Source organism: Martes martes, assembly GCF_963455335.1.
Source record: "Martes martes genome assembly, chromosome: 13".
NCBI lineage: Eukaryota > Metazoa > Chordata > Mammalia > Carnivora > Mustelidae > Martes > Martes martes.
Window position 1 is genome coordinate 88,291,543 of NC_137901.1, and position 139,755 is coordinate 88,431,297.

Here is a 139,755-nt window from a genome sequence, read left to right on the forward strand (position 1 = left end):
TTAGTGGCCAGGCCAGTCAGTCATTTTGGAATATTAAACATGTACCTCTGCTGTTTTATTTACATGTTTGCGTTAATGGGCTTTATGCATTTATACTATAGTATCAGAACATATTGATTTAGGACAAACCCGGGAAGGAGGAGAGGCCATCAAGCCCTACAGGCAGGGCAGACAGTTGGGTGCGCCCACCCAGGCCAGTTTCCCAACCAGCCTGTCGGGGGGCGGGGGGTGGGACAGTGTCCCGCAGACACGTGCACTCAGACACCCACTAGATTCGCACACAGGTGTTCTGACACTGACATTTATTAACAGTGACGCATGGCAAGGGGGCACTACCCCCGCTGGGGAGGGGACGCAGCGGAAGGGCCCGTGGGCACCCTCCTGCCTGCCGCCGCTACCCCCTCCAGCCCTGCCACTCCGCAAGGGACTAATGTAGTCTCCAGAGTGGCATGGGAAGTAAAACGATTCTCCGCCACATAATAAGTAGTTTTTAAAAGGACCCCTGGGGTCCGACTGCCCAGGGCAGCAGCAAGCTGTGTCCAGACGTCTTGTATCCCAGATGAGCGAGGGTTTCCAGGGGCCTGACCCGCCTCCTGGGAGCAGTCCACCGGCCAGGGTGACCGGGCTGGAAACCAGCCACAGCCAGCTCTCTGGGTTCCCCAGACCAGTCCCCGGTCTTACAGCCAAGGCCTCGGGTCAGGGGTCAGAAGTGGGGGGCCAGGCTTTCTCAACGTCGGCGTGCATGGCCTGTGGGAGCCACTCGCAGTACTCGGCCAGCAGGTCTGCAGAGGGCAGGAGAGAGGACAGTCAGAGTGGCTCTGGATCCGGCTGCCCGCAGCAGAGCAGAGCCTCCCACCAACCCTCGGTTGCCTCGGTGGGTCCCATCCTGTCCATTTGCGAGTCCTTGACCACGGGGCACCGGTGACACTCACATTTGGGGCTTTTCCTCCAAGCAGCCAGCAAGGTCTCCCGGCAGCTGGCCTGCTCGGCAACAAGGGCTCTCAGCAGACTCTCCGTCCTGGGCTGTAGCCTGCAGGTGGGGGCATGGGCTGTAGGGCATCACTGTGCCCAGAAGCTGTGGGAAGGGGCGGGTCCCACTGCCTGGCCAGCCTCACCTAGGATGGTAAATGGTCTGCCTCTGTCATGCCGGGGGTGCTGGCCAGAGAGGATCTAGACTCGATCACCCCTCCAACCTCATCTCTCACACTTGACTCTTTCCTGTCTCTGACCCCCCCACCCTGGCTTTCGTCAGGGTCCCCCAGCGCTACCACCCAGGCTGCTACCATACACGCTGCTCATCCCACCTAGAACCTTCCTCCAAACTTTTGCTCAATGCCCTACCCTGTCCCCATCTGCATGGTCAGACTCCGCTGGACCAACCCTACCCCACTACACGTCCTGCCCTGTCCCTTTGTAGCCCAGTCCCCACATGCCATCTGTCCTAGTTATGTTCTCTCTGGTGACAGCCTCCACAGCTAGCACGAGGACATGCCTGGCACAGAGCAGGTGCTCCAAACTGCCGGGGGAACGACTTGACCGGCAGGGGCCGCTGGCGCCATGCAACCACCCTGAGTCCCAGGAGACCCTGGTGGACACACGCGCCTGCCTGCTTCCTGCGGGTCAGGCTCCCCTGCACCAACTAGGAGGCCGCCTTAGGAAGGGGCACGTGTCTGCTTGGAGCTGGGTGGGCAGAAAGAAAGCAAAAGGGAGGGGCAGGGATAAGCAGAACTTGTTGGGAAAGGGGGGTCCTGTGCTCAGCAGGAAGGCAGGCCCCAGGGCTCGCGTGCAGGATGTCTCCTGGACACCTGGACCTCAAGATGGGCTGACCAGAGTCTCCCCAAAACCTCGGAACATGACCTTATTTCCTTGTTTGGAAGGAGGGTCTTTGCAGATGGAATCATTTAAGAGGAGCTTATACTGGATTGGGGTGGGCCCCACATCCAGTGACTGGCGTCCTTACGAGAAGAGAAAACCCAGAGACGAGGAGGCACAGCCATGTGAACACAGAGGCAGACCTTGGAGGGATGTGGTCCCAAGCCAAGGAATGCCCACATGCACGGGGAGCTGGAAGAGGTCGGAAGGATCCCCCCCACCCCCCGCCCACCCAGAGCCTGCCGAGGGAACACAGCCCTGCTGATCCTTCACTTCCAACTTCTGGGCTGTAAGGCTGGGAGAAATCTATTTCTGCTGTTCTAAAGCGCTTGGCTGATGGTCACTTGTTACGGCCGGCCCTGGGGCGCTAACACGGGCTCCCTTCCCCACCGCGTGCCACCCTGAAGCTCCCGGCTTCAGCCGCTACCTGGCCCAAGTCTTCAGCATCGTGCTGGGGCTGGACAGCAAGCAGCCCCGGTAGGAAGCCAGCTTGGGGAAGACCTGAGGAGAGACCACAGGATGGGATGAGGGATCCCGGCTCACCTTCTGCCCGTGTCCCCAGGCAAGGGGGCGGGGGAGCTGCTGGGCTGCCTACCTGCCCTTCCAGCAGAACACGGGCGAAGTGCTTGTAACAGTCAATGCCCTCCGGGAAATCCACCTGCACCGCAGGGAGCGGCCACCCGACACGATCTGGAAGGCAAGAGCCTGTGAGCAGGGGTCTGGGATGGGTCCCCACAGGCCCCCAGTCCCGTCCCTGAGCCCCGGGTCCCACCCTGCGAAGACACCGAAGGCCTGAGGTGACACAGCCCGTGACCTCCATTTCCAGGGCGCGCGGTGTGGGACCATGTGTCTGCCGGCACCCGAGGCTGGCAGGAAGTCACCCTGACTCACAGAACACGCTGGCCCGGTGACACAGTACCCGCCCCTTCTCCGGGCAGTAGGTGGGGGGCGGCTCCTCCAGGGGCTTGTCGAACTGGCAGTAGGAAGGCAGCAGGACCGGGATCCACTGGACCTCCACGGCCGAAACACCTGGGAGCCAGGAAGAGAAGGGCCGGGGGGTCGCTGCGGCACTGCTGTGGAGGGGTGCCAGGGTCCCACCCCCACAAACAGGGTCCCGGTGACGCAGCTCACCAGAGCCGCGGAGGGTCAGGCGAGGAGCTGGCCACCAGCTTGGCTACCTTTCATGTACATCTTGGTGGTCTCCACGATTTCCTGGTAGACCACGAACTCGGGCAGCTCTCGGAAAAGGACGGAGCTGGGGTGGATGAAGACGGGGTCATCGAGGAGAGGCGTCTGCAGAGAGACGGAGAGCGAGTACGAGTCGAGGCGAGGCGCAAACACCAGGGAGATGAGCCCCCGTGAATTCGATTACATGCCCCGCCCGAAGGGCAGGAGCGTGTGCGGTCAGCCCACGGCGAGGCCCCACGTGAGTCTATACGCGGCCACGCGTGGGGCAGGTCTGTACGCCGAGCAGCACTGAGCCCCGCGGCTGCACCCGGACGATGGGCGCCACGTGAGACAAGCCACACACAGACCACTACTGTGAAACATCCAGAACAGACACATCCAGAGACACGGAAAGCAGATTCATGGGGCAGGGAGATGAGCAGAAAACGGGGAGCCACTGCTAACGGGCACAGGCGTCTTTGGGGGAGGCTGACGATGCCGTGACGCTGACTGCACCTGTGGCCATGCAGCTCCGTGGAGACAGAAAGCCACGGAACTGAACGCCTTAAAGCGGGGAATGGTAGGGTATGTGATTTCTCTCTGAATTAAGCGGTTACAAAAATAGAGTTGGGGGCAAAGCGAAGGCCCAAAGGAAGATGTGACCCCGCCGTACACCCTTCCCTGATCCTTGGCGGGGACTTTCCCAGAGGCTGCAGGCACTCCTGTGTGAGGAGGAGGGGCCCCCAGCAGCCCCCAGCACTCAGGCTGGCAGGACTCCAGAAAGATGGGGAGGGCAGGGTGGCCGGGAGCCTGGCGAGGAGATCAGCCTGCGCACCACACCGCACTCCCCGCACCCGGCAACCTTGTAGGCATTCTTCCACTTGTCGTCCAGTAGGTCCTCACTCTGTACCCTGCGGGCCAGGTGGTCGCCCAGGCCGGCCACCACGATCTGCCGCAGGTAGGTCACCTGGCTCTCAGACGGCGGCTGCATCTTGGGGTCCACGAAGAGCCCGGCCTCGGGGCACACGGTATTGACTGTGTGGAAAGCCAGGTATGAGGACAGTGGGGCCGGCAGTTTCCTCCGCCCTGACCTTCTGGAAGGCCTCACACCACTCCACGTTGTGGAGTTCCAGACGCGCCTGCCTATTTGCTTTGGCTCCTCTCCACCGAGGCTGCTGGGGGAGACAAAGCCCTCGGCTGCCTGCCCCCAAACCATGTCCTTCTCCTCCTTAGGACAAAACCCCAAGTCCTCAGCGGGCAGCAGAGGGAGGTGCTAAGGGAGAACACGCTGGGCGTGCACGGACCATCCCCTTGGCCTGAGTGCAAGAGCACGTGTGCCTGGAAGGGACCCAATGAGCGGGGATGCAAATAAATCTCGGCGAGTAGGTGAATTTGTCATCCCTGGGTGCACACAGCAGGGTGAAGACTGTCTCCCCTCGAGCTTCTGCAGGGAGCCGAGGCAGGCACGAGATCAGGGGAGGCCTCACCCTTCCGCAGGGGCGAGGGGAGGAGGAGGAGGAGGGTCTGAAGCTGTCGGGGCGGGGGGGTATAAAGGAGATGGGGGCTTTGGGCCCTGCAGCTCGGGAGGGGACAGAGCAGGAGAATGGGAGGCTCAGACTTGGAAGGAAAACTGTGTCTGTTCGAGACTGACCATCTAAACCTCCTCTTGTCTTTTCTACAAAACCTTTGGCAGAACACATGTTGCTTAACATAAGGAAAGAGAAAAAAGGGAAGAAAGAGAAAAGACGCAGGCCCAAGAACAGAACGCAGACGACCTCCACCAGCTCAGCCCGGGGCAGGAAGAGGGGGACCGCACTGTCAGCTGCCCCCTGACTCCCCAAAGGGGGCTCCGCCTGATGCAAGGGAGGGAACCCAGGATGGGACTATGGGGGCCTCAGGGGCTGCTGGGAAGATGTAGCGAGCAGCAGCTCCAGGCCCGTCCTAGGCATGTTACTAAGGAAAAGAGGAGCCCTAGGAAAGGCCTCGTGGTAGAGACTGCACATTACCCCTCCCTCAGCCCGCACGGCCCAGAAGTGGCCAGGACTGATTCAGGGGTTACGAATAAATCTCAGCGAGCAGGTGAATTTGCAAATGTGAACTCCGTGGAAAACGGGATTAATGGTACGGAGTTAACGCTGCTCAAAACAACTTTCATTGCTACAACAGTCAAGTTCTCTGCCGGTGTCACCAGAGATGGGGGGATCTGGGGAGCCGCCAGAGGCTGGCCTGGGGGACACTACCTGCAGTGGTCAGCTGTCCCCGCAGGCGCCGGATCTCCACCATGGCCTTGTACCGAAGCCCGTTGGCCTCGCAGAACTGGGGGGAGCAGCCGGAGTACTCACAGGCTCCCACGGCACCTGCGGATGAGGGGGCACTCGCTTGCTGCCCCACCCCAGGCCTGCCGGACCTCCGCCACCCCTCCAGGCCACAGGGGGCACGCACCCAGCAGCACCATGATGTCTCCGAGCTTGAGAGAGGCGCCCTGCCCCGCCCAGATCCTCTTCATCTGGGCCACCCGGGCCCGCTTGGCCTTCAGCCCGGCGAGCTCGTTGTCGCTGGCCGCAGGTCTGCAAACACACACACACCCCCACCCGGGCTACTGCTACTGGCCTGGCCGCCCTCGGGGCAGCAGGGGCAGAGAAAAGTCCTGGGGGAGCCACCGACTAACACGGTTAAGGTCTTGGACTCAAAATTCACCACCTGTAGCCCGGGAGATGAAAAATGAGCGTTCTCCTAAGCCAACCGTTGCATGTCTAGAGACCTGATCACGAAGAAAGATCCAACAACCGAGTTGTCATCAGAGTGGCTGCACTGCTTACAAGTGACAACAAAAAGCCCTGAACACTGCCGTCCCAGCCACTGAGGGTGGCCTGGGTCAGTGATCACTGTCGCAGCTCCCCGGCCCATAGAGAGGAGCCGACGCCTGGGTTAGGGCATGCGGCAGACACAGTTTGGAGCCCTTAACTCATGTTAACTATTTTAACTCTGACAACAAGTCCATTACTATTTTTGTCTCACTCCCATTTTCCAGATGGGAAAGGGGAAGCCCAGAGAGGTGAATCGCCCCCCGAAGCCACACAGCCCGGAGTAGCAGAGGGAGATCGGAACCCAGGGGGTCTGGGCCAGAGCCTGGGCTCCTGGTCATTACATGCTCAACGGGGTCCCCAAGAGAAAGGGTTCTGCAGGGTTCTGAACGCGGGTGGGCTCAGGGAGGACAAGCACTAGCATGAGGCCACCCAACGCGCCAGTTACTCCCCCCGGAGGCCGGGCTCCCAGTCGCCGCTCAGCACAGGGCAACCCCCACTGGCCTGAGCAGCGCCCCCAACCCCATGCCCACCTGTCCAGCTCCTCGAACAGCTCGCGGACAGTCATGGCGGCCACAATGGTGATGGCGTAGGGGAGACAGCCGTGTTGCCTGCTCAGTGCCAGCATCTTGGCGTAGCGGGGCGCCACGGGGAACGTGGCCATGGTCCTGCCCAGCGCAGTGATGGGGCAGCTCAGCCGGGACCTCTGCAGCTGCTTCATGCTGGAGGAGAGGGATATGTGGTGAAGGGGTGGGGTGGGGGGTGTCACGACTCAGCGGCCCTGGTGCTCGGTGCAACTCAGGAGGCAGAGGGCTGAAACGGGGCTGGGAACTGGCTCTCTGCTCCCCCCACCTTGACCCTACCTACCTCTCTGTTTTCTGGGGTGCCTGCAGGGCACCCAGTGCGATCAACAGCTCCTCGGCGGCCACGAGGGCCTCCACGGAGGGAGGCGTTGGAAAGGGGAAGTTGATGACCTGGGCAGGGGGAGAAGAGGCGGGGGCAGCTTGAATGCAGAGAAGCAAGCACAGTGAGCGCAGGGGGCAGCATGGCAGGCCTGGCAGGAGGACGGCGCTCCTGCACCTGTCCCGAGACCACTCGCAGCCCCAGACACTCAGAAAGGACCCCCAGGGACTCTCCTCGTCCGTGAGCCAGGGGAACCCCGAGTGTCCCCCTCCTTCATTTATTCACATGATCCATGCACTCGATCGCATGTACTGAGCACCTCATGTGTGCCACGGCCGTTCTTGGCCACAGAGACCGAGAAAGCAGACGACAAGGGCTCTGCCTCAGCCGGAAGGGCCGGAGACTACCCGGGAGTGAGCACGGAGACCGGCACAAACGTACCCGCACGACAACAAGGTGAGGGGGTGGAGGGACCGGGCTCAAGGACGGTGGCACCTGAGAAAGGGTGACCGACTCCAAACAAGTGTTCTAGCAAATCCGCACACACCCGCGTCCACAGCTGCTCTGGCCCTCACGGCCGCAGGTGGCGACAACACAGGCTCCCACTGACAGGTGAACGGCTAGACAGCACGTGGCCGGGCCCCAGAATGGAGTGGGTCTCAGCCGGAAAGGACTGAAGTGCGGACACATACCACCACGGGGGTGACTGCTGAAGACATTTATAGGAATGATTCCATTTACATGAAACGTCCAAAGCAGACAAAGCCATGGAGACTTGGGGTTGGGGAGGAAGGATCGGGAATGACTAGTAACGGGCCCAGGGTCTCTATCTGCCTGCACCACACTCCCTGGAGCAGCAGAAAGGTGGGGGACCCCTGGACAGGGGCATCGTGCGGATGCGGCTGTCGCCAGAGGATTGCGTCAACAGAACATTCTGGAAGCCCCAGGACAGCAACAGCCCTCTGTGCCGTGGGCAGGCGCTCTGGGTATTGGGAAGGGTGTAGTCCTGGGGAAGCAGGGGGTCTCGGGAGCTGGCCGTGCCGGGGGGAGCTGTGTAGACACAGCGTGCAGGAAGCTCCGTGGGGTATGGGCAGGGCTGGGGCCGCCGCTGACCTTTTCGATGTTGAGTGCTTTCATCTGAAGGATCAAGTCTTCAACGGGCCTCCGGGTGATTTCAGGAGGAGGAAACTGCTCAAAGTCACCAAAAACTGCAGACGAATAGAGCCTGGGCCAGGAGAGGCGCCAACATAATGGAATCGTTGTATCAATAGACCAAAGGGGAACTCAGCCAAGCCACCTGGCACTGGATCTCCACTGGGCCCCGGACAAGGACAGGCACGTACCCCCACCTCCCACCCACTGCCTCGTGTTCCTCCCCCGCGGTGCGGACTCAGACGGGTCGGCCGCCACGTGAGGGATGGAGAGCGGTGCCTGGAGCCCAGTCCCCAGCAAACAGCACCCGCTGTCACTTCTCCCTAGGTTTTTGTGCACCACTTCTCGATTTCTTCTTTTCATAATTTGAAATATCAACAAAACCAGCAATAAAGCTATCAAAAATTAGTAACAGGACACAGTCTGTGAAAGACCACTTGCCAACAGCATCTCTAATGAGGCTTTACTGTCCAGATTAGGAACTCTTTCCCCTCGACAATAAAGGACAAGTAATCCCACTAAAAAATAAGCAAGAGATCTGAAAAAGCGTTTCTCCAAAGAACACAGGTAAGTGGCCAAAATGCACGGGAAAAGACATGCAGGGTCACCAGCCATCAGGGACTCGCAAACCAGGACCGACAATGTGCCACCGCAGCGCGCTTCCAGTCTTTAAAAAATGGAAAACTAGCAGGTGTTGGTGAGAACCTGGGGCAACCAGGGAAAACTTCCATGCACGGCTGGTGGGAGCGCCACATGGTGCAGCGGCTGGGGGACACAGCGCGGCGGGTCCCAGCAGAGCAGCGGAGCGGCCACGGGACCCAGCAACCCCTCCCCTGGGACAGACCCAGGGAGATGGAGGCACACGTCCAAGAGTGGGGACAGGAAGGGGGCGGTGATGAGAACACTGGGAATGGGCTGTGGAGACGCCACACACTGCCGACAACACCACAGCCCCCAGAATGGCAGGCTTCAAAATGGAGACATTTCTGGTAGGTTAATTTCACCGCCACGAAGTGGTCGCAAAATAACACGAAAACACAGTCACTAAAAGTAAGTCATCTACTTCGGCGTCAGTAGCCAACTGAGCACCACCGAGGCCCCACAGAACCCCCCAAGGACCGTCTCCAGTGGGACAGTACTCGCTGCGGCCTAGGGAGGGGACCCCTGTTCCTTGCTCCCTGCTGGTGGCTGCTGCAGTGCCCCCCTGCATCACTGGAGAAGCCCAGGGAAGCCCACCTGTAGCAGTGGCCCGGCTCTGTCCGGCCCGCTCGGCCCGCCCGCTGATCGGCTGAGGCCTGGGACACCCAGGTGACTCGGAAGGAGGACACGCCGGTGACACGGTCGTAGTGCCGCTTCTTGACCTTCCCACAGTCCACCACGTACTTGATGCCCGGGATGGTGAGGGACGTCTCAGCCACGTTGGTGGCCACAACACACAGCCGTGTCCCCTCTGGGGGAGGCTGGAAGACCTGGGATTATGGGGGTGGGGAAGCAGCAAAAAACCACCAGAATCAGGATAGAATTCGTGTGACAGATGGGCGGTGGGGGGTGGGGGTGGGGCCGATAAGCCGGGAAATTTCTCTTGATCACAGAGAATCAGCCAGGTTGGTGGGACCCCAGAGGTGGCGAGGGTGACAAGCCCTCTTTTTGCCTCAGGTCACAGCGTTCCTCAGCAGAGACGCAGGGAGGCATTCCTGTTCTCCAAAGAGATCCCAACGTCCTTCTAAAACTGGGGGTGTTGATCAAACCACTGATGACAAGGACAACCGAGGGCCCGACCTGCCCTTCTCCCAGTGCCCTCCGGAGGAGCCCCAGCCAAGCACCCACCCAGCATCCACCCCAGGCCCCAGGCTGTTGTTACCTGCGCCTGCTTCTCCGGGGCCAGCAAAGAGTAGAGCGGGAGCACGTGGAGAGGGAGCGAGGCGTCCGGCTGCTCACCTGCCAGAAAGCAGACGCCCGCTGGCTCTCCCAGACGCCCACGGCAGGCGCCCACCTCAGACCGCCCGGCGGCCCCCGACCTGTTCTCCACGCTCTGGACAGCACAGTGGGTGAGCACAGTCTGGCTCAGAGTCTGAGAGGCTCCACGATCCCTACCCCGGTGGGGAATGCCGCCTCGCTGTACGATCTCCGTCTCGGACATCTGGCCACCAGACGCCCTCAGACAACCCCATGCGGCCCCACACCCATCTGCCAACGGGGGGCCCTAGAACTGGGCAGCCCTCCCAGCCAGGCCTGAGGCCTGCATTTACGCAGCAAAGCCGAGCACCCCCGTTACAATCAACACTACAAATATTTGAGGTTCTGCTTTGTCAGGCAGTTGAAGGAGCTCCGCAAACAGCAGGCACAAAGCGGCAGAAAGCCCAGCTCTCCTGAGGCTCGAGACGAAGATGTCTGGGCCTGACAACGGGGCCTGGTACGCAGCAAGCGCTCAACAGACACCTGCTAAATGAACAACTGAAGGAGCGTGAGTAGGGGCCCTGCCCCAGGGCACACCTCCACCTTCTCCGTCGTCCCCCAAGTCCAGGTCAAGGTCAGAGCCCAGGGCCTCCTCCTCCTCCTCGTCCATCTCCGCCTCCCTGTCCTCGTCGCCTTCGCCTGCTGGCAACACCGAGTAGTTGTCCAAACTGATCTGGGGCAATGCCTACGGCAAACAAGACGTCAGAACCACAGACGGCAGGAGACGAAGGTCACGGGCAGGAGAGACAAGCGCGTTGAAGTGCCAGGCCCCATCCCCCGACCCAGGAGCCACGAGGCCTCAGGCAGCTCCGGCAGCCTTCCTCGCTGTATCGCTGGGGATAACCACAGGACTCATCTCACACGGCTACAGGCCTGCTGTGAAGACGGACTCAGCATTCAGGAGGCATTTAGAGCGCCACCTGGCGGGTCCCAAACACAGCAGGGGGGTTAGTGACCTCCGAACAAGGATGCTGTTACTCACGGATCCATGACGACAACGTGGGGATGCCTGGGGAGAGCACCCCCCTCCCCAGTTCTGCAGGCAACACCAGGGACCCCGTGCCCTCCCAGAGCATCTCACAGGCCCTGCTCAGGTGCTTAGGGCTGGCCTTCCAGAAGCTTCCTCCTGGCCCACAGCACAGGGAACCTTAATCATTTCAAATCACAGCCCACCCTGCAGCCTCTGAGCAGCACCGCCCTGTAGAACCTCCTTCCACTGTAGGAATGTACTAGACCCGCGCTGCCCAGTACTGTCGCCAGCAGCCCCAGGTGGCTACTGAGCCCCTAAAATGGACTGAAGTGACTGAGGAACTGAATTTTAATTTTACTTCATTTTAATTAAATTCGCCTCTACACAGCTACATGGGGCTAGTGGCCACCAGAGAAACAAGGCAGCTTCAGAGCCCGGAGCTACCCTCTACTGCACGAGCCTCTACATACCGCCGCCAGGGCCCTCTTTGCCCTTGCCCTTGACTTCTTAAACTTCCGCATCTCCTCCACTGAATCTTCTCCATCTTCTTTCTCTACAACAGGAGCAGATTGAAGAGAAAGACATCTTAAGGCCAGATGCAGGCTACGAGGACTCTGTTCGTCCGTCCGGAGTCAGGCCACTGCGCCGCTAGCCACGCCCTGGCGAACAGGAGGGCGGGCAAAGGCGCCGGCTCCCCTGACAGGGAGGCCGTGAGGCCGAGGCTGACCCCCCCGCCGGCTCCCAGGGCCCAGAGCTGCCGCGTTACCTGGGGGCCTGCGTCGGGTGTGTGGGAAAGCTCTCCTCAGCCTGCGGCACAGCGCGTGCACCTCCGCCTGCCCCGTCAGGAACACCAGGATGCCGCCTGCGCCAAGAACGAGACCCCCCGCTATCCGTGCGCTCACGCAGCAAGCATCGTCTTCCCCATCCGCCGAGAGCTGGGCGCGAGGAAGAGCCGGTCACAGCAGCTGAGACCCAGGCCAGGACATGGGACGGGGAGCTGGAAAGAGCTGCACAACCCGCTGTTCGACCCCCGGGCATGGGCACAGAAGACCAGGGAAGAGGGACGCCACCCAAAGCCCGCACAAGGATGCTCACGGCAGCTCTACTCACAAGAGCCGGGAGCCCCAAATCTGCACCCTGGGGGTTCGGAGCGCAGGTCTGGCCTGTCTGGTCCCCAAGGCCTCACCTGGCGGCAGCATGCGGTGGATCTTGCAGACCTTCCGGAAGCACTCGCCGCTGTAGTCTTCTAGCGGGGTCCGCTTGTTGAAGTGCACAGTCACCGGGAACTGCCGCGACTCCACCTGGGACGCACCCCAGGGGCGCACCGGGGCCGTGCACTGAGCCTCTGCCACAGCCTGGCGCCTCCCGCCTTCCCCGGCCTACCCGCCCTCGGAGCTCCCGAACGCCTGCCCGCACTCGCTGCCCGGAGTCGGGCCTCCACCAGCAGAGATGCCCCCCCAAGCCCCCGCCCATGCTCGGCCTCCGCCGACCAGGCGTCCCACCGTCCCCGCCGCCAGGCCGTGCTTGCCCCTGCCCGCCCGAGGCTCTGGCCCTGGCACTACCTTGATGACGGGCGGTGGCTGGGGGAAGAGCCGCGGGTTCCGTGTGAAGTCCTCCACCCGCAGCGTGGCCGACATGACGAGCAGCTTCAGCGGCACATGCCTCTGGGGGACGACAAACCCGGTGACGACGGTCACAGCCCTGGCGCGGGGACCCTCGGGAGACCCGTTCACCACAGCAGGCGGGCGTGGGCCCAGGGGGTTCTACCTTGGCCCGGAGGGCCACGATGCGGGACAGGAGGCCAATGAGGATGTCCGTGTACACGCTCCTCTCGTGGGCTTCGTCGATGAGCACCACCTTGTATCTCGGCAGCAGGAAGTCCTGGGGAGGGGGAGGGGCGGGGTGTGGTGAGGCGGCCAGCCCAGGCCCGAGCCACTCCAAGGTCACGCACACCCCAAAACTCCCCCACCCCGGGAGCTCTTGTCACTGCGGGCACGGATCCCGGAGCACCTGGCCTGTGACCTCAGGCAAGTTACTCTGCCTCCCTGTGCCGGGTTCTCTATTCGTAAGCTGGGGCGACAGGACCCACCTCACGGGGTCACGGGGAGGTTTCCATGACAATCGCTATCTGTAAAGCGCACAGCCTGGGGCGCGGGGCCCGGCAGAGAAACTGCTGGAGGAAGGGCAGCTACCACGCATTACAGCCTCACTTCCCGAACCAGGCACTGGCAGGGGAGGGAGGGCAAGCAGGGAACAGGAATGAGGAGGTGGTGGCAGGGGGACCGAGGGTGCTGGGACAGCAGACGCCACACAGAAAGGAGCCGTACTCAACCACATCACAGCCACATGCACAACCACTTTCCCAGTGACCGCAGCTGGCATCCCGGTGGAGACAGGCGTCACCTCTGCCCTGCCCAGAAGTCCCTGCCCAGGTGGACGTCGCGCAGCCAGCACGGAGGAGTACCCACGTGGCTGAGGCACAACGTCTGTGAACCAAATCACAGTAAGGCCAGTCCACACGTAAGGAGCACCTGCCAGCTGTTACGCTGAGGGGCTTTCGTGCGTCTTATCATTTCTGCTTCAAAACGATTATATGAGAAAAATCCACGCTTTCAGATCAAGAAACTGAGGCCCAGAGATGGTTAAGTAACCTGCCCAAGGTCACACAGAGGTGCTGTGCCGCACAGTGCTTTGCGGGTGGTCAGCATGCCAGCGGCTCACTTCTGGGGGGGGGCATGCAAACTCCCCAGCCCAGGCTCACTGGCCTTGCTTTGTGAGACAAGAGGAGAGACCAACCTTCTGGATTTCCTTGAGCAACACGCCATCCGTCATGAACTTGATTCTGGTCTCCTCGGTGACGTTCCCTTCGTATCGGATCTGGTAGGAGACGACCCTGTAGAGACAGGCAGGCAAGGCTCCGACCAGCTGCAGCCGCGTGGCCGCACCACACCGGACAGCAGAGGCCTGGCCCCGCAGCTCTCCCTGCAAGGCCCAGACACCGCCCGGCCCGCGCTCTGTCACCAACGTGCTGCGGAGGGAAGGGGGACCGCCACGGCCCTCTGTAGGATACACCGAGCAGACCCGGACCTCGGCTGGAGTGTGAGTCGGACCACCAACTCTGGAACCCTTTCAGAAGAGGACGGGAAGATGCTCCAGAGTTCTTCCGGACTTAGTCACGGTCAGGGTATTATGTTTAAAATGTCCGTGATAAAAAGTGAAAAAGGATGAGAAAAAAGGGCAGCTCTGTATGCACGGTCATTTTCAATGTATACCGTTTGATGCGACAGGAAGGACAGAAGGGCGTGGGGAGTAGGAACCATTTTTGTCAATGTCAGATGGGAAGAAATACAGACCGATGCACACAGCTGCTTGTCCGTGCCTACAACTGTCTGGAAGGATCCACAGAAAACACGCTGGGGCACCTCCGCCCACCCCCGACCGGGCAAACAGAACAACCGCCCCCACCCCCACATGCCGGTCCCGGGGTGCAGGTGCTGCTCCGTCCACGTTCACCAACAAGCCAGACGAGGGCAACTCTACATTCTCTGGGGCTTTCTCAGCTTTCGACCACACTGGACATGCCACCCCTTCGAACCCGAAGACCGCCGTCTAGGCTGGGGCCAGGCAGGCGCATTCTAGGCGCGGCCCCGAGCCGGCCTCAAGCAAGCGCTGTGCTGGCTTCTTTCTGTTGTCCAAAGCACATCCCACAGCCTCACCAGCAGCAGACGATCCACACTCAGGAGCTTCGCCTAAAATAACTCGCCTGCATGAGCGCTCATCACTGCCTGCCTGCATCCGGCCCCCTGCTGCTCTGCTCTGCCCCTGAACCCCCAGAAGGGTCCTCAGCGTCCTGTGCATGAAGGGAGCACAGGGGCCTGGATGCCCTGACCATGTTCTGCGGCCCCTGCCCCAGGACGTCCTGCTGTCCAGGGCGTGGGAAGCCTTCTTGCACGAGAAGACCTCTGTGATCAGATGCGGAAGCAACACTCCCACCCAGCGCCCTCGGGACGGACAGGGCCCACGAGCAAGGCCAGGGACCCACCCTCACCCCTCCCCCAGGAGGCAGAGCCCTCACCTCTGTGACAGATTCATCTCCTTGGCCACTCGCTGGGACATGGCCACTGCAGCCACTCGGCGGGGCTCCGTGATGCCGATGATGCTGTTGTCACTGGGGGAGAGCACGACGCATCAGCGGCGCTCGGGCCCACTTGTCCGTCCCCAAGTCACCCATGGTTCCATGTCAGAATTCAGGGTGTGGAGCGGCCCTCCGGCGGGGGGACGGGACGGGCACCAGCCAAGGCAGCTCCAAACAGCACAAGGGAGTGGCCCGCCAGTCAGCACACAGACGCTTCGGCGGTCACAGCCTGGTGGAAACCAGGCAGCTGCTGCCAAAATGCGGCCCGGGGGGAGCTGGCCCTCAGCTAGCGGAGAATGTGCTCCTCTCGACACAGAGCCTGCCAAGGGCACAGGGGCCGGATTCTGGGCTGTGCAGAAAACAATTAATGCAGGAGGCCCGCAGCTGCTCTCCTTAGAAGGGTTGGCGTACTGGGTTGGCGGTGGTTGGCATCCAGGATCGGAATTTCGGGAGGGCTCCTGGTCATGTGCCTGGGCTGTCTGCACAAGGTGGCTGATGCCGGACCACCTGCTTATCTTCTGGGCACCTGGGACTCAGGGGCGTACCGGGCAGAGGGTGCCGAGGAGACCACAACAAACACCCCGCTCCGTCTACTGGGAGGGGGCTCTGGAAGCCTGTGGCCTGGATCCGCCAGACTTCACCCCATGTGCCTCTCCCCTCTGCTGGCTGCGTTCTGTGCTCTTTTGCTCTAATAAAACACTCACGTGTGCAGCTACAGGCTGGGTCCCATGAGCCTTCCCAGCAAATCTGGGAAGCTGGGGCGCTCTTGGGGACCTATGATGCACACACGGGTCAAAAGTGCCAACAGGAGGCAACATCAGCAAACAGACTGCCCCACGTGCCGGGGACCGATCTAAGCATTTTATGCAAATTCCCTCAGTTCCTCTACATAACCTGTGAAGTAGGTGCCATGGCTGTCCTTATCTCGGAGCTGAGGACGCAGAGGCCCAGAGAGGTTAAGGAGCTTGCCCAACGCCACACAGCACATAAATGGCAGAGCTAGGACTAGATCCGTGGGAGCTCGTGTTCGGAGTAACTTTTGGGGATCACACCTCCACCGTCACCTGAAGAACCTGCGGAGGACCGTGCGGCCAGCCCCACCTGCTGTAGCCCGCTTCGTAGAGAAACTGCGGCACCTGTGTGGTCTTCCCGCTGCCGGTCTCCCCGCACACGATGACGATGGGGTGCTCCGCCACCGCCTCCATGATCGCTTGTTCTTCGGCGAGAATGGGGAGCTTCAGCCGTTCTTCCTGGCAGAAGAGAGGAATCCTGTCAGTGCTCAGGGAACAGGGGGTCGGCAGGACTATCAAGGTTGACACGGCTTCTGGAAAGGTGTCCGTGGGCATGTGGATGCCGCAAGCTTCCTAGCAAGTCGATGACACCCGACGCCCTGCCACAGGGCGAACGGGTGAACCCTGACCGCCGAGGAGCAGGACAGAGAGCCACAGCCCCCAGGAGACAGAGACGTGGGCGGGTTCCTTCCGGGTCAGAGCGGATGTTCTTGGGGAAGGCTTGGCTGGTACAGAGGAGCCCCCCTGAGACACAGCAGTCTCGGCTGTTGCCGGAAGTGGGGTGGGTGTGTTTACATTTCCATCTGATCACTCCAGTAAACAACCCAGTGCTAATCTTATCCAAGTCAAGGACCAGTAACCCGGCGATTCCTCCCTAGACACGTCCTCCAGAGCAGTGACTTTACGATTTTACTCATTGGAGAGAGTGTGCATGCATGAGCGCCCGCGTTAGGGAGGGGGCACAGAGGGAAAGGGACAAGCAGACTCCCTGCCGAGTGCGGGGCTTGATCCCAGATCCATAACCCTGAGATCACCACCTGAGTCGCAATCAAGAGTTGGACGCCTAACCGACTGAGCCGCCTAGACGCCCCCAGAGCAGTCACTTTCAAACCCTCCTTCCTACAACCCACACACAGAACAGGTTTATGTGGTAACTCATTACTCACACACGCACATACACATACACGCACGTACAGTTGACCCCTGAACGACACAAGCTGCATTTGAACGGAACGAGTCCGCTTCCTTATGCACAGATGTTTTCCCTATAAATGAAGGACAGGACTAGGAGCACCTGGCTGGCTCTGTCAGTAGAGCATCTGACGCTCGATCTCAGGGTCATAGGTTCAAGCCCACATTGGACACAGGGATTACTAAAAAAAAAAAAAAAAAGTACAGGACTAGAGATGTGTTTTCTCTTCCTTATGACTTCTTCACATCTTTTCTCTGGCTTGCTTTATTGTAAAACTACATTACGTAATACATACCACACAAAACACGTATCAGTTGGCTCTCTCGTGTTATTGATAAGGCTTCTGGTCAATGGCAGGCTTTTTGTGGTTAAGTTTTTGGGGAAGTCAAAGTTGCGTGTGGGTTTCTGACTGCGCAGGGAGTCAGTGCCCCAACTGCCGTGTTGTTCAAGCGTCAACGTTTCCCATACTGGAAAAGTTTTATGAACCACTGCTCACGTTCACTATCTGAAGCACGCTCACGTTAAAAAGCATTCCATCCTATTTCTATTCTATTTGCTTCAAAAACAGAAAGTGCTGGTCATCTCATGACCCGTGATGGCTGTGACCTTCAATGTGCAAAGAGAAAATGCTGCACGTGTAAGGAATACTTGAACTGGGCTCTATTCACACGGTGGGACACGATACAGCAGGGGGGAAAATGCCCCCCCAGGCAGATGAACTTCGGCTCGTGCATCAAGGTGCATAAATAAAGATCAGAAACATAAAACTAACAAAAAAGCAAAAGGCAAGGGGAAAAAAAATGACATGATGTTGTTTATAAAACCAGGTGAACTTAAGTAATAAATGGCTTGGGAACATATATGTGGATAAAGACTAAGAGGGGACGAAACCGGAACGGGGCAGTCGGGACACTTGATGGTGGAGCCAGGGTCCCTGAATGAGGGTGAAGCAGGATTCCACACGACCACCAGCCATCAGATGGCACTGGGCTCTGACTTCACCTGAAGGAAATCTAGGGGCGCCTGGGTGGCTAAGTCAGTTAGGTATCTGACTCTTGGTTTCAGCTCAGGTCATGATCTCAGGGTCCTGGGATCGAGCCCCGCACGTGGGGCTCTGCACTTGGTGGACAGTCTGCTTGGATTTTTCCCTCTGCTCCTCCCCTGCCTGCCTCCCCCACCCGCCGTGAGTTCTTGCTCTCTCTCTAAATAAATAAAATCTTTTAAAAAAAAATTCTCCCTCCCCTCTCCCTCTGCCCCACCTCCACTTACACATTCTCTCTCTCAAAGAGAAAAGTCAGCCAGCTTGCCCTAACTGTATGTAAGGACATAAATGCACCTGTAACTGAAATCAGTTTCAATAAATACTACTTATTCTTATGTAGAACACAGCACTGGTATTTTCTTTCTTTCTTTCCCATTAAAAAAAAAAAAAAGGAGCTGGTCACATCTCCCGGCTTCCACAATACAATGTGTGGTCTGAAATAGCCCCTCTCGGGCCCAGGAGGCCTCCTGCCTCAGGGACTCAGCTCGTTGGTTCTAAGTGTGGGACAGCCCCTTTCCTCGGCTACCGTGGGTTCTTAGCACTTGCCCTAGATGGCTTCCCGGGCCCTCCTGTTCTCCCCATTCATGGCCCCTGATCCTTTCCGACATGGCTCCTGTCCCCATTCACAACAGTGCGGGGTCCCCGCCCACGTCCTCTGCTGCGCTGACAGCTGGAGGCTACAGAGCATCGCACTTCCTGGCCTCCGGCACAGGCTCGGGCACGGAGGCGCCTGCCCCCGCCCCGTTCTGCAGATGAAGAAAGGGAGGCCCGGGAATGGGCGAGAAAGTGGTGGAACCAGAAGTCCACTTCAAGTCAATGGACTCCACAGCCCATGCTTGTGTCCTGGTGAGTGGCCACCTGGGCCAGGACCCATGGTCAGAGGCCAAGGGTGACGGTGAGCTGGCGATGACAGAAGCAGGTGACACCCGCCTCCACAGCCCTGTCCCTGTGCCGGGCCTGCTGTAGGGGCACACACACACGCTCTCGCTCGTCACTCTCTACGACAACCCCCCCAGGTAGGCAGTTGTTCCTGTTCCAGGAGAGGCCGCTGGGGCACAGGAGGTGACGCGACCTGCTCAAGCCCCAGGGATGTCCCCCCACATCCTTGACCTCCCACTGTGCTAGCCTGAGCGCTCATCACCAATACCAGAGCAGCAAACCTGCATTTCGGGGGTGCGGTTCACAGGGATGAAGACGGCGGGCTTCGCCGGGGGCCTGGCCAGGGTGGAGGCTGCTGCTGGAGGTGCCGAGGTAGTTCCGGCCAGACAGGCTTGGCTACTGGGCCCTGGGCTTCCAGTGCCAACCCCTGGTGCAGCTGGCAGTGCCCCGGCTCCAGCCTCCACCAGCTCAGCGGCAGGGGCCTCATCTGGTTCAGACTCTGCTGAGGACTCATATTCCTCCTCCTCCTCCTCCTCCTCCGACTCTTGGCGATAGCGCTTCCGGTTAGCCCCGCTGAGGCTGCTGATTTTCTCCTGCCCCTGGGCTTCAATCTTGTCAGACTTCCTGCTGGGACAGCCAAAAGTCAGGCACAAAAGTCCTACAATGGGCCAGTCAACCAGACAGAGCTCTGTGTCGCTATATACCCCATCGAAGCCAGGGTTCAAAGGCCACACCCTTTCTGACCCCAGGGCCTTTGTACTTGCCGTCCCTGCTCCCTGCATTTACATTCTCCCTCACTTGACCAAATGTCACCCAATGGGGAGACCGTCCCATCTCCTTTCACCCTCTTTCCCTGCTTTATTTTCTGCCTAGTGCCTTCCAGCACTAGACATAGATGGAGTCAGTTGGTTCTTGCCCATCTCCCCACCATCAGACTGTAAGCTTACTTATTCTACTCTTGTGCACCCCTCTACTCCCAGGGCCTAGAGGAGAGCCTGGGACATAGTTTGCACTCACAGCAGCCATAAATACGCACAATGCTTAAGACCAGGACTCTGCCCTGCAGGAAACCCCATAGTGGCTGGGTGGAGAAACCCTGTAGCCGGGGTCCTGGGAGCTCAGGGCCCCTGCCCACATCTGTCCTCTGTCCTTCCACCACTCAAGCCCTCCCCCAGGGCACTGGCAGGGGGCCCGGCGCACTCACTCTCTGCTGTGGTACATGCGGTCCCCCGTGCCCAGCTTGGACGTGGTGTAAAACAGTCGCAGCTCAGCTTCCGAAACCTGGACTTGGCTCAATTTCTGCAGCATCTCCACTCGCTGGGGAAGGAAACAAGCGCATTAGACATCAGGCAGGATGACCCTCTCATTGGAAAGGAAGCGAGACCACATCAGATTTTGGCCTCGTGAACAACTGGTCTTTTTAACTCAAAGGTCACATTATAAGTGTTGCGCGGCGGTCCTGACTCCCGGTGAACCGGGGTGGCTTTCTTTTTTTTTTTTAATAGATTTTATTTATTTTATTCTAAACAACTTTATTTATTTATTTATTTATTTAACCAGAGAGCGAGCGAGTGAGCACAAGCAGGGAGAGTGGCAGGTAGAGGGAGAAGCAGGCTCCCCCTGGAGCAAGAAGCCTGATGTGGGACTTGATCCCAGGACCCTGGGATCATGACCCAAGCTGAAGGCAGATGTTCAACCGACTGAGCCACGTAGGCGTCCCCTGGGGTGGCTTTCTATACCCTGGGACGGAGTCTGGCGCCAGATGGACCAGGCTGTCCCTGCAGTACCGTGTCCGGAGAGATCATCCACCATCCGGATGCCCATCCGAGGGAGAATGAATAAAGGTGGGCCTGTGTGTGCAACGGGGCGCTCCCCAGCTGTCTCCCAGGGAGGGGAGGCTCTGCTGTGCCTGCAAGTGGTCCCCACGCTGCCTTCAAGACAGCAGCATGTGGGGACAGGGACAGCTGGCCTCCTTCCCCCGGTGAGTGACTGAGTTTTGTTCCTCTTGAAATCATGTAGATGCACGTTTATACGTGCTTCCATCTGTGTACTTTGCAATCAAGAAAAGGAAAAACCAGGTACAGAACAGTAGGAGAAAACATAGTACAGGATTTTAAAAAAGGACACCCTTGAGGGAAAGTGAGCCTCCCTGTGCTAACGGCTCCAGGGACTGAGTGTCAGGGCTGTGAACAGGGTACCCCGGGTGGTGACCTCGAGCAAATGGGAATCGCATAAGGTCTCCAGACTGGGGTTCCTTGGCCTCTGCGCGGCATACACTGTGGGCCAGAGAATGTTCTGCTGTTCTGCGCGCTGGAGGCCGTGTGGCAGCGTCTCATGCCTCCACCGGGTGTCTCCAGACACAGCCAGAGGGCCTCTGGGGCAAAACTGTCCCAGCTGCACACGGTTGCCCCAGATCCAAAGACCATTTCCAGGAAATTCAGAAGGGCAAAGGGATGTGCTTAACTTTACCATAGAGATGAAGTTTTCAAAATGCAGACACTGGGAAACTCTACACACAGCCGACCTGATTTCCTTCAACAAATAAATGACAAGGGAGAAAACAAGAGGTGGGGTAGGGGAGCATTTATGAAACAATTGGAAATTCGACGATTTACTGGATAATTGAATTTTTTTTTGATATTGGATATTTTTTTTTTAATTTAAGATTTTTTATTTATTTATTTGACAGAGATCACAGATAGGCAGAGAGAGAGGAAGGGAAGTAGGCTCGCTGCTGAGCAGAGAGCCCGATGTGGGGCTCGATCCTAGGACTCTTGGGACCGTGACCTGAGCAGAAGGCAGAGGCTTTAACCCACTGAGCCACCCAGGCACCCCGATATTTGATATTTTAAAGAAGTTTAGGTGTACTAATAGTCTTTTGGTTATCTTAAATGGTCCTTATTTTAGAGATACAATTGGAAATACATATGGAAAAAATGTTATGCATGGGGGTTTGAATGCCCCCCCCCAAATATGCCCATGTCCCAGAATGTGATCTTATTTGGAAAAAGGTTTTCTTCAGATCTAATTACGTTAAAGATCTCAAAGTGAGTTCCTGCATTATTCAGGTGGGTCCCAAATTCCAAGACAAGTGTCCTTACAAAATACACAGAGAGGAGACCGCCATGTGAAGACAGGGGCCAAGACTGGAGGGACGTGACCACAGGCCAAGAATGCCTGGGGCCACCCCAAGCTAAATAGAAGGAAGGCTGCCCCCTGACAGCCTTCATAGGGACCTTGATTTCAGCCTCCTGGCCTCGACAGCTAAACAGAATACATCTCTGTTGCTATAAGCCACCCAGTTTGTTTCGGCAACCCTGGGACCTAGATACAGATTTCTGCTACCCGGGCTTTGACCCGGGAGGTGGGAAAGTGGCCGGCTGTGGAGATGACTGGGGGACCGTGGGTTGACAGTTGCTGTGTTGGCGACAGGTACATACTGAGTTCAGTGCACAAGGTTCTCCATTTCTGTAGGTGTTTGAATCTCCCCATTACAAAATGTGTTCCTTAAAAAAGTATGAAGGGAGGGGCGCCTGGATGGCTCAGTGGGTTAAGCCTCCGCCTTCGGCTCAGGTCATGATCTCAGGGTCCTGGGATCGAGCCCCACATCGGGCTCTCTGCTCGGCAGGGAGCCTGCTTCTCCCTCTCCCTCTGCCTGTCTCTCTGCCTACTTGTAACCTCTCTCTATGTCGAATAAATAAATAAAATCTTAAAAAAAAAAAAAAGGTATGAAGGGAGAAAGGTTGATTCTCCAGAATAAAGTTTAAAAATAAGTGACACAAGGGCGCCTGGGTGGCTCAGTGGGTTAAGCCTCTGCTTTCGGCTCAGGTCATGATCCCAGAGTCCTGGGATTGAGCCCTGCATCGGGCTCTCTGCTTGGCAGGGAGCCTGCTTCCCCCCCTCTCTCTGCCTGCCTCTCTGCTACTTATGACCTCTCTCTCTGTCAAATAAATAAATAAAATCTTTAAAAAAAAAATAAGTGACACAAAATGATTAGGACAAAAAAAAAAAAAGAGATGACCATGCTAATGGGCTGACTGCCCAGTTAACAAACATCGGCCTCAAGAAAGCTGGGTGCATCCATACTGACGGGAGACTTGTCAGCAGGCTCCTGGAGGGTCTGTAGGCTCCCGAGGTGTGTCAGATATGGGGGCTGCTGGCCACAGAGGCCATTTGAATTTAAATTAAAATTAAGTCACATAAAAAATTCCATTCTCCAACCATACTAGCCACACATACCCAGCGACGACTATATGGAATGGCGCAGACACAAAGCATGCCCCCCGTTCTGGAAAGTTTGACTGGACATTCATGTGGCAGAGATCAAGTCGGGGGACACAGACCCCGTCTCTCCCCAGTGTGGGGAGCCGTATGCTGACCCTGATGGAACAGGCGTACCTGGCTCTTTTTCTCCTTCTGTTCTAAGATTTTCTGCAGCATTTTCCGCTCTTTCTTGGTCAGAGGCTTCTTCTCCTTCTTTGACGGCGGAGGGGCTTTGGGCTTCTTTTTCTTCTTTCCCGGCAAAACAAGTGCGTTGCTTGCATCGACTCCTTTCAAGGTGTCTTTATCTGGAAAGACAAACGTGCCTGAACCCCCAGCCCAGGGACCAGAGACCACAGAGGCCTGCGGTCCTCCAGGGTCAACGTTAATGCCATGTTCTTGGCGGGGGGGCTCTGTGTCTCCTCTCAGGGGCACCCCCTGTCCCATGCGTGAGCCCCCCAATGCCCACACAGGAATGGGGGTGCAGGCCCGTCACTGTTCCCTCAACTTGTCTGCCCAGCACCCACCACGGGTCAGACTCTGCGGTGAGCGAGGGCACCTCCGTCATGGTGGTCAGGGGAAGGCAGGGAGGGGACCTGCTGCAACAGTGCTCCCCTCAGAACGGGGCCGTGCTTTCTGTGGATGTGAGGTCAAAACTATTTCCATAATACTACAACATTCTCCGAGGCCTCTGCAGGGCACTAAATGCTGACTTCAAGCCATATCTACCTTTTTTCTTTTTAAGATTTTATTTATTTATTTATTTGACGGAGATCACAAGTCGGCAGAGAGGCAGGCAGAGGCGGGGAGGGGGGTGGGAAGCAGGTTCCCCGCCAAGCTGAGAGCCCGACTGGGGGCTCGAGCCCAGGACCTTGAGACCAAGACCTGAGCCCAAGGCAGGCTTAGCCACTGAGCCACCCAGGCGCCCCCGTATCTACTTTTCAATGTCATAGTTTGAAAGTACCCAATCTAGACCCCAATCCAGCTACCATATTACTCAACCTGCCGCAGCCCCTTGGGGAGCACCTGTTCTTCCTGCCGTCTAAGGCTGTAGCTCCCACTCCAGGGCTCCCTGTGGGCTACGTCTGACTCCCACTAGCTCCGCCTGCGGGCTTTGTCCGTCTTCGTGCTGCAAAGTGTGAGAGAAGCTGTGTCTCCTCCCACAAGCCTCTGAGCTCGGCAGGGCAGAGATTTAAAAACCAAAAAGAACTCCTCTCCTGTTATGTCCCCTACAACAAATCATGGCACACAGTGGGCCTCCTACCAACAGGGAGGAATCTGAGCAGAAATGTCGGGACTGAAAAAAACTCATTCAGGGGTCACTGGCAAGGAGATTCTAATAGAAGCCAGAGAAAGAGATGGGATTGCTTTATTTTCTTGCCCACATTCCCCATGCTACTAAACTAGGGCTTAGGGTTCCTGGCGGGCTCAGTCGGAAGAGCGGGGGACTCTTGATCTCCGGGTTGGAGCCCCACACGGGGCGTGGAGAGGACGTAAATAAAACTTAAAAACTAGTGCCGGACTCCATAGGGGAGAAAGCCTCGGGATTGTCCCAAATTCACCGTTACAATTAGACTGTCACGGTGTCCCCCTCTGTGGATCATCTGAGAGGGGGCTGCTCCTGGTCCCCCCGCCCCAAAGTCTCGGAGGCAGGACGCAGGCCAGCCCGGGCCCAGCCTCCGGCCCGGACGCCTTACCCTCTAGTTCCAGCCGCACGGGGGGCGGCTCCGGGGGGCCCTTCGAGGGGCCGGGGGTCGCCTGCAGGCGCCCCTTGACGTTGTAGCGCCGGCGCAGCTTCCCCATAGGGCCCAGTACTGCCCGGGTTCTGGGGGACAGAAACAGCCCCGAAGCCCAGCCCACGTGGGCTCCCAGACCCCAGGCTCAGGCCGCGAGACTTCCGGGCTGCGTTCTCGCGAGAGCTGGGAATAACAGGAGCCTGGGGGGCGGGTCTAGGGGGCGGGGCCCGTGGAAAGGCGGGGCGGGGCCAATTTAGAAGCGGGAGCGAAGCCTGAGGTCGCCTTAGAGACCTGAGTTTAAGCCCTGAGTGGTTCGCGCCTGGTGCGGCTGAGTCTCTAAATCTGTTATCTGCTAATACTAATTTGGGAGTGGGACTGTTTAGTCGCCTTTTAAAATATAACCCCCCCCCACTGCAAACTTCTTCCCTTTTGTTTTTGCTCATCTGCACTTTCTGATATTCCTGTAAGAGACATTAGTTGTGTAGTGAAAAGGCACAAATGTTTCCATTACAGGGACAGAAGCACTAAGAGAAGAAAGCATCCATTAGGCGGCTTTAAACTCTCATTACCCCATCACATTGTCTACCGCGCACCCGGAAACAATGTATTTTCTGGATCCTGTAATTATCTTGCATATAGCACAGTTATATCCGCATTTTTTTTCTGTTAAAATCGTTCATTTGTTAAGGGCAGACATTTAAAATATATTATAGGGGGGAAAGGCTCTAGGGCTTATTTTGGAATTTTAAAAGGAACCTAGAATGAGATCTGGCTGCAGAGTAGATAAGCAGTGAGTTATTGAATGTAGGAATGAATGAATGAATGAATGAACGAACGTAGAGTGTGATTGCATAAGGTTTCCTCCTGGCCCCAAAAAGAAAAGCAAAAACAAAATGACACACGTGCACACACACAGGTGGTGCATGAGGGGACGTAGGTAGCGTATGTGTGAACACATTTATAAAGTTATATATTAATTTAAATGGATTTGGGGGGTTAAAGAATAATTAATATAGCAAACCTCTGGTTTTGTGTGTTTGATAGCTTAGGATGATCATGGTCTGCAGTTCTCCCTTAAATATCTCTAAGTAAATAAAAAGCATGTCCATTTTAAAGCTAAGTAGGTAATAATACATTCTCCTGTGTTTTCTAAAATATTAAATACCAAAGGGTTATCTCCAGAAAATATAATTAAAGAGACCTATACCCAAAAACATAGCTCTCATAAATATGTCGAAAAAGGAGACCAATCACGGAAAAGCATACTCCCTGATCCCATATACATTAAGTTCGAAACCAGGCAAAATAAATTCCCTAAATTTTGGAGGGGAAATAGTGAGTGGGAGAGGACAAAGGGAGCTTTCCTGGGAAGCTGGTAATGGTCTGGGTGCTGGTTACTTTCGTGTGTTGTTGATTTGGGTGTTTTTCTGTTTGTACATTATACCTCAGGAAAAAAGTTTTCCTAAAAAAATAAGAACTTAATGTGGCCAATTAATATGCAAAAATGTCACCAGGAATCCAGAGAAAGGTAAGTTCAAAAATAAGATACAAAGTTTCACTCTTCCGCTGGGCAAAGGTTAAGTTTTATTTTCCTGGCTGTCTCAAAAATAATGTCTGGTGGGGCGCCTGGGTGGCTCAGTGGGTTAAAGCCTCTGCCTTCGGCTCAGGTCATGATCCCAGAGTCCTGGGATTGAGCCCCACATCCGGCTCTCTGCTCAGCAGGGAGCCTGCTTCCCTTCCTCTCTCTCTGCCTGCTTCTCTGCCTACTTGTGATCTCTGTCTGTCAAATAAACAAATAAAATCTTAAAAAAAAATAATGTCTGGTTGGACACAGTTTGCTTCAGGCCCTTCTGCCACATTTGGTTAATGATAGCCCTTCAGTCTTTTAAAATCAGTCACCCTCCTACACTTTCATACCATTTACTTATTGAAGAAACTGGGTCGTTTGCCCCCTAGAATGCTCCACATTCTGGATTTCACTCAAGGCTTTTTCTCATTCCTCCTCCATCCCTCATATTTCCTGCAAACTGTGGGTTAGATGGAGAGGTCAGATCCGGTGAGGGTTCAAAGTGTTTTGGCAAGAATCCATCCTAAGTGGGGCAGATGACTTCCTGCTATTAGGGCCGGGTGCGCCCAGGTCAGGACGGCGTGGCCTCTCCATTTTCAAGTTCTGCCCCGACCAGTCAGTCCCCTTCTGGGTTTCAGCCTCTTGCTGCATCCATCATTTCACTAACGGGGTGCGACGTGATTTTCCAACACTCTCGCGCCCTCCTTTTGAACCAGCTGGACTTAATCTTCCGAAAACTTCCCCTCCTCACCTGTTTTGTGACGCTAAATTACAGCTCGTTCAGGAGGGGCAGGAGGGATATCCGCTCGCTGCTTCCCCCTTCTTTCAAAAATTTCAGAATGGATGAATGGATGAGCCGGAGCCCTCGCCATCGCCAACGGTGGCCGAGGATTGGGGATCGTTATAAACTCGGTGACACGTTTGTATCTGGTTCTCCAACCAATGGCGGTCATGATCCTCGCTGAGGCGGTTGCCAAGTTTTACCTGCACCGGCCGCTTTTTGCCGAAAAGTTAAACATAAAAATTGGTATTTTTTAAATAAAAGGTTACCTCCCCACCCCCCACTCAGCGGGGGCGGGGAGGCCGAGCAGGCCCCGGCCTCCGCCGCCCCTCGCGGGGACGTTGGCGGGTCGATGGCCCGGACCCCGCGTCCGGGGGCGGGGCGAGGCGTGGGCAGGGCCGTCGCGGCTCTGCGCGCGGGGCGGGGCAGGTGGCGCTGCGACAGCGGCGGCGGCGGCTGACAGAGGCGCGGCGGGCGGCCCCACCAGCGCGCCAACGCGGTCCCCCCGCCCGAGCCGCGGCGTCCCCGGTGCGGCCCTCAGCCCCGCTCCCGACACCGCATCCCGCCGGCCGCAGGATGGGCGCGCGCGCCTCGGGCGGGCCCCGGGCCCGGGCTGGGCTCCTGCTGCTGCTGCTGCTGCTGCTGCTCGGGCTGCTGGCCCCGGGCGCGCAGGGGGCGCGGGGCCGCGGCGGCACCGAGAAGAACACCTACCGCCGCACGGTCAACACCTTCTCGCAGAGCGTCAGCAGCCTGTTCGGCGAGGACAACGTGCGCGCCGCTCAGAAGGTGGGCGCCGGGCTCGAGCCTCCGGTCACCTTGCCCCGGCCGCCGCGCACCTGGCGCCCGGGGCCGGCCTGGGCCGTGTGCGGCCTCCGAGGCTGCCGGGCGGCGGGGAGAGGGGAGAGGGGAGGCCGGCCTGCGCCCCGGGGCCTGCCTCCTGCGGGCCCGCCGCCCCCGCGCCAGGCCGTGGTCGGAACCGGCCGCGGGAGCTCGCGCGCGGCGGGGGCGCGGGGCCTCGGGCGCCCTCTGCTCGGCGCCCCGCACTTCTCCTTGGACCTTGCCCGCCAGCGCGGCGCGGCCGGGAGTCGGGCCGCGCTGATGCCGGCCGCGCCTCTCATTCATTCATTCAGCGCGTTTGAATGAGCACCTACTATGAGCCAGGCGCCACGCGGCGGCCCAGGGGTGTCCTGCCCTGTCCTCAGCAACCCGCCTTTCTGCTAGCCTCACACCGACCCGCTTCCCTTGAGCACCTTAGGCCCTCCTCCTAATGCTTTGAAGACATTTAGGCCCCTTCCTTCCTTTCTCTTTCTTTCTTTCTTTCTTTCTCTCTTTCTTTCTTTCTTTATTTCCTTCCTTCCTTCCTTCCTTCCTTCCTCTTTCTTTCTTTCTTTCTTTCTCTCAACTTCGCAAGGAAAGAAAGGGGAGTAGAACAGTCTGCTATGTCGCTTTGGCAACCTGGCCCAGGAACCCTCCTAAGCTCCTACTTCTGCCGCCCCTTGATTTTGGAGCGTTTTTTACTCTGGAACTTTCAGCAACCTGCAGCTCTCCTGTGTGTTGAGCGCCTAGGAGGAGCGCGGGAACTTCTCCCCACGCCCTGCTCTGCCCTCCGGAGCCTGGTGGGACGGGCTTCATTTGGGGCAGGTCCCCGGAGAAAGAGGAAGTGAATGAGGGACAGTCGCGGGCCGTAATGTGGTTCCGTGAGCGCAGCCCCTGGTTGTTCCTCCTGTTAACTTCTTTGCTCTAGGCCAGCGCTGGGGTTTGGGAACTCAAGTTCTGGCTCCAGCACTTACCTGCCGGCTGGCCTCGCACAAGTGGCTTTTCTTGTCTTTGAGCTTCAGTTTCTTTATCCTTAGAAGGGGCTAATCATAATATCCCCTTAGTTATGAAGTGGGGATTATGAATCGCTGGGGGTCTTCCCCGCCCAGAGTAATGGCCAAATCCGTACCTGCTACATCCTGGCCGAGGTGCAAATCCATATTTCTTTAGTCCTACTGGAAGGACTTTTGGGGTGAAAAAAAAGTTCTCTGGTGCTTGAGATGCAGGGGGTAAAAAAATTAAAACCCAGATCAGATTGGCTGGATGTTCTTATTGGGTGAAATGAAAAGATTGGTTTAGTAGGAAAACGGTGACTTCTGACCGCCTGCCCTCTCCTGTGGGTGTGCAGACACTCCTTGTGGAGGTCGTGGGTTCTGTGGGGGAGAAGATCGCTTTGTGGGAGGCATGACCCAACACCTGAGAGCAAAAAGATTCCCAGCCCGTCTGCCTGGGCATAAAGGGTGTGAGCAAGGTGCCGTTGTTCTTGAATGATTCAAAGGCAAAGATCTTTTGTTTTGGAGCCAAGATTTTGAAAGTCTGGCTTGTGCTGGTGGGAGCACAGGCAAGTTACGTTTCGGGAGATGGTCCTAGGTGAGAATCTGAGTTCTATGGGCATGAAATACAAAATGATATTTCAGGGCCTCACCTCTGGGTTGGGATCAATAACACAGCTCTATGCTGGCAAAGAACCTGGGACTCTCAAGGTCAGAATTCTTTCTGGGGTAAAACAGGGTTTGTGCCTTCAATAGGGATAATACAAATTTGTTATTTGCTTGAAATGTGCTGAGTGCTTTTGCAGATAGAGTAACTCGAGTCTTAGAACAATGCTGTGAGTGGGTACTGTTAATGTGTTCATTTTGTAGGTAGGGAAACTGAGGCACAGAGTGGTGACATGCGTGTCTTCAAGTCAAACCAAGTGGCTGAGCCGGGAATTGAACCCAGGCAGACTGGGCCCGGAGTCGGCACTGGTACCTTCCCAGATCTTCCTGCTTCATGACCCATTCTGGTTCCCCCCCATCAGAGCAGTGTCTAGAATGAGGCTGACCTGACATTTCCTGTCGCGTGTAGCCCAGACGGGCCCAGCTTGGGGGAGACTGTCTTGTTACTCTTAATTAAACAAAAACTGGGTCTGCTGGCAACTGTAGTTTTCAGCATGTCTGGGGTTACTAATTGGAGCCAGACCGGCTTGGTGGGTTGTGAAGTTTGAGGGTGTTTAAAGACACACCCCATATTCTAATCTAGGCCGTGTCTAAAATAAACCCGTGATGTTCTGGTTTGGAGCGACGGGCCTCGCTGTCCCACAGACGTGGGTCGGAATCCCTAGCTCTGTGATCTCGGGCCAGTTGTTTGACCTCTCCGTCTCATTTGTGCAGAGGAGAGGAACTCGAGGGTTGAGTGCCATGAGCAGGGTTCTGCCATACGAGGTACTGAATAACCATTTAGGGAATGATAGAAGATATTTATAGGAAGTGGGTTCATCCGGTAGGAGAGCGATTGACTCGCTTATTTTTTTACTAAGCAACTTGTCTGTGAGTGTTCATAGCAGTACCTTGCACATCAGCCAAAAAGTGGAAACAGCCCAAATGTTTATCAGCTGATAATGGACACACTGTGGTCTGTGCAAGCAGGGAATACTATCCAGCCATAAAAAGGAATAAAGCACTTGGATGAAACTTGAAAAACAAAGGAAAGAAGCCAGACACCAAAGGCCACGCGTTGTAAGATTCCATTTGTGTGAAGTATCCAGAACAGGCAAATCTGTAGAGACCGAAAGTAGATAAAATGTTTCCTAAAAGGGGGCGGGTGGGATAGGGAGTGACCACTTAATTGATAGGGGGTTTCTTTCTGGGGCGATGAAAATGGTCTGGAGCTAGGTAGAGATTGTGGTTGCACACTGTTGGGAATGTACTAAATGCCCCTGAATTGTGCACTTTAAAATGGTTCATTTTATGCTATGTGTCTCTTACAACAATTGTTTAAAATTTCTTAAGCACCTACTGTATGAGCCAGACATAATGGCCCCTCCTGCGGACCTTTCAGGGGACAGGCAATAGATAAGTCCGATCCATAAAACAAGATTATTTCAGAGTGGTAAGTGCTGTTTCAGAAATAAGGGAAGATGATGTAATCATCATGAAGAAGAATCTTTGTTCAAGCTTAGGGTGGATCTGCCCTGCTCCAAGAGAGAGGGTCTGTTATGGCCTTCCCTGTTTTACAGATGAGGACAGCAAAGGCATGGAAAGGTTGAATCTCTTGCCCCCAGTCCAGCTAATCAGTGGGAGGGGACTGGGAGTGCCCACACTTGTAACCTCTGCGGAATTGGAAATCAGTGGAATAGAGTGGCCACGGAAGTAAGCTGAATGAGAAGGAGGTAGAGGGAGAGAGCATGCCAGGCAAAGGGAACGGCATGAGCAAAGGCCCTGCGGTGGGAATGGGAGGGCTGGTTGTAGGGCTGTGACTGACCGAGCAAGGGACAGAGGGAGACAGCCACGTCATGCAGGACCTAGGGTTAGGGTTAACAAAACAGGCTCAACAGTGATGCAAGAAAGGCCTTGTCTGAGCAAGGAGAAAGGGGTCAAGCGCCTTGCCCGGAGACATTGGGCAACATGTGGAGGAAGGGGCATGAGATGGGTCTGAGGATGGGTTCGCATGGAAGGAAAGAGGTGGGACAAGGTTGACGAGGCACGGCTCACAGGTTGGGTGCACTGGGGTGTGGATCTTGGGAAGCACAGGGAAAAATTACAGCTGGCCCCACGTGGTGGGAACATCTGAATGCTAAGCTGAGAGCTGGTGTTTTTTTCTTACTCCTTTGCTTTTAAGTTAGTTAGGTTTGTTTTTTTTTTAAGAAGCTTAACATTTATAGTTTTTTTTTTCTTTTTAATAAGGTCACAGTCGCATGGAATGCCATTTCAAATAGTTCAGAGTTAAAAAAAAAAAGAAAGAAAGAAATCTGCTTGCCACCTCTGACCCTATCTCCATTCTCCTTCCCAGAGCAGTAGGGATATTCTGAATACGGATAGACCCTGCCTCTTCATGAGTTTTCTGTTTTTCATGACACATGCTGTCCCACTCTCTTCTTCTTCTTCCTCCTCCTTCCTCTTCTTTTTTTAATTAATAAATTTCGGAGGCCAGATCCTATCGGTACATAAAGTTTTGATTCCTTCTTTTTGGAGGGCTGCCAAAAGCAAACTATCATTCAGGATGTACCGTAATTTAACCCACCCCTGATGGTCAATATTTTGTTAGCGTCCCGTCTTTTGCCTCTGCAAACCTGGCTGCAGTGAAGGTCTCCCTGTGAAGATTGTTGTGTGTGCACGTAGACAAATTCACCTACAGGCTGTTAGACGGCAGACTCCAAGGGTCTGTGCATTTACAGATTTTTAAGTGGAATCCTCGTTGGTGTACTTTCCTGCACGAGAAGCGTGAAGCATAGTGAGTCCCTGAAGATATCCGTGTCACGAGCACGCGGGTCTAGAAATGGATTGTCCCAGGCTCTCTACGCCCCTCCAACCCAAGACAACCATTCTCCTGCCTTTGGCAACATAGTTTTGTCTTTTGTCTTTACACACAGTTCTAATTCCATACACACTGTTTAAAAATAATATTTTATTTATCTATTTGAAATAGAGAGCCACGAGCAGGGGGAAAGGGAGAAATAGACTCCCCACTGAGCAGAGAGCCCGACACGGGGCTCGATTCCGGGACTCCAGGATCATGACCTGAGCTGACAGCAGACTCTTAACCAACTAAGCCACCCCAATACCCCATATACACTTTTAACACTGAGAGAGACTGCTGGATTGTTTTCCAAAGAAAGACAAGTTTCCACTCCTACCAAACATATGAAGGCAGGCTTCCAAACCTTCTCCAGCAAAGTGTGTCATTAAATTTTTGGTTTTATTATGTTTGAGATGATGGTCTCTTCACTGATTCAAAATCCATCGGCCTTTTCTATTCTGGAAACTGCCTTTTGTTTTCTTAGTCATTTTTCTATTGAGCTGTTGGTCTTCTGTTTTTGTTTTTTTAAGAGACTTTTGCTTTGTTAGGTGTTTGCAAGAAAGTATTTTGAGCAAAATAACCCTGACACTTTCCAGTCTTTTTTTCCCACCCCATGGAACCGCTTTACTGACATTACACTCCAAGAGACTGCACCTATTTACAGTGGGGTGAGAGGGGCCAAAAGTGGATGAGTTGACACATTTTGACGTGTGTCCCTGAAAACATCACCACAATCAAAACGTTTCCTCTAACTCGCTACTTTGAAAAATTTTGAAGGACAGAGCGTTTGAAAGAATAAGGAATGGCTGGAAATCCCTCACCTGGCCCAGGGATGGTTCACATATCCCCCAAACTTGTTTTTCTCTTTTCCTTGGCACACACCACACACACACACACACGCACACACCCACACACGTATACACGCTCCCATGCACACGCACAGGCATGGTCTTTTCTTTGCAGAAACATTTGAAAGTGAGTTGCAGACGTCATGACACTTTCTCCTACGGAAGCACAGAACCATTGTCCCCGCCGCCCCTCCCCCCCCCAGGAAAAAACCTTACATTTAGTACAAAAAACACTCGTCATATGCTGTCTATAGGCACATTTCCTTTACAGCTTTCCAAAAAAATCTAATGCGTAATCAGGCATCGCTCACTGCATTTGGTTTTCAGGTCACCTTAGTGTCCTTTAGTTTGTCAGAGTTCCCTCAAATTTTTGGGGGGGGGATGTGGAGAGCTTTTCTGACAGGGACATTTTTGAATTGCACAGACCAATTGCCTTTCCCCACCCCCTTATTTATTTTTTTGTTTTGTTTTTAAAGATTTTATTTATTTATTTGATAGAGAGAGATCACAAGTAGGCAAAGAAGCAGGTGAGAGAGAGAGAGAGAGAGGAGGAAGCAGGCTCCCCACCGAGCAGAGAGCCCGATGCAGGACTCGATCCCAGGACCCTGAGATCATGACCTGAGCTGAAGGCAGAGGCTTAACCCACTGAGCCACCCAGGTGCCCCTCGCCACCTTGTTTTGGTAACAGCTCTATGGAGCTATAATTCAGGTACCATAGACTTCGGTCGTGGAAATTTCAGTGGTTTTGAGTATATTTGGAGAGCTGTACAGCCATCACCTCCATCGATTTCAGAACATCCTCTTCATCCCAGAAGGAAACCTCACACCCGTTCGCTGTCATTCCCCTTCCCCCATCCTTACACAACCCGTCATCTGCGTGCTGGTTCCGTAGACTTGCCTATTCTGGACGTTTCGCACAAAGGGAATCACACAGTGTCCCTGGCTGCCTTCAGGACGGATCCACCATGTGGCCTGTGTCGGAACCTCATCCCTTCTTACGACTTTTTATTTATCCATCAGATGATGGATATCGGGTTATTTCCACTCTTTGGCTACTGTGATTAATGCTACTGTAAACATTCACGTACAAGTTTTTTGTTTTTTTTTTTGTTTGTTTGTTTTTGTTTTTTAAGAGAGAGAGAGAGAGCTCCCAGGCAGGAGAGCAACAGGCAGAGGTGGAGGGAGAAGCAGGGGGCCCTACACGAGGCTCGATCCCGGGACCCTGGGAGCATGATCCGAGCCCCAGGCAGGCGCCGAACCAACGGAGCCACCCAGGTGCCCCCCATGTACAGGTTTTTATGGGGACATGTGTTTCCAACATTTGGGGTGTACACGTAGGCATGGAATTGCTGAGTCCCGTGGTAACTGACATTTCAAGGAACCGCGGTACAGAGGCGCCCTTTTGGATTCCCACCAGCAGCGTATGAGATCCTCATTTCTCTACATTCTTGCAACACTTGTCACTTCTTTCTGATTAGAGCCCTCAGAGTGAGGCTGAAATGCTATCTCACCGTGGTCTTAAGAGACCAGTCTTGTCTTTTCTTTTCTTTTTTTAAAATATTTTATTTTATTTTATTTTATTTAAGATTTTATTTATTTATTTGACAGAGAGAGACACAGCGAGAGAGGGAACACAAGCAGGGGGAGTGGGAGAGGGAGAAGCAGGCTTCCGGCCAGGCAGGGAGGCGGATGCGTGGCTGGATCCCAGGACCCTGAGATCATCGCCCGAGGTGAAGGCAGATGCCCAATGACTGGGCCACCCAGACGCCCCTAAAGATTTTATTTTTAAGTAGATTTTATTTTAAGCCCCCAACATGGGGCTCGAACTCACAACCCCGAGATCGAGAGTCGCACGCTCTGCTGCCTGAGCCAGCCAGGCGCCCCCCAGACCAGTCGTTTCTCCAAATGTCCAGCGGGGTACATTGTCTGACGGTTGCCTGGCAGTGAGATGAGGGCATCAGCGCGTAAATGGCAAGGATCCCGCTGACGGGGTCTGCGTGCCTGCCTTGGAGGTGCCTTTCCCCTTTGTGACCCGTTTGTGACCGCCGCGTGTGTCCCAGTGTTCTCCGTTCATGTAATCTTTGCAGTCCCTGTGTTCTGCGCATGCTCGGGCCAACTCGAAACGGTAGAAACTTCCTTCCTGCTCTGAGTTGCTCATCAAGACGCCTGTGCTGACTTCCCCTGGAGCCACTTTGCATGAGCCAGAGAGCAACGGGCTGGGCGCGGGGGGTGCGATTGGATGCTGGATGCTGTCCGGGGGTGGGTGTCCAGGCCTCCCCGGTACAAGAAGAGGGATAATGAAATCCCGGCTTGAGTCATTTGTCCCTCCCATGGGGACAGCCACGGGCCTCCTGTCTGTTCACCTGAGTCTTCCTTGTTCTAACTTTTCATCCTGAACGTTGTGCAACCCTCACCAAGGGAGAAATATCTTGTAACGAGCCCTGCACCCATCGCCCACGGCTTCTGCCTATCAACCTTCTGCCAGTTCTGCCACAGTTGTCCCCTTGCCAAAAGTGACGTTTAACCTGCGATAGTATTTTAAAGCCAATCCAAGTCCTATTAGTTAACCTGAGAATACGTTGGTCTGTATCTTTAACAAACAAACAAAAAACACGACCACAAAACACACGGTTCATGGCAGTATTCTGTAGTGACTGACCCCAGTCGATTTTCCAGTTTTTCCGTCCGACTTGAAAGGTCTCCCAACCGAATTGCTTCCTTTACATTGAGATCCAAACAGAGTTTACCCTGCATTTAACCGATGTGTCTGTTAGGTCTCCCTTTAAAAAAAAATACATCTTTAAGGGGCGCCTGGCTGGCTGAGTCGGTGGACCCTATGACTCTTGACCTCTGAGTTGTGAGTTCGAGCCCTACCTTGGGCGTAGATATGACTTTAAAAAAAAATCTTCAAAAACGCACATACCTTTATTTTTTAGGAACATTTTAGATTTATAGAAAAATTGAGAGGATGGCACAGAATCCCCTCACAGCCTGCGGGCAGATCCCCCTGTTCTGAATGTCCTACATTCTCATAACACATTTGTTACGTCATCCAACCAGGATGGCTAGATTATAAGTAGCTCAGAGTCCATACTTTCTTTCGATAGCCTTGGTTTTTATCCAATGTCCCTTTGTGTCCGAGGACCCCATCCAGAACAGCACACTGGCTCGAGCTGTCCTCGAGCTGGGGCGCGCTCTCAGCCTCTCCTCGGCGGCCCCCCTGGGCAGCTTGCCGGATCCCGGATCCCGGATGCTGTAGGACACCCGTCAGCTATGATGGGTCTGACGTTCTTCTTGTGTAGGTTTGAGGCAGAAGACACATCAAGGGCACAGACTCTTAGCCCGATTCAAGCTGCTGTCATTTGAACGGCTCTTCCCTCTGTCACTGCTTCTTGCGTCCCCCACAGCTTCTGTGGCTTCTGTCCCGGGGCGAGTCTGCGTCCGCACCAGGCAGGTGCCCCCCCCAGGCTCTGGGCCGAAGTGTGACCCCTGTAGCCATGGCTCGGGGCTGCCCGGACAGGGCCTCCCTGTGCAGCTCCAACAATAGGAATTTACTAGAAATCTGAGACCACGGTGTAGGCAGGGTTGTTCCTTCCCAGGCCTCTCTCCTTGCTGTGCACGCGTGTCGTCACGTGGCCCTCCCTTTGTGCGTGTCTGTGTCCTAATCGCCTCTTCTTATAAGGATCCAGGTCCCATTGGGTGAGGGCCCACCCTAGTGACCTGGTTTTACTTTACTTACCTCTCTGAAGATCCTGTCGTTCATTCCAGTCACATCCTAAGGTCCTGGGGATTGGGGCCTCAAGGTAGGAATTCGGGGAGAACACAGTTCATCCCCACCCCCCAGAGTTCCCGTGTCTTTGCCGGGTGAAGTGGGCCAAAGTGTCCTACGTCTCGGGAGCAGTAGCTAAAGCAACAATGTGCCCACAGGGCAGAGAGCGAGTTTGCCAGTGTGTGGTTAGAAGGCCGAGGGTGGGCCCTTCCCTGCTTTCCACCTCTCTTGCCCCGGCCTGTTTTCAGGACGGACCGGTTCTTCCTTCTGAGCGATGCCAATCCTGCTTGGGCATGAGGTTTTCCCAAGGACGGCGGGTCTCCAGGCACCTCCCGGAGACCTGTATCGCTAGGTGCTGCGACAGGAGCCTCCTTAGGTGTTCCAACCCCTGGGTACCTGGTGTGTGCTGGCCCCGTGCAGAGGCCTTTCCAGGTTAAGGTGTCCAATCCTATCTTGGCCCCATTTGACAGCTGACAAAACTGAGGCACAGAGAGTTTCAGCGGCGTGAGCACTGGTGCCTCTTCCTTCCAAAACAGCTCCTTCCTCACACCCTTTCTGGGGGAGCTGGTACCATCTCAAAGGCCAATACCTTCTTCTAGGAAGCCTAGGGCCCTTCCTTTTTCCTCCATTTGAACAAATTGTGAAAAACTGCCACCCAGTTCCAGACCAACACGTACGATATGCAACAGGATGAGCAAAACAGGGCCAGGGCGTACCTGTAAAGTGGGATGCTACGGGGCCATGAAAAGGAATGAACGCCTGATTCCTGGTACAACCTGGGGAATGTCGTGATGAGTGAACGAAGGTGGATGCGAGAGGTCACATGTCCTACAATTCTGTTTGTATGGAACGTCTAGAAAAGGCAAATCCGTAGAGACAGACAGATTAGCGGGTGCCTAGGTTGGGGTGGAGGGATGGAGAGGCTTTCTTTGGAGGCGATGACCATGTTCTAAAATTAGATCATGGTGACTGTTGTATAACTTCGTGACTTCGTGACTTTTCTAAAGACCACCCAACTGGACTTTGAAGACATGAACTTAGTGATATGTAAATCATATGCCAGTAAAGCTCTTTTTTTTTTTTTTTTAAAGGAGGGTTTTTGTTTTGTTTTGTTTTGTTTTTTAGAAAGAGAGGGGAGTGGACTGAGGGAGAGGGAGAGAACCCCAACCTGAGTTCCCACTGAGCACGGAGCCCAACTCTGGGCTCAGTCACACAGCCCTGAGATCATGACCTGAGCTGGAGTCAAGAGTTGGATGCTTAACTAACTGTGCCATCCAGGTGTCCCTAAAAAAGGAGTTTTAATTATAAGACCGTTACCAATGGGCCTTCTACCTGGGTACAGATGTGTCCTGCCAACTCCCTCCACGGCTGAGAGGGGCAGCCGCCCTCTTTTCTGTGGCACGTATGCTTCCTTCTGGCATTCACACAGTCTTTCCACTCGTGTGTGTAAGTGTTTTTTTGTTTTTTGTTTTTATTTTCATTTTTTAAGTAGACTCCACACCCCATACGGGTCTTGAACTCAGGACCCTGAGATCAAGAGAGTCACATGTTCCACCGACTGAGCCAGCCAGGTGCCCTGTTTTATTATTATTGTTATTTTTAATCCCAGCTCCTTTTTTCTTTAACCCTTCCATTTTAAAATAGCTTAAAAGAGGTATAATTCAAGTACCAAACAATTCATCCCCCAAAGTGTGCCGTTCTGCCCTCGTTGGTCTGTTCATAGAGTTGCGCACTTGTCACCATAGTCCGTGGGAGGACATTTCGCCACTTCTAGAAGAGATTGCGTACCTTTTAGTCATCACAGCCCCTGGCAACCGCCCGTCTACTTTCTGTCCCTATGGCTTTGCCTGTTCTGGACATTTCATGCAAACAGAATCGTTTGCTCCGCGGTCTCTCGTGTCTGGCTTCATTCCCTGAGCACCCTGTTTTCAAGGCTGACGCGGAAGCGTGCCTCAGTACCTCCTTCCATTTTATGGCCCCATAATACCCCGTTGTCTGGATAGACCAGGCTCTGTTCGTCCGCCTGTCAGCTGATGGCCATATTTGTACCGTCTCTACCCGTACAAACCCCGTTAGGGCAATGACCTAAGGATAAAAGGATGATTCCTTACAGGACGCATTGGGGTCAATGCTCTATGAGAATAGAGCAGAATAGGATGTCAGTAGGAATTGTGACCATTTACCAGGTGCTCAAGGCACTTCACATGAATATAGCACTTACTGCTCAGAAAACCAGATGGGGCAGTACAAGTGTACGTACGTATCTCTCAGCTGGAGCTCTGCTGTGTATCATATGTGGGTATCTGTGTAGCTCACTCACACACACACACACACACACACACACAAACAGAGCTACCTAGCTAGCAGGAAGAGGCCGACCTGGGATTTGAACCCAGCACCTAGACTCCCAGCTGCACGTGCTCTCAGCCAAGCCACAGAGCTGGGGTGGAAGTTATTTGAGTCCCCTCTCTCCTGGCTGCTGGTTCAACCCTGTTCCTTTTCCCCGTGTCCTGGGGCAGCGATCCAACCATGAAGTCTGATTCCAAATGCTGTAGGCAGTTCACTCCAAGACATTGCCCACGTGAGTCAGAGCGCCTATAGGTACAAGGCTCCGCTTGTCGTTCCCATTTGCCCTAATAGCGCAGGTGGGAACAACCGAGGTGTCCAGCGGGAGGGGATCACTTAAACCTCTTTACGGAGAATGAGGCAGCTCTGTACGGACTGAGGTTGAGTAATCACCAAGACAAGAGTGTCACAGGAGAAAAACTGCAAAACCGGGCCCATTTGCTGTTGCTAGTGGGAAGACACTGACCGGGCGCCTCTACAGGACGCCACAGAGGTGAGTGGTGACAACAGGTGTCTCCGGACGGAGGTCTGCATGGCGGGGAGTGAGATAGGAGACTTGCCTTTCACTGAATTCCCGTTTGCAGCTCTGAGTTTCATACCATGTGCGCAGAGTGTTACTTATTTCCCCAAACTAGGCGAACAAGACTGATTCCTCCTGTTCATAGTCCTCCAGAATCACCCGGAGAGCCCACGAAGCCCTCCAACAGGCCGGGGCCTCACAGCCGGGTGGGGCGCAGGGCTCTAGCATGTCCACGTACCTGGGAGACAGCTCGTGTGTGAGAACCACCATCGTCCTCATCCTTGTTCCTCGTCCCCAACACCCACGCTCTGGGTGAAACTGTTTAAAAATGAGAAATCAGGCAGAGAGAAGCGGAGACCTTGACCTTGTCATGAGCAGGAGGGCTCTCGGAGAAATCAGGAGTGGAGCAAAGCCACTTCGTGGGGACCTCCCAGCTCCCAGCCGACCGAGCTCACGACAGCACCCGGGCTACCAGCCGACCCTGTTTTCCCACTGATGTGTCAACCACCGGGCCTGGCTGGACGAGGAGGTGGGGGCGTTGTCCTAGTTGGTGTAGTGACCGTTCTCTTGTTTCTGCAGTTCCTGACCAGGCTGACCGAGCGGTTCGTGCTGGGGGTGGACATGTTTGTGGAAACGTTGTGGAAACTTTGGACGGACCTCTTGGATGTTCTTGGACTTGATGGTAAGTGGTGCTGGGGGGGCATTCATTTAAGGCACTGTTTTTTTCTAGTGGTTCTCAAGATGTGGACTCAGTATCCGCAGTGGGTGGCACGGGGGACCCCTTGGAAGGGGCAGGGGGACACAAGTGAACAATTTTTCTTGGAATAGCTGCGTAAAGAAATGGCCCATCCAGACTGAGGTGCACGGATGCTGTTTGGGGTGAGGTACGGGTGGGTGTTGCTGACTCGCCTGCCCCCAGGCAAGCTGTGGGGACCAGAGGCAGGGCCTCTGGGCTGTGGGAATACATCACAGACTACGACAGCTATTTAGGCAGAAAGGGATTTCATACAAAGCTTGGGTCGCTTGCAGAGTTATCAGAAGGAGCGGGGTGTGGCCCCCAGAACCCGGCCGAACTGGCCTGCCCAGGGAGTTGCTGCTCTGCCCCAGGAATCAGGAGGCTGCCCCTGGAATTGGATTCAGGGTCACGGGCCCCGGTCCAGGCTGCCACCTCGCTTGCCAGGAAGTCTCCAGTAGCCTGTATTGAGGTCCCCAGGATCAGCCCCAGGCACAGTGAGCCACTAGGAAGACCCAGGACTCAGCATTGTAGTCATGCTCATGGCTGTAACTTCTTAGAGTAGAAGGACACAAAGCACCGTCAGCAAGGGGGACAGCACGCTCTCATTCCTCCAGCCGCAGTTTGTGACGACAGCTGTCAAGTGTCGTCTAGCCGGGAAGCCTGTTAGAGACCCAGCGCCTGGGGTATTTCTTAGGGGCTGGTCACTTAGGCACCTTCTGCCTGGCACGGACCCAGACTCGACTCCCCGCAGGAGAGCAGGCGGTCAACATAAATCCCATGATTCGTACAGACAGTCCAGGCACAGAGAGCCCCCGTTATGAGGGAAAGGAGGGAGCTCTCCGCCATACATCTGTTTTCCCCACACCACCAAGCAGTTGACTCAGTCCTCCGTAGACACTGACCAGGCGTCCTGCATATTTAAATGAACTCTGACCCTGTCTATCTAGAGATAGTGTCAGAGCGAACCCATAGGGCAAGGGCTCGTCCCGCAGGATGCCCCTTCCTCTCCAGATGCTGGTCATGAGCCCGCCTGTCCTTCTGGCGGACTGGCTCTAGATAGGAGGTTCCCACGTGCGGGAAGGGCTAGGGAGCCTTAATGTTCTCCGAGCGTCCCAGCCCGGAACCTCCCCAGACCCCGTCCTGTCGGGTTTGTATGGAGACTCTGTGACACAGGCGTGACTGAGTAAATCCCTGACGGTCGCTGACTGGTTTGACCTCCAGCCGCTCTCCCCTCCCTGGACGTCAGGGCATGGCACAGAAATCCCAGCCCTCTCCCCGCGGCTGGTTCTCCCAGCACCGAGCCCCTGTCCTTAGGGTCTTTCCAAAAGTCACCGCATTGGGATACGGCTCAAAGGGGCTTCTTAGGAATTATCAAGACACCTTTACTGCTCTCGCTCCTTAGAAAACTCCGAAGGTTTTAGGAGCTCTGTGCCGGGCATGCAGACAAAGACCAAATATGCATACTTTGTACTATAAATCTCCATATCACACTCCAGCAATCCAAGTTCCCAAACGCCAGCCAAGGGCCCGTCTTCCCTGCACACCCCTCTAGAGAGCAGCCTCCGGCCTGCCGTGGGAACCGTTCCGCACACCTCCTAACTCAGGGTCCTGTCTTGGCCACTGTGGCTCCTGCTCAGCCGGTCAGCCAGCGTGGTTTTTGTTCTTATTCCTACTTTTGCTACATCGAGTGATTTCTGAAAAAAAAACATTAGTCGGGTCAAGTCCTTCACCTTCAAACTGCCCAGGAGCTCCTGTTGCCCTTGGATCCCACATGGGGTTCCCAGCGAGGGTGGTCAGCTCCAAGGATCTGCCCGGCCTCTCTACCCAGCCCCCGGCCTCCATCCTGCTCTTGGACACAGCTTTGGTTCCTTTAGGTGTCCCCTGCCAGGAGCAGCCCCTCATCCCTTTGCCTGGTGGGTCTTTCCCATCCTCTGCTCTTGGGTATATGACACCTCCTCCAAGAAGCCCATCCTGACTAACCCATGTACAGGGACCCGGTCTGTTCTCACAACCACCATCACTTGTCAGCTATGATGTCATATGCACGTGTGTGCGTGCATGTCTGCGTGTGTGTGTGTTTATTGCCCATGTCCTTCTGGAATCTCTCTGCTCTGAGTGGGGTTTGCCCATCTCCTCCAGACTGTGCCCTCTGCCTTCCTCTGCCTCGGGTGCATAGGGGCCCGTGATTCATAAAAGTTGGAGGACTGTTGGCCCCACTACTTGGCTGCTGGTGTGAGTTCACACTGGTGTGTCCCCCAGAGACGTCCCAGAAGCCCCATATCTGTGAACATGAGCTGATTGGGGGGTAGAGTCTTTGCAGATCACCGTGGGTCCTATATGCAAGTCTGGTGTCCTTATATGAGGAGGGAAATTTGGACACAGAGACTGAGAGAAACACGCAGAGAAGAGACAGCCTTGGCAGAGACCAGAGAGATGTGGCCACAAGCCCGGGACGCCTGGATCCCCTCAGGAGCAGGAAGAGGCAGGAGCGACCCCCTGTAGAGTGCTCAAGGAGCCCCACCCCACCCACACCCTGGTGTCGGAATCCTGGCCCCCAGCCAGCAAGACAGTGCATTCCTCTTGCTTAAAGCCACTGCGTCTGGTCACAACAGCTGTGGGAAACCAGTACAACCCTGCCATGTGCAGGGTCTCCGGGAACCCTCACAGTTGCCTTTGACACTCCCGGAACCTGATGAACTGGAGACGCGGCCCCGCAGGCAGGGCGGCCTGGTTCACCCCCACTGTCGTCCCCCCTCAGCCCCTGGGAGTTCAACCTGGGAGAGGTTCAACCTGGGAGAGGCCTCAGACCAGCTCAGGGCACCTCACCACTGGGGCAAAGGATCCGCCATAGCGGGCCGGCCCTTTGAGAGGCTGCCGTGCCACCTGCAACCTCCCGGGGCTGCTGAGGACTCCTCCTGGGAGTCCGGCTGCGTCAGCTCACAGCATGGATAGAGCAACTGCTTGCAATCGTGCTTGGACTCCGTGTTCAGCGCCGCCCAGGTTCCATCCCCGACCAGCGTGCCCTGGAGAAGCGAGCCTCATTGCAGAAAGTTGCACGCAGCTTGGAGCGGAAAAGCTGGAGTAGCGACGGCCTCCCGATTACACGGGAGACGATCGGAACAGCATCGTCCTCATGTTCGTGGCCAGAGCCGCTGGCCCGTTCCAGAGATGAAAGCACTCCCTTCCATGTCACGTTCTCCCCTCCCCGTAGCTGGGGCATCAGCTTCAAAACATCCGAAGGCCTTTGGGATTTGTGTCTTAGGCTTAGAAGTAGGAATGTGCAAAAGGCAGGAGACTGTACCCCAAAGCTAGATATTCTGGTGCACAATGTTTCCACAGGTACAGTCACTCTAACTTCTGACTCCAGAAGTTTTCAGGGTCATGGAGCCTCCCAGGACCAACGGAGCTCCGGCCCAGTGGAAATGGAGAACTGGATGAAGTTACATGTTCCAGTTGCTGCATTAGAAAAGTAGAAAGACACGAACTGAATAAGGTATTTTAGCCGACCCAGCAGATTCCAAATATCGTCATCTCAACTTGTGGTCAATACGAAAAATTGTTAATGAGGTGCCTTATGTTTTGGGGGTCGTTACACCATCGAAGTGCAGCCTGTATTTGACACAGCACATCTCTGTTCAGACTTGCCACATCTCAAGTGCTCTGTGGCCCCATGTGGCCAGTGGCTATCGTAAAGGACACAGGGGCATTAGCCCTGCTCTAGATCTGGTGGCTCAGGCCACTGTTCTGGGAAGTGGAGCCCTTGTCCAGGAGTCGGAAGGACAGATTTAAGTCTCGTGGCTTCGTCAAGTTGTTTCCGTTCTCTGAAGGCTTGGAAGCCACAACCCGCGCCCCCCTTGCACTGTGCTGTGACCACGCACCGGGACAGCGCAAGGAGTGGATGGCTCCAAGCATCACAGTCCCCGCCCTGCCCTGCTGTAGCTGTGGCAGTCCCCTCGTGGGAAAGGCTACATATTGTCAGCGTGTTGGACCAGATGACAATTAGTGCAGAACCGATAGAACAGTGCCTAGCCCCAGGCAAATGCCTCGTAAACACTCTGTGGCTCACAGAGGGTCTCTGCTCCAAAAAGTACCTCATCACGCCCTTCTGGGACTCACCCAGTCCCGATTCCCTGCGCTGAGGGCCGCCTGCATCCGCCTGCACACAGAGTCAGCTCTCCCTAGGACCCTGGATCGGGGCGGGCCCCTGACCCAGTATGGCCGGCAACCTCACGGGAGGGGGAACCTTGGGCCCAGAGGCCCCACAACGATGAAGGCAGAGATCGGGGAATGATTGTGCGAGTCAGGAAGGCTGGGGATCGCCCACACACCCCAGAAGCCTGGGAAAGGCCTGGGACGGAGTCTCCCTCGTGGCTTCAGAAGGGGCCACCTGCCGACACCTTGACCTCACCCTTGTGGCCTCCGTGCTGTGTGAGAATTTGATCCTATTGTCTGAGCCACTCATCCCGTGGTTCTTAACTGTGGCAGCCCCAGCAAGCGGATACAGGCAGGACATCCAGAGCTGCTCGTGTCCTAGTTAGGATTTTTAGGGCCTCCGCAGGGCGGGGCGAGGTTGCTCCTCACTGGCCTCGCTGGAGAGAAGTGCAGTTTTTATTAGAGTCACGGGAACTGTGTTACCATTCTTGGCCCCAGTCAGGGAATCCCCCCAGGAACCCTTGTACCCACTGGTCACCCCACTTAGTCCCTTGATAACCTGATAGTACATGCTGTATGGCTTTGGATGGTGAGTCTAGTCTGGTGGTTCTCAAAGTATGCTTGGAGGAACCCTGGAGGGGGTTCCCTGAGGCCCGTCAGAGGAAACTGTGAGGTCATGCATTCGAGGCATGCTTCCACAGTTCTTATATCGAGTCCATGTTGATAATAGAGCGAATATGTTGGGCTAAGTATCTTAACGTTAATTTTTAGCTTTTTCTTTTTTGCCCTTTTTAATGTGGTCACTAGAAATAGGTGAATTACATCTGTGGCCCACCTTTGTGGCTGGCATCCTATTTCTGAGGATTCAAAACCAGATCTGAGGATCCAGCCCTCTCCTCTCAAAGCAGATATTATAGAGATTTGTTAAAATGCAAAACAAGTCCACTGTTTTGGTTGTGGGTGATTTGGGGGCTTTGTTTTGGAAAGCAGTTATTTTTCATGAAAAATATATTGTGTTAACCTATAAATGGGTTCACTGTTATTTTTAAACAAATTAATAATAATGTTTAAACATGAATTTATTCCTTTTGCTTAATTTTTCTGTAAACCTAAAACTCCTCTGAAAAATTTAGGCTATTTAATAAGAAAAAAATTTTTAAAGAAAAATTAGCCTTAAGGTATGAGGTATATCTAAGTACAAGATCATAATGAAGTTCTTTTTTATTTTATTTTTTTTTAGTATCTCCATGCCCAGTGTAGTGCCCAGTGTGAGGCTTGAACTCACAGCCCTGAGATCAAGACCTGAGCTGAGATCAAGAGTCAGACGTTTAACTGACTGAGCCACCCAGGTGCCCCCAATGAAATTCTTTTTTATTTTTTTTAATATTTTATTTATTTATTTGACAGAGAGAGATCACAAGTAGGCAGAGAGGCAGGCAGAGAGAGAGGGAGGGAAGCAGGCTCCCTGCCTAGCAGAGAGCCCGATGCAAGGCTCGATCCCAGGACCCTGGGATTATGACCTGAGCCACGCAGACACCCCTCAATGGCTTTTCTTTAACCAATGTAGAAAAGAATCCTAAAATTTATATGGAACCACAAAAGACCCTGACTAGCCAAAGGAATCGTGAGAAAGAAGATCTAAGTGGTACTTCCTAATTTCAAGTTGTATTTTAAAGCAGGAATGATCAAAATAGTATAATTCTGAGGTTAAAACAGACATACAGGGGCGCCTGGGTGGTTCAGTGGGTTAAGCCTCTGCCTTCAGCTTGTGTCATGATCTCAGGGTCCTGGGATCGAGCCCCGCATCGGGCTCTCTGCTCAGCAAGGAGCCTGCTTCCCTCTCTCTGCCTGCCTCTCTGCCCACTTGTGATCTCTATTCCTCTGTCAAATAAATAAATAAAATCTTAAAAAACAACAACAACAGACATACAGACCAATGTAAGAGAACTGAGAACACAGAAATAAACCGGGATCTATGCTCAGAAAACTGGATATTCACGTGTAATAGAATGAAACCAGACCCCTATATTATGCCCCTCACAAAAATGAACTCAGAATGTATTACAGACTTAAATGTAAGACCGGAAACCATAAAACTCCTAGAAAAAAACAGGTGGTAAGCTTTTTGACCTTGGTCTTGGTAATGGCTTTTGGTGGTTTTTTTTTTTTTTTAATTTGACACCCAAAGCAAAAATAAACAAGTGAGACCACATCAAACTGAGAAACTTCTGCACAGCAGAAGGAACAATGTACAAAATGGAAAGTACCTACGGAGTGGGGAAAAACTATTTGCAAACTGTATATCTGTTACGGGGTTAATGTCTAAAATATATGAAGAACTCCTAAAACTGAATAGCAAGAAACCCACAGTCTGATTAAAATACGAGCAAAGGACCCAAACGGACATTTTTCCAAGGAAGACATACAAACGGCCAATGCTTATATAAAAAGGTGCTCAACATCGCTAATCAGGGAAGTGCAAATCGAAAGCACACGAGAGGGCGCTGCTCCTCCCCATTGTTCTGGGCCAGGCGTGGCCGTGGACTGGTGAGGGAGCAGCCGGAGCACTTTGGAAACCAGGCAAACCACTCCCTCACAAAAGCACACGAGATATCATCTTACACCTACTGGGATGACTCCTGTCCCAAAGACGAGATTACAAATGCTGGCGAGGACGTGTGCAGCAGGGAACCCTTCCTTGTGCGCTGTTGGTGGGATTCTCAATTGGGGCAGTCACTGTGGGAAACAGTATGGAAGTTCCTGAAAGAATTAAAAATCAGAGTTACCGTATCATCCAGCAATCCCGCTCCTAGGAATAGACCCAAAGGAAAGGAAAACACTATGTCACAGAGACGTATGCATCGCCATGTTCATTGCCACGTTGTCTACAATGGCCAAGACGCAGAATCCACCTAAGTGTCCATCGACAGGTGAATGGGTAGAGAAGTTGGCCCTGTATACAATGGAATATCACTCAGCCCTCAAAGGGAAGGAGATCCTGCCATTTGCGACAACATGGACGGAACATGAGGGCATTTTGCTAAATGAAGTAAGTCAGACAAAGACAGATACCATATGATCTCACTTATATGTAGAATCTTTAAAAAAAAAAGCCTCATAGAAAAAGAGATCAGATTTGTGGTCAGAGGTAGGAGATAGTGGGTGGGAGAATCGGAATAAGATGGTCAAAAGGTACAAATTTCTAATTATAAGATAAATAAGTATAGGGAGGTAATGTACAACGTGATGATTATAGTTAACTCTGCTACATGGTATATTTGAAAGTTATTAAGAGAGTAGTAGATCCTAAGAGTTCTCAGGACAAGAAAAGAAAAAAAATTTTTTTTATTTATATGAGGTGATGAATGTTAATTACGTTTATTGTAATAATTTCCCAATATGTGTAATGAGTCATGCTTTACAGCTTGAGCTTATGTGGCACTTTATTTCAGTTATATTTTAATAAAACCGGAAAAAATATGCATGCTGAAGTATGATCTTTTGCCTCTTTCAAATGGCTCGGTAAAAAAAAAAAGTATGTGACAAAACAAAATATGGTAAAACGTTAACAACTGTTTAACCTAGTGGTTTCAATAGGAGTATTTATCTTACGATCCTTGTAACTTTTCTGTTTGAAAATTTTCTTAAGTCGGACACAGAGAATACATCTCCTCCATTTCACTCCATATTTAAGATGGAACGTCTCGTATGATTAGGTTTGGCTGTGAGTAAGAGATCTAAAATACCAGCAGCTTTAACAAGATGGAAGCTTATTTCTCTATGTGAAAGTTCACAGGTAGGTGGTTAGGCAGGTGGGTGGCTTTGCAGCACATTGTCCTCAGGACCGAGGCTCCTTCCATCTTATTGCTCCCCAATAGGCTACTTCCCTTACTTCATGGCCCAAGACAGCTGCTCCCACTCCCGCCATCGCATCCACATCCCAGCAGGCAGAAGAAAAGGAGGTAAAGGGCACATTCCTGCTACTTTTAGGAAAAACCCCTTGAGGCCACCCCAAAACATCTCCTCGACCAAAGCTCAGTTTTGTAGCCATAAGGGAGGCCGGAAAGGCCTTCATCCTAGGAAGCCCCATAACCAGACTAAAACTGGCCATTCGTGACTCTGAAAGACAGGAAGGGAGGAAATCCAAGGACAGCGTGTAAGCTCCGCCCTGCCACGACGGGGCGTTTTAAACTCAGGCTACGGCAGGTGGTCTTCTCCCAGGGCTTAGCAGGAACGATCACGAGGCAGCCGACGTCAGGGACCTCTTGTCGTAAACACCCAGCAGAGGAGCCAAGCTGCCCGAACAAACCCCGCCTGGAGAGAAAGCCCTGGCTCCTCGTGACCGGACCCCTGTCCCTCTTCTCTGTCCCGCAGTGTCGAACCTGTCCCAGTACTTCAGCCCGGCCTCGGTGGCCAACAGCCCGGCCCGCGCCCTCCTGCTGGTGGGCGTGGTCCTGCTGGCCTACTGGTTCCTGTCGCTGACCCTGGGCTTCACCTTCAGCCTCCTGCACGTGGTGTTCGGCCGCTTCTTCTGGGTGGCGCGGGTCATCCTGTTCTCCATGTCCTGCGTGTACGTGCTGCACAAGTACGAGGGGGAGCCGGAGAACGCCATCCTGCCTCTGTGCTTCGTGGTGGCCATCTACTTCATGACCGGGCCCATGGGCTTCTACTGGCGCGGCGGGCCCAGCGGCCCCAGCGTGGAGGAGAAGCTGGAGCACCTGGAGAACCAGGTCAGACTGCTCAACATCCGCCTCAACAAGGTTCTGGAGAGTCTGGACCGCGCCAACGGCAAGTGACAATCAGCCGGCCGGCCGGGTCCCCTCACGCCAGCGCCCTCTCTCAGAAAACAGAAGCGGAGAAGGAAGAAGAGAGCACCCAACCCCAAGCAATTTCAATAAACACTCCCGAGCACGGCGGGGGGCGCTCCGTGAGGGTCTTTCCGGCCACGTGTCGACCCCGAGGACACGTTCCCCGAGGGATGGCGGGATCGTTTGTGTGGAACTACCCACGAAGTGTCATTAGTGGGGGAGGGGGGGAAAAAGAATATTTTTTAAACAAAGGATATAACCATATTAGCTGTACAGGAAGAGTTTATCTGTGCATAGAGCATAAAGTTAATTTTTTCAAGCACTTCAGTACATCTTTTGTAAGGTTTTTTAATAAAGGCGGATCGAGTCAAGTTGAATCAGACTTTACACTGAGGGGAAGGCTATGCTAATTGGACACTTTGGACGCTCCAACGCTGGAGTTGGGTTTCCCAGCATAGGGCTTGGTGGGGGGGGTCTGTGTGCATGATTCTCGTGCTCCAAAACCCTGGGCTTCATCGGATGTCATTTTCGGTTGATGGCGACTTACTGGACGGATGGTGTCGGTTCTGGGTGTGGGCAGTCGGGGTCCAGGACGAAACGAAACATCTTTTGGGTCCTAGTGGCCCCGGCCAGGCCCCTGTCAACTCTATTTCTAAAAAGATGAGATTATTCTTTGTGGAAAACTTGTTTTTTAGTTGTTTTGCTTTGTTTTGTTTCCTTCTGAACTTTGATGTATTTTAACCTCCACGTTTTGTAAAGGAAAATTCAAGGACCAGCAAAGAAGTGTCTTTGGGGTTTGATGCCAAGAGCCACGTGAGCGAGCACCAAAGCTCCCTCCGTCAGGAGTCTGTGTGATGCCCTCATGTCGCTGTCCGCCAGCCAGACCTCTAGAGGGAAGGTATGGCCTCAAGGGTTGCTGTTTTTTCCCCTGTAGTTTTGGTGGACTCGGGACCACGAAAGAAGAGCAAATCGTAGCAGCTGAGAACATTTCCAAGTCGATGGCTGCTTCTAAGGCGTTCTCAGGAGCAATTAGCGGCAAGAAACACGCCTTGGAGAAGATGCGAATTATTTTTCCTGAAATTTTTACGATCCGCACGTCAGGTGCTTTCTGTCTGAAGTCTGTGGTGCCCTCGTCTTAGGTGGTGCCCCGGGGCAGAGAGGGGCATACTGGGCAGACAGCAGTGGGGGGTCTCGGCTGGGGTGCCTTTCGAGGCTGGGTCAGGGGTGCAGGGAAGTGCCCCAGTCTTGTGCCACCCCCCCCCCCCGGGTCTGTTGATAAGCACCGGGGAACACACAGTGAGGAAGGGAGACTCCAGCTTTGCCAGAAGACAGTTTTGAAGGCTACCAAGGGTGGCAGCTCCCTCCACGATCCTTCCCTGCCCAGCTCTGTGCCCCAGGGGGCCCCTCCTGGAGCCCCTGCACACAGATTTGCAGAGATGCCTCTCAGATTGGGCAGAACCACGACCCCACGGTCCACAGAGCATTCTGGAGAAAACCCAGCTGTGCACCAACTCTTGTGCGGAATTCCCGGGAGGTTTTATTGGGGGTTGCAAATCTCTGGAAACCAAAAGCAGCTATTTTTGAGGGGGTTGGTGGAACTTCTCTTTCTAAGGTGCACATAATGGGACCCAAGCTCGGCTGCATTCAGTTCGTTTCCTGGAACGCACACCTGTCCTTCTCCGGGCTGTGCTCAGGCAAGCCTTCATCCGTGGGCATCTGGAGCCTGTGGTTTTTTTGGATTGGAGCAGTTTCAGTTTTGCCATTCAGATACTTACAGACAAATCTATCAGCACAGAGTTTAAAAAATAACCCCAGGAAGGCCGTGCTTGCTCTCCTCCTTTTTGTGCATTTGGCTTCTGCATACTGGGTGTGCTTAGGTACTGAGTAAAACATTGGCTTGGCCGACGTTGGCCAGAGGAGAATTGGCATTCGGTGCACAAAGCTTTAAAGTCCCCCGCTATCCCAGGTCTGGATAGAACCTCTACTCCGTTCCCCCTGCCTCCTTCCCACGCGAAGCCGGAAGGGCACTGTGCTAATCTGTGATCTAGGCAGGAATGCGTTGGAACCTCCAGCAAATCCAGGGAGCCTCGCGCCTCTGGGCCCCGGTGCATTGAGACTAGAAATTGCTGCTGGGAAAATGTACCCCTTTGACCCAGTGAGCCAAGTGTGGGCTCTGAGGCCGGTCTTAGAGTCTGACGCACTCAGATGAAAGATGGCTTTATCTTCAATGAAAGAACCTAGAGTTCAACAGGTGTATCACTTTAGGGCAGAACGTCAATTTGAAATTCTGGTAGGAATCGTGGTTATTAGATCTGGATAACTCTTGTTCTTTGATGCCCACATTTGCTTTTTTGTTCGGGCATATTCGTACCTCCAGATAGTTTGGGATTTTTTTTTTTTTTCCCTTCCATGGAAGCTTGTTAGGGTACTTGGCTATTCCCAGAGCTCCCCATCTCTTTCTTTTCCCTCTCTTTTGTACATGGAAAAAAATGTATTTTTGTACCATAGCTCATACCTGGAAGCGAAACCCTTTTTTTATGTCTCCCAGGGCTTAGAATATATTAGTACCACACTTCCTTCCATGTGACGTAAACAATCCCGATGAGAACTACTGTGAATGGGTGGTCATGACGACTCTGTTTTCTAGATCTCTTAAAGTTCATCAGTGTTTATTTCCCAGTGCCTCAGTGTCTCGACACACACCAAGAACAGAAAAGAGAAAGGACCAGCTCTCTCTAACTGGCTGGATTTGTGCGGCAGCTCCGGAGTCGGTGTTGACAATGACCTCTTCCCTGACGTGCCGGCCAAGGCGTTTCTGCGGCACTCCAGCCTTCCAGCCATCCATTCCCCATAGCGATCAGGAGTGGGGTCACCTGCCTTCCGGGGGCTTGGGGCTGTTTCAGAGCGATACCCCATATCGCTTCTGGTAACAAAGTGCAGCCACAGAATTTCTCGAAAGCTGGTCTTGTGCATCGTGCCAGGGTCTTTATTGATGAAAGTGACTGGGTGACTGGCACGGGAGGCTAATACCATTGAAAGAAGGTTTGTCACACAGTTCCCTAAAGCCAACGGGCACCGAGTGCCACGAAGGGTCCTCCAAAGCCCGTGGAGCGCATGGTCGGGAAGCGGAGAGGGGGGTCCTTGCTTGATGACTGTGGTGGTGGCAGGTGACCAGGCTTGAACGTCCCTTACTGGGATCCAAGGGCAAACGTACAGAGTCAGGGTCAGTGGTTGGGGGGATTATACTAGGACTTTGCACAGCCCTGAGGGCTGGCTCGGGGTGAGGGGGGGGTGGGGGAGACGCAAACCCAGTCGGCTGCTAGTCTGTCTCTGGCTTGCAGCCTTAGGGAAAGGTGAGGAATAAGGTCACATAGCCAACGCGGCTCCGAAACCACGGTGAATGCAGCCTGCCCTTGGTGGCAGTCCCAAGACCCTTCTTTTCTACGCCTCCTGCTGCTTTTTAAGCTGCTCTACCGGACTGACACCTGATCACCCCTCCCTGATGGGGTTTGAATTGTCTGACTTAACCCAAAAGCCGGCTCACATTAGAAGGACTTTCTAAGACCCTAAGATGTTATCTCCCTTCCCCAACTTAAAAAAAAAAAAGTATATGTGTATACGTATATATATATATATATACACACACACACACACATACACGTGTATATATATACGTATACACATACACACACATATATATGTGTGTGTGTATACATATATACGTATATATACCCACACACATATATATATATAGACACATATATATATCTCCATTCTGCAAAGTTTTGTTTGTCATCTGAGTAATCGGACTTTTGCTCCTCACTTGTGGATAGTGAATAGAATTATATATATATTTTGGGCAGGATCTAACATAGTACCCTTAAAATTAGTACTGGACAGCCACCGAGATGATGTACAATATTTGGGATAAACAAACTCTGTTCAGCGCGCTGAATTCTGTGCTTTCCTTCTCGATGATTCCCCGATTTGCAGGCGATGCACCAGGACTGGTTTTTCCACTATGGTGGTATAAAAAGCTGACTGTCATTTGCATCCATCTCCTGAAAACCTGTGGCAGCTAATGGTGTCATTGACCCTCTGTTCCAATGTCTTTTAGCGGATTTAAAGGTTTTGTTATAGTGTCAGCTCTAATATTCGCATGTGTGTTAAATCTCTGGATACCGTGTAATTAAATTGATTTCTTGTGATGGTGACAGTGATTAGCGCTCACTTAAAATCCGGTGAAGCAATTATTTCCCCTCTTAACTGGAAATCATATTTGTAAGGTATGGTGTCCATTATCGACAGTGTATTCATGATTCAGTTTCTATTTTGTGTATCTGGTTATAAATTTTCTATAGCATTTGATTTCACACTTATTATAAATCCATTGATTTGAATATGGTGGGGTGTGTGTGTATGTGATGTGTGCACACTTTAGTTCCATAAGCCTTGGGAAAACTGATTCTATGACTATCAAATATAGACATAAATGTATAAGGCTTATTTTATTTGCAAAATGGTACTTACATTCCTCCTATTTATTAAATCACTGGCTTTCGTGTTCTGTAGAGATATTTGTAGACCGATTTCAGAACAGAACGAAAATATTGTGAAAATTACAGCTTAATAAATGTTTATTGTAATTTTGTTGTACGGGCTTCTTCAATATGTTTCCTTCCTTCTGACCAAGCATTTGTGGAGTCTCCCCCAGTTTTGACATGTCATGGTGATCTTGTGATTCTATTCCCCAGCCCAATAATCTTGATATGTTCAGTTGGAGGGAGGGTGACCAGATAAAAGACAGACACACCCAATTAAGTGTTAATTTCAGATAAGCAACAGATACTTTTTATAAGTATATCCCAAACATGGCAGAAGATACACTTACACTTAAAGAGGTATTTGTTGCTTATCCAAAACTCAGATGTAACCGGGAATCCTGGATTTTTATTTGTGAGTTCCAGCAACCCAAACTGGGTTTTGCAACAGATGTATACCCCTCTGTCCCATCCTGAACCAAGATGCTTTTGTGGGCGCTAAACATTATGTCCTTAGCAGGACATATGTGGAGCAATGTGATAGAATAGTCCAGTTAAACACACTTAAGACCCAAAAGTACTGCTCCTGGGTGGGTGGGTGTGCTATTTGGAGGGTGGGTGGCCCACCCCTGGGAGAGAGAGCAGCCTAGAGGCGGGGACCCCACACCATGGGAGGACAGCACAGCCGTGAGGAGCCTCAGCAGCAGCGCTGGCGGACCAAGTAGGAACCCCAGGGAGATATGAAAACATTGTCCATTTGAGTGAATTAAATACATGTGATTGACCATTTTGCAAGAGCACATCTGGGAAAAAAAAAAAAAGATGGGGTGAAGCAGTAGGTGGGAACAGAGGGTGGGAGCAGGTCTCCCAGGATCCAGGAGAACATTGTCGGGTGAAGCTGTGCCGGGCTGAGGAGCACAGGTGCTCCTGCCTGCCCCCTCTACCTGGCCTCGGTTTACCGTCTCTACTTCCGCTCTCCCTTCTGCCAAAAGCTGCCGGCTCCTCCCAGCCCGCAGGTGGCTTACTTAACACCCCTTGGCACCTGTCCCCAGCCTGGGCTCCTATGCTGTTTGTTTCATTAAAAAACAAAAAAAACCCAGGTTTACTGAAGTCCGATTGACATACGATGAACCAGGTATGTTTCAGGCGTAAAGTCTGATCACTTCGGGTATATTCTGTCCTGTGAAAACATGGCCACCATCAAGAAAAGAGACACGTCCCCCACCCCCAAAGTCCCTTCTGTCGCCGCCTCTGAACCTCCCCGCTCTCCTCCTCGCTCTCTCCGGTTCCCAAGCAACCCCTGATGGTTCTCTGTCCCTACGCATTATGCTTGCATTTTCTAGCATTTTACATAAATGGAATCAAACAGCAGGTGCCTGCTTTTCCACCCAGTTCTGTTTGACTCAGCATAATTATTTTGAAATTCATCCAGGTTGTGTGCATGGGTAACTTGCTCCCTTTTATTGCTGGGTCGTATTCCACGGCATGAACGTACTTCCGTGTCTCTGTTCACCTGCTGATGGCCTTGGGCTGTTTGCAATTTGGGGCCGTTACAAGTAAAGCTACCATGGACATGTATGTGCAGATCTTTGTATGAACATTTTCTTTCGTTTGTCTTAGGTAAACCCTCAGGGGCCGAGTGGCTGGATCCTATAATAGGCATATGTTTTGTTTGCCAAAAAAACCCCGTTTTCTGAGGTGTCTGTACCCACATTCTCCCTAGCTGTGTATGAGAATTCTAGTTCCTCTGCATCCCCACCAATACTTGGTGTGGTCAGTTTTTTCTCAAAACAAAACAAAATTCATTTCCTGAAAGGTATCATCTCACTTGAAGCTGGTCATCTTCAGTTATCCCATCTGCCAACCTGTGGTGGCAGAGTGTTGCAAGCAGAGAGATGGCTTTCCTTCAGATAAATTTTCGGGACGAAGAGCACAACAGGTCACCGTAGGAGGTGATGAGAGAGGAGTGGTGGCTCAATGTTCCCCCTGCAATGACAGCCATCACTGTATACTAAGAGCCTTCCGTGTCTGTCTCCGCGGGGCTCTACCTGCCCCAGCTTGTTGGAGTTACACAACCATGCTGCTAAGAAGGGATTATCTTGGTTAATGAAAAGGGGAACACCCAGGCTCAGAGAGGTTGAGAAACATTGCCCAAGGTCAAATGGCCAGTCCTGGGGGAACCTGGGTGAGAGCCCAGTCTTTCAGGCTACCTCCCTACAGGCAGAAGTCACTCCAGGATCTCCCTCCTCCTGGAGAAGCTGTAGCTTTCATGGGGGGCTTTTTGTGTGGTTTTGTTTTTTTCAACTTGCATCAACGGAGATATTCATTGAAGACCCTAAGAAAACAATGACTATAAATCCTAACAATCAAAACAACAACTACAAACCCTCAAGGGGTGCATGGCTGGCTTGGTTGGAGCATGTGACTCTTGATCTCCACATGAGGGTAGAGATTCCTTAAAAAAAACCCAAAAACCCAAACCCAATTAACCAGCATCTTCTCTACTCTGAAGGTGACCGCTGGGAGCAAGGATCAACAGTATTTGTTTTACGGCTTATTGGATTTTTTAAAAATTTAAGCCTTACAACGAATTCCTGTTTTGTGCGCGGGCCCGGAGAGGTTAAGTGACTTGCATAAAGTGGCACAGTAAGGGAGGGTGGGGAGCCGGGACTGAGGCCCGGGGGCTCTGATTCCACGTCCAGTGTCCCTGCACGCCGCCCGTGGAGGCATGGAGAGCCCCTTCCGTTCTATCAGCGTTTACACAGAGCAGTCTTTCCTCCTGACAGCTTGAGAATTTGCAGATGTGCGCCTTTGGACATTGTCCTGTTTCCAGCCGGGCTGGGAAAGCAGGAGCTTCACTTAACGCTTACAGGTTATTACACGTTCAGGAGAATTCCCAGCTTGGACTGGTATCATCTGGATATGTTTGTTTCTCAGGGGTCTCAGGATTCCCGATTCTATTCAAAGAGGCCATTGTTTTACTAGGACTTAAGATCTTGTCGCAGGGGGAGTGAAATCGTTTTTTGCCTCAGGAATCAGACAAAACCAATTGTGCTCTTATCAACTTAGATTTCAAAAAGACTTGCAGTGTTGCCTCCCTTTGTTTCCAGATCCTTTTCTTGTATGGCTTAGAACACCCTGTGTGAATTGTGTAAAATCATTGGAATGTTACCCTCACGTGCCTATGAATATATATAAATACATACTGAGTTCCTCTAGTTACGCAAAATACTATTAATAATTAGTCATTTGCATTTTCCACTTTCACTGTGTCACGAACATGCAAAGGGGTTTTCCAGGGGCTACCAGCTAGGGTAGTGTAACTGATGAGCGGTGACACGAGCATGGAGCCCGCAGTCTTTGATTAAGACAGACATTGAGATTAGCAGATTGTAGACCAATGCCACCCTTCTGGCTTTTCTCCCCCCAAAATATAGGTATTTTTCATACAAATACATTGTTTATGGTAGTGTGCTCGGGGTTTATCACTGTTATTTTATTTTCTAGAGTGGGGGAGGGGCAGAAGGAGAGGGAGAGCGAGAATCTCAAGCCAACCCCACACCCAGCAGGGGGCCTGCACCGGGCTCGCTCTCGAGACCCCGACATTGTGACCTGAGCCGACACCAAGAATCGGACGCTCAACCGACTGGGCCAGACAGGCACCGCTACCGTTGTTATTTTTAAATTAATGTATGTATTGGTTGGTTTCTCACTTTTTAATTTTGTGAAATTATTTCTAACTTTATTGTTAATCCTTATGGATATGATATAACCCAGGAAACAAAAGCTTTTGAGATCCCTAGTAAGTTAAAAGAGTGTGAAAAGGTCCTTGCCTTACTCTCTTTGGGCTTCTGTAACAGAAGTACCACAGACTGGGTGACTTAAACAATAAATATTTCTTTCTTTCTTTCTTTTTTTCTTTTTTAAAGATTTTATTTATCTATTTGACAGAGATCACAAGTGGGCAGAGAGAGAGAGGGGGAAGACAGGTTCCCAAAGAGCCCAATGCAGGGCTCGATCCCAGGACCCTGAGATCATGACCTGAGCCCAAGGCAGAGACTTTAACCTACTGAGCTACCCAGGCATCCCTAAATATTTCTCACTGTTCTGGAAGCTGGGAAGTCCAAGGTCAAGGGGCCAGAGAGTCGGTGCCTGGTGAGGTCCGTTTCCTGGCTCTTAGGTGACAGTCCTCTCTCCCTGTGTCCTCATGTGGTGGAAGGGGTGAGGGGGCTCTCTGGGGTCTCCTTTACGAGGGCACTAATCCCACCCATGAGGCTCCACACTCATGACCTCATCATCTCCCGAAGACCCCGCCTCCTCATACTAGCTCACTGGGGGGTAGGGCTTAGGGCTTAGGGTTCTACATATGAATGGGGTGGGGTGACAAACAGTATGTAGCAGTCCTGAACCACAAAGTTTGTGGCTCTCTGGCAAAGGCAAGCAATCACATAGTACACACTTCAGAGGTACGAAAGTGTGTTCAGTGAATCCGGAATCTCGTTCCTGCCTGGTCTGTCCACCACCTTTCTGTCCCTAAGGCAACCCCTGTCACCAGTTTCTTATGACTCCTGCTAGGGATAGCCAGTGACGACACAAGCATATATGTATATACCATTCTTTAACACTAACTATAGCATATTATCTATTTTTTCCTGGAATCTGGTATTTTTGTACATATATCCCAGCCAGCAATCACATTCTTTGGCTAGTACCCCATTTTGTGGATATGCCATAATTTATTTAGCCATTCCCTTGTTGACCAACACCTGCACTTCTTTTTTTTTTTTTTTTAAATATTTTTTTTATTTATTTGGCAGATCACAAGCAGGGAGAGAGGCAGGCAGAGAGAGAGGAAGGGAAGCAGGCTCCCCGCCGAGCAGAGAGCCTGATGCGGGGCTCGATCCCAGGACTCTGGGATCATGACCTGAGCCGAAGGCAGAGGCTTAACCCACTGAGCCACCCAGGCGCCCCAAGGTGATTTATTTACATAAGGTGATTTATTTACATAAAGATGATTTATTTACATAAATTCCCCTGGTGTGTGGCGCCTGGGTGGCTCACTTGTTAGGTGTCTGCCTTTGTCTCGGGTCATGATCCCGGGGTCCTCGGATCGTGCCCCCATGTTGGGCTCCCTGCTCGGTGGAAAACCTGCTTCTCCCTCTCCCACTCCTCCTGCTTGTGTTCCCTGTCTTGCTCTCTCTCTCTCTCTGTCAAATAAATAAAATCTTTAAAAAAAAAAACCACAACCCATGTGTTTCTATGATTTCATGCAAGTTGTTGCATTTGGTGCAAATCTGATACTATACAACAACATTATTATAAAATGTAACACATAATATAACATTAGTATAAGCATTTGACACAATATAACATTATTATACGATACAACATAACATTATTATATAACATTATTATATAAGATAACATTATTGTGTAACACAATGTGACATTATTATACATAGGACGCAGTATAACTTATGGCAATATAACATTATTTATTATCCAATGTAACAGAATAAATACAATATGACATTAAGGGTTCAGTTTTGCCTCTAGTTTTCGAGGAACGAGGCTGTTAATTCATTCCCTCTTTCCATTAGTGTAGAAACTTTGAAACCAACCTGTCGGTGATGGAATGAAAATGTCCATTTACATAATTCATCTAAAGGATAAGCTTGTTTTATTTTGTTTTTTTCTTTTCTTTTTTAAATGAAGTGGCTGTTTGAGAAGTTAGAACTGAAACTAGCAGGATGCATCATCTCATGTATACAGTGATGTATTTAAGCCACTTCTTTTTTTTTTTTTTAAGATTTTATTTATTTATTTGACGAGACCACAATTAATCAGAGAGGCAGGCAGAGAGAGAGGAACGGAAGCAGGCTCCCTGCCGAGCAGAGAGCCCGATGCGGGGCTCGATCCCAGGACCCCGAGATCATGACCTGAGCCGAAGGCAGAGGCTTAACCCACTGAGCCACCCAGGCGCCCCTATTTTGTTTTTTTCTAAACACCTCCTTTGTCCTACTTTAGTTGTGACACAGTGAGGGTAAGCATTATTTTTTAAAATTATTTTTATTAACATATAATGTATTATTTGCCCCAGGGGTACAGGTCTGTGAATCGTCAGGCTTACACATTTCACAGCACTCACTGTAGCACATACCCTCCCCAACGTCCATCACCAGCCACACTATCCCTCCCTCCCTCCCCCCAGCAACCCTCAGTTTGTTTTGTGAGATTAAGAGTCTCTTATGGTTTGTCTCCCTCCGGATCCCATCTTGTTTCATTTGAGGGTAAGCATTATTAAGCAGAGCCAAGTAAGATTGACCGGTAGTATTGAATTCCATGGCTCTTTAAGGAGGGCCGATTTCCTTCAGGCCCTGGGATTCGGGCTATCGTTCAGTAAGATTTTGTGTTTTGTGGCAGGCAAAGTCGTGCGGGCCCATTCACCCAGAGCCAGCGATGACTGGCTCCTTATCCTTACAATCGCTAAAAACATAATGCCAGCTACTTCCAATCACTGCTGAATTACATTTTTTCATTCTTAAGTCCACACTTGATTTCAATATTAGAAGGCTGCTGTGAATTGGAACTTGATTAAATCATAAAACATACTGGTATTGGGAAAATGTAAATGACAGGCCATGAGATGGAATACTAACAGAATTAGCAAAAGAAACATCTACAAAGAGATTATCTCATACAAGAATATGTGATCCACATCCAGAGCTCCTCCCAAGTACGCTGACATTATATTTTCATCACCAGTGCTAAGATAATGCCTGCAATTTACTCTACATGATGACAATAAATCCTGGCCTCTCTTACATCTATTTTTCTGTATCAAAGCTTTTCTCAGAGTGTTTTAGTTCAACGACGGTAGGTTCCTGTGGATAGGCTCGGTGAGAAAATAATACCATCCTTAAAAAGAGTTGGTTCTGGGGCACCTGGGTGGCTCAGTGGGTTAAAAGCCTCTGCCTTCGGCTCAGGTCATGATCCCGGGGTCCTGGGATCGAGCCCTGCATCTGGCTTTCTGCCGGGTGGGGAGCCTGCTTCCCCCTCTCCCTCTCTGCCTGCCTCTCTACCTACTTGTGATCTCTGTCAAATAAATAAATAAAATCTTAAAAAAAAAAAAAAAGTTGGTTCTGGGGGCGCCTGGCTGGCTCAGCTGGTGCAGCCCGTGACTCTTGATCTCAGGGTTGTAGGTTCAATCCTCAGGTTGGGTGTAGAGATTATTTAAAAATAAAATCTGACAAAAACTAAAATAACCCTAATCATAATAATAACAAAAGCTGATTTTTGACAGCTGAGAGTTCATATATGAACTGTGCCCATTCTTCTATCTAGAGCTCTAGGTTTAGGAAACGTCTAAAACTGCCTGGGTGGCTCAGTGAGTTGAGCCTCTGCCTTCAACTCAGGTCATGATCTCAGGGTCCTGGGATTGAGCCCTGCATTGGGCTAATAAAATAAATTAAAATTTAAAAAATAGTAAAATATTAAAATAAGATAAATTTAATAATATAAAAATTATATATATCATACGTAATAAAATAAAATATAAAAAATAAATTAAAATTAAAAAAAGAAAACATCTAAAAGAGTAGAATGGTGACAATAGCCACAAAGGGGGGCAGCAGTGGCAGAGAGGTGGGGGGCGGGGGGGGGGCGGGAGGAAGCAGGCTCCCCACTGAGCAGAGAGCTGGATGCGGGGCTCGATCCCAGGACCCTGAGATCATGACCTGAGCAGAAGACAGAGGCTTAACCCACTGAGCCACCCAGGCGCCCCTAGTTCGGTACTTTTTAATATTTATTTCGGTTGGCTGTGGTTTCGAGTTGGACTGTCATAACTGGAGATGACATTATCGGAAGCACTTCCGGACTGAGGACTTCGTATCGCCCCCGCCCCCCGCCCCGACGGGGCTCCAGCCGATGCCCCACGTGCGCCGAGCCGCGCCGTCGGGCGCCCCAGCATCACAGCAGAATGCGGCCAGGGACGAACGAGCGTGTCGGCTCTTCCCAGCGGGGTGCAGCCCCAGCCGCTGAGGCAGGGAGGCCGGGGGTGACTCCTGAGGACCCGCGGAGGACAGGTCGGTGGGACCGGCCCAACTCGCCCGGGGACTGGCCGGGTTGTCAAGGTGACAGCGGTCGGCCTTCACGGTCGAAGGGTGACCCCGCCCTCCTGCCCAGCTCCGATTGGGCGCGCCTTTTTCAGGTTCCCGTTTTGGATTGGTTGAGAGGCGCGCCTCACGCACCGGAGCGCCTTGCGATTGGTTGGTGCTCAAGTCGGCTCGCCGCCGCGCGGCCGCCTGGGCTGATGTGGGGCCAGCTCTCCGCCAGCCAATCAGAGTGCGGGCCGAGTGTGGTGCGGCCGGGTGTGTCGGATCCTTCCGCCGGGCGGGCTGGCGTGAGCGCCGGGAGGCGGCGGGAGGCCCCTGGAGGTCCTGGGAGAGGGGGCGGGGGTGGGCGCAGTCACGGGCGCGCCAAGTCGGGGACGAGACCAGCAGTTCCGGGCAGCCTTGGCCGCAGGGGGCTTTCCCCGCTTCCCAGGACCCCTCTCGCAGACACACCCTCTGGCGTGGCATCCTACTGAATGAATTAAGAAAAAAAAAAGAAAAAAAGAAAAAAAGAAAAAAAAACCCCAAACCCACAAAGCGCCAAGAGGAATCATGAACGCAAGTAAATAAAAGGCTTACCTCGCCCGACATGCACGAAAGAAGTGCGCGGTACCGGCTCCATGACACAGACGAGAGAGACTCGGCGTCCTCGGGCGCTTCGGTGCTCCGCGAGTCCGCACGGGGCCGCCGGTGCAGCCGGGAAGCCGCGGGCAGGGACCGGGAGCGTCCGGGAGCGTCCGGGAGCCCAGAGGGCGTCGTTCGCGTGGTGGTGGGAGCTCGGCTGAACACGGGCCCGCAGCAGGCGGACTCCGGGCGCTGCTTTGAACCGTGCCCCCTGCACGGAGATGGGCCGGGTGGGGAAGGCTTCCAAACAAGGAGCAGCCTTTGGGAGGTCCTGGACTACGTGCGCACGAGATGGTATACAGAGGGAAGGGAACTGTGTGTGTGAGAAAATAAGACTGACTTGCTTCTTAAAGTTTATTTATTTAAGTAATATCTACACCCAACATGGGGCTCCAAGGCAGGACCCTGAGATTAAGAGTCACAGGCTGCCGCCAGAGCTAGGTGTCCCAAGACTCCTTTTCTTTCCTTTTTCCTTCCTTCCTTCCTTCCAAGATGTATTGATTTGAGACGGAGATAGCACATGAGCAGGGGCAGAGGGAGAGGGAGAATTGGTAAGTAGACTCCCCGCCAGGCCAAGAGCCCCAAGTGGGACTTGATCCTAAGACCCTGAGATCAAGGCCTGAGCCAAAACCAAGAGTCTCACACTTACCCCACTGAGCCACCCACATGCCGTGTAGACTCCTTTGCCTCTTATTACACCACCCAGCCCCTTCCTTCATCGTAGGGGCCAGCGGAATTCCCCAGAGAGGTGGTGGTTTTCAGTATCCTTTTTCTTGGAAGTCTGACTTCTATACTGAGAACTTCACACTTACCAAAGAGGAGAACGAAGCCAAATCAAGCCAGAGGGTGGGCAGTCACCTCATCTGGTCGCCTTTCCTTGCCCTGTTAAAAAACAAGCCAGAGGGAAACCGTGGCAAGTGCTCTTGGATGGCTTGGATGGCGGATCTAAATCTCTTTAGTATTAAATGAGGCCTTTGCTGGTGGGAATGTCTGTTTCACCGTCAGTATACTAGGCTAATAAGGTTTAAGTACTGTCTAGAACCCTGTTCATAGTAGATCACCAGACTGTAGGTGATGATCAGGAGGTGAGTGTCACACAGAGCAGTAAGAAACTCGCGGGGGGTCTACTTCTCTCTCTCCCTCTGCATCTCCTCGCCCCCCAACAGCTCATGCTATCTCACCCTCTCTTTGTCAAATAAATAAATAGAATCTTAAAAAAAAAAAAAAAAAAAAAGATTAGGGATGCCTGGGTGGCTCAGGTCCTAGGATCGAGTCCCACGTCGGGCTCCTTGCTTATGGGGAGCCTGCTTCTCCTTCTGCCTGCCATCCCCCCCCCCCCCCGCTTGTGCTCTCTCTCTCTCTCTCTGACAAATAGATAAATAAAGTCTTCAAAAAATAAAGATTAAAAAGTGAAGAACTAATAATCAGGATGACTTGGACTTGTACTATGAAGGAAGCAAATTAAGTTCTGTGCAGATTTCCTGCAGAAGATGGGAGGTTTGCTTACATAGTTACTGGCTGGCTGGGGAAGGCCTGTTTGAGGGGGTGTCATCTGAACTCGTGACAGACGTCTGTCCCAGGTGATCCCGGCAGAAGTTGTCTGGGGCTTCAAAACTCAATTTGCCAAAAGCCGACATGGCAAGTAACCAATTCAGTGTTTTGTTTTTTTTTTCGGAATTGACCAGATTTACCAATTTACCAGAAAATGATGTTTTATGGCATAATAGTCTTGAATTCTATGCAGAGCATAAGCCTTTAATCTTCTGATTGTTTTTCTTGAATATTGAATAGAAAATGTGTCTCATGAATATATTTTTACTCAGTCTCTTCAGGAACATCCCGCTGGAAGACCTTGAGTGTTAGTTTTGGGTGTTCTCATCTCATTATGCTCTGGCTGGCTGGCGAGCTCCGGTGTGTGTGGGGAGGAGGCCATGCTTATTCTCTGATTCAAATTCAAAACTATTATGCCATAAAACATCATTTTCTGGTAAATTGGTAAATGTGGTCATTTCTGGCGTTGCACTTTTCACAATTAAAAGTAAATAAATAAGAATAGGACACTTGTCATTAGCTTTAGGGGCTATGTGGGCAATCTAGAATGATCTTATCTCAAGATCCTTGCCTTAATTACATCTGCAAAGATGCTTTTTCCAAATAAGGTCATATTCCCAGGTTCCGGGTGGACATATCTTTTGGAGGGGCCATCCCTCCACCCCCTACAAGATCTTTCCTACAACATATATTAGTACATGGAGAATATCTGTTACATATGCCAAAGAAATATACATTTTTAAACACAAGTGGTATTTTACACGAATTTTTCTATAGCCGTAGATCTTGTTCTGCAACTTGCTTTTCCTCCTGAACCATCTCTTTGAGAACTATGCTATTTGTAGGTCGATCTTACTATTTTTAACTGATGCACACAGTACCGCAAGGTCTGGAGTGTACTGCATTTTACTAGCCTTTCTCCTATTGACAGACTTGAAGTTTGTTTACAATTTTTCAGTCCAGCCTTGGTGACATAAGACAGTCATTGATGGGGGCGCCTGGGTGGCTCAGTGGGTTAAAGCCTCTGCCTTCAGCTCAGGTCATGATCTCAGGGTCCTGGGATCAAGCCCTGCATTGGGCTCTCTGCTCAGCGGGGAACCTGCTTCCCCCCCTCTCTCTGCCTGTCTCTCTGCCTACTTGTGATCTCTGTCAAATAAATAAATAAAATCTTAAAAAAAAAAAAAAAGACAGTCATTGATGTTGCCGGGGTTTTTGTTTTTTAGTTTTTCTTTTCCTTCTTTTCTCCTTTTTTTTTTTTGTTCTTTCTCCTCCTCCTCCCCTTCTTCTTCTTCTTCTTCTCCTCCTCCTCCTCCCCCTCTTCCCTCCTCCTCCTCCTCCCCCTCTTCCCTCCTCCCCCTCCTCCCCCTCCTCCTCCCCCTCCTCCCCCTCCTCCTCCCCCTCCTCCCCCTCCTCCTCCCCCTCCTCCCCCTCCTCCTCCCCCTCCTCCCCCTCCTCCTCCCCCTCTTCCTCCTCCTCCTCCTCCTCCTCCTCCTCCTCCTCCTCCTCCTCCGTAGGCTTCATGCCCAGTGTGTTGCTCACCATGGGGCTTGAACTCATGACCATGAGATCAAGATCTGAGCTGCGATCAAGGGTCAGATGCTCAACTGACAGAACCACCCAGGGGTTCCTCATTTATTTACTTTTAATTGAGAAAAGTTCAATGCCTACAAAAAGACTGAATATAGTATGTATGTACATTTTATTTATTTATTTTTATTTAAAAAATAATTAATTTATTTATTTATTTGACAGAGAGAGAGAGATCACAAGTAGTCAGAGAGGCAGGCAGAGAGGGAGAAGCAGGCTCCCTGCTGAGCAGAGACCCTGATGGGGCTCGATCCCAGGACCCTGGGATCATGATCCGAGCCAAAGGCAGAGGCTTAACCCACTGAGCACCCAGGTGCCCCAGTATGTATGTACATTTTAAAGATTAATAAATGTGCACCATGTTCCTGCGACCCTGTGTAAGAGGGCGTGGCCAGTATCTTGGAAGCCCCTCCCTAAATTCATTCCTGTCTCCTAGAAGAACCCTGTGCCCTGAGTATTGATAAACATTTCTTTGCATTTTTTAAAATGTTTCTTTAACATGTATGTATTCCTAAACCAGATATTTTGGGTTTTGCCTGCTTTTTCCCTTTCTGTAAAAGTCTGTGCACTTCTGAGGCTTGCTTTTTTGCTCAACATATTGTTCACTGGGCTGCCCCATCTACATACAGAGCATCCCCCTTTGGCTGCTGCATAGTATTCATTGGATGACTGTCCCACCACCTATGTACCCCTCTTCTTGCATTGTGACCACGTTTCCCCTCTGCTTTCTTCTCTGGTTGGAGAGGAGATGGTTGAACTTCGGGACATCCCTTTAAGCACATCTGGCCCTTGGTAGCTGGCTTCCACTGAATTTCCACAGCCTGGTGTGTGGCTGGGGAGGGTTGAGGCAACTATACCCCAGAGGCCAGAAACAGAAATCCTCCAACAACCCTTTTGCCTGATGAACTCAGGGAACTTGGACTCACTCTTCACCTTTCTCCCAGACCAGCCCGAGAGAGCCTCGTGTGTCAGCAGCTGTAGGAAATGGAAATATGTCAGTTTCATTGCCCCTTCTTGTCTTTTCTCCACCAGATCCTAAGCATTACTCCTTTGGTTATGACTTGGGGAATGTCACTTCTACGCCAGAAGTTGTTCTCATCCTGTCTGGCCCCCAAGCACTGCTATCTACTATCTGACCCCACACGATATCCTCTTGGATAGAGATATCCAAAATATCTCTATGTACAGATAGATATTTAAAGATGTATCTCTGAGCTTATATTCATATACAGGTACCTGGATCTCTCTCTCTCCCCTTCTCAGTATCTCCCAGCTTTCCACCCTAGTCAAGCCCCATGATACCCCACGTGAACCTCTGCATTATCTCCCTCCATCCTACTCAAACTCAACCCCACTCACTCAATTATGGCACAGCAGCTAGAATAATGCTTTCAAAATATATGTCACATCACTCCCCCACTCAAAACTTTCCAAAGGCTTCTAATCACATTTGAAATAAAATCCACAATCCTTTCCCGGTGGCATCTCAAGGTCCCAGATACCCACTTCTATTTGACTGTGCCAAGCATACCTCAGGGCCTTTGCACTTACTATGTCCTCTCTCGATCTGAGGACCGAGATCATGACCTGAGCCGAAGGCAGGGGCTTAACCCATTGAGCCACTCAGACACCCCTAAAACTCTCAGCTTATTTTTTTTCTCAGCTTATTTTTAAAGTGATTTTATTTATTTATTTGAGAAAGAGTGAGCAAGTGAGAGAGAGAGAGCGTGGGCACAAGGGCGGTGGGGAGCAGAGGGACAGGGACAAGCAGATTCCCCACTGAGCAGGGAGCCTGATGTGGGGCTCAATCAGAAGACCCTGGGATCATGACCTGAGCCAAAGGCAGACACTTAACTGACTGAGCCACCCAAGTGCCCCTAAAGCCCTCAGTTAAAAAAAAAAGGTGTCCATTTAAGCCTATGATGAAACTTTTTAATGTCAACGTAAGTCAGGATACAATCACTTGGGTTGAGCACAGTCCTCTTAGGAGAGACTCCAAAGTTGGATTTTGTGGTGTTCCAAGCAGATGAGTAGCTCTCAGAGCTGGTGTTACTTCCCAGCTATCTCTCCGAGGACAGATATTTGGGTTTCTTTTCCAGCTGCACAATAGCATCATGGCATTTCTTTCTATGTGGACAGAGAAATATCATGCTTTGGGAAGAGAGGAGAAAAATGAGATTCATATTGTCAAAACCATGTGGACTTTCAGATAGCCTTGACTTGTACCCCAACCATGGAGGCACTCCTCTTCCAGACCACCAGTTTGGGCCTTTTTGGAAAATTCTTCTCCACTTCCAAACACTCATGCTTTTCTCTTGAAGTTGCCTTCAACGTATCCCAGAGGACCCAATATGTTTTCATCATTTCCTATATTGGTTAATGGTCACCTTATAGTAGTGAGACCTTTGAAAGATGGAAAGCCCAACTTAATGCACACCAGGGTGGAAGAAATACAAAGGAATGTAGGTAAAAAAAAAAAAAAAAAAGGAATGTAGGTGAACTTCTATGTGAGGGGACAGCAGGGCGCATTCCGAAGAAATGACCGCAAGTGCAGCCCTCTGATGAAGTGAGAGGGCATCTGGCCTGGCAAATTTCTGTATTCTGTTAAGAAGTTTTGCAGTACCTAGAACAGGTGCAGGGAGCACAGGTCGGGAGTGTGGTATATACATAGTACCAATCTAGGGTCATCTCAGTGCTTCCGTGATTTAAGTCTCCAGCTCTTGATTTCAGCTCAGATCATGATCTCAGGGTCATGGAGTCTGCTTAAGATTCTCTCTCCCTGGGGCTCCTGGGTGGCTCAGTGGGTTGAGTCTCTGCCTTCGGCTCAGGTCATGATCTCGGGGTCCTGAGATCAAGCCCCAAGTTGGGCTCTCTGCTCGGTGGAGAGTTTGCTCTTCCCTCTCCCTATGTGCTCTCTCTCTCTCTCACATGCTCTCTCTCTCAAGTAAATAAATCAAGTCTTAAAAAAAAAGTGATTCTCTACCTTTCCCTTTGTGGCCTACCCCATGCATGCACTGTCTCTCTCCCTCTCTTTCAAAAACAAACAAAAAAACAAAAGTGCCAGTCCAGATCCTTAAGTCAAAAATAAGCAACAGGTACAGGGGGAAGAAGGTAATTGCAGAGATGCAAGAAAGTTTGCGAAATGGGAAGGTTCCCATTTTATTATTTATTTATTTATTTGACAGTGAGAGAGAGAGAGAGAGAGAGAGTGTGTGAGCACAAGTAGGGGGAGTGATAGGCAGAGGGAGGAGAAGCAGACAACCTGCTGAGCAGGGAGCCCGGTGCAGGGCTCGATCCCAGAACCCCAGGACTGAGACCCGAGTGGAAGGCAGATGCTTAACCCACTGAGCCACCCAATGTTTCCATTTTAAATGGGAAGAACTTTTTTGAGTCTCTTCTTCTTCCCCATCTCTGATCTTGTTAAGAAGGATATGGGACGGCAAGGTGAGGCCTGAGAAGGTATTTCCAAAGGTTTGCGTGTGTCTCCAAGTGTTGAAACGGTGATGACCAAGTACCTAGTTATTTTGGCTATAGCTTACCTCTCCCTTGGGTTCCCCTACAGAGGCTGTCCTGGTTCGGTGGGCCAGGCTGAAGGGATTATGGATGAATCAAGTGGTCATCAGGCATATAAATCCAGCCCTCTGCCCACTCCATGAGAATCGGACAATCCCCTACTGAACCTCCGATTTGCGTGCCCCAGGAAGAGGAGGTCTATGCTTTACATAGCAGAACCCCCTTTCCTAGCCCACAACAGCACACGCTAGGCATTTCTGAATGAATGACTGTTTCTTGATCTCCTGTTATCGATCAGGCTCTGGGAACCGTGGTGAACTGGTGAAACAAGGATTTTGCTCCTGTGGAATTTGCATTCCAGTGTCCAAGAAATAAACATGAATCCCTCAAAGATGACCCTCCTTCTGGGTCAAGATGAACTCATGCCTTCACAAAGGTGATAACTCAAACACAGAGCCAGAGCTGGCCTTAGGACTTGGAGGTCAAGGGAATGAGGTATTCTGGAAGTCATGTTTATATAGCACACATCCTGTTTTAAATGAGAACCGATTTTATTCATGGCAATTGAGAGGCGGAAGCTTTTTCTGATTTAATGGTGGGGTTGCTTCATAAAACCCCAACACCGGAAAAAAAAAAAAAAGTGTGCCCGGGAGAAGCTGACTGGGTTGCTCTGAGAATAAGTTACAAGGAATACAGGGAGGTCTGTAGCCCAGTGGCAACCAACATACAGTAGGAATGCAATAAATAAACCTTCAAAATATGCCCCAAGTCCCATTTTTCTCCCCATTTCCACATCTGCCACTTGGTCCAGCCACCATAATCTCTCTCTCTCTTTTTAAATGTTTTATTTATTTATTTGCGGAGAGAAAGAGAGGGAGCACAAGCAGGGGGAGCGGGAGAGGGAGAAGCAGAGTCCCTGCCAAGCAAGAAGTCCCCTGCAGGGCTTGATCCCAGGACCCTGGGACCATGGCCCCAGCCGAAGGCAGATGCCCAACCAGCTGAATCGCCCAAGTGCCCCACCATCATCTCTTTTAACATCATCCTAACTGCTCTCCCTGTTTATATACCTGCTCCCCGAAATCTATTCTCAACTCAGCAGCCAGAGGAGTTCCTATTACAGCTATAGTCGGAACATGACCCTGTTCCGCTCAAAACCCTCAGTGATCTCATCTCGCCCATGGTAAAAGCTGGTCTTCATGATTCTCAGGGGCCACTTGTGCTGCCATTCTTCCTTCATTGATTTTATCTTCTACCCCAGGTCTCTCAAGTCAAAGAAAAGGCTGGACACCTCACTAGTTCTCTAACCACACCCAACACTCCTGCCTCAGGGCCTTTGCACCTGCTGTCATCTCCGCCTGGAAACTTTCCCCCAGATACCGAAGAGTTCATTACACCTGTCACCTGCTTCAAGTCACCTTTTCAGTCGGCTCTTCCCTGACAACTCTGTTTATATAGAAACACTCCTCTTTCCGTTTTTTCTATCCTTCCTTGCTTTCTTTCCATAGTAATTAATACTTTTTATTACATGGGTAACCGTATACGTATTATCCATACGACACTCATTGGTGTGCTATATACTTTATTGTATGCGTTATGCTATGTATGACGTATAAGGACATCTTCTCCACCTCTTCTCTCCTGTTCACCCCGGACAGGAACTTTGCTTCCTTCACTGCTGTATCCGCACAGCCCTGCACCGTGCCTGGTACCCACCAGGCGCTCGGTAAATAATCCGCAGGAAGAACAAATCAATAGCGAACGAATGAGCACAGGAAGGAGCCGGAGCCTCTAGCTCCCCGCTTCCCGTGCTGCTTTAACCCCTTCATGCCCCAGGTAAGGATGGGGAGCCCGGGAGCAACGCGCCTGCGCAGCTCCACCCACCGCGCGCGCGCGCGGGTTCGAGTCCCGGCGGCAGCAGGGCGCGGCGGCGAGCACTCCTTTGCGAGGCTGGGCACCGGCGGAGGGTTACACGCGGAGGGGCGGGGCCGGAGGGGGCGGGGCCTGATGGGGGCGGGGCCGGCCGGGGATCCCGCGGACGGCGCTCGCGCCGCGCTCAGTCGCGCTGCCACTCGCCGGTCCGCGCGGCTGACCCGCCGCCCCTGGACCCCGCCGCCTCGGGACCCCGCCGCCCCGCCTGCCGCCCCTGGCCCGCCCCCAGCCCGGTTCCCGGTCCCAGCGCAGCGCACGCCGCCCCCGCCGCAGCCATGTCCAAGCAGCCGCGGGCCGGCCGGGAGGAGATCCTGGAGTGCCAGGTGATGTGGGAGCCTGACAGCAAGAAGAACACGCAGATGGACCGCTTCCGGGCGGCCGTGGGCGCCGCCAGCGGCCTGGCGCTGGGTGAGTGCCGGCACGCGGCCCGGGGGCTCCGCGGCCACCACCGCCTCTCCACACACACCCCCCGCCCCGCCCCGGGCCGTGGCCTCCAGAAGTCTGGCACCCCCTCGGGGTCCGAGGGGCCCCCTGGCAGGGGGACTGCCCTCCTGGGGACCGGGACGCGCCGTCTTCTCCGGGGCGTTGCTGCCAGGGCCCCTCCTGCTTGTTGGAATAATCCCCTGATTCTCAGTTTCCCTGTTCCGGGGCTTGGAGGAGCCACCGGAATAGTGGGGGCTCCCTCTCCAGGGCGTGGGGCATTTTGTGACCGTGGGGTTTGCCCCCTTGTCTGTGCAGGGGTCTCCCTGACTGTAGCATCTGTGTTCCTGGGAGGGGGGTTCTATGTTCCTGGGAGGGGGGAGGGGTCCCCACCCGCCCCCGCTTCCCCACTTGCCCCCCCCCCCCGGCCTTGGAACTCCTGGGGACTGAGATCCCTTGCTAGTCTTCTACTTGTGAGGTGAGGTGCTCCCTGGGGTGTTGCACTCTGGCCTGGGGGGAGCTTTTTCCCAGACATGGGGGCTTTCTGACTTCTAGCTCTTCTCCTGTGTTTGTGGGGTCCTCTTGCCTGCCAATATCACCTTGTGTTGTCCCCTCCTAGTCCCCCCAACCTGAGCTTACTAAAGGGCTAGCGTGGAGTTCAGGCACCTAGGAGAAAGAAGGTCAGGTACAGCCTTTGGGGTTGAGGCGAGCCTCCTTCCCCTCCTGTTTACACTCCCAGCGGGCTGCAGACCTAGTCACGGGCCCTCCCTCCAGCCGCCACCCTGGATCTCAGAAACCGCCTGGCCCGGCTGCATCTGGGCTGGGCGGACGAGGCCCTTTTTCTGGGTGAGAAGCACCTGCTCGCGCTTCCCTCCAGCTCTGGCTGGCTTGTCCGACTTCCTTCAGGGGTTTTCAGCTCCTCATGGGCACTTTCCTCCCCTTCGTGGCTCTCAGCTGGCTTCTGGGACTCCTGTGTTCCTGTCCGGGGCATCACCGTTCTCAGCTATCCTCCCAGAAGTGGAGACTAACTGGGTCGTCTTCCCTGCCTAGGCAGTCCTCAGCAACACTACCTTCCTTCTTAATCCCCCCCTTTCCGTGGGGGCCTTGTTCCCTCCCCCCTGAACACTGGCTGGCTTCCGTGCTTCCTGCTTTTCCTTCCTCCTCCCTTAGGTACACCCTGCTTGCCTTGCCGGAGCACAGGTCTGACTTTGTCACTCCTTGGCGCAGAGGCTCACAATGGCCCCTTGTTGACCACGGAATTGCAGACAGTGCCACCTGGCAGCCTCCAAGCCCTCCCCCGTAGGATGGATGTGTAGCTTCCACTGAGCCCCTTCCCTTGGGGGACCCAGCTCTCTCCCTCCCTCCCTCCTGCTCCCTAGATAGGGAGCACCTTGGAGACAGATGGGGCTTATTACTCAGGAGCTTCTCAGGTAGTAGTTGGTAAATTAACGTGTGTCGGGCTAGGGGAGAACAGACCTGATTCCTTCTCCCCTAAGAAGAGCCAAGAGTGGAGCATTTGTCTGCGTGAACTCTCCTCCGTTCTGTCTCTCGTTCCCGTGCCGGCAGTAGCATGATACTCTTCTCCCGTGCTTAACTGGCCGTGCCGTTTTAGGAAACGATTGCACACGAGTTGTGATGCGGGCGAGACACTCTGGCCCGACCACCTGGATTTCGAACTGGCTCCACCACTTCTTGCTGTGATCCCGAGGAAGTCAGCGGATCTTCCCGAGTCTCACTTTCCCCGGCTGTAAGATGGGCATCGCGAGAGGAGCCGCGTCGGTGGCTGGTGTGAGGGTGACCGGAGGCCCTCAGGCCCGGTGGTCCCCCGCACCTGGCTGGCCCGCGGGTCGCTCTGTGAACACTGCCAAGCACTGGTGCCTCCCAGTCGGCCTGCTCGGGCCCAGACTGGACCTGAAGACTTGGCTGGGGCGGCTCACACACTACTGGAGACTGCACAGATGAGGCAGGATTTCCAACTTCGTTGGAAAACCCAAAGGCCTTGTGATGCCGGGTCTGTGTCCCCACGTGGTGGCGGGAAGCGGTGCTGAGTGGGGTTCGCCTCTTGGTCTGGGGGTGCTTTGGAGCTTGGCATTCATCTCTTCCTCCCCTTCCACTCCCGAGGGCTGAGCCCGCCTGCCGCTTCTCTCCCTTCCAGAAGCCCGGCCCTGGAGGTTTGGGCCTTTAAGAGCCAACTCACATGCCACTTTGTTTTTGATTGTTGTCTTTGAATGTTTTCTCCTTTCATCGGCTCTTCAGATGCATGTAATTTGGACTTTCATTCTGCTTCGCCTTTTCATGAATTTGTGAGGATTCTAAGTCTTAAAGGCTGTACCCTTGAACTTGTAGCCTCTGAGCGCCAGCCCCGCCCCACCCCTGGTCTTGTGTGTAATGGTATGCGGTATTGAGCAATGCCGTCCCTCCTTGTACAGAGAGAGCAAGGGACACATCTTCATGGGGTGCTTCCGTTGTGCTCGGCCTCGAGGACGGACGGCTGGGGGACAGTCTCCCGCCTGGCTACCTGGGCACGAGGAGCCTGTCCCCCAAGACTGTGGTTGGCGTGAGGTTTCTGTTCCCGCGATTCAGGAGCTGGCCGGCCTGGGCTCTCTTTCCCGCTACTGGGGCCATCGGTTGGTTTTTTTGTTACCGCTTCTAGCGGAGCTCACCTGAGAACTCCCCGCAAGCCCCTGTAGACCTGGCGGGGGTGGGGGGGACCCGGATCACCTAGGGAGCGGCTCCCAGCTGCTGCCCAGCCTACATGCCTGTGATGTGAGACCTCTTTCTCGAGACCCCCCCGGGCGCGTGCTGCCCGCACCAGCCCCCCACGATTCGGGGAGGGACACCTGCTTCAAAGTGCCCGCTGGTTTGGTGGCCTGGGCTGCGTGTCTTCGAGTGGGCTGCAAGCTTCGATCAGGACCGCGCTCCAGCAGCTGGGAGGGCGTCTGCCCGTGAAGGGAAGGCTGGGTCCCTGGTCCCAAACAGCCCCACTGCAGCTGGAGGAGGAGGCTCTCGCAGGCTGCTGGCGCTGCCAGTGAGTCAGTAGCAAGCGCCGGTGCACTGGCAGCCTCCCAGGCGCTCCGCCACGTGCTGCCTCTGTCGGGCCGGATCTGGAGCTGAGACTTGGAGGTGCGGGCTGGTGAAAATTCTCGTAGGTGGAGAGGAAGAAGGAGGTGAAGGGAAAGCAAGACTTGCACATGCAGATGCTTCTGGGGACCCAGCGGGCGATGGGGGCAATACCAGTCAACTTTTAGTGGGGGTTTTCTCTGCGTCCGCGGACTCTGTCCTCTGTAAACTGGCCAGGTGGGTGCTGCTGGCATCCCCGTTCCCCAGCTGGGAAAGCAGCAACTCCATCCTGGCTGGGATGTTGCAGCTGTGAGTAGCCCACCTGTAGTTTTTTCCCAGAATCATTAGTCTCTACTGCGTTATGTGGCCTCTCACCTGTTGGGGGGTTGGGGAGGCAGCTGTCACCCAGCTCTGTTGCTGCTTGTCACTACGTGGTGTGACGGTGCCTTAGTGATCCGGGAGAGGAAGTTGGGCGCTGTGCTCTCTGTTAGGACCTGGACTTGGAAGTCGCCCTTGGTCATTTCCGTACTATCCTGTTGGTGATGCAGATGAGTCCCTCTCAGTGTGGGGAGGGGACAGCCCAGGGATGTCAGGGCAGGTGGTGAGAAGCAGGGGCCGGCCACAGCTCGTCTCTCCTGTGTCAGACCAGGCAGGGACACTGAATTTCATTTGAAACCTGACTTTAGGATGTTGGCAGCTAGTTCGGGTTCTTCATGAACACCGTGCAGATAGAACCACACGGGCCCGTGGAGGGGGTCACTCGGGCTTCGGGGGTGCAGCCTGTGAGTGGGGCCAGGAGTGTGTGAGCAGAAGCCGAAAGGGGCCCCTGCTTGTCCACAGAGTGGTCCCTGATGACTTGGCTGGGTCGTCGCTGGGAAGAAGTCTCTGCACCTAGTCCTTCCATTTCTCTGCTGTCCTCTATGGTCTTCACGATGTTAGGGGGCTGTTGGGACCGCTCGGTCCCCCGATTGGCAGCTGGGTGGCATCTCCCTCCCCCGGGGATGCTGCTGGTAACTCCCTCTTGATGGGTTTTCGAAGCCTTCAGTGGAGGTGTGGGTGTCAAGCCTCTGGTCCGTCTCTTGTGCGAGTCTGGAGGAGTTTTTGGTGCTGGAACTCTTTGCCCTTTATGAGGATCAAGGTGACCCAAACCAAACAAACGGAAGACTGGGAGAGAATGGAGCTGCGAGCCTGTTTTGCCTGGTGTGGCTTCCCCAGCGCCGGCGGGGCAGAGGCTCCTCTCCCGCCCCCGTTCTGGACCAGAGTCCTGCTCAGGAACACTTCTGTGTACTTGCACAGCCCTGTCCCCAGGTCTTAGGTCACACCATCCTGTCCGCTAGCCTGGCGTGGGACGTGCTCCTGCGAGCCAGCAATGACTCCAAGGTCTGACACGCCAGGTACCTCCTCTCTGCCAAGCACTGTTCTCAGTGCTTTGTATGTTTTGACTCTTTCAGTCCTGACCATGACGCTGTGACAAGTACCATTCTCTTCCTTTTTTCTTTTTTTAAATTTATTTGACAGAGAGAGATCACAAGTAGGCAGAGGCAAGCAGAGGGAGAGGAGGAAGCAGGCTCCCCGCCGAGCAGAGAGCCCGATGCGGGACTCGATCCCAGGACCCTGGAATCATGACCTGAGCTGAAGGCAGAGGCTTTAACCCACTGAGCCACCCAGGCGCCCCCATTCTCTTCCTTTGATGGAGGAGAAACCGGGGTCCAGAGATGACTGATTGCTCATCCAGGCTCATAGGGAGAGTGGCAGGATCTGAACCCGGATGGTCACGCTCCGGAGCCTATGTCTTTAAGCAAATGCTCTCCTGCTCGTTGGGGTCACTGTTGTTGTCCCCAGCTTGCCGGTGACAGTGCCGAGGTGCAGAGGGTGGGGCAGCTTGCCCACCGTCCTTGTAGTAGGTGGCAGAGCCGAGATTCTGATGCAGGTCACCCAGCCCTGCCCTGGAACACGGGGTCACCTCTCCACGGTCCTGGGAGCACCCATGCCCTCCTCCAGTCGATTTCCAGATGACACACAGGGAAACTGAGTCCCAGAGAGGCAGACTGGCCTACCCGAGGTCCCCACACGTGGTGTCTAGAGTCATGGTTGGCCCCAGAGTTCCCGATGCCCGGTGCCTGTTGTTTTCCCTTGCATGCTTGGTTGACCTGCTCTATGGCCCCTGGCTTGAGTAGGTGGGTGGGGCAGGAGGGCAGTTCTCCGGGGACTTGGAGGAGGTGGCCTGAAGCCCCTGTTCCCTGATCACTCTGTGACCTCTGTACCGCCTGTCCCCATTTCGTCCCGGTTGATCCTTCTCCATCCCTGCTGCAGACCCACTCACGCCAGCGCTCCTCCCTGCCACTTGGCTTCCTCCCAGCGTGCTCACCCGGCCCTGGCTGCCAGGGCCAGCCCCCTCCCCTGCAGCCTGCTCCAGCTCTCAGAGATCTCTCCCTTCCTCTGTGTACTCCCTCCCTGCCCCCCCAGGACTGGCAACAGGGAGGACCATTAAGTCTTTAGCTGACTGATGGCAGCGAGAGAATTCAGTCCAGCCATTACGTTAGGCCATTTTTTTCTGTTCCTGACACGCTGCTGGTCCTCTTCCTGCTGTTCCCATATCCTTGGAGCATTAGCTCCAAGGAGCTGGTGTGATTGGAGGGCCTGCCGAAAATGTGTGGCGATTAAAAAGGCCCAGTGAGGGGCAGGGACTTTCCCCAGGTCTCAGGATGGGAACCCGGTGGGAAGAGCTTTCCATTAGTGTAAAAGCCTGAGAGAAAGATCTATTGGCTCGTGCATAAAATCTGGAAGGACACACAAATCTCTTTAACTGGTTACTTCTGGGCAGGAAAAGTTAGACGATTGTGGGACAAGATGGAGAGGGACTTTTCCTGAATGACCTTCTATACTCTTGTTATCTTGAATCATGCGAATGTATTGCTTATTAAAATAAAATAAATACCCGTTCTTCCTTCCCCCCAAACACTGTTACTGGCACAAGAAGTCATCAGTAAGCTCCTAGTTTTGCACTTCTGGATTTTCAGATCTACTGGCTATGACTTTCCTGTTTGTACAGCGTAATAGTAGCAAGCTTATCGGAGTTCTCATTCAGCCCAAGGCTCTGTTCTAGCGTCTGTCTCGTGCCTGTGTTCATGCTTATTTAAGTCCTCCCAATAGCCCTGTCAAGAGGGGGTGCTCTTAACCATCTCCATTTCGCAGATGGGGAAACTGAGACACAGTGTGCTCAAGTAACTTCCACAAGGTCACACAGCTAATAAACGGCCCAGCCGGGATTTGAACCTGGGCCTTGTGGCTCCAGAGCCCATGTTCTTAGGCACATTGGTTGGGATATAGCATCACTGGCCAGCACTGGTGGGTTTGCTCGGGGTGGGGGTGAGGGGCGCAAGAATTAAGATACTCCACCTTCCCCAGACCGTTTCTTGTTGGATACCTTCGAACTGCTCAGCCATAACTGTAATTCCTTAGGTGTGTCTGTCTTCTCACTGAGCTGCCAGAACTTTCTAAGCTTGATTTGACCCATGTGCCATTTTATTTTATTTTTAGAAAATTATGATGACTTATACCACTGGTCAGTTGAATCGTATCCAGACTTCTGGGCAGAGTTCTGGAAATTCAGTGGAATTGTCTTCTCACGCATGTATGATGGGGTAAGTAGGGATTTTACTTATGCATTCCCTTTTCGTGGTTATGTTCCAAAATAAAGTGTTCATTTTTGGGAATACTGAATCATATTTTCTTTTTTTTTATAAAGATTTTATTTGACAGAGATCACAAGCAGGCAGAGAGGCAGGCAGAGAAAGAGAGGGGGAAGCAGGCTTCCCGCTGAGCAGAGAGCCCGATGCGGGGCTCGATCCCAGGACCTGAGCCGAAGGCAGAGGCTTAACCCACTGAGCCACCCCCAGGTGCCCCCGAATCATATTTTCTTTTGACACCTCGCATCAGTGTGAAAAAATCATTGTTCTAGAGAGCTGGCAGAAAATTGTGTTGAGGTCAATCTAATTGTGGTAAAATACATATATTGTGGTAAAAAACAAAATACATATAACACACTTTCCCATCTTAACCTTTTTAAAGTGTCTGGTTCAGTGGTGTTATTAAATACATTCACATTATTGGGGCACCTGGGTGGCTCAGTCGTTAAGCATCTGCCTTCGGCTCAGGTCATGATCTCAGGGTCCTGGGGTCGAGGCCCGTGTCGGGCGCCCTGCTCGGCAGGGGACCTGCTTTTCCCTCTCTCTCTGCTGCTCCTCCTGCTCTGCTCTGACAAATACGCAGATAAAATCTTAAAAAAACAAATTCACATTATTGTTGTTTTTTTATGTTGTCAATAGTTTATTATTTTTTAAACCTGAAGTTCAGGGAATGTTCCGACTCCTCAAGCTGTCAGTCAGTGACTATCTGAGGAAAGCCGGTCCTGTTAATCAATGTATAATTTAATTATGTTCTTGTTTGACTGTGGGGTGAACTGTTCTGAGAGTCTTGTGTGGAGGCACTTGGGGGAGGACATCAAGGTTCCATCCTGTGGAGGAAGGAGGCTAGGGGCCCAGCCCCGTCTCTGGTGGGGTTGTCAGTGGGAGGGGTGGGTGGGTCCTTTGGTCCATTTCCCAGATTTCGGTGTGTCTGGTCAGAGCCTGCGGCCCTGGACGCTGCGGCCCTGTCTTACATACTCTCTGTCACCCGCAGCTCTCCATGGTAGGGCTTCATATAGGTCTGTTGAACGAGTCCATTCGTGGGGGTGGTGTTTTCCCTTGGTATTCATTTCTTTCTTTCTTTCTTTTTTTTTAAACCTCATGGGGGAATAATTAGCAGTGAAACCGTATCTATTTATTTATTTAAAGATTCTATTTATTTATTTGACAGAGAAAGATACAGTGAGAGAGGGAACACAAGCAGGGGGAGTGAGGCAGGCTTTTCTCCGAGCAGGGAGCCTGATGCAGGGCTCGATCCCAGGACCCTGGGATCATGACCCATGCTGAAGGCAGACGCTTAAGGACTGAGCCACCCATCCCAAACCGTATATATTTAAAGTGTCCAACGTGATGATTTGATACGCAGACACACTGTGGCATTAACGCCTCCGTCACCTTACTTTCCCTGTGATGAGAACGCTGACGATCTCCTCCCGGCAACTTGCCCGTGTGAGGTCCCGTCTGATGAACTACAGGGCACTAATGTCTTTTCAATTCCAAGCCTGGTGGCCAGTCCAGTGTTCAGTCTCTGAAACGATTTAATGATGCTTGGGGCCAGTGAGTTAGCGGGCTTCCTGGGAAGCAGAGTCACTTATGTTTATTACTGGCGTAGACCTCATCTGTGTGCTGTCTTGGTTTGCTTGGTTTGCTCCGTAGGTCGTGGACACGTCGAAAGGCATCGCAGATGTCCCCGAGTGGTTCAAAGGCAGCCGTCTAAACTACGCGGAAAACCTCCTCCGGCACAAAGAGAATGACCGAGTTGCCCTATACGCTGCGAGTGAGTCCCCTTGGATCTTCCTCTCTCCGCGTCCTGGGTGCCACTCACACGGGGCCACGAGGCCGGAGAGGCTCTGAAGTAGATCGCTGTGCGTGTTTTCAAACAATGTCTTGGCACCTGTTTTTTTTTTTTTTCCCTTCCTTTTTTATTTCTTAAAAAGTACAAAATGTTAAATGTCCTATCTGAGCCATTTTTAAGCGTGCAGCTCAGTAGCGTTGGGTGCCTTCCCACTGCGGCACTTCAGCTCTCCGGAACGTTTCCATCCTGTGACGCTGACCCTCGCGTCCCCCCTTCCTGTTTCGGCACGGTGTCCTCAGAGTCCACCCGTGTAGTCGTGTGATGTTTTCCTTCTTGTTGGAGGCCGTGTGATAGTCCCTTGTTCAGATACCCGACATCTTGTTTGTCTCTTGACCTGTCACGGGGCAGTTGGGTCACTCTCACCTGCTGGCTGTTGTGAATCAGGCTGTGACAAACATGGGTGTTCACGTAGCTCCTCGAGGTCCGGCTCTAGATCCTTTTGGACAGATACCCAGAGCCGCATCGTATGGTGAATCTCTGTTTCATTTCCCGAGGAGGTTCCTCCATACTGGTTCCCCTAACCGGTGCTCTTGGCACCTTTCCGACGTCATTTAGTCCTCTGTTGACTTTCTCTTATTGCTGAGAAAGGGCGGGGACAGTCATGTGATCGTGTTTTATGGGAGAAATGGAGACACCGAATATTAAAGTAACCAGCTCAGAGTCACTGGGACAGTTAGCGGGGGGAAACCACAGCTAGGATCTCTGCCCGTTGATGTCTCCTTTGAAAATAAGGTTTAGAGAATATTCTAATTTATGTACTAGGCAGGCTCTTTAAGAGTTGGCATAAAATATATTTTTTAAAAGATTATTTATTTATTTATTTATTTGACAGACAGAGATCACAAGTAGGCAGAGAGGCAGGCAGAGAGAGAGGGGGAAGCAGGCTCCCTGCTGAGCAGGGCTCGATCCCAGGACCCTGAGATCATGGCATAAAATATTTAAAATGAGGAATTTTCTTAGTGAGGAGACACTGTGGTTGGCCGCTAGTTAGGTGTGTGAAATGCAGGTTTTTGGTAAGCCTGAAGTGCCTTTGGGTTTATGTCATATTGGTAAGGTTTGAGGTGTTTTGGGGTGGATTTTCTAGGTGACTGTATGTTTCTCCTTTGAGTAACAAAGCTTTAGTTACTTATTTTATTTTTTAAAGATTTTATATATTTATTTGACAGACAGAGATCACAAGCAGGCAGAGAGGCAGGCAGAGACAGAGAGAGGGGGAAGCGGGCTCTGTGCTGAGCAGAGAGCAGAGAGCCGGACACGGGGCTCGATCCCAGGACCCCAGGATCATGACCAGAGCCAAAAGCAGAGGCTTTAACCCACTGAGCCACCCAGGCGCCCCTTACTTACTCATTTTAGATGCAGCATGTGCTACTGTGTTGTGAGGAAGGAGGGCAGCAGCTGAGGAGACTGAAGTTCACTGGACCTTTGGTGTTCACGACTCACGACTTCCAGTTTCGGCACAGAGACAGAATCGAATGCTGTCTACGTGTTTGCGATGGCTGTCGCCGCCTTTGCAAAGGAAACCCCAGAGAGCTGTGCCCCCTGCCATCACCTGCCCAGTTCTTGTCTCTTGCCACCTGTTCTCAGGCCTTCCACTCCTGGTCTACACTGCAAGTTACTATTTGTTACCAACAGTGGTGTTACACGTTAGATAATGATGCTTGTCCAGGTAGTGCCTGAAATAGGGGTAGATGAGCTTCAGTAGCTGTGTGACCTTGGGTGAGCCCCTTAACCTCTCTGGGTGTGTTTCTGCCTCTGTCTAACGGAGAGGAGGAGAGTATGTATTCAGGAATAATGGAGAGTTTAAATGAGTGAATATGTAGATGTGTTTATGACAGTCCCCGCCACAGGGTAGGCGTGCATCGGTCTCCGTTGAGATTATAGCTCTGAAATCCCTGTGTGGCTTTTAAGTCCTGGCTGTCCACTTCCTGCCTCGGCTTTCTAGAGCACATCTTTAGGGATGGGGCGAGGCTCGCGTCTATCGTTAAAGCCCGTGGTTGCTTCTGATGTAGATTGTCAGTTAAGAACCCCAGAGTCTTGGGGCGCCTGGGTGGCTCAGTGGGTTAAAGCCTCTGCCTTCGAGCTCAGGTCATGATCCCAGGGTCCTGGGATCAAGCCCCGCATCGGGCTCTCTGCTCAGCGTGGAGCCTGCTTCCCTTCCTCTCTCTCTGCCTGCCTCTCTGCCTGCTTGTGATCTCTGTCTGTCAAATAAATAAATAAAATCTTTAAAAAGAAAAAAAAAAAAAAAGAACCCCAGAGTCTTGTCTTTACGTAGTGTTTGGGCTATTTGGTATTATTCTGCTCCCTTCCTTAGTTCTTAGCCTGATGCAGTTTGGGCTGAGCCCGTAAGTGTTCCTGGGGGCTGGGGACGCTACACCAGGCTTGCGTCTGTCGCTTGCTCTTCAAGAAGGTGTTTGCCTGTCCGTCCATCCATGCACTCACTCGCTCCCAGGTCTGTCTCAGATGTCTCCTCGGTGCAAGGTGCTGGGAACCTGGTGTTGAACAGAGTGGCTGACCTTGTAGTGGGATGGACGGTAAGAAGGAGCATGCAGGTGGTCTCTGACTTAGGATGGTTCAACTTAGGACTGATGTTACGATGGTTTCACACATTCAGTAGAAACCGCACTTGGAATTTTTTTTTTTTTTAATTTATTTGTTAGAGAGAGAGCGAGCGTGAGCGCGCATGAGCAGAGGGAGCAGCAGGCAGAGGCGAAGAGAGAAGCAGGCTCCCTGTGGAGCAAGGAGCCCGATGCGGGACTCGATACCAGGACCCTGGGATCATGACCTGAGCTGAAGGCAGCCGCTGAACCGACTGAGCCACCCAGGCGTCCCCGCGCTTGGAATTTTGAATCCAGGTCTTGTTGAGGGTTCACGATCCGCGGTCCTGTGCTCTTCCGTGATGCTGGACAGCGGCCGCTGCTCCCCATCAGCCCCACGATCATGAGGGTCCCAGATGCCGCCTGCACCCTCATGGCCGAGCCGTCTGTCGCTGTCAGTGCGGGAGTCAGGAAATGACATGAGAGAGTTGACACTTCCTTATAAAACAGGCTTTGTGGTGGGTGATTTTGTCCAGCGGGAGGCTGGCGTTGGTGCCCTGAGCATGTAGAAGGTGGGCCGGGTGAAGCTGTGGTGGCCGCTAGTTAGGTGTGTGAAATGCAGGCACATTTTGAGCTAGAACCAGTAGGCTAAGCCTTAGCTTTGAAAAATGAATGGAGGAGGACGTTTACCTGGGGTTCCTTTCGCCCTTGAAGTCTAATAGGAATTGGTTTACACCAGGGTTTCACTAGCGAGCCGTGCGTATGACACGGTTGTGCCTGCTATGTGACCCTGGTCACCGTAGCACCTGGCAGGGGACTGGCTGGAGGCACTCGGGGGGCCGCAGCCTGTGGGAGGCAGAGAGCGGCGGGAGCTGGGAGAGTGGCCTTCCTTCATGTGGGATTTCAGCCACGAGAGTCATCCACGCCCTTACATGGCCCGTGTCAGTGGTTCTCTGCATCTTCCCAGGGTTGTCAGCCACCATCTCTGTTCAGTTCCTACAGTCTCTGTCACCTCGCCCTTCTGCAGCCCCAGAACCCTCCGGTCTCTGTTGTCTGCACGAGTTTGCCCATGCTGGGCATTTCCTAGAGATGGGATCCCGTGTGGTCCCTTGTGTCTGGCCTCTCGCACAGCCTCATGCTTTCAAGGTCCCGCCACCCTGTGGCTGCTGTCAGTGCTTCCTCCCTTTTTATGTCTGGTCAGGGTCCGGTGTTTGGATCTAGCACGTTCTGTCTGCCCACAAGAGGTCCTTCAAGGGAGGTCCTGCCCCATGCCCTGGGGTCCCTTGGTGAACACCGCTTGGCACATGTTATAACCTGAGGGGCGGAAACGCTGGGTCTCTCATCGCTTCTCCTCCCCCCGTCAGACGTATGCGCACTTTCACCTCGGGCACTACACCGGGTCCCGGTTCCTCTGCCGGGAAAGTGGGAAAGGTCGGATGGGACTCTTTGGACAGACAAAACAGAACCAACCTGGAAACTGGTAATGCGAGTGATGAACCAGACCAGTCTTCTGGGCGGGCAGTGTTGGATGGACCCGGCCGAGCGTTCATACTCTCATGCTCTCCCTCCCTGGCTGGACCCGGACCCTCTTTTCCGAAGTCCAGCTGTGTCTTGAGCCTGAGTTAGGGAGTGGAAGGTCATTCCGGGTGTGCAGTGGCTGTTTCACGCTTCTCCCTGCGTGCACTCTCCTGTCCACCGCTGCCATTCCCTCCCCTTAAATAGGAGAACCCCTTCTTCTAATGAGCTCCCCCTTGTATTTGCAGTGGAAATAAGTGCCCTCAAGCCAGGGACCAACTTAATTTACAAATAGGGTACTTTCTTCTTCTTTTTTTAAATTTTATTTGACAGCTCGAGCGAGAGAGAGCACAAGCAGAGGGAGCAGCAGGCAGAGGGAGAGGGAGAAGAAGGCTCCCCGCTGAGCAGGGAGCCCGATGCGGGGGCTCGATCCCAGGGTCCCTGGATCCCTGGATCATGACCTGAGCCGAAGGCAGACGCTTAACCCACTGAGCCGCCCAGGCGCCCCACAAATAGGGTGCCTTCTTAAGCTGGGTCCTAGATTGGCTTGGGGACTGCAGGGTCACTGTGTTTCATCTGCGTGTGTTCCTGGTTTCCTTCCTCCTCTCCCGGCTGATGCAGGCGCTCGTGGAGCCCTCCTTCCCGCTCGCTCAGACATTCTCAGGAGACCCCATCCCTCCCATGTTTGATCCCAGGCACGTTTGATCCCGGGTGAGGCCACGAGGTGCCGCCAAAGGAAAGCGGTTCACCGGTGTCTTCAAGCTCCAGCGAGCAGAGCTAAAGCAGTACGAGCTAAAGCAGCACGGATTAGCCCCGTCAGTGTGGCCGTTCTGAGAACAGCCGCCCCCACAGCACATTTTGTCTTTCAACAGTGGGTTTCGGGTTGCTGGGTATTTTAACGGGATAAGAAATCATGTGGGGGATTGGGAATATGGGAGAAGTAATTACAAGGCTACCCAATGAGGAGAGGTAGGTAGGACCCGGGGTAGGCATACATAACTTTAAGGAAGTGGGAAAAGCCACCTTTACGCCAAAGAGAAATCAGGGTGTTTGGAGGGGTGATGCTTCATGTTATAGAATTGAAGAGCAGTTAGCAGTCAGGAATAAAATATTTGCCTCCAAGACAGTGGTCAGAGGAGTAACGTCTTTCCACTTGAAAGTACGTGCAAATAATTTTCCCACACCCATGCACCGTCAAGTCTTGGGTGTTTTCTTTCTTTCTTTCTTTCTTTCTTTCTTTCTTTCTTTCTTTCTATGATTTTATTTATTTTAGAGAGAGAACAAGCATGCAAGTGGGGGCAGGGACAGAGGGAGAGAGAGGATCCCGAGCAGACTCTGTGCTGATTGTGGAGCCCCCAGTGTGGGGCTCAGTCCCCGGACCCCAAGACCACAACCTGAGCCAAAATCAAGAGTCATGGGTTAGGGAGGTGTGGTGGTCATTCCGGGTGTGCAGTGGCTTTCACACTCCTCCTCGTGTGCTCTCTCTTGCCCACTGCTGCCATTTCCTCCGTTTAAATAGGAAAGCCCCTTCTTTTAATGACTGAACTACCCAAGCGTCCTGGTTGTACTCATTGCCTGTTGCTGTAGAGCAAATTACCTGAAAACTGTGGCTTAATATAATAAACCTTTAGCGTCTCACGGTTCCTGTGGGTGGCACGTTCAGAAATGGCTTGGCAGGGCGCTTCTGGCTTGGGGACATCTCCTGAAGTTGCACGAGGATGTTGGCAGGGGCTGTGTCATCTGAAGGAGCGACCGAGGCGGGCAGCACCACATTCAAGATGGCGCGCCCCCATGGCTGTTGGTGGGAGACCTCGGGGTCTCACCGTGCGGCAGCTGGATCCCCCAGAGTGAGCTAGCTGGAAGCTGCCATGTCTTCTGTGACCAAGCCTCAGAAGTCACTTGTCTCCAGTGTCCTACTGGTGACCCGGCTTGGGCCCTTTCCCTTCCGAGAGCATGAGCACCAAGGGCGGGTCTCCCTGGGATCACCAGGGGACCAGCCAGCACGCTGTCCTGTTATGTTATTGCCGTCTGTTAGGTGGAAATTCGTGTCTCGCTGTTGTCATGTGTTGTTTCTTCGACAGCGAGGCTGATCATGCTGACCTCTTAGGCTAACTTCCACATAGACATCCTTCTCTAGGAAGTTGAGTAAACCCATGTCTGTGTGACGTTTCCGGGTACCTGTTTCTAACCTGTGTTTAAACTGTGTGAGTTTTCCTCCTTGTCTGTGACTGAGAACCTGTCTTTTTAGGGCTGTCTCTACCGTCTGTCCCTTTTCTCTTCCCAGGGGAAGGCAGAGAGGAAATCGTGAAGGTGACATTTGAAGAGTTGAGGCAACAAGTGGCTTTGTTTGCAGCAGCAATGAGGAAAATGGGTGTGAAACAAGGAGACCGGGTGGTCGGTAAGTATTTTTGGTTCTTGTGGTTTTGCGGTGGGGAGACTGAGGCAGAGGGACTGGATTGGAAGGTTGAGGCCACTTTTTTACAAGATGGCACAGTACATGCAGCCTCGTAGGACTTCAGCGATCTGTGCTTGATGGAGTCTAGATACACAGGGAAGGTCATGGCGCAGGGAGAGTGCAGGGTAGTCCACGCAACAGAGATAGCCTGTGCAAAGGCCCTGAGGCTCGTGGGTTGACAGGAGTATGGTGGGCTGGGTGTGCAGGGCAGGCAGCAAGGCTGGCGGGGACTGCCCCTCTGGAAGGAAGCAGGGTTGGAGGTTGGAGTCCTCAGACCTGAAAGGGAGGCCTGGCTCCTTCTCCACCTCCACCCCCGCCCTCCCAAGTCCCTGCTTTCCTTTGTTCTCTCCTAATCTGGCGGTGAGTCATGTTTCTTACAGTTTTCTTTTCACTTTGACTTTGGGAGGACCTTTAAAGGCCTCTATGTGAACCTGGTCTCCAGGGCAAGGTGCTGTAGTGAACTGAGATGTGGGTGGGTGTATCCCCAGAGACAAGCAGCACCAGATAAGAAGACTTATCATTCCTGCAGGTGGGGTGGTGGGGATGCTAGCCTGCCTCTCCCACTCCCATGGTGGTGGGACCGGAGCTATGGGGCAGGGGAGGCAGCTGGGGAAGCCGCTGCTGGGCGTCTCCCCAGAGAGCTCACTGCAAGTGGGCATTCAGCGTGTGTTTGCAAAGAGGGCGGCCTTATCATGTGTAAACGGAGGAAAGGGCTGTGCCCGTGTCTCCTCGCATGGCAGCTGGGCCTGGGATCCTTGCTGGCATCAGTTGACCAGCCCCAGACAGTAGGGATGCACCAAGTGGCCTCCTGTCGTAGCCCTCGGGGGGGCCCTTCCTGTGGTGGGTCCCTGTGAGCCCACGGAAAACCCGCCACCACTCTCTCCCTCTCTCCGCACACCCTGCTTTGTTTTTCTGTTCTCAGGGACCACCTGAAATCTTGGGGTTATTAGTGTGCACACACGCGTCTCTGTCTTCCCGTACTAGAGGACGGGGGCTCCGTCTTCTGTTCGCTGCCGCGTCTCAGTCCCCAGGGAGGCGGGCGCACAGTGGGTGCGTGATGAGCACGGAGTGAGCGAGTGTGGGTGCGGGGCCCGTGGTCACAGCAGGCATTGCGCGGTCGAAGCCTCAGTATTTGGGGTTCTTCTTCCAATTTAGCCTGCCCTTTTGAGGGTTAGAAAAGGATTTCAGAAGGTCCTTCCTCCAATTTTCATTTAAAAAAAAATCTCTTTTCAAAGCAAACGTTTTCTGAGAGGAGGAGAAATGGAGAACTGGGTGTGTTGGGGAAGATGGCTGAGAGCCCTCCGGGGAGGGGACACCCGACTCTGCAGAGGCAGGCTGGTACCTGGCCACCGGCCCTCGTGGGTGTCGCAGCGTGGACACTGACTGGACCGTAGTTCCAGGCTGGGGGCTGTGTTTCCCTGAAGGGGGCATGAGGGAGTGACCCCCGGGGAGAGGCAGGAGGGGCTCCCCACACGGAGGTGGGGCTGCCCGTGGGGGACTTCTCTTGAGTGTGACTTGCTCATCTCCTGGCCCTCTGCCAGTCTCCACCAAGTCTGGCTGTGCAGCCTCCCAGGGCTGGGTCCCGTCCGGCCCCGGGGACATCGCAGTTTACACACCAAGCTCAGCACACGTCCACGGGCCTGCCCGTGCCAGATGCTGGGCGCGCCCTGCCCTCTGGGACACTCCTGTCCGGGCGGGGAGTGGTCACAGCTGAGAGCAGTGGGGAGGGAAGCAAGGGGGAGAGCTGTGCTCAGGGCCCTGTGCGCCGGGACTGTGGGGCTTCTGTGGTCACCGGGGGGCCATGGCCCCCTGTTCCTCGACACCTTGTGCGTGCTCCTGTCCTCTGGAGCATTTAGGATGATCTGTTTAATGGGCCCGAGTCCCACTGGCCACAAAGATTCTTTCCATCTGTTGTGGTAAAAGCCCAGCCTCCTGCCAGATGGAGGGTCTGTGGTGCTTCTCTTACAGTCTCGTGACTGTCCTGCTCATCGTCTTCATTCCCTTATTGCCTCTCCTTCCCTCCCCATCTGTCCATCTGTCTGTCCATCTTTCCTTCCCTCCATCCAGCTGCCAGCCAGCTCACCAGTATGAAGGCCCTGATATGCCGGGCATGGTAAAAGGCACTTGGTAAAGCAAAGAACAAGACAGACAAAGTCGCTGTCCTCCCATGAGGACCAGATATAAAATTGCCACTTACGACTATTAGATGTAGGTGATTGTCGAGGTTAATTTGGTGAGGGAGAAATAGAGAGTGCTTTGTGGGGACTGGCCAGGGAACTCGAGCTTATGGGGTGACCTCGGAGAGGGCATCTCTGAGAAAGTCTCATTTGCATTAAGAGCTGAATGATGAGTTTGCAGAGTCAGGAAGGCTGGCGTGTGTGGAAGAGTGTTCAGGCGGAGGAGACAGCCTGTGCAAAGGCCCCAGGGCAGAAGGAGCTTAGAACAACTGGAGAACTGAAGGAAGGCTGTGACCGAGCCCAGTGTGGGAGGCAGAGTGGAGGGAGAGGAGGCCGGGGCCGGATCCTGCAAGGGCTGGGGGGATCGCCCTGGTTAGGTTGGGTTGGAGGGGGTGACAGTAGCACATGGACAGGCTGGTGATAAGCGGTGGGGCTTTCTGAGGGGGCAACGTGCAGGCACTGGGGTGAGGTATGGCTGGCCGTGCTCCTTGGACCAGCTAGAGCCAGCCCCTCTCCCCACTCCTGCCCTGGCTCTTAGCGGTGCCTTTTGGAGGTCTGCCGTGTCCAGCATACCCTGAACCCAGGCCTTTCTCCCTGTGCCCAATGACAGGTTATTTACCCAACGGCGTGCACGCCGTGGAGGCCATGCTGGCTGCAGCGAGCATCGGCGCCATCTGGAGTTCCACATCCCCAGACTTCGGTGTGAACGTGAGTTGGGGTTCCCACCGATTGCCCTGGGGGTGCGGCCACTGTGGCAGAGACATTCCCGTGCAGTTTCTGCAGGGGAGTGCTCTCCCCCTCTCCGACATCTTGGGCAGGGGTGCGGGAGGCTGTACGGCAGGACTGGTGGGTCTGGAAGGCGACCATGTCGCTGTGGCCTCCCGTCTCACGGCTGGTGACGTGAGAACGAGAGAAGGAGCCAGAAGGAGCAGAGTCTTGTTTTTCAATCTAAAAGTGAATGAGTCTTCCTTTTTTCTAATATTACTGATGTCCCTTCCGGGTGTACGGACTGTGTCAGCGTGTGTTCTGTGTGACAGATGGCTCTTGGAGATTTGGCTAGAGGGGGCTGGTCATCTGTCCACGGATCCGTGACCACGGGAGATTTTCTGTAGACAGTTGTCTGGATTTGCTTACAGAAGTTCCCCCGAGGCCTCCCTGCCATTTCTGATCTCTTACTTTGAATCTATGCTCCCTGTGCGGGAGGAGGGTGGACCTCCTTCTCTCTGTGAACACCGCAGGGACCTCGGGTGCATCCAGCTGCTGGAGTGACCCAGGCAGGGGCAGGCAGCTCATGCTCAACCCCACCGTGGAGGGCAAAGCAGTGGCAGAACAGGCCTTACCCAGGGCCCTAGGGACCTCTCCTGGTTGCAGAGCCTTGGGGATGAGGGGCCCTCAGGAGCCACAAGGACAGACCCCAGTTAGAGGACCCGGGGGGCGTCCATCACCACCAGCCACTCTGCCCGGCGTTGGACTGCTGCACTCTCGGCACAGCCCCTGCTCCGGCACGGGACCGTGTAGCCCGGTGCCTGAAGGTTGGCCTGGCCTTGCCGACAGCGCACCCTTGGCCGGCTGTTTATGCTCCGTGTGAAACGGGCCGTGGGAAGAGAGGGCCATGAATGAGCATCGGAGGTTCGGGCCCGTGATCGGCCACCCGTGCTGCAGGTGCAGCCACTGGCGGCGTTGGAGCTCAGGGCCCTGTGGTCAGCGTGGGTCTCGGCTGCGGGGTAGGTTTCTGGGTATGAGCCTGATGCTCACGTCTGCCTTGGGGCTTGCTGTCCTGGCAAAGGTGGTCCCGGTACCTCTCATTTTCCCGACGCCGTGCAAAGGAGGAACAGATGCGCTTCTCTGGCATATGGGTCTGGAGACGTGAGGTGACCTGAGGCCAGGGCTCGGGAGCTCTGCTGAGTTCAGGGAGGGGTGGCCGCCCCGGACCTCACCACTTGGCGTGGTTTTCCTCCTGGGGCTTACCTGTGCCTGTGCCTGCTTTGCCCCGTGGAGGACCACCCTGGGTCAGCCGGGATTGGAGCTCTCTGTGCAGCCTCCAGTGCCCCCAGCCTGTCTGTGAGCCTGTGTGAGCTGCTCGGGGCCAGCGGCGTCCGCACTGAGGGTCCTGGAAGGCTGGGGCCAGCCGGTCCCTGGGCACTGTTCCCTCGGACCCCTCAGCAGCCCTTGAGCTGTGTTGCTCAGAAGCAGGGCTGGGAAGGCAGTGCGGCACGGTGGTTCCTGCCTGGGTTCGGGTCTGGCTTTGCTGCTTCCTGGCCGTGTCCTCATTACACACTGGGGAGCTGGCGAGGGCCGCAGAATTCATGCTTCTGCGTTTGCCTGTCAGGGGCTGGGGGCGGCCCTGGACGCACCCACGCAGGTCAGTACGCATTAGCCGTTATCCAGGAGGCCGGTGGTCTTGAGTGACATTGGAGCTTTTGACACAGGAAGATGTTGGGAGAGCTGTGTGTGGCCCTGGGTGGGGGGGGCAGGGAGCAGGCGTGGCCCTGCCTGCAGACCCCCCACAGAGCAGAGCTCCTGGTGGTCCTGGTGGTGCAGGTGGTAGAGGGAGGACATAGGCAAGCGTCTGGCCACCTCCCTCCCGGCTGTTCTCGCGGATCACTGTCCTCTCCGGGCCACTCTGTGGGGGCTGGCGTGCACTAGATGGCAGTGTGGCCCCTTCTCTCTGCAGCCTTCAGCACGCCTGGGTCTGGGGAGTTTCTCTGGCCTCCTGGCCAGCGTCTCAGGGGAGAGCGCTCCCTGGTTTCCTGTCCCGGGGCCAGTCTTCCCTAGCGCAGGCGGCCTCACCACTAAGCGTCCCAGCCTGCAGGCCCAGCTGTGTCCCCGGCTGGTGGGAGCGCTGGGCCGCTCACTTCAGCTGGCGCTGCCTCCTTGAGGACATGGTGCCACTCCGGGGGTGTGCAGGCTGAACGTGTGGGTGCCCGTAGCAAGCCAGAGTGGGGCCTGGCACGCGGCCCTTGGTGCGTGGTAAGGGATTTTTATGGGCAAAAAGTTTTTTCCCAGAGAAACCAGCAACCCTCAGCCCATCTTAGAATCCTGGGCTTTCAGAGTACAATTTTGCTGTACTGCGTGTGTACATCACCACGGTGCCTTTTATCCCCCTAATGGTTTTCCTGGTGAGCCTCATGAATTTTGCGCGTAGCCCTTCCCCGGGTGTGCATGGACAAAGCGCCCGGTCTTTACCCCTCTCCCTTCTGGTTCCCACCTCCCCGGGATTTTCTTGGGGAATCATGGCTTCACTGTTTGTGCTCTTAGAGTAACCCGGGTTTGATTGTCAGCCGCTGGCCTTGGACCGATGCACAAGGGAATGGAAGGGGCGTTCTGGGCTGTGCTTTCCCCGGAGCCGTGTTTGTGGATGAAGAGGGCTCCACTGTGTTCTGAACTTGGGGGGAGACCCGGCTGGGAGTGCGTTTGCCTGTCACCCCTGGGAGAGCACTCGGGTTGTGTGGAGCGTGTCGTGAGGCTGCACCTGTCAGTTCCCATCAGTTCACAGCAGTCCCAGAGACCAGGTGTGACCTGCGTGGGAGGCCAGCCTTCCTTCAGAGAGAGACGTGTGCTTGGCAGAGCGGCGGGTTCCGCGTGTGCTGTAAACAGACACGTGACTGCCGTGAGCCTGCTTTTTGTATTCATTTATTAAAAAGATGTATTAATTTATTTTAGAGAGAGAGAAAGCGTGCGTGGGTGTCAGTGGGAGGAGGGGCAGAGAGAGGGAATCCCAAGCAGACTCCTGGCTGAGTGTGGAGCCTGACACGGGGCTCGGTTGATGCCATGACCCATGAGATCGCGACCTGAGCCGAAATCACGAGTTGGATGGCGACCATCCCAGCCAGCCAGGCACCCCAAGTCTGCCTTTTCAACAGAGCTTGTGTATTAGTATACACATTTATGGGGTGCGCATTTCGTTGGCAAGAAGCGCCGTTTGGAGGATTAGAAGAGAACCAGGACGTGGAGGTGCTTTGTGGTGTGAGTTGCCTTTCTGGAAGGCGAGTCATCTTTCCTGTGCGAGAGAGGAGCTGTGTTCGAGGCTCTTTCTGCAAAGTGCGGGCTCTTTCTGGAAGGGCCACTACTCAGCCCCCAGTTTCCCCATCTTACAAACTTGTGTTTTGTTATTTCAGTGTGTGTGTGTACACCCTTCTGGTATTTCTGTAGGTCGAGTCCTTGAAGTGACGGTCCTGTCTCAGGCGTGAGCTGTGGTTTCCCTGGCTTTCCGCGTTGGCCGCGGCTGACAGGGACGTGGGAGTCGGGCTGGCGGATGGTGCCGCGGGTCTCTCCCCCGACGTGGTCCCATTGGTGGCTGAGGGTGTTTGCCTTTGGCGTGACTGATGGCGACCACCCTTTCCTTCCATTTGCAGGGCGTCCTGGACCGCTTTTCTCAAATCCAGCCGAAGCTCATCTTCTCCGTGGAGGCCGTCGTGTACAACAGCAAAGAGTACAGCCACATGGACAAGTTGCAGCAGGTGGTGAAAGGTGGGTGGCCCTCCTGCGTCTCAGCTAGCAAGGCAGGGCGCAGGGTGCACAGACAAGAGGTCCCTGGGGCCCTGCGTCAGCCGTCCCTCGGTTGTGTTACACTCTGTGAGAAATGCCACCACCTGTATGCGGTGGCCCGTAAGCCTGTGTTCCCCCTCTCCTCCCTCCAGGACTTCCGGATTTGAAGAAGGTGGTGCTGATTCCTTACGTTGCCTCAAAAGAGAAGATAGACATTTCCAAGATTCCAAATAGGTAAGTCTGCCACGTGCCGATCGCTGGTTCCGGGCAGAGCCCCCCGGAAGTCCCAGTGGGTTGTCCAGTCTGTGAATCCTTTCACGGGGGGTGTAGCATTTTAGAGGTGCGGGAGGTTTTGGTTAAAAATCACAGTTTGTACGTGGGCACCCGAGGCCACACAGCGACTTCGCGGTGGAACCAAGAAAGCCCCAGGAGTCCTCCGTCTTTCCCTCTGCTGTGAGTTGAAGTGTCCGGTCAAGGCCAGCTCCCTGACGGAATGGAAATTGCCACGTGTACGTGTATGTGTGTGTGTGTGTGCGCGCACGTGTGCATGTGTGTGTACGTGTAAACACATGCTCTTGTGAATATATTTCCCTTGCAGGGCCTTTGTCCCCATTTCCCCATTGCTAGTAGTACCTTCCTCTGTTTTTCTGACGTTTATAAGCTGATGCATCACGCACTTACGTACCTAATAGTATTGGGGGCAGTTTATTTTGGAAGAGGAATTCAGGAATTGGGTTGTGGTTTGGTCACAGTTGAGTTTGCCTCCAGATTCTTGGAGTTATACTTTCTTCTCCTTCCTTGAAACTATCGTGAGGGGTTCCGAGGTCAGGTGTGTGTACTCCCTCTCGCCCTATCGGAGGGGGACAGGGAGGAGATCGCAGGGGTCTTTTTTGGGGACAGACAACCGACACGTGGCTTGGGTTTTGTGTAGGCTGCTTTCTAGGGGTGCTGAGGGGGGACGTCTAGGTGCTGTGCTCCGGGGGTTGTGGTCGTGTGGGAGGCACGAGCTACACCTGCAGGGAGGGTGAGCCATGACCACTGGGCCCAGTAGACAAGGCCATGCTTCTTGTGGGGCAGGAGGTGGGCAGGAAGTGCCCAGGGGCTGAGAGAAGGGCACAGGTCTGGGGGAGGTGACACCGAAGGTGACCTTGACAGATGAGCAGGGTTTGGGGACAGCTGCCGGTACTCGGATTCCAGAGGCCATAGGCTGCTGCCAGCAAAGTGACTCTTCCGTGAGGGCGGTGGTCTCAGCTCTGTGACCCCGTGTGAGGGATTCACCTGTCCGTGCCTGGAGTCCCCATCTGTGAAATGGGGGAGATAACAGCACTTTCTTCGGTAAGTGGACACCAGGCCAAGTATACTTAGTGTAGCTCCCGTCAGTCCCGTCTGTCATGATAGGTTGGGGACAACCGCAGGCTGCAGTGCGCTCTGTCCCACAGGTATCTGCGTCAGGATGTGTAGGGCCTTATGGGCAGACTCGGCACTTGGGTCGTCCCTGAGACTGGGGGGGCCCTGCCAGCTGTGATGAATGACAGCCAGAAGACGAGCCCCGGACCCACTTCCCACTGTGCACACGGCTCCCCTGCCTTTCTGTCGGGGGCCAGAATGCACAGGGGCCGGGAGGAAGTCCAGATGGGCTCGCTGGTCCCACCGTGGCCCGGCTTTTATTCTTCTGAATGTGTTCATCAGCGGCTGATACTGAACGAGAGCATCTCGTAGAATCCCGTAGAATCCGGTAGAATCCTGTGGAATCCTGTGAGCCACTTCATTTAGCTTGATACGATGGGAAAAGCTCCTGCCGTCCCACCCGGGGAGTGGGACCCCCGCCTGACTCGTCTTTGATTGCTGGATGCCACAGATAAACGAAGAACAAGAACGCGTCCGGGCTCGGAGACCTGGGGTTGCCGGCGGGGGGGGTCCGCCCTTTGGGATTTTCATTTTTAGAAGAGCGACAAAAGTAATTGCTATTTACGGTGATTTATAGACCCTTTGGAAGAAAAGGTTTTTCTCTGTGTGAAGTATCCGATTAGACCGGACACTTTGTGTAAATGGGGTCCAAAGGGGAGGTGGCGGTGGCATGGGCCTTCCGTTGCTGGAAAGTTCCACAGTGAATAATTTTCCTGACACTCTGGAGCAGAAGGCTTTGTTGTTTACTGCTCAGAGTTGAATTATTCTGCAGGCCCTTTTTAACCCTCTGCGCCTCCCCCACGAGACAGCCTCGTCCTTAAGGATGCCGTTCCCTGCAAGATAGCACAGTTCTTCCCTCTCGTGTGTATGCATTGGGTTTCAGAGTAATTATCCTTAGCAAATTGCTGCAGGCTGAGTTCAGCGGATTCTCCCCCTTCTGGAAAGAAGGTTCCATTTGTCAAAATGGCAGGGTTTTTTTTTTTTCCTCCCCCCTCCCTTCTCCCTTTGAAGCCAGCGGACAGAATAGCGCCAGGACCTGCTCATCTCAACATAGAGAAAACACCTCTCCCACGTGGCCCTGTGGCTTCAGCGGCCCTGTTCCTGCTCAGCAAACAAATCTGTTCCTCCTCCTCTGGTTTTTGGCCACCTGCGTTGATGCCCTATGTCAGCTTTGGGGGCGGATTTCTTAGGTGGTAGTCAGCGGCCGGACTTAATTTTATTTCTGGACAGATATCTGTACTGAGCTGCGGTCCTCCTCGGGACATGGGATACATTTGCCTAGAAGCATCTCTGTCATGGGATCTGGTCTTCAGATCTCGGCCCCACTGTGCCACCCCAACCTTCCCGTGGAGGAGCTCAGGGATCCGGTCCTTCCCTTCCCGCCCTGCTTCTCACAGTGGGCAGCATAGCTCCCTTCCCCTGAGTTTGCCTACAAACGGGACGTGTTCATTGTAAGTGATCCTTGTGCACTGTGCGTGTTAAAGCCCTCCGGAGAGTCTTAGAAGAGACAGCCCTTGGTCTTGTCAGCATGCTAATAAAGCAGCTTGGAATGTTCACTCATTTGGTGCATTTCCCTTCAGTTAGCGTGAATGCGAATTCATAGAGATCTGACTTTTCCCCCTCTCTCCCAAAGAGCTTCCAAACAAGGTTAGTTTTCCCTGGAAATCCTACAAGGTAGCAGTAGAGGGCAGCGAGCGGCCACGTCTAGCCTGGGAAGCCTCGGCAGACGGCAGACGCGACCCAGCCTCCTGGAATGTTCACTGTCCGTCTCTGTGTGTTCTGCCCCCAGCGTGTTCCTGGATGAGTTTCTTGCGACCGGGAGAGGCGCGCAGGCCCCACAGCTGGAGTTCGAGCAGCTGCCCTTCAGCCACCCCCTCTTCATCATGTTCTCGTCGGGCACGACCGGGGCGCCCAAGTGCATGGTGCATTCCGCTGGGGTACGTCTCTCCACCCTCTGTCTGCTCCCCTGGGGACTCCTGGCTGGCGGAAACAGCCGTCTGGCTGTGCACTCCAGACCCCCACCCAGCCAGCCTGCACCCCCTCCCCAGAGACTCCATCGTGCAGCTCCTCTGCAGGTGTTGGGGTGAGCGTGGAGGTCTGAGACAGCTCCAGCACTTGGAGCTGCTGTTACAGGCGCTGCTGTGGTGCCTGTCACTGCCGGGATGGGGGTGGAGGCCTCGGGGTGAGCCCCTGACTTCCACAGTGCGGCCAGGACCCCGTAGGTGCTTGTGAACATGGTGGGGGGACCCGCCGGCCTTGCACAAAGAAGGCAGTGGAGCCGGGAGAGCAGCAGCCGTGAGCGCCTCAAGGGTCAGGAGAGGTGCCCGTGTTGTTGCACGAGGTCGTCGTCTTAGAGGCGTGGACGTGTGTGCGCTCTGTGGCGTGGTCAGACAGAGCTGCCCATGGGCTGGGGTCAAAACCCTGGAGAGACTCCGGGTCACGGTATAAAGTGCTGGCAGCTGAGAGAAGCTCACGGGCCACAGTTGTTGGCTCTGGCCACTGTCACTGAGCACCCCGGGCCACGGCGTAGACTCTTATGGTTACTGGGCTGGAAGTCTGAGGCTGGGGAGGCCAAGGGTGGGTTCCGCGGAGGGCTCGCGCCTTGGCTTGTGGACGGCCGCCTTCTCCCCTCGCCCTCACCTAGTCTTCCCTCTGTGCGCATCCTTGGGCTCACGTGTTTTGTCCCAATTTCCTCTTCCCGTGAGGACATCAGTCAGATTAGATTAGGACCCACCCTCTGGGCTCCTTGACTTTGTCACCTCTTTTAACGAGGCCACATTCTGAGGTCCTGGGCCTCGAGCTCAACGTACGACTTCAGGGACCCCCAGTTCAGCCCACAACACTCAGTCCTTGTTTCCCTGTGTATTTCATCAGGAGGCCGGCTTTACGGAGGCCCCTGAAATAATGCTTCGCTACTAAGCCTGAGATTCTGTCCCTGTCGATCAGTGAAGTGAACCTTTTATGCTTGAAACAGCCGCGAGCCTGTAGGAAAGCTGCAGGAAGAGCTCGGTGGGCTCACGGTGCGGCCGCCGGACTCCGCCAGCCTCTGTGTGCTGGGCTGCTGCTAGCGCTTCCTGAAAGCTGCTTCTGAGTGGTCGCTGTCTCTGTGTGCGAGCACACACACAGACACACACAGACACACACATAGACACACAGACACAGACACACACAGACATAGACACAGACTCACAGATACAAATAGACACACATAGACACACAGACACACACAGACATAGACATATATAGACAGAGACATAGACACACAGACACATACAGACAGACACACACGGATACACAGCGGACATACAGGCACACATGGACACAGACACAGGCGCACAGGCACACACATAGACATACACACACGGGCACACATACAATTACACACACAGGTGCACACACAGCCATACAGACACACACATAGATGCACGGGCACACAGACACAGACACAGATGCACAGACACACACATATAGGCACACAGGCACACACACACACAGATAAAGACACACCCACACACGGACACACAGAGACACCCCCCCCCCCACACACACACACTTTTGCTTTTTGCCGCCCCCACCCCGAGCACGAGTTCTCCCTGAGTCCTCGAGCACGCGTCTCTGGGCCGCAAGCACGCGCCCGTACGGAGCCCTCGTCGGGTCGCCGTGTTCAGGAAGGCGGGCATCCATGGGATGCTATCATGTGACATGCGGCCCCGTCCGCGTGCTCCGCCCCCCCGGGCCCGCGCTCCGGAGCGGCCCGCAGCTTGCCTTCCCCCGTCGGGACGCCTGCATCCTGGGGGTGCAGCTGCTGGTCTTGCGGCGGCGGGTGCCTCCCACTGCTTGGGTCTGGGCATCGCCTCCTGGAAGCCGTGACGTGTCTTTCTCCGTACATCATTCAGGAGGCGCCGCTGTCTGTGTACTGCGTCCTTGGCATCTAACTGGGTCACTCTTCGGAGGTACCATTCCTGGTGCATTTGGTACTTTTCTACGACCGTGCTCCCTCCTGGCCTCCTCCTGTCGGCCTACCCCACTCCTAGCCTTGACCGGGAAGCTTCTTTCTGAGTCGGGCACAGTCCCCACCTGGAGCTCCGACGTCTCTTGGGCCGGCCTTGGGAGCCAGCCCCCTGCCCGGGCTCCGCGCCCCTGGCACTCATTCCAGATGCCCCGGGCTTCTGGCGTGGCCGCTCCGCAGCTCTCCCCAGACCCGCTTTCCCACTTCTCCCTCGGGTAGCTTAGCCTGGAGGGAGGAGAAAAACCCTCAGGCTCCGGGTCATACCTGGTCATAGCCTTCTCTCCTGCTCAGAAGAAGGGCATGATCCGAGAGGAGAAAGCTGTTCACGGACAGCTTTCTGGCTATTGCTCGAGATGGTGGCGGTATTTGAAAGTCAAATATGATGTTTCTCTTATTCTAGTTGACTTAGCTTTTACAGATGTTCCCTCCGCCTAGAAGCAGTCTGAATCCCTTCCATAAAAAGGGGACATTTACATTTGAATCATTTTAAAGCCTTACACAGCTTTTCCCAGAGCGCTTCCATCAGAATGGGGAAAGGAGTGAGCGCAGTTCGCTTAGTACCTGGCTCTGGATGCGCTGCGGGTCTGATCCCAGGTGACACAGAGCTGCCAGATACACCAGGAGCCCGTGGGCGACTTCTCAGGAAGCCACAGGGCAGGAGGGAGGGGGACGTCAGGGGCGAAGCCTTTACTTCTGCCGGTAACGTAACGCTGGCCAGGCCGTCGAGTTGCCCTTTTGCAGGAGTGAGTTGACCTTGTTCAAACCATCCCGTTTTATGAAATCACGTTGGGTGTGTTCAGAGTCCAAGACGTCATTTGCTATGGTGGCTGGAATCACATTTTCCCCGGAGAGGGAAGCTCTGGTCTGCCCGGTCACAGGCCCGTTAACGAGCTATAGAGAGGAGCGTTTTTAGAAACCTTGTAGACAAGGGTGGGGTATGTGTGGCAAAACAACAGACATTTTAGGAAAAAACTGAAATGTCTAACTACACTTTTATTTTTAGTGCTTTTTGCATAGCGAATGTCACTTTTTTAGGCAAGGAACATAAAAATGTATTAGATATAATGTGGCTTGCTCATAAAATCATCATGCCTGGTATATTTGGAGTATGGAAAAGTCAGGAAAAATCATATTTATTCTGTCTTCCCTGGGCTCTTGCCTCTCCAGAGAAGTGACTAAGCATCTCGCCTGTTCTGTTCAAGAGTTCCCTTGAGAGGAACCTTGGAGACGGCGGGACGGAGGGCCACAGCACGGGGACGGAGGGCCGGTCCCCGGCTTTACTGGGGTTGCTGTCCCTCGTTTGCAGGCTTGTGTTTTCCGAGTTGACAAGAGGTCTCAGGTCTCAGAAAGCAGCTTCCCTCTTCTTTCTATGAAATTAAATTCCTCTTTTTGCTTGAGATGCACAAAGTCACGTTGCTCATACTTCCTTCCCCTCAGACTCAGCCATAAATACTTAAAAATTAAGAGCAAAACTACCGCTGTGAATTACGGTTCATTCAGAGACTCTTGAGAGAGAAGCCAAGCCTGGCTTGTTTTGTGCCGCCTGAGAGGAGGAGGAGAAGGCGCAGGCGAACAGATGTAGGGTTATAAATAGGCCAGGCTCAAAGCAGACCGCACCGATGAAGAAACAGGTCTAAACTGAATGACGATTTTAAGTAAGAATCCGGGAGGGGGCTTTGCCGCGGGCTCCTGTCGTCAGGGAGCCCCTGGCCCTGTCGGTGGATGTGGTGTGTGGATGTTTCATGTTCACTCAAAGAGTTCCTGAAGTGATTGTCCCCAAGCAGGTGCCCCTGCCCCGCCGCACTCCGAGGCAGAGTGCTGTGTTGTGCAACTTTGCACCGAAGTGTGTGACCCGCTCGGTTCGGGGGGCTGTTTCCGACCCCTCTGATGCATGCTCCATAAAGCCACCAGAGACCTGGCGTCTGCACGTGGCCTTGGGGACCTTCAGAAAGGTCCTGCGTGCCCCCCCGAAGCCTCTGTCTGCCCGGCCCCCAAGTGGCTGTGGTCCCTGCTGCTCCTCGTGGGCCTGGTGGTGGCCGCTGTCCTGGACGTGCTCTGGAGTCGGAGCTCTGGCTCTTGAGTTGGAGACTTCGTTGGGCAGGGTCGTTTCCAGTGAGCTCTCAAAGGGATCCTCTCCCTTTCAAGCCTTGCTGGCTTGTTTTCATTTCTCTTGGGTACAAAGAGAATCAGTTGTAAAGGCTGCTTGTGATATGTGGGTCCTTGCTTCAGCCCCGATAGGCCCTAAACAAGGGGACCTGTTGCCACCAGCCAGGTGCTCCCATCTGTGGAAGTGTGGCGGCCGGCCCTGTGCAGGGGCCTGTGAGGTGCTGTGCCTCCTGTAGCCTCGGGATCGTGCATGAGATCCACGCACAGATGGGAGCACCAAGGCCAGGGGATGCTAAGTGGCTGGTGTGGGGCCCCTTGCTGTGCCCTCCGCACGGTGCTCGGAGGTGGGATGCTCCCTCCCGGCTGGGAGCTGCAGACAGGACGAGTTTGGCAGGAGGGGTGTGGGCGGTGGAGTATTACAGAGCTGAAAATAAAACACGAGGGCGCTCTCAGGGCCGGATAGAGAGCTCCGAGGTGTGGTGTGCGGAGAAGGCAAAGTGCAGGCCGTGTGTGCAGGTAAAGAAGCCAGTATAAATAAATCCATGCTGAGAGGCCAGGAGTTTACGTGGAAACACACAGGGGGTGGGTGCACGGCGGCTGGAGAATTGGGGGCAGGCAGAGGCCTCGTCGCGCTGTCCGCTCTGGAGCATTGGGCGTGTGCACACCTGCTGTAGAGAAACAGCGGATGGTGCTGGGGGTTGGGGTCTAACCAGACATTTGGGCTGAAAGCAGGGTATCGTGCTGCGAGGCTTGCAGAACCCGTGGAGGCGTGTCGGCTGCGTCCACCCCGGGCCATCCTATCCCTGTGCTTCAGGGTCCGCGTGTTTTTCTCCCGTCCTTCTGCCCCGTCCTTGACTTTGCCTCCCCGCTCCCCTCTGCCTGGGGTTAGGGTCCCACACTGTTCCAGATGTCCATGGTAGCTGGAGCTCGCAGGCTGGCTGGAGTCGGTCGGAGGCTGCTTCCCGGGTGCTCGCGGACTCTCGGGTCAGGGCGCTCATGGACTCTCGGGTCAGGGCGCAGGGCACCGCGGGAGTCCTGCTCATCTACTCCAGCATGCTCAGTAGTTGGCTTCCTCCGGGAAAGGAAAGGGAGGCTGGCTTCTTCCCCAAGGCTTTGCGTCTGGGCTGTGTTTGCTCACGCTGCTCTCCCGCCTCTCCCCAGGGCACCCTTATCCAGCACCTGAAGGAGCACATCCTTCATGGCAACATGGGCAGCGGCGACATCTTGCTGTATTATACCACGGTAAGCGGGCTTCGGGGGGCACCGGGAGCCGGGGGGCCGAGTTTTGGTCCCTTCAGGGCCTGTGTGATTCGGTCAGGGGTTTGGTGAGGGGGCATTCTCTTGCATTAGCTGGGTGGGCCTGACGGGAGCACACGGGTCCTTGGACGAGGAAGGCGGGAGGGTCATCGTCGGAGACGGAGATGGGGTGAGGGTCAGAGTGGTGTGGGGTCATAAGCCAGAGGATATGAGTGACTTTTTGAAGTTGGAAAAGACAAGGAGCTTCCAGAAGGAGCCCAGTCCTGCTGACACCTTGATTATGGACTTCTACCTCCAGAACACTCACGTAATGAATTTGTGGTGTTTTAGGCCACTAAGTTTGTGGCAGTTTGTTGGAGTGGAAATAGGAAATGTATACAGATGGTGCTCCCAATTACTGTGACAGCAGGGGGTCCAGGTATGGAGGCCAGGTTGGGCCTGAGCCTATCCTGGGGACCAGGGCTGCTCCGCATTGCAGGACCGGCCTGGGAGGCCCCCTGTCCCTGCCATGGGCATGGGCATGCAGCTCAGTCTGCCCTCACACCAAGCCCGTGCCTGCTCTGGCTGGTGCTGTCCTCACAGAAGGAGATCGCCCCCCGCCCAGACTTAATTTTATTTCTTTTAGAAAGAGAGAGAGAGAGAAAGAGCGTGTGCACGCGTGCAAGAGCTTGCAAACGGGGTGGGGCAGAGGGAGAGGGACAAACAGACTCCCCACTGAGCACAGAGCCTGATGTGGGGCTCGATTCTACAACCCTGAGATCACGACCTGAGCTAAAATCAAGCGTTGTACACTCAACTTACAACATCACCCGGCCACCGTCCTCACAGAAGGAGTTCTGTTCTGCCTCGAATCCTTGCCGGGCTACCTGGTGGCTGAGCCCAGGTACCCGGCTGGTCTGCCGAGCCACCTCCCTTCTCACTGAGGCATTTCACTAGAATCCTGGAAAGACTGCAGCTTTCGCTGACAAGGAGGGGGGCCCAGGAGCCAAGGGAAAGGAGACAGTACAGCGTAAGCCAGTGTCGTCCGGGTCAGACGTCCCTGGGATGTGGGGTGGATGGGGGCCTGCCTCTGGCACATTCTCCTGGTTTTGTGTGGGATACGCATCATTAAACCAAAGCTCGGGTTCGAGCAGCTGGGGACACTCCTGTCCTTGTGAACTCTGTGTGATGGACACTTCAGACAAGTTAAAGGAAACGGTGTTTTATCCTAAGAGACGGAAACTTGAAGTTGGCTTTTTCCAACTGCAAACATCAAGAGGTTTCAGAGTGAGTTAGCTCTGTTCCTTGGATGACAATTCCATGCTGAGATTTTTTTTTTTTTAAAGATTTTATTTATTTATTCGACAGACAGAGATCACAAGTAGGCAGAGAGGCAGGCAGAGAGAGAGGGGGGGAAGCAGGCTCCCCGCTGAGCAGAGAGTCCGATGTGGGGCTCTATGCCAGGACCCTGGGATCATGACCTGTGCCGATGGCAGAGGCTTAACTGACTGAGCCACCCAGGCGCCCTCTGTGCTGAGTTTTTAAGGAAGTGGAATGTTGGAGGTGTGCTCTCGGCCCCTGAGGTTGATGGCCAGGGCCCTGGCTGTGCCCTTGGGGATGGAGCCTGGGACTCCACGCACTTCCAGGAGAGGGAGTCCGGGGGCACCCTGGGTGTGTGGCCGTGCACAGGCTGCCTCATCGCTCAGCATGTCTAGCTGAAAATCAAGGGCTTGGGCCCAGTGATCGGGGTCTACCTCAGCTGCAGGGATGTAACCCGGATCGTCCTGCCCTCCCCACAGGCAGGCCAGTGGTGCTGGGCACCACCAGGCTCTGGGGCCCTTTTCACATGGAAAGCCTATCAGCATTGATGGAGCATCTTTTGAATTGTGGGGAGACCTGGCAGGTGGGACGATGTCAAACTCAGCCGCCTCCCTGGGACTCGCGGTTTAAAACGCCAGGGTTTTACATTGAGGGCAAGTACGTAATAAGAGCTCAGATCTGGAGTGGTTGTCCCAGAGGCATTTCACTTTTCCCAAAGCATTCTGCCCAGGAGGGATGGGCAGGTAGCTTTTTCCGTGGGGCATGCTGGTGCCCCCAACCATGGCTAGCAGCGGCTGCGGGCGTCCCCTCGGCCCGAGCCAGGCCTACACTGTGTCTCTTACTGACTGACTTTAACAGCTTCCTCGGATAGTGAGTTGGCCCGGCCACTGTGCTGCTCGGGCTGCCCCTCACTGGTTTCTTTTGTTAAGAATAATTCCTTAGTGGGGTGCCTGGGTGGCTCAGTGTGTTAAAGCCTCTGCCTTCAGCTCAGGTCATGATCTCAGGGTCCTGGGATCGAGCCCCGCATCGGGCTCTCTGCTCAGCGGGGAGCCTGCTTCCCCTTCTCTCTTTGCCTACCTCCCTGCCTACTTGTGATCTCTCTCTGTCAAAATAAATAAATAACATCTTAAAAAAAAAGGAAGAAGAATTCCTTAGTGAAAAAACTCAACTGGGGATATTAAAACCTTGTTAAAAGGAATCTCAACAAACGAGATTTGGGGCGGCCCCATTGCTGGTGTCATTGAGGGGAAGGAGAGGCAGCTTCTCAGGGGCCCCCTGGGTTCTTGAGCCTGTCCCCCAGGCCGTCGGTGGCCTGCTCGCTGAGGCTCTGTGCTGGTTGTCTCTTAAGTGCCCTCGTCTGGGGGTTCTCAGGCGGGCTGTACCGGAGGGCCTCTTGGGGTGCCTTCCGTGGTCGCCGGTCCCCGCTGTGGGATCTGCGCACAGGCACAGGAGAGGGGGGCGGGCCTCCCTGGCGGAGACTCTGCTGGAGCCTTCCTCCGGCTCCTGGCTCCCTCGCTGTGTTGATTCAGCTCTGGAAACGCCCACAAGTTCCCCTGCATGGATGGGAACGCTGTGGCCAGTTCTTTCTGCCCTAAAATTTTTCTTAAGTTACAACAACAAAGGAGGCCTTACTTGTGTATGGGAAACATTTCCCATGGCACACACGTGTGTGGTGAGCCGTCAGTGTCCTCCCGGGGCAGGGGTGCCCGTGTGGTTCTTGCTCACATATGCGGTCTCTGTGTTCCCCGTGGCCCGTGGCCTATGTGGAGGCCTGCCCGGGGCTCCGGGTGTGGGTGTGGGTACGCTGCAGCCCCCATGCTGGCTTGTTCGACACAGAAACTCGTCTCAGAGACTGGTCCGTGTCCCTGAGGGCCACATTCCTGTGGATGGCCGCGGTGGGCTGGCTCTCGAAAGCTTGCCACGTGCTGTTCCAAACGTCTGATGCGGCCTCGCAGGTTTGGCCTGTGGTGTGCCACAGCACGTGTGCATGTGTGGGACCCCTTTCGTGACAGCGGGACCACATCTCCTTGCTCTCTGGCTCCCGTTGTCCCCAGTGAGGCTGTGGGAAACACCTTTTGACCCGTCTTAGCGTGCGCGCGTGCGGGGATCCGTACGAGACACTCTAGGCGTAGAGCTGCTGGGGCAAGCGTCATGCATTGGGGATGGGTGGTCCTTGCGGACCGCTGGCTCGGTGTTGGGACGTGAGACGCTGAGGGACAGAGGTGAGGGCACCTGGCCTGGCGCTCGGTTGACACTGTGTTCCTTTTGTCTGTCCTAGGTCGGCTGGATGATGTGGAACTGGATGGTGTCCGCTCTCGCCACGGGGGCGGCTGTGGTCTTGTACGACGGCTCCCCCCTTGTGCCCACGCCCAACGTGCTCTGGGACCTGGTTGACAGGATAGGGTAGGTGCCAGGACACCATGCTCGCCACAGAGCCACACTGCTATTGACCGTCATAGCGCTGGTGCCGTCTTGGGAGTGCTTGGCCCCTCGGTGGGCACGGAGGTCGAGGGAGGGCGTGGGAGGGTGAGAGGGGGCGCGGGAGGGCAAGGGGGGTTGAAGTTGCCAAGGAGGGTAGGAAGGGGTAGGTAGCCCTGACAGGGACCGACCAAGGAGATGGGGGCCACCCCCAGGGCCAGGAGTGAGTTTGAAACTTTAGGGAATCAGGAGAGGGAATGTGATCTTGTGTCTATAACTCTGGAACCTAAGAGCTGCTGGAAAAGCCCAGGAGAAAGGGAGCCAGGGCCAGCGAGGGTTCTGCCTCCTGCCGGGCTCCCCCAGCTCCAGGGTGGCGTGGGGGGTAAAACAGGCTATTCGGGGATGGTGTGGATATGCCTGTGAAGGGCAGGGGCGGAGCCCAGCACTGGGGCATTCCCAGGGTCTGGGCTTCCCACCGCCGGCCTTCCGAGACCCGTGGCAAGAGGACAGTCCTGCCTTTGTCAGCTGTCCCCTGGAGTCTCCTTGGACCCATCACAAGGTTGCTCCAAAATGCTCCTACAGATGCTGCAGGAGGGCCTCTGTGCCTCCAGGCCACCCTGCTAATGGCTAGTTTCTCGGTCAGGTGACAAGCTGGGATCCTAGGGAGCAGAGGCAGAGCGTGGGGAAGGAGGCCGGGCCCTCCCTCCCTCTCCCAGTTCCCCTCCTCCTCATCACCGGGGACAGTGTCAGGGGAGCACTCTGGGAGTGCTCTCTCTGCGGATGAATTCATCAGAACCAGTGGAAGCATCCGCCCCCTTGCGGCCCGTGGTCACCGTCGGCTAATGATCGTGGCTCCGGGAGCTCGAACACGGAAGCCGCAGAGCTCCGGGAGCCTGAAGCCCCCGTGCTCTGACACGTGCACCTCACTCTCAGTTTGAGTCTGTTCACGGTGGGGAGACGGAAGGAGCCGCTAATGTTTTTAAATTCTTGGTCATTAATATTTCAAATATAACTTTGCCCGGCCTGGGTAATATTTAAATTCTGACATTTGGCTCACAATATTGGCAAGGAAGGTTATTTCCTAATGAGACTGTTTCCAGCAAAAGGTTAATCGAATCCCTGGGAACTTAGATGACTTTAAGAGCTTTACCCTTAATACCCGGGAGCTGGGCTCCAGGTGGGGACACTTTCTGGGGTGTGTGTGTGTGTGTGTGTGTATATCTGTGTGTCTGTGTGTGTGTAACAGGAAGACGAATAGAAAATGAGCATTATGGGGGCTCAGAGCTAATGAATTTAAAGGATGAAGGGCCCCAGGACAACCCAGCTGTGTGTGTGTGTGTGTGTGTGTGTGCCCATGTGCGCATTTGTGTATGTGTTTGCATATGTGTGCATGTGTGGGCAAGAGTATATGTGTCTGCATGTGTGGGTGAGTTTGTGCAGAGGTGTGTGAGTACGTGAAAGTGTGTGTGTGTGTGAATATGTGTGAGCAAGGTGTGGTTGTGGGTGCACATGGGGATGGGTGCATGTATGTGTGTGAATAAGCGTGTATGTGTGTATCTGAGCAGTCACAGGTGTGTGGTCTGGGCCGATGTGGTAGGCATGTCCTAAGCATCTGCCTTCCAGCAGCCCTGCTGGCTCGTGCCCCAGACGCTGCTGGAGACGTGGCCTTGGCCATCGGAGGGCCCCACTGGACCTGGCCGGGAGCGTCCCTGCTCCGTTCCTGGAGGTCGGTGCAGGTCTGCAGTCGGGCGGGAGCTGGGGGTGGGGTGCTTGGGAGGACTGTGGGCCTTGAACACCTGCTCTGACTGCCAGTGGCCATGGAGGGAGGGGTGCAGCTCAGGTGTGGGGGGAGACCTTCATCTGACCTTCACTTGTGCGTGCCCCCCACCACTGAAAATTAAAACCAAGTTACATATGTTCACATAAAATCCTACGTGTCGGTAGCAGGAGGAGCGGCTCTCCCAAGCTGGGACAGCAGGGTCCTTGTGGGCCATTTCAGGGCTCCTGGGTTTTTAAATAACCTGGGCTAATGTACGAATGAAATCTTGGATGATTTTAACGTGTTGTCCCGGAGACTTACTAACCTGTCTGATAACAGAATATTTATTTTGTAGACACAAAGTTCTTTTCTTTTTTTTTTTTTTTTTAAGATTTTATTTATTTATTTGGGAGAGAGAGAAACCACGAGAGAGGATATGAGTGGGGAGGACAGGGAGCAGGCTCCCCACTGAGCAGGAGCCCGATGGGGGGCTTCCATCCCAGGACCCTGGGATCATGACCTGACCCGAAGGCAGACACCCAACTGACTGAGCTACCCAGGCGCCCCGAGGAGGTTCTTTTAAAAGATGGATTTTCTTTGTCATTTGGGGTGTTTTTCTGGGCTCCAGGAGTCTGGCTCGGGGAATATTTGGGTTAGAGTTGGGGCCAGAGCTCTGGGGTCTTTTGTCCAGGCTTTTCTTGTACCCAGGCCAGCCACCTGAGTTCCCGTGTGTCACCTGTCTCTGGGTGGGAGAGGCCCCGGGGGCACACGGTGGGGACTGGCCGGCTCATGTGGCAGCATGGACTTGCTGGACAGCTGTCCGCCAGGGTCACGTCCACACCCCGTCTGCTCCGCGCCACGTGCCCTGCTGGGCTCTGAGGCGTGCACAGCGGTGCAGTGGTGGAGGTGACTTGGCCCTGCCCTTTTGGGGGTGCACGCGAAGGGGGGAAGGAGGAGAGAGAAAGAAGTGCTGTTGGTGCCCTGAGGTCGGGGATGCCCCGGGAGGCAAGGGCGCTGGGGCCTAAACCTCAGGCATGGGGAGGGGACGCAAAACACGGTCCGGGCAGAGGGATGGTGAGTGCCCGGGGCCCTAAGGTGGGGCTGGGATAGGTGTGCGAGGGAAGGAGACCCCGGTGCTGTGAATGTGAAGAGTGGATGTGGCGCCGGCCCGGGGGTGGGGGTGGAGGCTGGTCCCTCGGAGACTCTCAGGCCGGCCTGGACGGTGGGGGCTTTTCTGCACGAAACGCGACACCCCTGAAACGTTTGGAGCTACACAGCGCGGGTTCGTGTTTGTGAAGGCAGTCTTGCTTCTGAGAGGAGAATGAGTTGTGGGGGACGGGGGAAGAGGGCAGTGGGAGACTGGTGGGTCTTAGGCAGATGGAGTTACCCAGGCACGGGGTGGGCGGCCTCGGAGGGGCTGTCTATGAGCTGCCCGTGGGGCACGGGGGGCGGCTCCTGTCCAGCTGGGAAGCCGCCTGGTGCTTTTTGCAGATCCCCAGCCGTTATCCCTAAAAATACAGAGCGCTGAGCACCCACACCAAGCTCCCGTGCTTCGTGGGCTCGGTGTGGTTTTACGCAGCTCCTGCTAGCCCTGCAGTCGGGAGGGGGGGCCTTCCCGTTCCCTTCCCGTTCTCGAGACACGCAGGTCTGTGACCCAGGCCCAGCATCTGGTTGGAGTCTCCATGCGTTGCCAAGGTCGAGGTTCACAGGGGTATGGAAAGAACCATAGAGAGCGGTTGATTTCGGTGGGGGGGCGGGCGCCAAGGGGATGAGCAGCAAAGGGAACGTTGCTTTGGTGTGGCTGCGGTCGGAGATCCTGGCGCCGCGGGCGGTCATTGCTCCGCCATCAGAGGCTGCAGGCGCGCCTGGTCTTCTGTGAAAATGTAGCCGTTCCTGAAGGGTGACATCTTAGTGCTCAGAGGTGGTCTTGAGTTTGGGAATCATCCTGCCCGAGTTAATGCAGTAACCATGGGGGACGTGGGAGGGTTGTGTACACGGCCCCCCACGGCCTCCCCTCCCGAAGCAGCAGCGGCCTCTAGGGCACAGCAACCCGGGAGGTGCCTGAGGTCTCGGTGGGGGACTTCCTGGCGGCCAGGAGCTGGTGGTGAAGAGGGGAATTGGGAGGGACGGAGGACAGCAGGCTCGAGGGCCCCTCCCAGCCCAACCGACCCGGCGCGGGACAGCATGTGGCTGTCTCCTACCCAGGGGTGGGGGGATAAGGTTTGGCTGCCCAGAGCGATGCCAAGGGACCTTGATGTTTGCAGCCTCCTTTGGGCCCGAAGGGAGGGCACTGGTTAGTTATGGAGCCGGTCCGCAAGACCAGGGCCGCCTGGCTGCTGGAGCCATCAGGAGGGCTCGCCCCTGGAAACGCAGGGACTTCTTCTCCGTGTGGCGTTGTTCTCCGAGTGCGGACATGGGGCAGAGGACGGTAGACTCTGAACATTCGAAACGAGAAGAGCTGCATCATTTAAGAAGTCATTTAAGTCACTTAAGAACAGGGGGTGGGGCCCGAATGCCCAGCACCGGCCCTGCTCCCACAGAAGGTCCCGCCGCCCTCTGCACCTCGGCGGAAGGGGCTCGTGTGAGGCTGGGACTTGAGGGGTCTTGGTTTTCTGGCCTCCTTTGGTCCCCAAAGGGCAAATACCCTGTAGCTGGGAGGTGTGTGGGCTGGTGCGCAAGTCGCTGTCTGTCACATGGAGCCATGTGCTCAGGGGGCCGGGGCTCCGAGCGTGTTGGGGGTCAGCGCGCCGGCCTGTCCCTGCTGAACCCGCAGTCAGCACAGGTGTTTACTGAACACTAGGTATTAATTCAGCCCAGAAAAGTATGTGTCTTGGATTTTGCAAACTTGCCAGAAGCAAGTCACTAATTTTAAAAAGCTCTAAGCCTGGAATGTGCAAGAGCCTTGAGAGTTTCTGTTTTCTTTCCCTCCTGTGCCCTTAGCATTACCATCCTTGGAACGGGTGCCAAGTGGCTGGCGGTCCTTGAAGAGAAACAGCTGAAGCCAGGTCAGTGTGCCCCTCCGGACGCCTGGCCTCCTCCCCGTCCTGCTGGCCCAGGAATCCAGAGCCGCCCTCTTACCTGTTTCCTGCACGTGAGCCAGAACAGGGGCGTCGGGTCTCGTTTTAATCTCTCTGTGGTTCTTCCCCCTAGTGGAAACCCACAGTCTCCAGACGCTTCACACGATCCTGTCCACTGGCTCCCCTCTGAAAGCCGAGAGCTATGACTACGTCTACAAGTGCATTAAGAGCAGCGTCCTCCTGGGCTCGATCTCAGGTAGGGCTGGCGCCGCGGGGGGTCCGGGAGGCAGCAGGGGAAGTGGGGCGCGACCAGGCTGGCCCCCCGTAAGCGTGCATGGCCTTGGAGCCAACAGGTCCGCTGCCTTGAGTTTGTCCCAGGTAAACAGCAGGGCGCACGTCTGTGCCCGGTTGGTTCTTCTTGTTCATGATAGTTAAGTTCTAGGAAATTGCTGAGTTAGTGACTATGGAACCTTTGGGGAAGAGACACATACACACACACACACACACACACACACACACATATCTCACATCAGTTATGATCTTATATTCTGGAAACAACCCTTTTCTGGTAGATTCTGTTATCTGTATCTTACGGAAGAGAAAACGAGGTTTAGGAGTGTTAACGGACTTGTCAGAGCAGCCCCCCAACAGGGTGCAGTGCAGCTGGGTCCCGAGCCAGAGCCCCTTGCACCGCCTTCCCCTCCCTGCGCTCTCTCCCAGTCTTCTCTGTCGCGAGTGCCGAAACCAGAGCAGGGCACTGCCTTGTGGCCCTCTGGCTGGGGACGTGCGTGTGGGGCATCTCGAGATTTCCACCACTTGGCTCGTGTTCTCCGATGACCTTGAGAGCACCCTGAGTGTTGCTCCTGAGGTCATCAGTTTTAGTGAGTAGGAGGGTTTGCAAATACAGAATCTGTAAATAATAAGGATTGGCCAGGTATGAGAACAATTGTTGCAATGTCGTTTATGTTCGTTAAAAGCTGGAAATTACCTATGTGCCCGGTAGAAGGGAATTCATTGAATAATGTATGGTGCATCCTGAATTTTGCAGCTGTTCGGAGGGATATGATGAATATTCTTATGTAGATGGAAACATATTCATTGATGCCGAAAGAGGGTTGTGATATGTTGAGTGAGAGAAGCAGATTGCAGAGTTATGAGTGTGGTCATTTTTGTAGATCGAGAGAAGGAATATGTGGTGGGGTGTGTACACCCGTGTGTGTGTGCGTGTGTGTGTGTGTGTGCATGGGTGTTGGGATTTCAAGTGACTTTTTTTTCTCTTCGCTTTTTCCTAATGTGAAATTGTATGAAGACAATTTGTGCATGTTGCAAAATCTTCAGAATCCTAAAAAGAAACAGAGTGGTGTCCGCCCCGAGTGGTTTCCTCCTTCCCCCCACAGAAGCCTGTGCTCGTTTCCCCTCAGGGGCGTCTGTATATAGGTGGGAGAGTGTGTCTGGATGGGGTGAGACCCATTTAACTTAGGATTCACACTGTTCCGTATTTCCCCCTTAACAGCGTGACTTGTAGTTAATTCTATCTTAGCTCATCAAAATCTTGAGAGGAATTTAATTTATATTTCTGAAAGCATATCTTTATTTATTTATTTTTTAAAAGATTTTATTTATTCATTTGACAGAGAGTGTCACAGTGAGAGAGGGAACACAAGCAGGGGGAGTGGGAGAGGGAGAAGCAGGCTCCCTGCTGAGCAGAGAGCCCGATGTGGGGCTCGATCCCAGGACCCTGGGATCATGACCTGAGCCAAAGGCAGAGGCTCAATGACTGAGCCACCCAGGTGCCCCCGAGAACACGTCTTTAAAAGCTACTGTGTGGTTTGTTTGAAGCCCGAAGCTGCCCTGACAGGCCTCTGCTTTCCTGCTGGACCCGTGGCCCGAGGCTGGGGAACTTGAGCTGTTTAGGCGAGCAGGGCAGGCAAAGGTCCGTTCAGCATCTGTGAGTGGCCTTGTGGCATCCCTTCTCCCTCTGGGCCTCAGTTTGCCTGCCTTAAGAGGAACGGTTTGTACAGTGTGACTCCAGGGGCCTGTCCATGCGACTGCTACCCACCGAGTGGGCGGATGTGCTGGGGCTTGGGCCCCTTATCTAGCAGGGTTATTCTCCTTGTGACAGGTGACATGTATAAATGTTTGCCGCCTGTGTGTCATTCTGTGAATGCCATGAAGCCTTCAAAGTAGCAGCTCTCCTTTCTTGACACAAAACACTCTTCGAGATGCTCTGGGGGAAAGGCAGGAGTCGGGTGTATGCAGTGCCCCACGTGTGTGAGATGATCGTGTGTGGTGAGGGTCTCCGGCCAGGCGGCAGGGAGGCTCACATCCACTCCTCGGCCTCCCGGAGGGCATCACCTGCCCAGAGCGCTGCGGTGCAGAAGCTTTGGGAGGTGGCCTGCTGGCTGATCCAGTGCTCTTGGACCTCGGTGTGTTTCAGCCCCTTAGCCCCGGCTGGCGCCACAGGCGTCGCAAGGTCACCCGAGAGCATCCCAGGCCTTCCTGGCACCCCAGCGTGCTTCCCGCCCGATGCGTTCTGTCTTCTGTGAGACCCGGCCTGCTCGGACCCCCGGGGCGCGGCTCCTCCGGCCGCCGCAGAGGGCCTCCGTATGTGACGCATCTGCCCACGCGGTGCCAGTGAGGTTGGGCTCATGGGTGAAGCCTTCGTGTCCCGTGAGCCCAAGTCTCAAATGTCACTGTGACCACGAGAGGTCATTCGTTTTGTCTGTCATCCAGCAGGAAGACTTGGTCAAAACATACATCATCCGGACACGGGCGTTTTGCTGAAATTTCTAAATCCCCTCCCTCATTTCTCCCTGAAAAGAAGTGCTAACCATCCGTGCGTTTGTCAGTATCTACGGGAGGAAGATTTGAAATACCTCTGGGGTCTTCCTCCCTTGGTGTTCACCAGTAGAAAACAAAGCTGTTCATCTCAGTCTTCTGAATTCTGCCTCTCCTTTGCCTTGGTTTACAGGGGGCACCGACATCATCTCCTGCTTCATGGGCCAGAATTTTTCTGTTCCTGTGTACAGAGGGGAGATTCAGGCCCGGAACCTGGGCATGGCCGTGGAAGCCTGGAACAAGGAAGGTGATGGCTTCACCAACTGCCGTTCTGTTTCTGGGCGTGACCGGTAGCTCGGGAGCACTCGGATGTGTAACCTCCCCGAGAGGGGTGGCCCAGCTCACTTGCAGACTGGGGTTCTTCTAGCTGCCCGCTGGGCTCCTTGTCCCCCGTCCCCTTCGGCCTTGCCGCCTGAGAAGTCAGTGTCGGGCTGGAGCACAGCGGAGAGCTGTGTGTTTGGGAGCGGCAGGAGGGCTGTTGCTCCCCCAGCATCCAAAGCTCGGAGATGCTGCTCAGGCAGCCCCACTGCCCTGCTCCTGTGACCCCCTGACCTTGACACGGTCCCAGTGAGGGAGCTGGCGTGTTGGCCTCTGACAGTGTCAGGATGAGCTTTTGCTCTATAGCCTGTTAGTGGCCATTGATAAATGAGCAAAGCCTGTTTGTGTCTCTAGCACCAAACAGGACCTAGCCTGGCATGTGGTGTGTGCACTGTGCAAATTTGCCCTGCAGCCACCATTACTTTAGCCTGGCAGAGTGCATGGGGAGTCTGGGTGAGGAAGAGGGAGAGACGTCAGCCGTGGTGTCCCCGCCAGGTTAGGGGCTGGAAGCCTGGAGAACATAGGAAGGATTTCTCCCTCTTCCAGTTCATGGGAAATGTTGCCAGAGACCTTTCTGAAAATCGGTTCTTACTTTCAGAAGAGGGCTTTTCCTGGTGCTCCCAGAGCTTCTCGGCCCAATATGTCTGTTTCCTTCCCCGCTGCCTGAACCATTTCTTTTGGTCCTGGTCACGGCTGCATTCTGTGGCCTGGTTGGGGGAGATGCACCTGGCAGAGAGAAAGCGACGGCCGTCTCTGCAGCTTCCAGCTGTCTGTCTGTCTTCTCTCTGGGGTGTTCTGTGGGATGGGAGGAGCTAGGCAAGGTGGAGGAAATGGGGAACCCCAGGAGCCCCCTCGGGCGCACGTGGAATGGTGACTTCTCAGTGCCAGTCCCGTGCTGCCGTGGTGTGGAAGGTGCTGGATAAAGGGACCCGCTCACTGGGAGGGTTGCTGTGCTACCCTCTCCTTGGCCTCCACGGCCTCTGCTGTGCCCGGGGCCGGAGACTGGGCGCCCTGTGGGAGCAAATGGGACTCGGTGCGACTCAGTTAGCCTGTAGGTTGGGAGTAGTGAAGAGAGGTAGGGACCGCGTGGTGCAGGAATTCTACTCCTGGGAGAAGCACTTGTGCATACGAGCGAGGAGAGGCGTGCGAGTGGGTTCGTTGCCGCGTGTTCACGGGTTTGTCGCCGCGTGTTCGCAGTAGGGAACAGAGTTCAGAACATACAGAGCTTGTCCTCAGGAGGCATAAATGGCCACGATCACACGTGGACAGTTACAAGCAGTGAAAACGAATGGGCTAGAGCGGCATATAGTGGACGAGCGAGGCACCCCAAGCCCACACTGGGAGAGCCGAGCCGGGTGCGGGGCGCATGCAACATGAGGCCGTGGGCGCAGTTTGGAGACACGCGGGATGACTTTGCTGTTCAGAGACGTGTCTCGGTGGCGTGAACGTATTAATACACGTGTGGGAAAAATCAGTTCCCTTTAGAAGAGAGGTTTGGGGGGGCGTGTGTCCGGAGGGAAGGTTGCTGGGAGTCAGTCCCAAGTACATGGTGTAGGGGATAGGGAGCGTGTGCCAGGGTATGTGGCTGCTGCAAGCGCTCAGGGTAGTTTTTCCTTCCCGAAGCAGGAAAGGCAGTGTGGGGGGAGAGCGGCGAGCTGGTGTGCACCAAGCCGATCCCCTGCCAGCCCACGCACTTCTGGAACGATGAGAACGGGAGCAAGTACAGGAAGGCCTATTTCTCCAGATTCCCAGGTACGTCGGTTGGTGGGGGACGCGGAGGGAGCCGCCCACACTCCCTCTGGGCTGGGCCTTCGGGGTCTGGTTCTGGGCCCCCCACCCCCACCCACCGCCCATGCCCGTGAAGCTGCTCACAGCTCCTTCCACCAGGGGGCGAGGATGAACGGGGATCAGTATCTTGTCCCTTCCGCTTGAAGCCATCATGTGAAACTGGCGTCTGGTTAGCTTCCATTTTTTCATGGTTTATTTGTTTATTTGAGAGAGAAAGAGAGCACGTGAGCAGGGGGTAGAGAGGGGCAGAGGGAGGAGCGGAGAGAATCTCAAGCAGACCCTTTGCTGAGTGCAGAGCCGGAGAGCTCAGGACGCCAAGGCCGTGACCCTGAGACCAAGACCTGAGCGGGAACCAAGAGTCAGACGCTGAACTGGCTGAGCCCTGGTGGGGTTGCTCTCTGCTTAGCTGGCCTGTGTGTGCAGAGCCCCTGGGCTGCAGGCGCGGCTGCCGGGCCCGGCACGAGTCCCAGTACGAGCCCCAGTACGAGCCCCGGTTTGCCTGTGGGCGGGCTGTGGGCTGCGCGCTCGCCCAGGACTGCTCGTTCAGATGGAAGCAGTGTGTTCAGGAGGAATCTGGTGTGGGCCTCCTCCTCTCCACCGGGCGCGCACCCTCACCTGTCCTCACGGAGGTGTTGGAGGAGGAGCACGTTGGGGGTGGAGTGCTCCGCAGCCCGCTTGTCACTCTCACACAGACCGACACCCTCGCGTCTCATCTTCCAAGTGGCGCCTTGCCCCGGAGCAGGAAAGTGTTTTATTTCAAGCTCTGACTCCCGTCTGCGTCTTTCCTTCGTTCATAAGCAACCTCGAGTTATCACAGCTGTCTGATTCACAGTTTAGTAAGCTCTCTGTCCCAGAGCGGCATTCTCCAAGTGCGGGCTTGCTTCCGTCTCCAGAAAGGTAATTTGGTTTTGCGGTAACCGCTCGTGGAGGGTCAGAGAAGGGCAGGTGGCTGGCAGGAGCAGAATCCACCGTGGACCCGTCCTGTTTCTCCCCCGGCCTTGCGTGTTTACACGTCCCACGTGAAAACCACGGTATCTGACATGGCACCCCCACGCGGGTGTCGGAGGAGCGCCCCAGATGTGGCGTGGCCTCCTGGGTACCTGCCACGTGTGAGCCCCGCCTTGGATCCCGCCAGTGTGCAGCTGTCCCGATGGAGTGAGGCAGTATAGAGGGAGCTGATGTAGAGAGAAACGTTCCTCAGGTGACCCTGAAGGACAGGGCAGGACCTCCTGCCTTAGGAAGAGAGGCCAAAAGGAGTAGAAGCTCAGTGGGAGGATTCATCTTGAAAATCCATCTGTCTCCTGCAGTACTGCTCACTGGTCTTTGGAAACTGTGTTTCCTGTAACTTGTTGTGTATACAGTTAACATGATAAATGTCTCTCAGGATTGATTTCAAGGCCTTTCCTTGCCCTCCCTCCCCCCCTCCCTTCCTTCCTTCCTTCTTTTTTCGAACTTCCCTCTTGGAGAAAACGAGTATTGTGACCTGTTTTATTTCCATTTCCGTTTTTGCCTTGGCTGCCAGGAAGCTCAGAGCTGAAATCATTGCTTGTTTGCAGCAGTCCTCTTACCCCCAGGGCAGGGTTTCTGATTCTCTTTAAAGAATCTCATCATGTAATCGTTTTTATAAGTAGTTTCCTCAGATACTTTCTGGGAGTAGGTGGGAGATCTGTGAACCAGTACGGAAAGAGGAAGGAAAGACGATGGCAGGTAAGATAATGGAACTCTGGAGCTCTTGGTCATGGACCGGAGGAGCACAGGAGGAACCTGACTGTCCAGGTTGTCCTGGGAAGTTCTGACACTGTACTGGAATTAGTGTTGAAGGAAAACAGCTGGAGGCCAAGGTTGTCATTCCTGGAGCAGCAAGCAAACTCACAGACATCGTTAGGCCGGATGACAACGTAAGCACGCGGTGATATCCAAGAAAGTAGTAAGCAGAAAGAAGAAGTTCAGCACAGAGGGAACAGCATCTCTTTGTGTAAACTTTTAAAAGGAAATATGTGTGTGTAAGTGTGTGAATAAATCCACAACAAAGGGTTATCTGTTTGGCAGGAATTATGAGCTGTTTTGCTTTTCTTTATATCTTATCATTTAAAAAAAAAACCTAGTAAAAATTTAAAGAGACTTTAAAAGTGGACCGAAGAAAGATTTAGACTGTTCTGGTTCTACAAAGCAGTGGTTTCAGCTCCGAGTTTCCTGGCAGCCAAGACAAAAAGGGAAATAAGATGGGTATGGATGAGGGCAGGGGACACATTTCCACTCGGGAGCCAAGCACACCCACCAACTGTTGGGACTTTGAACTTGACATGGAGACAGCCAGAGGTTCCCTCAGCCCACATCAGCAGAACTCAAAGTGGAAGGAGACTCCGAGTCATAACTCATGGAGCCCTTGGTCCTCCCGTAAGAGAAGTGTGTGCAGTTTATTCGTGATGGTGCATTTGCAGACGTGGAAAGCCGTGCTGTTGTTCTCTCTGTACAAAGGCACATGCTTACGTAGATTTCCTCCAGGAGGAAAACAAGGGCGAGGCTGAGTCTCTCCCTTTGCGCCGGCGTGTGGTCCCTGAAGCAGGGTTGAAGGAGCCGGGGTTCCGCTGGCCCCGGGCACGGGAACCTGCAGGGAAGCCTGCATTCCTCCGCCGTGACAACCCGGCAGCAGAGCCACCAGCCCCGTGAGAATCCTTCCTCCCGACTTCATGTTGTACGAGGTGGCACTGCTGCATTTTATTTTCACAAATGATAATTCCTTCAGGGTGCGTTTGCGTCTTCCGTTTTGTCTTCGTTTCCAGGGCCTTGCATTCATGATCAAACTCCTGGGAGAGCCGGCTCCGCACGACCCAGACTGTGTGTCGGTCGGGCGCCGGGTCCCCAGATGAGAAAGGACCCGTGCAGGGGGTGGGCCCTGCGGCTGTGTCTGCAGCCCTGTCCCCTGGGACGGCGTCTGGAAGCCCGGCATTCGGAGTAGCTGTAGGATGCGCTTCTGCAGAAACCTGGCGTATCACTTGCAGTCCTGGGAATGATCTTTTCCTGTTTGCGTACCTGAGTCTTTCATAAGTCCTGTCAGGAGGAAGGGGGTTTTTTCTTCAGCTTGGGGAGGAGGGGAGAGGGACCCGGAGGCCTGCAGTCCTCTTTTGTGTCAGAAGAAAGGAGCTCAGGAGTTCCTCCGTTCCCTAACTGCGTCCCAAGGACCACACTCCCTGCAGACGGACAGACGTCCTGGCTTTCAGCCGGGTCTGCACCTGGGCGGGAGCCTCAGTCGCTGCTCGTGCAGTCTGGTCGTGACCGTGAACGAGTGAGGGAATAAGCGCAAATGTCTCGTCACGGTGGCGCCTCCCCGAGGGGTGCGGGCCGATGGGGTTCGCGCCTCCAGGCGGGAAGCGTCTCCAGCATTGCGGGGGAGCAGGTCCTCTCCGTGAAGGCCCCAAAGCTGGTTTTATTTGGGCCGCAGGGACTTGGGCCCCATTTCAGGAGGCCAGGCTACCCCTGGGGAAGTGACTTCCAGGTGGCCGCAGAGCTGGTGGGATGCGCTCCTGGTCGTTCGCACCCGTGTGGCCTCCGATTGTGCGGCTGGTCAACGGTCACTGCCTTTGGTGGCAGGAGGAAGCTTCTGGCTGCTTTAATTGCTCCCTTGGCAATTCCCTTGAGGCGTGACTTCTCTTTCCTGCTCCTGGAGGATGTGGCTGAGGCTGGGGCTATTAGCTTTGCTGTGTCCGAACGAGGGCCTCCCTGGGAATGCCGCCAGCCCAGGCCTCGGCTGTCCACTGGGCCACACGGGGTTGGCGCAGGTGATCGGTTGCGTGGTCACCTCTGATCGCTGCCCTCCACCCCATTCCTCTGCCTTCCGTGTCCCCTGCGTTTTACCACCTAGGTAGCTCTGTGCACGTGGCTTGTGGCTTACCTCGGGCCTCCGTTAGGAGGCTGCCTCTGGTCGTGCTGCTTCTGTCCCATTCCGGGGGTGGGCCCAGCCCCTCCAGCCCAGCCCCCTCAGCTCTCCCAGACCACCCTGTCTTCCTAAAGTGGCTTCAGTCAGGCCTGCTCCCAAAGCTCCCATTGACCTTCCCCTGCCCCTTCTCGCTCCCTCACTGCCAGGGCTGGTCCCAACCCCGTGAATTCCTGAGGTCCTTGTGGGTGCCCGAAGGAGTGGCGTTCTCTTGCGTGCTGGTGTGTGTCAGAACTGGGCGCCCAGTGGCCCCTGCTAGATAGACGCTGTGCTCCTGGGGGCAGGGATGGGCTAATCCACTTTTACCCCTGGGCCCCAGCCCCGTTCCGTACCTGTTTCTGTGCCTTAGCCGTGTCTGTTTTGATGAACCTCCTGTTGCTGTCATGCCTGCCGTGGGCGTCTGTCCAGGCAGGACCCCTTCTCCTTGGGGTGACTGAGCCCCTCTGCCTCCCTGCAGGTGTCTGGGCGCACGGCGACTTCTGCAGAATCAACCCCAAGACGGGGGGCATCAGCATGCTGGGCCGGAGGTGAGGGGTCTTCGGACGGCTTCTCTTCCCAGGAGCCCCCTTTCCCAAAGCATCCAGGCAGGGACAGGGGGCATCCCGGGTCGGTTCCCTGAGGGCGAGGGCTGGGCCTGATCCACATTCCTGGGCCCCAGCATGGGGTGGCGGGTCTGGGCCCCAGCATGGGGTGGCGGGTCTGTGGCAAAGGTGTGTCCGTCCTCGGTAGCAGCAGCCCTTCCAGAACACCTGTACAGGTGGGAAGGGGCAGGGAGGTGACAGGTGTTTCCACACAAAGGGGACTCCCTTGTTGTCTGGCTTGGAGTTTAGAGAGAGAAGGGGACTGGTAGGGATAAGGAGCAAGGGGGGGGAGATTTCATGACGGGCCCAGTGTTGCTGCGTGGAAAGGGGGTGATGCCCCCACCACCCCGCCCCCGGGTGACGTGCCTCACTCAGGAACTGCTGTGTGTTCATGACCTTGTCTCTTTCCAGCGATGGCACACTCAACCCCAACGGAGTGCGATTTGGCAGCTCGGAAATCTATAACATTGGTAAGTGTTTCACTTTCTCCTGAATTATTCTCGGGTCATCCAGGAAGGAAGGAGGGCGTGTCCTAGCGGGGAGCCCCAGAGCCCGCTTTCCAGAGAGCCCGCCTTTGGGCGTTAACTCCAGCCTGTTTGCCTCAGCTGTGAGAATGGACATTTGTGAACGTGTCCTTCTTTCCAGAACATACCTTGTCCACACTGCTCGTGGCTGTAAAGCCTCAGAGGCCATCCCTGTTCCATTACGTTTTATCTTCACCGTGACCAACCTTGGCTTGCTTAATTATGTCCCCTCCGTATGGGTGAAGGAGAAGCACAGAGAGGTTGTGATTGCTGGAGGTCCCACAGCGCCATTCAGGACACCATATAAAGATGGTGGGCCTCGCGGCCACACAGTAGAGTCAACCATGGGCCTTCAAAATGCTCCATGCAGGCCACGAACTCACCCTCCCTAGGAGGTGGCGTCCTGCTGATGTCACACCAGGATTGTTGGTGGGGCCGGGCCGGAGTCCTGCGCCTCCTGCCTTGAGCCTTTGTCCCTCCCCGCAGCGGGGTCCCCACCACGGGCACTTGCTTCCTGTTTGTCTTTAAATCGGCATGTAGTGGAGCCAGGGAGGCCTGTGTTTGGCTTCCTATAAACACGTTGACCGCTGCAGTTCAAGCCACAGCTCTTGACTCCCCGCCGGAGACGGGCGCTCTCCTGCGTGCTCCCCTGGAGGGTCTCTTCCCGGGAGGGCCGTGGCGGGCCACTGTGAACACGTGTCCCTTTCCCCTGTGTCTGCAGTGGAGGCCTTCGAGGAGGTGGCAGACAGCCTCTGCGTCCCCCAGTACAACAAGGACGGGGAGGAGAGGGTGCTTCTCTTCCTGAAGATGGCTTCCGGCCACTTGTTCGGGCCCGAGCTGGTGAAAAGCATCTGTAACGCCATCCGCGTCGGCCTGTCTGCACGGCATGTGCCCAGCCTCATCCTGGAGACCAAGGGCATCCCGGTAGGTCCTGCCCCTGGGCAGTGGGACCAGAGCGCCGGCATCTCCCCGAGAGCCCCGCACGCGGGGACTCATCTAGGAGCTTGTTCTGCTTTATATATAGTTTGTCTGTGTTGCCTGGCAACCCCATCTTTTCCCCCCCAACATCTCTCTCTTTTTCTCTCTCCTTTTTTTTTTTTTTTAACCCTTCCTGAATTGCATTTAAAGTAACTTCTGCTAAAATACTTGTGTTCGGAGGCTAGGCAGGCCCGGCCCTGCACATCCAGCCAGCTTTCCCCCAGTGTGGTGCTGGTGTGTTCCTAAAATTATTAATGAGAAAATTAATTTTGACTTTTTAAAGAGCCGCTGGGGTGCCGTTGCTCTTGCCTTTTAATTTTAAGTTTCGCCCGTGGAAAGAAGAGTTGAATCTATTTAGAGGCGCGTCTCCAGAAAGCTGCCCCCCCCTTCCACTCTGTTTAGGTTCTGAGTGGGGGAGGAGGGACGCCCAAACTGGATCTCAGCCTCAGCTGGGACTGCTGACACGCGGACGGCAGCCGAGAGGGGAGGCTGCCGTGTGCACGTGCACGCGTGTGTGCATAGGCGAGCCAGGCTGTACGGAAGCCGGCGGATCGTGGTTCTCTTGACGGGGAGATGGGGCAGAGTGTGACCAGGCCCCTGCGGGAGCACAGCTCTGATGCTGTCCTGAGCAGGGCCCAGACTTCTCCTGTCCACACGCTGCTTTTAAATATTGGTTATGCACGGGAAGGGTCCCAAGCTTGGGACTAGTCTCTCAGTCTCTCTTGGTTGGTCACTCCCAGTGACTCTGTGGACAGTGGCTCCCACGGTAGGGAAGGTACTTCTTGAGTCCGTGACACTTGCCGCCTTCTGATGAGGGCCTAAGGCTTTCCTTCAGGGAACCAGTTCTGTCTGCTTCTGGAACATTCTGGAGTATGAGAGTTTGATTTTCCCCTTGGCTCTCTTTTGTTGAAACGGGACATCTGTCCTTTGTTACCGGAAGGGTTATTCCCCAACTGTCTGTGGTCATGAGGTTAGTGACACGGTTTATTTGAGAGATACAGGAAATGGTGGCCCGTCTTTCTGTCCTCAGTGTGGCTATCAGGTCGCTGTCAGCTCCCGCCCTCTGCGGGTGCTGTCTCTTCTATCTGGTTGGGCTGGGAAGTCACTTTGAGGGTTCCCTGAGATTTTTTGAGGCCCTTGTGTTTCCAGAGCCTCCTGATCTGAACTGATGATTGGGTTGGCCCTGTGTGTCATGTGCTGGGGTGGGGGTGGCCCGGCCAAGGAGACTGGGGGGCACTTGGGGCATTGTGAGGCTGGCAGGCCCCAGGCAGGCACAACCGCCCCGACTGAACACATCTTTGTCCCCACTCACAGTTGAGACGCTTGTCCCATACCGATGGGAGGCAGCATGGTGTGTGTGCCCCAGGGAGGCCCGAGCCATAGCCCCAGGGGCGGGGGGGTCCTCTGCCTCCCGCCACCCTCTTCACCAGGGGAAGCGGTAGTGGGATTGCATCTGAATCATGGTCTTCTTTCTTTTGTCAGCCAGTGGAAGATATAAATTATTAGCTCCCCTGAGCCATTCTTGGGGCTTTTGTGTAAAGCTTCCAAGCCCATACAGCATGTGAGACTCTCGCGTTCCCGGCCGAGAGGGGCTGACACCCCAGTGACAGGCAGTCCCTGGGAAGCTAGCGCTTAGGTCCTTAATTAGTTCACACGTCGCCTGAGTTTCTCAAATGAATGAATTTTAATTACATCTCAGGTTGAAAAAAAAAATCATGCCCGTGGAGGAGAGATCAGGGCACTGCCGTTCTACTAAAGGGCTCTGTCCTTGAGTCCTCTGGCCCCTGGACGCCTGCACTGCCACCAGAGGCCTGCAGGGAGCAAAGGCGGCACATGCGGGCCACGGGTTTTTAGGGGGAGCTTTGCACGTTTGGAAGGAGTCTGACTGCCCCATCCCACCCCGACGAGTGGTTCTGAGGACAGATTTGGGGACAGCTTGGTGAGGCTTGTGGACGAAGCTCGCTGGCCATGTGATCGTGACGAGGTGGTGGGAAGCCAGCCCACTGCTGACATGCTGGTGATGGCCTGATTTTACGGTACAGAGAAGGCTAGTGAAGTCAGTGGCACTGACAAAAAAGAGACAGTCTGACAGTGAGGCCCTTGCTAGAGCTGTCTGTGTGTGAGCCCCGTGAGCCCCCCTGCAGGGAGAGGCGCTGGGGCGCCCCTCACACTCGAGGAGGCCAGTGGGGCCTCGGGAATCAGCCCACAGTCCCCAGACAAGGTGGCCCGCGTGCTCACCGTGGTGGAAGGCCCCCTCCGCGGGCACACCTGCGCGGTGGGCTCCAGGCGGGGATCGTTCTGTCTGCGGTCTGGACTGCCCGGCCCTGGGAGCCCCGGGCTCTTCCCCGCTTGAGGCCCAGCCGCTCGTCTTGTTTCCTCCGCCCCGTGCAGTACACCCTCAACGGCAAGAAAGTGGAGGTGGCCGTGAAGCAGATCATCGCTGGAAAAGCCGTGGAGCACCGAGGGGCCTTCTCGAACCCCGAGGCCCTAGATTTGTACCGCGACATCCCCGAGCTGCAGGACTTCTGAGTCGGACCGGCTTGCTCAGCGCCTGCCACATGCGTCTGTGCTGTGACTTTCGTGGGGTCGAGACGTTACTTTGGGAAGGCAAGTGTCCGCGGGCTGGGGGAAGAGTCGTGTCCGGGCCACAGTCGCGTCTGGGGGCTTCCCTACCTCTTCCTGGACCCTGTCCTGACCTTCAGAGGCCGAAAAGGAGCATTTGGTTGTGTGTGTGGCGAGGCTTGGAGAGTGTGTGTCTTTGCACAAGTGTTCTTGCACGCGCCATGCCTCGAGGAGCCGGGGGTGGCCTGTGCGTGGACGGTTGTGGCTGACGGCCATGGTCACGGCCACAGCCACGCTTCCCTCTCTGGCGGCGGCGCCCCTCTGACGGGCCATCTTGCCTTCAGCCTCGTGCCTGTAGTCCCCTTTACTGTCTTCAGGTGTAAATCTGTGTCTCCCTCTTACGTGGGTCTCCTGGCTCTGGCTGTCGTCCCTCGGGGCCTGGTCGTCCGCTGTGACATGTGGCCTGGTCCCCGGGTGGCCCACCGCTCCTGCAGGTCCTGGTGCAGCTGCGTGTCGCGCCCACCCGACTGCACCGCCGGCCAGCAGAGGCTCCCGCGGGACCACACGTGGCTTTCGTGCTTCAACAGGGTTTCCTTATTTCATGGACTTCGAGTGGTTTAAAAATATTGTAACGTTTGTTATCTGGTGTGCGTGGGTGTTAGACAACCGAACGTCCGCCCTGCGGGGTGGCCTTGCTCTCAGGGCACCGGCAGGCCGCCCGGGCAGCGGGCATGGGTCCTCCCGCATCGCAGCTGCCTGGCCTCAGGGGACACGGCCTCGCTGCTCCTCCCCCCGGGGGCTCTCGGGACCTCGTGGGGAAGCAGTGTTCCCAGCAGCTGTAAATCGAGTCACGGGTTCCTTTGCTGGGCGGTTCGTGTGTGTTCTCAGTTCAGCACGTCAACGAGTTCCTGTAATCCCGATGTTCGATTTTGTATTTTTAAAAACAGCACAATGAGAACCTGTTTTGAATCTCTTTTCTTCTGGATTCTAAAAACACAGGGGTAAGGCGCTAGGGGGAATTTATGCAATAAACGTCTCTCTGTATATACGTGTCTGTGCAGACACCTGTGCGTGTGCGGTGTGCTGGAGTTTCCTCTGCGCGGGTGACTGGGTCCGCGTCCGAAGCTGCTTGTGTTGTGGGGGCCGCGCCCCAGGGGGGATGTTTGTCCACAGGGGTGGGGCATTCCCGGGCCCTGGGCATTTAGCAATGGTTCCCAGTGACTGAGGGGCCTGGGTGGTAATTGCACTACGCCGTCCTCCATCTGTAGCTGCCCCGCCTCTCACCTCCCATCGTGTTCCCGGCAGGAAGCTGGAGGAAGTGACAGGTGGGCTGGGTGAGGGGCAGAAAGGTCCCCCTCAGCTCAGGTCATGATCTCAGGGTCCTGGGAGCGAGCCCCGCTCAGGCTCTCTGCTCAGTGGGGGGTCTGCTTCCCCCTCTCTCTCTGCTTGCCTCTCTGCCTACTTGTGATCTCTTTGTCTGTCTCTCTCTCTGTATGTCAAATAAATAAATCTTTAAAAAAAAAAAAGAAAGAAAGGCCTCCCCCTCTCTGATCTGTCCCCTTGTCATCAGCCAAACAGTGGCTCTTCTGGAAACCCCACCCCGTGCGGCTCTGCTGGTACCTAAGCGACCAGAAGTGGGCCACACAGCCATCTCTAGCGGCAAGGGTGTCCGGACATCTGAGCATTTTTAAACAGGACCCGTCACCTTTTTCATATTTGTTTTTTGTTGCTGTAACAAATTACCATGAACGCAGTGGCTTAAAACACGAATTTATTACGGTGGCCGGAAGCCTGACGCAGATCTCGCTGAGCTATAGTCAAGGTGCACCGGCTGCGCTCCTCCCGGAGGCCCCGGAGGAGAGCGTCTCCCTTGCCTTTTCCGGCTTCCGGAGGCGCCCTCCCCGGTGGCTGCTGGCTCATGCCTCCGTCCCCAGAGCTGCAGGGCCTCCTGCCTCCCGCTTGCACACAGAAGCCCTCTGTGATCACGTCGGCCCCGCTCCAGTAATCCGGGATCATTCCCTAGCTTAACATCTGTTGATTCGCATGCTCACTTCCATGTGCCGCCTTAAGTCTCCTGGCCGCAGAACCCGACATCTTCCCGGGACGTGTTGGGGGCTCTACTCTGCCTCCCTCGCTTTGCAAACACAGTCGGGTCCTGCTGGGGAGGAGGACGGGAGAGCGGCCATCAGAAGCTGTGAGCTCTGTGCTGGAGCCGCTGGGTGGTTGGGGCCCCTGGCTGTCGACTGACCCTGGGCTCAGCTTGTCCCCCTACTGTGGGCCTGGCTGCCAGCCTCCCTCCCGGGACTCGGGCTCCACCCCACTGGGGGGTCGGAGCCCACATCAGACTGTTCCAGAGGTGTTGTTAAGACTTAACTGCTGTGCCTTTTGAGTTCCAGCAAGACCCCCCCGGGCTGGCCAAGCCCACACGTCCGTGTTAATACGCTGCGCTGGATAGCTTGATTAATGAGAGACAGATGGTCTGAGCGACCGCCATCGAACCCCGCGGTGCTGGCTCTCCCACGATGTGCCTTGGCCCCGGCGTTGCTCTGAAAGCACCTGCTGGTCAGTGGCCTTTCCCTTTGCGATACCTGCAGGTTGTACCCCCAGTCTCCTTCGCAACCTTCTCCCGGTTCCCCAGCACGCCTGTCCCCCGACCTCGCCAGGAGCACGGGGACCTGCGGTGCTGCCTGGCCAGGGGGGCTCCCTCCTCCGGGTCTGTCTTCCCACCTCTAAGAACTTTCTCGGGGGTGGGGGGAGGGACCTTGCCCACCCCCGTCTCTTCCCCTGTACAGAGAGTCCTAGGGACCCTGGAGTACTCACCCCCCCAAACCTGTGCCGTGCTCCTCTGCACTGGCTTCAGAACGACTCCTCTTGCTACGGGCATGTGCCTGCTGGCCCCCCCTTCATTCCAAGCCCCAGAGGACCCCAGATCTGCTCCCTCATTGGGATCCCCAGTCCCTGGCAATCCCCTAGCAAATGGCCTGAGCCCACCGAGGCTCAGGAAGGGTGTCTCCTTGACCTTTTTACCCACCACCACCACGTTTGTGGACAGGAGAGACCCTCCCCTTGGGCTTCAGGTGCCCAGGGCAAGGTCTTGTGGGGAATGAATTCCCTTTGAGGACCCAGCCATGTCCCCAGCTCTGGACTTGAGCCTTCAAAGGGAAAGCTGCACACAGATTTGCGGGGATAAGTGGTAGCGATCTGGCTCAACCGGAAAGGGGTTTTTCCCTGCAACAGCTTGAAGGTGAGCGGGTGGCCTGAAGGGTAGGTGGCTTGGCTTTGCAAGGTTGCCCACGTGACCCGCGCTTCTAACATGCGGTTGCCGCACCATCCCCTGCATGGCGGCCTGGTCCTGTGTCCCGTGTCCCATGCCGGTCGCATTCACACTGCAGCCCCTCCCTTCCGCTTCCTGCCCATCTGCCTCCACCTGTCCCACAGCTGCACTCAGCGGCAGGAGGCTGGATGGTGTGCTCGCTGGCTGGATCACACCCGACCTGCAGCTGGAGTGTCAGCCCCTGGGGGAGAAGGCGTGCGTGCGTGTGAAGGCAGTGCTTCCTTGTCTTTGTGCCTCTGCATTTTGAAGGTAAATTGTAAGGTTTATGAGGCAAACTTGTGGGCTTTTATAACATTTTGGCCATGTGCGTGTATGCACGCATGTGTGTGTATACGTCTGTGCCTATGCAAACGTCTGCATGTGTGTGTGTGTGAACCTGTGTGCGTGTGTGGCTGTGCATGTGTGCGTGTGCTGACATTACACACAGCTCATCCGAACCCAGAAGAGCAAGGTGGTGAACACATCGGGTGTGCGTGTTTTCCGTCAGGGTGAGGGACCTGAACTGGGCGCCCACTCACACGTGGCACACATGGGCCAGCGGGGAGGCTCCCCCGTCTCACATTTGCTTGGCCCAACTCTGGCTGCTCACGGCTCCGCCCTCTCAGCCTGTCCCCCCGAGCAGTTGCCAGGGTGGGGATGCCTTTCCGTGTCCCAGTCAAGCGGCTTTTCCTGGGCATCTGCAGGGCTGGGGACTGGGCAATAACTGACTCTTCCGGTGACATACCCCGTTTGTCACTGGGGCCAGTGGTCACCAAGCGTGGTGAGTCCCTTACTCCAGGGAGTGGGTGCTTCGGGCAGGAAGACAGGTGGTCAGCAAGGAGAGGTGAGGAGGCCTGACCAGACACCACGGCCAAGGCCTCTCCAAGGAGATGGTGCTGATGGCTGGCCTCCGAGGGAAGCTGCCCCGTGGGAAGGTGGGAGGTCAGCCCGTGGGCAGAGCAGAGCGAGCCTCAGCCGTGGTCCCAAGAAGCGCATGGACTGACCCAGAGGATCAAAAGAGACGTGACTTAGAGAAAGGGTGCAGAGCCGAGTGGGAGAGGGGTCGCATTGTGGAAACTAGAGTGTGGACTGTGTTCCGAGGGGCACCAGGAAGCCACAAGGAGTTGGAGCCCAGCGGTGACATCGGTGTATGCCCATTTAGAGGGGTGGCCAGGCGGAGGAAGGATCTGGATCAGGAGGTGGGTGGGTCCAGCTGGGTCCAGCTTTCTCCTGTCTCCTCCTCTGTTCTCTCGCTGCAGTCCCAGCACCCCTTGTGCACAGAACTTGAGAACCACTGTGGTTCATCAGGCACATAGGTGTTGAACACACAGCCGGGACAGGTGGAAGCCTGTCGTATTTGGCTAGAAGCCCAAACCGGCTTTGACGAGCTGTGGTTCTGTCTCTCCAGGCCACGGTTGCCTTTTCTGTCAGTTCTGAAAGCCTGCTACTATTCTGTCCCCGTGTCCTCAAGACTGTCATAAGCAAATAAGTGAAGGCCTATTAAGATGATGTTTAAACTACATTATGAGCCAAGCCCTGGCTCGGCTGTCGTGGTCGATCACATCGGAGCGCAGCCTTGACCGAGCGGGCGGTAAGCGGATGGTCTCATCATTTCATTAGATGACTTCCAGGGGAGAAACAGTTGTTCATCAACTCATGATGTGCTGGAACAGTTTGCAAACCTCTTCATCTTGCTGGGGCTGCCCTCCCTGTTCTGGCTCCTGCCTTCTTTGCTGGCCTCAAACAGCTAAGGCACAAGTCAGGGTGGTTTTAGGGGAGTGAAAAGAGGTGGTTGTCGAGTGGCCCCGCATGGCTTGGACCTAGTTTTCACGTTCTGGGCTCTGAGTTTATCATTCTCGCATTCCCACTTACCACTTACCTGTTTATGGCATGGTCCGATTCTTTGTGGGGCCCATTTCCTTTTTTCAGTCACGACTGAGGATTTTATTGGCTACAAGGAACAGAAACTCCATCCCAAACTGGCTCAAGCAAGTAGAAGGATTATTGGCACACAGGTTTAAAAACTCCAGTCCCAGGATGAGCTTCAGGTGCGGCTGGATCTAGGGGCTCTAATGGCATCAGGGTTCCCTGTCTCCATGGGTCAGCTTCACCTTCCTGTGTTGACGGCTTTCTCAGATGGCTTCTCCTCTTGCTCTGCCAAACGGATACCTCCCACTCCAGGATTTTGTCCTTCCAGTGCTGAGAGGGGAGAAGGATTTTCCTTCTGGTCGTTCCAACCTGAGTTCCAGTGTTGACGATCATTGGGCCATTTGGATCACACGTGGCTAGGCATGTGCTGGTTGGCCAGCCCTGGGTCCCATGACGCCCACCAGAAACCAGCCATACTGAGTTACAGGGCCTTGGGCGCGGGTCCCAGAGCAGCATGGGGCTTTCCTTTCAGGAGTAGGGGGCAGCCAGCTTCTCTGTTTCTTCTCATTCTTTCACAGGTGCTGGCCCTTTTCCCATCCCCCGCTTGCTCCTTCTTTCTCTAGGAGAGAACCTGTCTAACCTCCTCTGTCTCTCTCTGTTCCCCCTTCCATCCCCAGCAGGACAGGTTGCCTGGAAAACCAGCAGGGGCCTGGTGCCCATGAGAATGGATTTCCAGATTAAGGAAATTGGGTGGGGGATGGGGTGGGGGGAAAGTGCTGTGTTTCTCCATAACACAAACTCTGGAAAGTAAAGCTCTGAAATCTCATGTCTGCCCTTTAAAAGTCTGGAATAATGTTTCGCTGCCCCCCATCCCCCCACCTGAGCCCCCTGGAACTCCTGTGCTGGGCCAGGACCGGCTGGATGGAGGGGCTGTGTGGGCAGGAGGGCTCAGCCCTCCTTGGGGGCCCCTGCTTCTGCCCCCTCCCCTTGCCCTCCCTCTTCCTTGTCCTGTTCTCCCTCCCCTCCTTCCCCCTTCACTCCTCACCCACTCCTCACTACCAGCCCTTCAGAGATGGGCTCACATCCTTTCTCCCTGGGAAGCCTGTCCTGCTGTACCAGTCTGGACTGACTCACTCCCCTCTGCGGTAGACATGCCCTCCAGTGGCCCCATAGTTCCCGCCCTTAGCACCCATACTTTTGCGTTACCTCCTCTTGGATGGGGGCAGGACCTGTGACCTGTTACCTACCAACAGAAGATAGCAAAAGTGAAGAGATTTTGCAGATGCAGTTAAGGTCCCTAATCAGTTGACTTTGCATTAATCAAAAGGAAGAAGGCGGCACCTGGGTGGCTCAGTGGGTTAAAGCCTCTGCCTTCCGCTCAGGTCATGATCCCTGAGTCCTGGGATCGAGCCCCACATCAGGCTCTCTGCTCAGCAGGGAGCCTGCTTCCTCCTCTCTCTCTGCCTGCCTCTCTGCCTACTTGGGATGTCTGTCAAATAAATAAATAAAGTAAATCTCTTAAAAAAAAAAAAAAAGACAATTTTGGCAGGCCTGACCTAATCAGGTGAGTGTTTATAAGAGGCTCTGGGTCTTATCTGATGTCAGAGACTTCAAGTAGCAGAGACTTCTGACTTTGAAGAAGCAAGCTACCATGACTTCTGCAGCCACAAAGAAATGAATTCTGCCATAAACCCGGGGAAGCTTGGAAGGGAATCCTTCCTGAGTTGGGCCTCCAGATGAGAATACAGCCTGACCTTCACCCTGAGCTGAGAACGAGCTAAGCCATGCTTGGACTCCTGGTCTACAGAAACCATGCGGTAATACATGAGTGCTGCTTTAAGCTACTCTGTTTGTGATAATTCATTATGCAGCGATAGAAAGTCAGGATACCTTCTCAGTGGTCCAGGCCTCTGCAGATGGGATCACACTCCACTTAGCACCTTTCCGTGTATGAGTGCTATCTCTTTGGCCTCACTCAGGTCCTTGAGGATGGGAATCCTCCTCCTTTACCTCTTCCCTGTCTCCGCCTCTTGGTGCCAGCCACTGGTAAGGCTTCATTTCAGTTGGGACTGGCTCTGTGACAGAAAGCCATCTCTTATCAGTGGGATCCAGGGTCTGGGACAGTGGGATCATGATTCAGTATCTCTCATGGAATCTCTAAGCCACTAGAGTATTGTGGTTGAGAACATGGACTCAGGAATTGGGTTGCCAGAGAAATTATAGGATGTTCAGGGGTTCCTGGCTGGCTCGGTAGAGCATTCAGCTCTTGATCTTTGGGTCCTGAGTTTGAGCCCCATGTTGGGTATGGAATTTACTTAAAGTGAAAAATAAAATTCATTAAAAAAACATAGGATGTTCAGTTAAATTTGAATCTCAAACAGTGAATAGCTCTTCAGTGTAAGTATGTCCCAAATATAAGTATATCCTAAATATAACGTGGGACATATTTACACCAAAAGTATTCATTGTTTATCAGAAATTCAAACTTAGCTGTCCTATAGTTTTGCTACATTTGGCAACCCTACTCTCTAACCAAGTACTTGGATCTGAAGTATGGTTCCTCTTCTGTCTGTGTGACCATAGGGAAGTTACTTAACCTATCTGAGCCTCATTTTCCTCAGCTATAAAAGTGGGGATTAAAAAGATGAAATCTAACAGGGCTGCGGGGATGGTGGGGTGATCACATGGCCTATGTGTAGGGCCAGGCATCTGGCCGATGCTCTCTTAACATTACCTACAGTTACAGCCTCTCCTCTTTTTGAATAAGCCTAAGGTTCAGGGAGGAGTCTCCTGGGCCTAGCCAAGATCATGTGCCCATCTCAGAACCAACCACCATGACCAGGGGGAATGGGAGGTTCTTTTTTTTTTTTTTAATTTTTTTTATTTTAATAAACATATAATGTATTTTTATCCCCAGGGGTCCAGGTCTGTGAATCGTCAGGTTTACACATTTCACAGCACTCATCATAGCCCATACCCTCCCCAATGTCCATATCCCCACCACCCTCTCCCATCCCCCCTCCCCCCCACAACCCTCAGTCTGTTTCTTGAGATTGAGTCTTTTATGGTTTGTCTCCCTCCCAATCCCATCTTTTCATTTTTGCTTTTCCTACCTCCCCCTAACCCCCCCACATCGTATCTCCACTTCCTCATATCAAAGAGATCATATGATAGTTGTCTTTCTCCGATTGACTTATTTCGCTAAGCATGATACCCTCTAGTTCCATTCACGTCGTCGCAAATGGCAAGATTTCATGTCTTTTGATGGCTACATAGTATTCCATTGTGTATATATACCACATCTTCTTTATCCATTCATCTGTTGATGGACATCTAGGCTCTTTCCACAGTTTGGCTATTGTGGACATTGCTGCTATAAACATTCGGGTGCACGTGCCCCTTCGGAGCACCACGTTTGTATCTTTAGGATATATACCCAGGAGTGCAATTGCTGGGTCGTAGGGTAGCTCTATTTTCAGTTTTTTGAGGAACCTCCACACTGTTCTCCAGAGTGGTTGCACCAGCTTGCATTCCCACCAGCAGTGTAGGAGAGTTCCCCTCTCTCCGCATCCTCGCCAGCATCTGTCATTTCTTGACTTGTTAATTTTAGCCGGAATGGGAGGTTCTGATTGGGCACACCTGGGTCATTTGCCCTCCCCTGCAGGGGGTGGGCAGGACAGCCCACCTGGACACACCTGGAATGAGAGTGGGGAAGGGAAGGTGGTTGTTGGGTTGTTGACGGTGGTGCTGGGGGTGTTGAGGATGGGTTCCCGAGGGCACGGGCTCCCCATCAGTATGGTGTCAGGGGGTCAGTGAGACCCCGGGGCTTGGTGTGGGGAGGTGGGGAGGGGGGAAAGAGCTGATGCTGAACTTTGAGTTTAGGGTCCTGCCTCCTCCACGTCACTAGCCCCACCTGGGGTGGTGACCCCGGATGCAGCGGGTGGCCCGAGTGCATGCAGGAGGGCCTTGTTTCAGGCCGGGGAGGGAACCCGAGCCCTGCCTGGATCTGGCCTAGAAGAGTTCCCAAAAAGAACATCAAGAAGAAAATTTGTTTTTCTGCTTGTGAACGTTCTCGTGTCATGAACGCAAGTGAGAATTCTGCACACAGACTGCAAACACAAGAATTGGGCTTTGAGGATCAGCCTGATTTCAACCCAGATGGGCCCCGCTTTGAGGAGAAGCAACTCCCCCTGGGATAAATCTGTCTTTTTAAAATTACCGCATGTCCTCTAGGAAGAGCAGTGCCTCAGGGTTGTGGCAGGTCAAGAAAAGTGGTGGAACATTTTTCGACACTTCTTCTGGATGGGAGGGGGTGTCTGGGTCCCCTGTCCTTGAATCTGAGCGGGTTGGTGACTGGCTTGATCCATAGGGTCGGACATGTGCTGCTCTGTGGGTTATAGGCTTGGCCAGGAAAGCCATGCAGCTCGACCTCATTCTTTTGGGGGCTGCTCACTCTGGGGAAGCCCACCGCTGTGTAAGAAGTCTGGAGAAGGGGCACCTGTGTGGCTCAGTGGGTTAAGCCTCTGCCTTCGGCTCAGGTCATGATCTCAGGGTCCTGGGATCGAGCCCCGCATCGGGCTCTCTGCTCAGCGGGGAGCCTGCTTCCCCCCTCTCCCTGCCTGCCTCTCTGCCTACTTGTGATTTCTTTCTCTCTGTCAAATAAATAAATAAAATCTTAAAAAAGTCTAGAGAAAATGGAAACAGGATCTCCAGGGGACACCCGTGCTGCTCTGCTTCCCATAGCATTATTCACAGTCGCCAAGATAGGGAGGGGACTTGAGTGTCCATCGATGGCTGCTGGGATAAAGAAGATGTTCTACTTACATGTGTCTATATACGGGGGTGGAGATCCTGCTGTCTGTGGCAACGTGGATGGACCTTGAAGGCGTCGTGCTAAGTGAGACAAGTCAGAGAAGGACAGACACCACATGCTCTCACTTACACGTGGCATCTGAAAACATGGAGGTCGTGGAACCAGCGAGCAGAATGGTGGTTACCGGGGCTCGGGGAGGGGGGGAATCGGAGAGATACTGTTTTAGGGCGCGGGCTTCCAGCTAGAAGAGGAATAGTTTCTGGAGACAATACATAGTCTGGTGAGTGAAGTCAGCAGGACGGTATTAAATCCTTCAAAGCGGCCAGAGACTAGATCTCAAAGGTGCTCACTATGGAAAAGGGAAGATAATTATGTGATGTGGGGGCGCCTGGGTGGCTCAGTGGGTTAAGCCTCTGCTTTCAGCTCAGGTCATGATCTTGGGGTCCTGGGATCGAGCCCCGCATCGGGCTCTCTGCTCGGCGGGGAGCCTGCTTCCCCCTCTCTCTCTGCCTGCCTCTCTACCTACTTGTGATCTGTCTGTCAAATAAATGAATAAAATCTAATAAAAAATTAAAAAAAAATTATGTGATGTGATAGGGAAGGTGGTGGTGACCCTGTTACAATGTAAAAGTGGATCAAACCGACAGGCCGTACATCTTAACTGTACCCAGCGCTCTAGGTAAATTACACCTTGACTGAAAGAAAAAAGGCTGAAGACTTGGAGGTCACCAAGCTGGGAAGCCACATGGGGGTGCTCTGGCCCGGAGTTCCAGCCGTCCCTGCCTGGGCCCTTGGCTCTGGAGCGCAGCCGTCTCTGACCCTCCATACCTGTCCTCCACCCACTGAATATCACCGAGTGACCTCAGCTGACACCACACGGAACAGGAGAGTGACCCAGTTGAGCTCTGCCTGCATTTCGAACCGTGGAAGCCTGGCAATACAGTAAAATTATTTTTGTTCTGTGCTACTGAGTTTTGGGGTGGTTATGTGGCAGTAGCCATCAGAACAGGCTCCTTTACAGCAGGGCCAAACTGGCGGTGTAGATACTAGAAGAAGGCCGGGTGCAGCTCTGGGAAAGCTGGGGACGGCGGGGGCCTGCTCTGCGTCAAGGTGACAGCCGTGATTAGGAAGCTGGCTCCGAAGCTGATCTGGGGTCATGCTGGGTCACAGTGGGTGTGTCTCTCAACCACCCAGGGCCTCAGCTTTCCCATCTGTAGGATGGGGTTTCCGGGAACTGCAGACTTGACAACAGGGAGCAGAGGTCTCAAACCGCGGTTCAAATCTACGCTGCAAATGTATGTCCCGAGACTCTCGTGGCTTTATCATTTGGATCCAGCTTAGCAACTGGGAGATTTTGCAGCTTCTGCAATCGCTTGGTCATAACAGCTCCCGTGGCCCGACACCATTCTCAGGCCTGGCACGCGAGATTCCTCGAACCTCCGTGTCCTCATCGACCCCGGGCTATGCTGGAAGCGATCCCGGGAGCAAGGAAGCTGCCTCAGTGGGGACCGCAGTGGGAGATGACCGTGACCAAATGTTCCCTCCACCCCCTGCTGGAGGAAGACACACACCCCCTGCCCCAATTTAAGCCCCGAGGAGAGTGGGGGAGCCCCACGCAGGACTGACTGACGTCAATGTCCTGTCCTTAGCAGGCTGGGGTTCACAGGTGAAGTTCATCCTGGTCATGGAAAAATAAAGGCTATTTCTGCCAATCCGCGCACATGGGCTGAGCCCTGGCAGAAGCCACCCATTGAGCAAACCCTTCCCGGAGCCCAGGCTGATCAGAGCCCAACAACTGATTGAATCCTCAGCAACTCCCCCTGTTTTCCTGTTTTCACAGAGTGGAGAGTGAGGTGTACAGGTTAACTTGCCTGGGGTCCTACAGCTAACAGAGGGGGTGGGGTAGAATTGGGCGTAGGCCCCAGGCAGGCCAGCCGCAGCGCCCTGACGCTGTCCATGGTGCTGCCTTGTCTCCCCCTGTAGCCCCTTTCCTGGCAGGATCTCCTGGCAGAGCTGGGATGGTATCCTCTATGGCAAGAGAGTGGTCCCCATGTGGGAGGGGAGCCCGGGGTGGCCTGAGGCACCTGCAGACAGTCAGTGCTTAATGGATTGCTGCTCCTGTCCCAGCTGGAATGAGCTGATGCAGGTCACCCTGCCTCAGGCTTCCTGTGTCCCCGCAGTTTCCGTAATGACTGCCCAGGTCCCCTCTGCGTGCCGACAGCTGAGCCAGGTGCCAGTTGCTGAAGGCCACACACTTGTTTCTGCCAGCCTGGGCTGTCCTGGTAGCCGAGGGTAGTAGCTCCCATGGCGGGGTGGGGGGGGAGTCTGTTGTACCGTCGTTCTATAACGCTCAGGCCTCGGACCACAGGCCTCGGGGTCTGGAGCCATTCGTCTGTGCTCTAGGCTGGCTGGCACTAATAATAGCTAACATTGCTGTGACACTGACCACGTGTCAGGCACTGTTCCAAGGGCACGCGCCTGACTGTCTCCAGGCCCAGGACATAGATACCATCATTATCCCCACTTTGCAGATGGGGAACAAGGCACCAGGTTCAAGGACCTCTCCCAAGGTCGCACAGATGGGCAGGCTCTAGATGCTAGCCTTCACCTCCTGGACCCTTTCAGGAAGGGCTCGCAAAAGAATGGAGAGAATCCCCCTTTTGGTAAGCCTCATTCTGTGGTCCTCTTTGGGGGGAGGAGGGGCATTCTCAAATGTCTAGGTTGATTAAAAAAAAATCATCCCCCAGTGAAAAAGATCAATTGCCATGTGCGGTTTCCAAGTCCCTTTGATGCTGTCACAAACCCTCTCATATGTTTGAGCCTCTAATTAGATTTGGAGGGGAATGAATTCATGTGTCATGAAATTTTAAAAGACAACGTTCCATGAATGGAATTTCCCATTATTCCAGCTTGATTGAAATTGTGGGTTTTTAAGAGGATGCTATTTATACTCTTAAAACAATGGAGCTTTCAAAAGGATTCAATTCCTAGGTCTTCATATGTGATTTCGAGGGAAGTGGAAATTTTCAAATTTTCATAATGAATGTGTTTTTGTGGCTTTCCTCCTTCTCTCTCTCTCTCTCTCATTCTCTCTCCCTCTCTTTTTTGTTAAATAACCTGAGTCGGCAGTGTCTCTCTCCCCCTGACGGGAACCTCAGGTTCTTGCCAAAGTATGTATCACATAATTGCTTTCGTGTTCAGGCCCGGCAAGAGCACGTTGTAAACGGCTGGGACGCAGATGTGACAATTCTATTAGCCTGGGTTCTTGCATGGTTGACCTCGCAAATTGAATTCGGGGAGGTCAGCCCTTCCGTGCGGCTGCTGGATTTCGCGTTCACGGTTTGGGGAGAGGCCTGGGAGGTGCCGGCTGAGATTTCTGTGCCTGGCCGTGGACAGCCAGACAGCCACTCTGACTCGTCCCATCCCACATCCCTCTTGCATCCCGGGGTCTTCCTCCACTCCCAAATGGGAGGTGGCAGCCCCGTGATCAGTGGGTTCCTGCTTGCCGTGGCATCATTAGCCACTCTGTCAAGGCGACAGTGTCATTTTTAATATGGCATCTTCAGACCTGAGCTTTATTTTTGGATTAGGAGTCAACCAGCCTTTCCAGGGGAAGAACCACAAAAAGCCGAGGGCACGGGAACGTCTGGGTGGCTCAGGTGGTTAAGCGTCTGCCTTCAGCTCAGGTCCTGATCCCGGGGTGCCGGGATCAAGTCCCATGTCAGGTTCCGTGGTCGATGGGGAGCCTCCTTCTCCCTCTGCCTGCCACTCCCCCGTGCTTGTGCTCTCTCTCTCTCTCGCTTGCTCTCGGCGACAAATAAATAAAATCTTAAAAAAAAAAAAGTTGAAGGCCCGGTTCCTGACCCTGGTTACTTGAGCTTAGATACATGTACCCGAAATTGAGCTCTGGTGAGGATGTGGGGAAAGCAAGCCTTTTGCATTGGTGGTGGGAATATGAAATGGTGTAGCCACTGTAGGAATCATTTGGCAAGGGGCACCTGGGTGGCTCAGCCGGTTAAGTGTCTGCCTTCGGCTCAGGTCATGATCCTGGGGTCCTGGGATCGAGGCCCACATTGAGCTCCCTGCTGAGCGGGACGTCTTCTTGCCCCTCTGTCCCCCCTTCCCGCTTGTGCTCAAGCTCTCGTTCACTCTCTCAAGTAAATAACATCTTAAAAAAGAGACAGTTATGCAGTTCCTCAAAAAGTTAAGGGTAGGGTTACTGTATGACCCAGCAACTCCAATCAGGGACTGGAAATCAGGGACTTAAACAGACGTTTGCACGCTAGCGTTCTTCCCAGCGTCACTCTTCACAACAGCCAGAGGATGCAGAGAGCCCGCGTGTCCACCGGCAGGTGACTGCAGAAATAAAATGGGGCCCCTCCACACAAGGGGATATTCTTCAGCCAGAAAAGGGAACGGTGTTGTGATTCATGCTACAACATGGACACACACTGAAAACATGCTGAGTGAGAGAGGCCAGACTTAAGAGTCTGGACATGGTGTGATCCTCCTTCTACGAGGTAGCTTAAAGGGGTGGACTCAGAGAATAGAGGTTATTTGGGGGCTGGGGTGGGGAGAGGGACATGGGGAATTAGTGTTTGGGGGTGCTGAGTGTTTAATGGGATGACGGGAAGTTTTGGAGGTCGATGGTGGCGATGGCCCCACAGCTGTGTGGACGGAGCACTTACAAATGATAAAAATGGCAAATTTTGTGTTCTGTGTATTTTACCGCAATAAACCATCATTGAGATGTACGCCTATGATTCGTGCATGGGGTCTGGGGGGGGACGCCTAGTGGCTCCGTTGGTTGAGCACCCGACTCTTGGTTTCAGCTCAGGTCGTGATCTCAGGGTTGTGGGGTCAAGCCCTGCATCAGGCTCCGTTCTCAGTACAAAGTCTGTTCGTCCCTCTGCCCCTCCCTCCACGTGTGCACACTCACTCTCTTGCTTAAATAAATAAGTAAATAAATAAGTAAAATCTTAACCAAAAAAAAAAAAATAGGATTTGTGCACTGGGGTGTATGCATGCTGTAAACACTGATTTCCAGGTCTTACTCCTAGAGATTCTGATTTCATGGTCTGCAGAAAAGCCTGGGCATCAATATTCTAAAAGAAACTTACCACGAGGAATCTGTGATCTGGAAAAAGGGCAGAGCTCAGGCATGGAAAGTCCTCCAGAATAAGACGGAACTGGGGAACCCAAGGGGAGGCCGCGTGGTCT

General features: G+C 54.1%; 3 protein-coding genes across 7 annotated transcripts; 2 read left to right on the top strand and 1 right to left on the bottom strand.

The window, feature by feature from the left end:
- Positions 1 to 270: 270 nt before the first annotated feature.
- On the bottom strand, positions 271 to 24,999 carry DHX37 (DEAH-box helicase 37). 3 transcript variants are annotated; one of them, XM_080822291.1, is made up of 27 exons: positions 24,821 to 24,999; positions 23,262 to 23,431; positions 20,068 to 20,180; positions 19,145 to 19,487; positions 16,061 to 16,209; positions 14,900 to 14,992; positions 13,621 to 13,717; positions 12,592 to 12,705; positions 12,387 to 12,488; positions 12,011 to 12,125; positions 11,591 to 11,686; positions 11,295 to 11,377; positions 10,392 to 10,539; positions 9,760 to 9,836; positions 9,135 to 9,367; positions 7,860 to 7,971; positions 6,711 to 6,817; positions 6,377 to 6,565; positions 5,482 to 5,606; positions 5,280 to 5,396; positions 3,902 to 4,074; positions 3,051 to 3,165; positions 2,764 to 2,901; positions 2,468 to 2,562; positions 2,300 to 2,373; positions 933 to 1,030; positions 271 to 782 (listed from the first exon to the last, which is right to left on the bottom strand). In XM_080822291.1, exons 1-27 carry the CDS (start codon positions 24,924 to 24,926, stop codon positions 697 to 699), a joined length of 3,468 nt encoding a protein of 1,155 aa, XP_080678417.1. In that variant the 5' UTR covers positions 24,927 to 24,999; the 3' UTR covers positions 271 to 696. The 3 variants fall into 3 exon arrangements, 2 of the variants coding, with proteins under 2 accessions (XP_080678417.1, XP_080678416.1); XM_080822290.1 differs by having other exon boundaries at positions 19,145 to 19,490; XR_013967897.1 differs by having other exon boundaries at positions 276 to 782; positions 3,004 to 3,165; positions 19,145 to 19,490.
- A 2,641-nt stretch (positions 25,000 to 27,640) lies between these two features.
- On the top strand, positions 27,641 to 50,378 carry BRI3BP (BRI3 binding protein). The gene is made up of 3 exons (XM_080821218.1): positions 27,641 to 27,993; positions 40,583 to 40,685; positions 49,266 to 50,378. Exons 1-3 carry the CDS (start codon positions 27,784 to 27,786, stop codon positions 49,685 to 49,687), a joined length of 735 nt encoding a protein of 244 aa, XP_080677344.1. The 5' UTR covers positions 27,641 to 27,783; the 3' UTR covers positions 49,688 to 50,378.
- A 21,266-nt stretch (positions 50,379 to 71,644) lies between these two features.
- On the top strand, positions 71,645 to 126,048 carry AACS (acetoacetyl-CoA synthetase; the record flags this gene model as incomplete). Of its 3 annotated transcripts, XM_080821241.1 has the most annotated exons (18): positions 71,645 to 71,963; positions 78,576 to 78,679; positions 80,378 to 80,498; positions 86,910 to 87,023; positions 89,868 to 89,965; positions 93,613 to 93,727; positions 93,898 to 93,979; positions 96,942 to 97,089; positions 102,429 to 102,509; positions 106,102 to 106,226; positions 110,941 to 111,005; positions 111,151 to 111,273; positions 113,989 to 114,102; positions 115,800 to 115,925; positions 120,353 to 120,422; positions 120,888 to 120,946; positions 121,722 to 121,924; positions 124,370 to 126,048. In XM_080821241.1, 18 exons carry the CDS (start codon positions 71,831 to 71,833, stop codon positions 124,505 to 124,507), a joined length of 2,019 nt encoding a protein of 672 aa, XP_080677367.1. In that variant the 3' UTR covers positions 124,508 to 126,048. The 3 variants fall into 3 exon arrangements, with proteins under 3 accessions (XP_080677367.1, XP_080677368.1, XP_080677369.1); XM_080821242.1 differs by lacking the exon at positions 121,722 to 121,924 and having other exon boundaries at positions 71,831 to 71,963; positions 124,370 to 124,943; XM_080821243.1 differs by lacking the exons at positions 106,102 to 106,226; positions 110,941 to 111,005; positions 111,151 to 111,273; positions 121,722 to 121,924 and having other exon boundaries at positions 71,831 to 71,963.
- Positions 126,049 to 139,755: the final 13,707 nt, after the last annotated feature.

Coding starts and splice junctions, on each gene's coding strand:
- DHX37 (XM_080822290.1), bottom strand. CDS start 24,926: ATGGGGAAGCTGCGCCGGCGCTACAACGTCAAGGGGCGCCTGCAGGCG. Junction 4,075..5,279: donor GGGACAGCTGACCACTGCAG/GTAGTGTCCCCC, acceptor CTTTCCACACAG/TCAATACCGTGTGCCCCGAG. Junction 2,563..2,763: donor TCACCGGGCCAGCGTGTTCT/GTGAGTCAGGGT, acceptor CTTGCCTTCCAG/ATCGTGTCGGGTGGCCGCTC.
- BRI3BP (XM_080821218.1), top strand. CDS start 27,784: ATGGGCGCGCGCGCCTCGGGCGGGCCCCGGGCCCGGGCTGGGCTCCTG. Junction 27,994..40,582: donor ACGTGCGCGCCGCTCAGAAG/GTGGGCGCCGGG, acceptor TTGTTTCTGCAG/TTCCTGACCAGGCTGACCGA. Junction 40,686..49,265: donor GGATGTTCTTGGACTTGATG/GTAAGTGGTGCT, acceptor TCTGTCCCGCAG/TGTCGAACCTGTCCCAGTAC.